The sequence below is a fragment of the Physella acuta genome, unplaced genomic scaffold, assembly GCF_028476545.2.
Source record: "Physella acuta isolate Inbredline_101_S28 unplaced genomic scaffold, ASM2847654v3 ptg000098l, whole genome shotgun sequence".
NCBI lineage: Eukaryota > Metazoa > Mollusca > Gastropoda > Physidae > Physella > Physella acuta.
Genome location: NW_026731618.1, coordinates 212967 through 357145, shown reverse-complemented (window position 1 = coordinate 357145; position 144179 = coordinate 212967). Strand labels below are relative to the sequence as shown.

General features: G+C 40.2%; 6 protein-coding genes across 8 annotated transcripts; 2 read left to right on the top strand and 4 right to left on the bottom strand.

Annotated features, from left to right (window-relative positions):
* Positions 1 to 7148: 7148 nt before the first annotated feature.
* On the bottom strand, positions 7149 to 48860 carry LOC131930296 (ATP-binding cassette sub-family A member 2). Its single transcript, XM_059286718.1, has 26 exons — positions 48755 to 48860; positions 47885 to 48013; positions 44104 to 44221; positions 43792 to 43946; positions 41717 to 41872; positions 40833 to 41043; positions 40564 to 40661; positions 39806 to 39957; positions 39638 to 39700; positions 38531 to 38584; positions 37967 to 37996; positions 36784 to 36825; positions 35933 to 35968; positions 34846 to 34889; positions 33970 to 34304; positions 31648 to 31794; positions 29133 to 29318; positions 26560 to 26845; positions 25866 to 26024; positions 23975 to 24104; positions 20321 to 20454; positions 11861 to 12090; positions 10260 to 10447; positions 8657 to 8827; positions 7826 to 8030; positions 7149 to 7358 (listed from the first exon to the last, which is right to left on the bottom strand). Exons 1-26 carry the CDS (start codon positions 48854 to 48856, stop codon positions 7185 to 7187), a joined length of 3735 nt encoding a protein of 1244 aa, XP_059142701.1. The 5' UTR covers positions 48857 to 48860; the 3' UTR covers positions 7149 to 7184.
* Positions 48861 to 50476: 1616 nt separating this feature from the next.
* LOC131930218 (phospholipid-transporting ATPase ABCA3-like) lies at positions 50477 to 66811 on the bottom strand. The gene is made up of 7 exons (XM_059286632.1): positions 66654 to 66811; positions 61169 to 61351; positions 60621 to 60812; positions 53418 to 53665; positions 51870 to 52104; positions 50642 to 50820; positions 50477 to 50506 (listed from the first exon to the last, which is right to left on the bottom strand). Exons 1-7 carry the CDS (start codon positions 66739 to 66741, stop codon positions 50477 to 50479), a joined length of 1155 nt encoding a protein of 384 aa, XP_059142615.1. The 5' UTR covers positions 66742 to 66811.
* Positions 54823 to 56863, bottom strand: LOC131930347 (uncharacterized). The gene is made up of 2 exons (XM_059286788.1): positions 55089 to 56863; positions 54823 to 54850 (listed from the first exon to the last, which is right to left on the bottom strand). The coding sequence occupies exon 1, from the start codon at positions 56648 to 56650 to the stop codon at positions 55415 to 55417; it is 1236 nt and encodes a 411-aa protein (XP_059142771.1). The 5' UTR covers positions 56651 to 56863; the 3' UTR covers positions 54823 to 54850; positions 55089 to 55414.
* Positions 66812 to 102779: 35968 nt separating the features above from the next.
* Positions 102780 to 108557, top strand: LOC131930207 (phospholipid-transporting ATPase ABCA7-like). Its single transcript, XM_059286621.1, has 4 exons — positions 102780 to 102861; positions 103812 to 104097; positions 104929 to 105090; positions 108424 to 108557. Exons 1-4 carry the CDS (start codon positions 102790 to 102792, stop codon positions 108555 to 108557), a joined length of 654 nt encoding a protein of 217 aa, XP_059142604.1. The 5' UTR covers positions 102780 to 102789.
* Positions 108558 to 108909: 352 nt separating this feature from the next.
* On the top strand, positions 108910 to 121447 carry LOC131930348 (phospholipid-transporting ATPase ABCA3). 2 transcript variants are annotated; one of them, XM_059286810.1, is made up of 6 exons: positions 108910 to 109044; positions 111575 to 111801; positions 113003 to 113190; positions 113611 to 113781; positions 117982 to 118189; positions 120541 to 121447. In XM_059286810.1, the coding sequence occupies exons 2-6, from the start codon at positions 111586 to 111588 to the stop codon at positions 120724 to 120726; spliced, it is 969 nt and encodes a 322-aa protein (XP_059142793.1). In that variant the 5' UTR covers positions 108910 to 109044; positions 111575 to 111585; the 3' UTR covers positions 120727 to 121447. The 2 variants fall into 2 exon arrangements, with proteins under 2 accessions (XP_059142793.1, XP_059142786.1); XM_059286803.1 differs by having other exon boundaries at positions 120505 to 121447.
* Positions 121448 to 122728: 1281 nt separating this feature from the next.
* LOC131930362 (box C/D snoRNA protein 1-like) lies at positions 122729 to 141162 on the bottom strand. Of its 2 annotated transcripts, none has more exons than XM_059286828.1 (9): positions 141003 to 141162; positions 134557 to 134720; positions 130363 to 130553; positions 128679 to 128779; positions 127316 to 127419; positions 126904 to 126972; positions 125792 to 125950; positions 124233 to 124363; positions 122729 to 123007 (listed from the first exon to the last, which is right to left on the bottom strand). In XM_059286828.1, the coding sequence occupies exons 2-9, from the start codon at positions 134655 to 134657 to the stop codon at positions 122865 to 122867; spliced, it is 999 nt and encodes a 332-aa protein (XP_059142811.1). In that variant the 5' UTR covers positions 134658 to 134720; positions 141003 to 141162; the 3' UTR covers positions 122729 to 122864. The 2 variants fall into 2 exon arrangements, with proteins under 2 accessions (XP_059142811.1, XP_059142805.1); XM_059286822.1 differs by having other exon boundaries at positions 141059 to 141162.
* Between the last annotated feature and the right edge of the window lie 3017 nt (positions 141163 to 144179).

Sequence of the window (144179 nt, the reverse complement as noted above, 5' to 3'; positions counted from 1 at the left end):
TCTAGATCTAAAGATCAGCTGTCGAAGGAAAGTTATGAATATGAAGCTAGCCTAGATCTATCTCTAGATCTAGCCTAGATGTAGGTCACTAGACTCAATGTAAATTCTAGATCTAGACTTAATGTAAATTCTACATCTAGAATCTATTTCAGGCCTTAATTATTTTATATAAATCTTTGTTTGGCTAATTTAAGATAAAATTTAATTTGAAAGTTACTACTACTAGACTTAGATCTAGATCTATGCGCGGAGACTCAAAAGTATAGTATAAAAATTCACTTGTGACGTCACGCGTAAATAGCTAAGCTGGTAGCGTAGTCGGCTCTCATGCAGGTGGTACGGGTTCTAGACCAATATGTCGATGAAATTTTTTTTTCAATTTTTTTTTTAGATGTGAATGATAAAGTTGCCTATCTGAACTTGGCAAGATACAGGGAAGGTGAAGTAGAGTTCATCTGTTTCTTTGTCCTAAGCATATGAAAGGATAGTGTGGTCAGAGACATGCTCGGCTGGAATCCTTTTTTAAACGATAAATACATGTTGTCTGAGACTTGGCGGGACACTGGGCAGGTGAAGTAGAGTTGAGTAGGTCACATGTGACGTCAGTATATGAAGGGATAGTCCGAAATCGGTGTTTTCGGTGTTTTTAAAAGATAAAAAACATATTTTTGAATGTGGGGTCTGTTTTTTGTGACGATAAGTGACACTGCAGTAGCGTAGCGAGGAGGGGGGGGGGGCGGTAGGGAAGGGGAGGCGGGGGGGGGAGGGGAGGCGGGGGGGGGGAAGGGGAGGCGGGGGGAGGTGGATGGGGGAAGGGGGGGCGGGGGGGGGGGGGACATATGTTGGGGCGCCAAAATGGTTTGGAAAAATAAATTGAAAGGTTGAGGGGGGTTCAAATCGAAAGTTTGAGTGTGGGGGGGGGGGTGCACATCAAAAGTTTGAGGGGGGGTTCAAATCGAAATCTTGCGGGGGGGGGGGGGGTTCAAATCGAAAACTTTGTCCCCGGGCGCCGGGAAGGGTCGCTCTGCCTCTGAGTGACAGACGTGATGTTTTTTGATTGATGACCCCCGAAACCCACAGTTATCCAACGGATGACGGGTATTCTAGTGAATTTATAAAGTAGGCCCTATTAGTATTACGCACTATTGTACACATATTGTTCGGCCAACTTTTTTTCTCCGAGATTCTATTTTATTTAGAAAAGTTTAAGTAATTAAAAATGGAATACAAATCATGTCTATATCCCAGGGTGCCATCCCTCGTAAAGTTATATAAGAATATTCAAGAATGTTACGAGGAGGTCACTCCCGCTTTATTTTTTTCTTAAGCGCAGAGATTATTTTTCTAATCCATAGAAGTTGAACGAAAATAGTTTAGACATTATAAGATGTTTGATTAAATCTTGTTTTAAACGATAATTTTTAATATTTATGATTTTTGTTTAAGTAGTGCTTACTTATTTTAAAATGTAAGAAAGCAGTCTCTATATTTCTTTGATCTGAGTTGTTATGGCGCTGGTTTGTCCACGTTACCACCCAGACGCTCATTTGCGTGCTGTATGAAAGTCCTGAGTAACCCTCTGTAAATGTGAGATAGAAACCCTTTGGCGACCGCCCCTGTGTCAAGGGCGTCACAGCGCACTCTGGGGAGCCGCCAGTTACACAACCGCAGGGGCGCCGGGTTCAGCTTAACTCTTGCACGTGCCTCCGTGTCCCTATCGTATTGTGCGGTTTAAATGTAGGCGCCATGGTGCTCGAAGGGGAGCTCGGGGCACTAAATATGGGGCGCGGTCACTTCGAATTATAGTTTTTTTTTGCAGAAACGTACCAATGAATATTATCATCAACTTCACAAAGGCTGAGTAATGCATAAAAAACAAACACACAGACGAACATACTTTCATTTTTATATGCTTAGATAGATTACCGATTGCTATTATGAGAGATATAATTTTTCTGAGGAAACTCAAGATTTGTATGTTAGGTATTACTAATCATTATTTTTACTTTCTCTTATATACGAAGTATAGAGAAAGTCTTATAATCGTGCAAAAAAAATAATCGAGATTTTTGCAAATCTCGACGTTTTACAGCTCCCTGAGTCGGAAAAACAATCTTGTCCGTATGTCTGTATGTGTGTGTGTGTGTGTGTGTGTGTTTGTGTATGTGTGTCTTTAAACACAATAACTTGAGTACCATTTCGCTAGGTTGATGAAATCTAATATATAAAGTTCAATTCTGTATGTTTGTTTGTAAAATGTTTGTAAAATGTTTGTCGTGGATACTTCGATGGATTTAAGTGTTAGATTATTATAGTGCTCATGGTCTAAATTAATGGTGCGCGGACCTTTGACCACAGGTGCTTTGACCATAGGGGGTTTGACCATAGGGGTTTGACCACAGCGGGGCTTTGACCACAGATGGGCTTTGACCACAGCGGAGCTTTGACCATAGGGGGTTTGACCATGGTCAAAGCACCTGTTGTCAAAGCACCTAGGACCAAATTAATGAGTTAAAAAAATTACTATTGAAAGTCTTTAAAAACAATTTTCATTTTAATAATTAGAAGAATAATTTTCAATTATGAACATTACATAAAAGTTTTAAAAAGTGTATAAACGTTTATAAAATTTCTAAAATTGTGTCTGAAATGTATTTGCATTTTGTCCTTCAGTTCTCATAACGTCCCTTGATTTGGAAAACACAGTTACTTCCGTTTAAAAAACCCATTAAATCGGGAAAGAAAGAATTTACTTTTTATTACTTTGTTTTGGTGTTAAGAAAAAAAAACATAATTAGCGGGGATTGATTAAGTGCAATGTCGTTGGTATTTTTAATACTGCCTTTTATTTATTCTATACTCTGAACATACTGTTTACTAATTATTTTTTTAAATCAATAACATTTAATAAGCCAGGTCCTACAAATCCTATATGTTTATTTCTTTCCATTTTCGGATAAGCTTGGAGTACTATAATTTTGTTCACTTTCTTCTTCTTCTTCTTCGTTCTTAATTATTAGTGTTGAAGGGGATCGAGATTTATCTGCCAGTGGGTTTGAATTCGAGACTTTGTTCAACCATGAGGTTTTTGCCGACTCGACCACGCCTCCAACACAATTAAGCTTTACGTGTCAACTGGTTATGCGCCATTGAGGCCATTGACTCCGATTTCAGCCTGCTTTTCTTTTTGGATTTGCTTCCATAGCCTTTGTCCAACCAAGAACAAACTACAAGGCAGCAGTTGTTTTAATTTTGGAGTTGTCTCTCCTAGAAGAGTGGCTGTCCCCAGCTAACGAGCCTCATCTGCCCGAGGGTTCGATCTCGAGACTTTTCGGTTTAGCAACCATGAGCTTTACCGACTCGACCACGCCGAACCCATTTTGTTCACTAAATTGAAACAGGCGCGTCCGCCGGCGCCCCTGCACGGTTCGATTTGGCGCCCTGGGTTATCATGTGAACGCTATGCTGCATAATTTTGTTTTAAAAAGTGCGAAAGACTATGGATAAGAAAGGTTACTATAGTCTGTAAGTGAATCAAATCCGGGCGTCCTCCGGCACCCCGACAGGGTGCTATTTGGCGCCCCGGGCCTTCCCGTGTACGCTAGGGTACCTACGTTCGCGTAAGTGAGTTCAAAAGACTATGAATAAGTTGGGTACTATAGTCGTTTACTAAGTTGAATCAGGCGGTTACGCCGCTCGTCGTCATGGTGCGATTTGGCGCTCCGAGCTAGACTGTGGACACTTTGAGTTTATCTTTGCGTTTGTGTTTTCTTTGTGTTTGAGTTTGGGGTTGCGTTTCTGGTTGTGTTTGCGTTTGGATTTGGTTTGGCTTTTTTTTTTCGTTTGCTTTTTTTCTTTGCGTTTGTGTTTTCTTTTACTTTTTTTTCTTTGCGTTTGTGTTTTCTTTGCGTTTGTGATTGTGTTTGTGTTTGCGTTTGTTTTTGTGTTTTCGTTTGTGTTTGTATTTGCGTTTGTGTTATGTTTGCGTTGTTTGTTTTTGGTTTGTTTTTGTTTTGGTTTTGTTTGGTTGTGGTTGGGTTTGTGTTTGCGTTTGGGTTTGTTTTCGTTTGCTTTTTTGTTTGCGTTAGTGTTTGTGTTTTCATTGTGTTTGTGGTTGGGTTTGTCTTTGCGTTTGTTTTTGTGTTTTCGTTTGTGTTTGTTTTGTGTTAGTGTTATGTTTGCGTTTTTTGTGTGCTTTGGTTGGTTGTGGTTAGGGTGGGCAATGCCGGAAAAATGCTGATTACTAAACACACAAGTTATGTTCCTTTACAGATACGTTTTTCAGATCCGTATCGACTTTTGAGCGATTTCCTTTAACCGGAAGTGGATTTTATTTCTACTTTGAATTTGTCAAAAGCCTATAACTTAAGTACTATTTCAGAACGATAAATGAAATTTCACATGTAAGTAAAAGATCTAATCCTCTACCTTCTAACAAATGCTGAGTAATTTTTGTTGATCGGAAGTAGTAATTTAGGCTATTTCCGATTTTTAGGGGATATTACTCCCGGTTTATTAGAACGGTAGTCCCATCCTAGTTTTTATTTTAGAATTTTTATGGACAAAGTGAAACAACCAATTTTAAAAAAAAATTCAACATAATCGAAGCTTGACTAATTCCTCTGAATATTCAAAATTCATGAATATTCTCTGAATTCAAAAATATTCTCTGAATTCATGGATATTCTCTCCGAATTCATGAATATTCTCTGAATTCAAAAATATTCTCTGAATTCATGGATATTCTCTCCGAATTCATGAATATTCTCTGAATTCATGAATATTCTCTGAATTCATGAATATTTCTGAATTCATGAATATTCTCTGAATTCATGAATATTTCTGAATTCATGAATATTCTCTGAATTCATGAATATTCTCTAAATTCATGAATATTCTCTGAATTCACGAATATACATAGTTTTTATTCTGGTGCCCGCGGGGGCGTGTTTGAGCCATTGAGGACCGAAATTTTTCCCCCCATAAAACTTTTCTGAAGTTTTCTCTTAACTCCCAAAGTTTAACGGCTAATGGATGAAAAGTATAGTAATGCATAAAGGATATACCTCCCCCCTATCCCACCACCACTTTCACTTTTATATGTAGGGATTAGCAAGAAACGATTGGGTCGATGTTTATGTTAAATAGTTTATGGTGAAACCTATGTTATTGTTTACTGTTGACTTTCGGGTGTTAAGTAGTGGGCTAGTTATAGATATTTAATTATGACCTTGCCATGTTTATTAGTGTTATTTTATTGTATGAAATATTTAAATTGAATTTCCTTTAAACATTTAATTTAAAAAAAAAAACAAAAAAAAAAAAACAGTTTTTAAAACTTAAAAATCATTCTATTCAATTCCGCGTTTCCCTTCCAGGTTTGTTTTGAGTTTGTTGTTCTTTGGTCGTCCTTCTTTAGTTGTTGATAGGTCAATGATTATCAGGTTTTGAAATGTATTAATTAGTTATTTCAAACGAGTTATTCGTAATGAAAAAATCTACTATTTTAAACAAATGTAAACAAAAACTTTTTGTTCAAATTGTTAGTAAAATTCAAAGATAAATTTGAATGTAAAATCTCCCCTAAACTTTCTCGGATATTCTTATATAAAACTACGAGGGATGGCAATTCAGGACATAGACAATATTTGTAATCCATTTTTAATTACTTAAACTTTTTATAATAGAATGGAATCTCGTAATAAACCGGGAGTGATCTCCCCTAAACTTTCTCGAATATTCTAATATAACACTACATGGGATGGCAACTCGGAATATAGACATGATTTTTACAAGCTTTTATTTAACTCACTTCCTCTGTCTGTCGCCAGTCGTCAGTCGCCAGTCGTCAGTCGTAAGTCTAGATCGAAACGCTGGAGTGAAAATTCGGACACTTCTACTTGACCGACACGATTCACAGTTGGCACGTGGGTCAAGACATGAAGACAATGCAATCTGAAACTAAATTTGACTTAATTGGATGCCTAATTAATTTTGTATGAATTAATTAAAATTTGGACCGAATTAGAAGGAATGTCTATCCAACCACACCACACGCGTCATCACTTTCAATAGCTGCGCCATCAGGTTTAATAGCTGCGCCATCACGTTCAATAGACGCGCAATGGTTTTTAGTCATGTAACACTATTGTAAATAAAATATGTAAAGTACTGAAAAAAAATTTCATAAAAAACGTTTTGATAACAAGCTTTTATGTAGTGATGCACTAAAAAGTAGAAAATAAATTATACACTACTATTTAAATTACTATAAAGAAAAGCGTGGGTGTCTTCCTTAACATTAGTAACGGTATCCAATAGATACTAAAGTGACCCACGCTTTTCTTTATAGTTATTTAAATAGTAGTCTATAATTTATTTTCTACTTTTTAGTGCATTATTACATAAAAGCTTGTTATTAAAACGTTTTTTTATGAATTTTTTTTTGTTTACTTAAACTTTTAAAAATAGAATAAAATCTAGTAGAAAAATGAATTGCGCACCAAGCAAACGCCAAAACAAAATGTGCATAATAGTGCGCAATATTATTAGTACTTTATAAATTTACATGCGTTTTTGAGAAATCGGAAATTGCGTTAATTAGTACTTCCGGTCAACTGAAATTACTCAAAATTTGATAGAAGGTAGAGAATTAGATCTTTTACTTACATGTGAAATTTCATTTATCTATCTGAAATAGTACTCAAGTTATAGGCTTTTGAAAAATTCAAAGTAGAAAAAGTACCAGTTCCGGTTATCGGAAATCGCTCAAAAGTTTACACGGATCTACGATTTTGATAAAATAATTATATATGAAATTTCATCAACCTGGCTGTAACGGTACTCAAGTAATCGTGTTTACACAAAGACACACACACACAGACACACAGACAAGATTGCAAATGATGTTTTCCGTATCAGTGAGGTGTAAAACGTCGAGATTTGCAAAACTCTCGTTTTTATTTTTGCACGATTACAATACTTTCTCTATACTTCGTATATACGAGAAAGTAAAAAATATAAAAATTACAAAGGAAGTAATTACTTTATATGATTCGAAGTACAGTCAGATAAAATGGAAAAGAGAAGTATATTATATACAAAATAAGATTTAATGTAGAACTATTAAAGTAATGACATACTGCTCTCATTGTTTTGAACACAATATTTAATAAACTCATTCATCACTTTTCGTCCTTCATGAGCAGCAAGAAGACCTGCTCTAAGGACGTCTGTTGGACCGTGAAATGTTGGAGGTCAAATGTCGACCTGGCCTCTAATGAAAGCCTGAAGATTTCAGACAAACGGGCAGTCTCTGGAACTTGTAGGTGGTAGTACGAGGGTTGGGCGTTGAAAACCTGAGGATAAACAAACACAAAGTTAGGATAGAATAAAGTTTGTTTGTATGGTCGTTGGACGTTGAAAACCTGAGGATAAACAAACGCAAAGTTAGGATAGAATAAAGTTTGTTTGTATGGTCGTTGGACGTTGAAAACCTGAGGATAAACAAACGCAAAGTTAGGATAGAATAAAGTTTGTTTGTATGGTCGTTGGACGTTGAAAACCTGAGGATAAACAAACACAAAGTTAGGATAGAATAAAGTTTGTTTGTATGGTCGTTGGACGTTGAAAACCTGAGGATAAACAAACACAAAGTTAGGATAGAATAAAGTTTGTTTGTATGGTCGTTGGACGTTGAAAATCTGAATTCCGACTAACGGAAAATTAGATATGAATCTTTCGGGAGGTATCTTAAACTCGTTCTAAGTGTTCTATATTAAACTGTGTTAGTTGTCCCACGTGCCATTTGTATTAACTCGCATACCGTAGTTCCAGGGATGGATGAGATCAGGAAATCTACCGAAGGCTTCAGTGGAAGGATGGATCCGTCCTCTTGATGTTTAGCGTGGAGGATGACGGTATAGCCCTGGGCAAATTTGTTCTTCAAGTGTTGCGTGCTGCCAAGACACATCAACCGCCCTCTTTTGAGGATCGCAATTTTCGTGCACAGCGCTTCACACTCCTCCATGCTGAAACATCACGAGATCCGATAACATTTTTACTGTATTCTATGGTTAACATATTCTCATTCTATTAAAATTTGCGATTTTTTAAAATTGCATTTATTGATACTTTATTGGGGTCGGCGTGGTCGAGTCGGTAAAGCTCATGGTTGCTAAACCGAAAAGTCTCGAGTTCGAACCCTCGGGCAGATGAGGCTCGTTAGCTGGGGACAGCCACTCTTCTAGGAGAGACAACTCCAAAATTAAACAACTGCTGCCTTGTAGTTTGTTCTTGGTTGGACAAAGGCTATGGAAGCAAATCCAAAAAGAAAAGTAGGCTGAAATCGGAGTCAATGGCCACAATGGCGCATAACCAGTTGACACGTAACGCTTAATTGTGTTGGAGGCGTGGTCGAGTCGGCAAAAAGCTCATGGTTGATAAATTCGAACAAAGTCTCGAGTTCAAACCCACTGGCAGATAAATCTCGATCCCCTTCAACACTAATAATTAAGAACGAAGAAGAAGAAGAAGAAGATACTTTATTGCATATTTAATGTATTTTAAATATTATTTGACAATAGTACAATGTTATTTACAAGAATATTTATAGAATACCCATCTGAAGTTCTCTGGTCAATTATTGACCTCTCACCTGTGTGAGGTCAGCACCAAGGTTCTCTCCATTGACCTGATCATATGCAGACATTTCCAAAGACTTCTCCTAGAGATGGGGTCCATGCCAGCTGTCGGTTCGTCTAGCATTATAAAGTGGGGGTCACCGATGATGGCTATCCCTATGGACAACTTCCTTTTATTACCGCCACTGAAATAATGAATGGATAAATCATTTCTAAACTTTAAACTTTGTTTTATTACACATGTAAATATTAAACTGAGTAGCCTAGCAAATCCAGCGTTACGTTTGTAACTATAAAACAAATACAACATGTAAAAAAGTAAGAGAAGTGTTTAGCGCGGCTGTTACATTTTTTTTCGTTCCAGCAAAATTAAGGACAACTGATGAACGAACTTTTAGAAGTTAGGGGACAAATTAGCATGGCGCATATTCTAACAGACTTGCTAAAATGTTTTGTTTGAAACGGTTAAGTCAAAGGGATACGCTCCTTACGAAAATCACAAAATTTCTTCTTTTTCGTCATGATGTTTTTTTCATTATTGGATATTTGGTCTATTTTTATATTTAGAAAATAATAAACTTAATGAAAAAAAATGTGTTTAAAATATCATTTTTATGAACCTATTAATTAAAAAATATTATTTTTTCTGAATCCTACAAGCTCTCTACGAAACGTTTTATATTCGTCATCATATTGTATTTGGCAGTATTGTAAAGCTATATTTCTCATGTATTTGGTAAGAGTATTTTAAATCATCTCGAAAACACCCAAAGCTTACAATTGACTTTACAAATTACACAGATATGTTATTTTCATGACAACTTTATATTACTTTTTGCTGTTTTTCTCAGTTCGTACCCTTTTAATACAAAAAAGCCTACTACTTTTTAAAAATTTATTGAACAATGCCAGCCAATGTTTTCATTAATTGTTCTTCATGCAAAAATAAAACGCAAGGGAATTGTGATGGCTTTCATAAAAAAAAATTATTGTTAATAAAGCAGATTATGAAACTTTTGAAAACTAAAATGGGTACACTTTTTTAGATCTTGTAAAATTCTGACTAGTAGCTATTCAAAAAGTTGTCGTGACAAAATTTTTAATATATAGGCCTACTGAGATCTAAGCATTTGACATTTGATTGCTTTAAGTGCATACATAAAAAGCCTTAGCATATTTAGTTCCGAAAAATTCAAAAAGGAGGAGTATATTTTGTGTTTCCATGACAACCATGACACTTTTTTGCTGTTTACCTCTTAGTTTCATGTGCCGAAAATGTTTAAGTATTCAAAAGGCTTTACATCTTAAATTGTAAAAAAAAAAAAATGGAGCATGTCCCCTGAAGTCGAGATATAACATTTTATAATCCTTAGGTATTTGTTTCCATTAAATAACCGTTCCCCCACCCCTTTCAAGACTGAGGCATTTGGTTCCATTAAATGTAACCCGTCCCCTAAACCGTTAACTTTACCAAAATACTTGTCTAAATTATAATAAAAGTAACAGAGCTGTTAGTCCCATATGTTTATTGTGTTTAAATTAGTTGATAAATCAAATGCTTGGCAGTCCATTACAGATTGTACAAGATGTACACATCAAATGCTTGTGATAGGGTACCTGTAAGCGGATGTTATTTTATCCTCGTGTGGTCGAAGAGTGATAAAGTCGATAATAATTTCAGTGATTTCATGCAGGCAGTGTTCCCTGACTCCCCTCAACCTGCCGTACAGGTACAGGGTTTCTCGTCCTGTCAACACGTCATGGAGGGCGTCAAACTGGGGGCAGTAACTCATCATAGACTGGACCTGTAACATTAAGGGCAGTAACTCATCATAGACTGGACCTGTTACATTAAGGGCAGTAACTCATCATAGACTGGACCTGTAACATTAAGGGCAGTAACTCATCATAGACTGGGCCTGTAATATTAAGGGCAGTAACTCATCATAGACTGGACCTGTAACATTAAGGGCAGTAACTCATCATAGACTGGACCTGTAACATTAAGGGCAGTAACTCATCATAGACTGGACCTGTAACATTAAGGGCATTAACTTATCATAGACTGGGCCTGTAACATTAAGGGCAGTAACTCATCATAGACTGGACCTGTAACATTAAGGGCAGTAACTCATCATAGACTGGACCTGTAACATTAAGGGCAGTAACTCATCATAGACTGGACCTGTAACATTAAGGGCAGTAACTCATCATAGACTGGACCTGTAACATTAAGGGCAGTAACTCATCATAGACTGGACCTGTAACATTAAGGGCAGTAACTCATCATAGACTGGACCTGTAACATTAAGGGCAGTAACTCATCATAGTCTGGACCTGTAACATTAAGGGCAGTAACTCATCATAGACTGGACCTGTAACAATTAGGGCAGTAACTCATCATAGACTGGACCTGTAATATTAAGGGCAGTAACTCATCATAGACTGGACCTGTAACAATTAGGGCAGTAACTCATCATAGACTGGACCTGTAACAATTAGGGCAGTAACTCATCATAGACTGGACCTGTAACATTAAGGGCAGTAACTCATCATAGACTGGACCTGTAACATTAAGGGCAGTAACTCATCATAGACTGAACCTGTAACATTAAGGGCAGTAACTCATCATAGACTGGACCTGTAACATTAAGGGCAGTAACTCATCATAGACTGGACCTGTAACATTAAGGGCAATAACTCATCATAGACTATTAATATGACTATGAAAACTAGATTACACTTTGATTCTTTGCTAGTTTATTTTCTCCTACTATAACGATGAGATGCCAAGGGCAAAAGTTTCCATTCAAACCTGACGGTCTATGGGGCAAGTGAAGTAGAGTTCACTTATTTCTGTGACCTGGGCATAGGCAGAGATAGTGTGGTCAGCACTATGCCCAGTCGCCTTTACTTTCCCTAACGTGAGTTAGGTACCCATCAGAGTTGGGTGGACTCAGGGACGATCTACTGACTTGAACCAGGATTCGAACTCGAGACTTACGGGTTAGCAGTCCAGCTCTCTACCTCTAGACCACTCCGTCCCATGATGCCAAGAGTCATGTGTGCAAATGTCAAGCGGGTTAGGGGTTTACGATTGGGTCAATTTATCTATGAGATATGGGTTAAAATTTAAGCAAAATCGTCGTCTGGGTGATGGTACAACTTGTAGAAGAAAGGGGAAATTTGAACATTTTACAAGTAAAAACAGAACTCACTTTTTTGAGGTGTGATTTGATATTATAGCCGCCTACGTAAGCCTCTCCTGCAGATAAAGTGATGTCCCCTGTCAACATTTTAAAGATGGTTGTCTTCCCAGCTCCATTCTGTCCCAGCAACCCTAGGCACTCCTTGTCTGGCACCCCAAAGCTAACGGGGTGGACCGCCGTCTTTGTCGAGCCGAAAAGACCACAGTAGACTTTCTTCAGGTCGATCAGAAGAAGGGCGTCTGAAACAGAGAGGAACACATTCATTTTTTAGCGTGGGAAGACATTGTGTTGGGTGGTTGGGAAGACATTGTGTTTGGTGTGTGGGAAGACATTGTGTTTGGTGTATAGGAAGACATTGTGTTGGGTGTGTGGGAAGACATTGTGTTAAGTGTGTGGGAAGACATTGTGTTGGGTGTGTGGGAAGACATTGTGTTGGGTGTGTGGGAAGACATTGTGTTGGGTGTGTGGGAAGACATTGTGTTTGGTGTGTAGGAAGACATTGTGTTGGGTGTGTGGGAAGACATTGTGTTGGGTGTGTGGGAAGACATTGTGTTGGGTGTGTGGGAAGAGATTGTGTTAAGTGTGCGGGTAGACATTATGTTGGGTGTGTGGGAAGACATTGTGTTTGGTGTGTAGGAAGACATTGTGTTGGGTGTGTGGGAAGACATTGTGTTGGGTGTGTGGGAAGACATTGTGTTGGGTGTGTGGGAAGAGATTGTGTTAAGTGTGCGGGTAGACATTATGTTGGGTGTGTGGGAAGACATTGTGTTGGGTGTGTGGGAAGACATTGTGTTAAGTGTGTGGGAAGACATTGTGTTTGGTGTGTGGGAAGAGATTGTGTTTGGTGTGTGGGAAGACATTGTGTTGGGTGTGCGGGAAGACATTGTGTTAAGTGTGTGGGAAGACATTGTGTTAAGTGTGTGGGAAGACATTGTGTTGGGTGTGTGGGAAGACATTGTGTTTAGTGTGTGGGAAGAGATTGTGTTAAGTGTGTGGGAAGACATTGTGTTAAGTGTGTGGGAAGACATTGTGTTAAGTGTGTGGGAAGACATTGTGTTTGGTGTGTGGGAAGAGATTGTGTTTGGTGTGTGGGAATACATTGTGTTAAGTGTGTGGGAAGACATTGTGTTTGGTGTGTGGGAAGAGATTGTGTTTGGTGTGTGGAAAGATATCGTGTTTGGTGTGTGGGAAGACATTGTGTTTGGTGTGTGGGAAGACATTGTGTTAAGTGTGTGGGAAGACATTGTGTTTGGTGTGTGGGAAGAGATTGTGTTTGGTGTGTGGGAAGACATTGTGTTGGGTGTGCGGGAAGACATTGTGTTAAGTGTGTGAGGAGACATTGTGTTGGGTGTGTGGGAAGACATTGTGTTTGGTGTGTGGGAAGACATTGTGTTAATTATGTGGGAAGAAATTGTGTTTGGTGTGTGGGAAAACATTGTGTTTGGTGTGTGGGAAGACATTGTGTTTGGTGTGTGGGAAGACATTGTGTTAAGTGTGTGGGAAGTCATTGTGTTTGGTGTGTGGGAAGACATTGTGTTTGGTGTGTGGGAAGACATTGTGTTTGGTGTGTGGGAAGACATTGTGTTGGGTGTGTGGGAAGACATTGTGTTGGGTGTATTGGAAGACATTGTGTTAATTATGTGGGAAGACATTGTGTTGGGTGTGTGGGAAGACATTGTGTTAAGTGTGCGGGTAGATGTTATGTTTGGTGTGTGGGAAGACATTGTGTTTGGTGTGTGGGAAGACATTGTGTTTGGTGTGTGGGAAGACATTGTGTTTGGTGTGTGGGAAGACATTGTGTTAAGTGTGCGGGTAGACATTGTGTTGGGTGTGTGGGAAGACATTGTGTTAAGTGTGTGGGAAGACATTGTGTTTGGTGTGTGGGAAGACATTGTGTTGGGTGTGTGGGAAGTCATTGTGTTTGGTGTGTGGGAAGACATTGTGTTTGGTGTGTGGGAAGACATTGTATTGGGTGTGTTGGAAGACAGTGTGTTGGGTGTGTGGGAAGACATTGTGTTGGGTGTGTGGGAAGACATTGTGTTAAGTGTGCGGGTAGATGTTATGTTTGGTGTGTGGGAAGACATTGTGTTGGGTGTGTGGGAAGACATTGTGTTGGGTGTGTGGGAAGACATTGTGTTGGGTGTGTGGGAAGAGATTGTGTTAAGTGTGTGGGAAGACATTGTGTTGGGTGTGTGGGAAGATATTGTGTTGGGTGTGTGGGAAGACATTGTGTTTGGTGTGTGGGAAGACATTGTGTTTGTTGTATAGGAAGACATTGTGTTGGGTGTGTGGTAAGACATTGTGTTAAGTGTGCGGGTAGACGTTATGTTTGGTGTGTGGGAAGACATTGTGTTTGGTGTGTGGGAAGACATTGTGTTGGGTGTGTGGGAAGACATTGTGTTTGGTGTGTAGGAAGACATTGTGTTGGGTGTGTGGGAAGACATTGTGTTGGGTGTGTGGGAAGACATTGTGTTGGGTGTGTGGGAAGAGATTGTGTTAAGTGTGCGGGTAGACATTATGTTGGGTGTGTGGGAAGACATTGTGTTTGGTGTGTGGGAAGAGATTGTGTTAAGTGTGCGGGTAGACATTGTGTTGGGTGTGTGGGAAGACATTGTGTTGGGTGTGTGGGAAGACATTGTGTTGGGTGTGTGGGAAGACATTGTGTTGGGTGTGTGGGAAGACATTGTGTTGGGTGTGTGGGAAGACATTGTGTTGGGTGTGTGGGAAGACATTGTGTTAAGTGTGCGGGTAGACATTGTGTTTGGTGTGTGGGAAGACATTGTGTTGGGTGTGTAGGAAGAGATTGTGTTAAGTGTGCGGGTAGACATTGTGTTGGGTGTGTGGGAAGAGATTGTGTTGGGTGTGTGGGAAGACATTGTGTTGGGTGTGTGGGAAGACATTGTGTTGGGTGTGTGGGAAGACATTGTGTTTGGTGTGTGGGAAGACATTGTGTTAAGTGTGCGGGTAGACATTGTGTTGGGTGTGTTGGAAGACATTGTGTTGGGTGTGTTGGAAGACATTGTGTTAAGTGTGTGGGAAGACATTGTGTTGGGTGTGTGGGAAGACATTGTGTTAAGTGTGCGGGTAGACATTGTGTTGGGTGTGTTGGAAGACATTGTGTTGGGTGTGTTGGAAGACATTGTGTTTGGTATGTGGGAAGACATTGTGTTTGGTGTGTGGGAAGACATTGTGTTAAGTGTGCGGGTAGACATTGTGTTAAGTGTGTGGGAAGACATTGTGTTGGGTGTGTGGGAAGACATTGTGTTTGGTGTGTGGGAAGAGATTGTGTTAAGTGTGTGGGAAGACATTGTGTTGGGTGTGTGGGAAGACATTGTATCTGGTGTGTGGGAAAACATTGTTTTTGGTGTGTGGGAAGAGATTGTGTTTGGTGTGTGGGAAGACATTGTGTTGGGTGTGTGGGAAGACATTGTGTTGGGTGTGTGGGAAGACATTGTGTTGGGTGTGTGGGAAGACATTGTGTTTGGTGTGTGGGAAAACATTGTGTTTGGTGTGTGGGAAGACATTGTGTTTGGTGTGTGGGAAGACATTGTGTTGGGTGTGTGGGAAGAGATTGTGTTGGGTGTGTGGGAAGACATTGTGTTGGGTGTGTGGGAAGACATTGTGTTGGGTGTGTGGGAAGACATTGTGTTGGGTGTGTGGGAAGACATTGTGTTTGGTGTGTGGTAAGAGATTGTGTTAAGTGTGTGGGAAGACATTGTGTTAAGTGTGCGGGTAAATGTTATGTTTGGTGTGTGGGAAGACATTGTGTTGGGTGTGTGGGAAGACATTGTGTTGGGTGTGTGGGAAGACATTGTGTTAAGTGTGCGGGTAGATGTTATGTTTGGTGTGTGGGAAGAGATTGTGTTGGGTGTGTGGGAAGACATTGTGTTGGGTGTGTGGGAAGACATTGTGTTTAGTGTGTGGGAAGAGATTGTGTTAAGTGTGTGGGAAGACATTGTGTTAAGTGTGTGGGAAGACATTGTGTTAAGTGTGTGGGAAGACATTGTGTTTGGTGTGTGGGAAGAGATTGTGTTTGGTGTGTGGGAAGACATTGTGTTTGGTGTGTGGGAAGACATTGTGTTTGGTGTGTGGGAATACATTGTGTTAAGTGTGTGGGAAGACATTGTGTTTGGTGTGTGGAAAGAGATTGTGTTTGGTGTGTGGAAAGATATCGTGTTTGGTCTGTGGGAAGACATTGTGTTTGGTGTGTGGGAAGACATTGTGTTGGGTGTGTGGGAAGACATTGTGTTTGGTGTGTGGGAAGACATTGTGTTTGGTGTGTGGGAAGACATTGTGTTAATTATGTGGGAAGACATTGTGTTTGGTGTGTGGGAAGACATTGTGTTGGGTGTGTGGGAAGACATTGTGTTTGGTGTGTGGGAAGACATTGTGTTGGGTGTGTGGGAAGACATTGTGTTTGGTGTGTGGGAAGAGATTGTGTTTGGTGTGTGGGAAGACATTGTGTTAAGTGTGCGGGTAGATGTTATGTTTGGTGTGTGGGAAGACATTGTGTTAAGTGTGCGGGTAGATGTTATGTTTGGTGTGTGGGAAGACATTGTGTTGGGTGTATTGGAAGACATTGTGTTTGGTGTGTGGGAAGACATTGTGTTGGGTGTGTGGGAAGAGATTGTGTTGGGTGTGTGGGAAGACATTGTGTTTGGTGTGTGGGAAGACATTGTGTTTGTTGTATAGGAAGACATTGTGTTGGGTGTGTGGTAAGACATTGTGTTAAGTGTGCGGGTAGACGTTATGTTTGGTGTGTGGGAAGACATTGTGTTTGGTGTGTGGAAAGATATCGTGTTTGGTGTGTGGGAAGAGATTGTGTTTGGTGTGTGGGAAGACATTGTGTTAATTATGTGGGAAGACATTGTGTTGGGTGTGTGGGAAGACATTGTGTTGGGTGTGTGGGAAGAGATTGTGTTGGGTGTGTGGGAAGACATTGTGTTGGGTGTGTGGGAAGACATTGTGTTGGGTGTGTGGGAAGACATTGTGTTGGGTGTGTGGGAAGACATTGTGTTAAGTGTGTGGGAAGACATTGTGTTGGGTGTGTGGGAAGACATTGTGTTTGGTGTGTGGTAAGAGATTGTGTTAAGTGTGTGGGAAGACATTGTGTTGGGTGTGTGGGAAGACATTGTGTTAAGTGTGCGGGTAAATGTTATGTTTGGTGTGTGGGAAGACATTGTGTTGGGTGTGTGGGAAGACATTGTGTTTGGTGTGTGGGAAGACATTGTGTTTGGTGTGTGGGAAGACATTGTGTTAAGTGTGCGGGTAGATGTTATGTTTGGTGTGTGGGAAGAGATTGTGTTGGGTGTGTGGGAAGACATTGTGTTGGGTGTGTGGGAAGACATTGTGTTTAGTGTGTGGGAAGAGATTGTGTTAAGTGTGTGGGAAGACATTGTGTTAAGTGTGTGGGAAGACATTGTGTTAAGTGTGTGGGAAGACATTGTGTTTGGTGTGTGGGAAGAGATTGTGTTTGGTGTGTGGGAATACATTGTGTTAAGTGTGTGGGAAGACATTGTGTTTGGTGTGTGGGAAGAGATTGTGTTAAGTGTGTGGGAAGACATTGTGTTGGGTGTGTGGAAAGATATCGTGTTTGGTGTGTGGGAAGACATTGTGTTTGGTGTGTGGGAAGAGATTGTGTTGGGTGTGTGGGAAGACATTGTGTTGGGTGTGTGGAAAGATATCGTGTTTGGTGTGTGGGAAGACATTGTGTTTGGTGTGTGGGAAGAGATTGTGTTGGGTGTGTGGGAAGACATTGTGTTGGGTGTGTGGGAAGACATTGTGTTAAGTGTGTGGGAAGACATTGTGTTTGGTGTGTGGGAAGAGATTGTGTTTGGTGTGTGGGAAGACATTGTGTTGGGTGTGTGGAAAGATATCGTGTTTGGTGTGTGGGAAGACATTGTGTTTGGTGTGTGGGAGGAGATTGTGTTGGGTGTGTGGGAAGACATTGTGTTGGGTGTGTGGGAAGACATTGTGTTAAGTGTGTGGGAAGACATTGTGTTTGGTGTGTGGGAAGAGATTGTGTTTGGTGTGTGGGAAGACATTGTGTTGGGTGTGCGGGAAGACATTGTGTTAAGTGTGTGGGAAGACATTGTGTTAAGTGTGTGGGAAGACATTGTGTTGGGTGTGTGGGAAGACATTGTGTTTAGTGTGTGGGAAGAGATTGTGTTAAGTGTGTGGGAAGACATTGTGTTAAGTGTGTGGGAAGACATTGTGTTAAGTGTGTGGGAAGACATTGTGTTTGGTGTGTGGGAAGAGATTGTGTTTGGTGTGTGGGAATACATTGTGTTAAGTGTGTGGGAAGACATTGTGTTTGGTGTGTGGGAAGAGATTGTGTTTGGTGTGTGGAAAGATATCGTGTTTGGTGTGTGGGAAGACATTGTGTTTGGTGTGTGGGAAGACATTGTGTTAAGTGTGTGGGAAGACATTGTGTTTGGTGTGTGGGAAGAGATTGTGTTTGGTGTGTGGGAAGACATTGTGTTGGGTGTGCGGGAAGACATTGTGTTAAGTGTGTGAGGAGACATTGTGTTGGGTGTGTGGGAAGACATTGTGTTTGGTGTGTGGGAAGACATTGTGTTAATTATGTGGGAAGAAATTGTGTTTGGTGTGTGGGAAAACATTGTGTTTGGTGTGTGGGAAGACATTGTGTTTGGTGTGTGGGAAGACATTGTGTTAAGTGTGTGGGAAGTCATTGTGTTTGGTGTGTGGGAAGACATTGTGTTTGGTGTGTGGGAAGACATTGTGTTAAGTGTGCGGGTAGACATTGTGTTTGGTGTGTGGGAAGACATTGTGTTAAGTGTGCGGGTAGACGTTATGTTTGGTGTGTGGGAAGACATTGTGTTTGGTGTGTGGGAAGACATTGTGTTGGGTGTGTGGGAAGACATTGTGTTGGGTGTATTGGAAGACATTGTGTTAATTATGTGGGAAGACATTGTGTTGGGTGTGTGGGAAGACATTGTGTTAAGTGTGCGGGTAGATGTTATGTTTGGTGTGTGGGAAGACATTGTGTTTGGTGTGTGGGAAGACATTGTGTTTGGTGTGTGGGAAGACATTGTGTTTGGTGTGTGGGAAGACATTGTGTTAAGTGTGCGGGTAGACATTGTGTTGGGTGTGTGGGAAGACATTGTGTTAAGTGTGTGGGAAGACATTGTGTTTGGTGTGTGGGAAGACATTGTGTTGGGTGTGTGGGAAGTCATTGTGTTTGGTGTGTTGGAAGACAGTGTGTTGGGTGTGTGGGAAGACATTGTGTTGGGTGTGTGGGAAGACATTGTGTTAAGTGTGCGGGTAGATGTTATGTTTGGTGTGTGGGAAGACATTGTGTTGGGTGTGTGGGAAGACATTGTGTTTGGTGTGTGGGAAGAGATTGTGTTAAGTGTGTGGGAAGACATTGTGTTGGGTGTGTGGGAAGACATTGTGTTGGGTGTGTGGGAAGAGATTGTGTTAAGTGTGTGGGAAGACATTGTGTTGGGTGTGTGGGAAGATATTGTGTTGGGTGTGTGGGAAGACATTGTGTTTGGTGTGTGGGAAGACATTGTGTTTGTTGTATAGGAAGACATTGTGTTGGGTGTGTGGTAAGACATTGTGTTAAGTGTGCGGGTAGACGTTATGTTTGGTGTGTGGGAAGACATTGTGTTTGGTGTGTGGGAAGACATTGTGTTGGGTGTGTGGGAAGACATTGTGTTTGGTGTGTGGGAAGACATTGTGTTTGGTGTGTGGGAAGACATTGTGTTGGGTGTGTGGGAAGACATTGTGTTTGGTGTGTGGGAAGACATTGTGTAGGTGTGTGGGAAGACATTGTGTAGGTGTGTGGGAAGACATTGTGTTGGGTGTGTAGGAAGACATTGTGTTGGGTGTGTGGGAAGACATTGTGTAGGTGTGTGGGAAGACATTGTGTAGGTGTGTGGGAAGACATTGTGTTGGGTGTGTGGGAAGACATTGTGTTAAGTGTGCGGGTAGACGTTATGTTTGGTGTGTGGGAAGACATTGTGTTTGGTGTGTGGGAAGACATTGTGTTGGGTGTGTGGGAAGACATTGTGTTAAGTGTGCGGGTAGACGTTATGTTTGGTGTGTGGGAAGACATTGTGTAGGTGTGTGGGAAGACATTGTGTAGGTGTGTGGGAAGACATTGTGTAGGTGTGTGGGAAGACATTGTGTTGGGTGTGCGGGAAGACATTGTGTAGGTGTGTAGGAAGACATTGTGTTTGGTGTGTGGGAAGACATTGTGTTGGGTGTGTGGGAAGACATTGTGTAGGTGTGTAGGAAGACACTGTGTAATCCGTGAGTCGCTTGTATTATGTATTTATAAAACAGATTGTGATGGTGACTATTTATAAGGCCTTACTTTTGAAATGACTATAAACAATAATTAATACCAGGCAAGCTAGACTTTATTTCGTCAGATTTGCAAGCGATAAAGAGAATGTGAAAAAGGGAAAATCTCTCTGCGTTTGATAGAATAACTAGATCTACCTTTGTTGACAAGATCTTCCTTTTTGGATCCATGTACTCTTTTTCGCTCATTACTGACGTCATCGTCTTCTTTTGCCACCGTTTCCTGAGATTTTCCTTTACAGATAAGTGACCCAAGACACGGTATATTGTACCTGTATGAAGTTAGATCAACATAGAGCAACGATTTTGTCCAGATTATGAATTTCTACCATATTTTGGGGTAGGGCCTACTCAGCTAAAAATTGTAACTGCATATCTTCAAACTCATTTACCGCCCCAAAGTTCCCAAAATTTAGTGTTTTTAACGGACGCAAAATTTGAAATTTCATAATAAATTTGTTTGTCGATCTGCCCTAAACATTTTTAGCTGAGTACCCCAAAATATGGTAGGTTATGAATTGATTGTTTATTGGTCTTAAAATATAACACTTTATGAATAGTGGACATCCTATGAAGACGTTACTTTTTAAAGATGGCCGCCGTTTTCATGGTGTAACCAAAATTTTCCCACCAATTATTGTTAATGGAAAGAAAAAATTGTTTGCTCTCTAGCATTAAAAAATTATTTTTTTATCCCAACCTTATACCCTTAACCGGATGTTTTTGTTCTTTTTATGCATGGTAATATCAAAGCACGCGCTCTCTGATCACCCAAAGCATACTTCTTTCTGTCTTTACAACTGAATATATTCAACTGTCATATTTTTAGGTTTTTTCAATTCATTATCATTGGTTTTCAAAATATTAGCTGTATCAGCAGCCAGTTTTTCAGATTCTCGAGTTCTCTGATTAAACGACATCATAGATAACAAGTCTTTTGGAAGGAATTGCTTATGTAAATAAAAGTTGAAAACGGACTCTTAAAAAAACAAAAATTCATATAAACTAGTAGGACGACCCCCGAAATCCATAGTTATCCAAGGATAACATGTAGTCTAGTATAAACTAATATTTTAGCACGTGAAAAGTCACAAAGGCTACCGTTAAAATATTTTAACTAACCTGAAATAAAAATCAAAACAAATCTTTCCGTCTATGTCGACGTTTAGATATTATGAAAGTAGATTATTAAATAAGATTCGAAGAAGGACTTTAGACAGGATCAACTGGGGCAAACAGAGGTGATGAGAATTAACAACAAACAGAAGCTCCCACTTAGGATACAAGAAACAACTGTTTGAGAGATTGATGGATTCACATATCTAGACAGTAAGCAAGGATGGGGAGCAGATGAGGACATCACAAGCCGCACCAGGCCGTGTATGCTTTCAAAAACAATCCGCTCAATCTGGACGTCGAGAGCACTGTCTACACCACGGGTTCCCAACCTGGGGGTCGCGACCCCCCTGGGGGTCGCGAAGGTCTTTCTGGGGGGTCGCCAACTGGTATACTAAACCTCAGTAATTTGAAACAAAACATAAATATTTAGAAGATTTTTTAAAATTCGGCTTCATTAACATCACTGGAAATGTAATAGAGAAGAAACAAAGCGCACTGTACAAAGTTGTTCTCAGTCACGAATCTATGAAATCTTCAAAACTAAAACTCCATTTGAGACGAGTCATTCGGAACACACCAAAAACATATGGAGTTCTTTCGTCGGCAAGAAGCTAGTTGCAAACGCCAGAGACTTGATCGAACTGGAAGTTTTCACCAACATTAGTGCAAGCATCAAATGAAGTCGCGATAGAAAATGCCAAGCAAAAAAAAAACAATAAGGGAAAATCTCATCAAACGCTGCATGTACGTAAATGTTAAATAACACATTTTTATCGAAATTAAGCTTTCACCATTGTTTGCTTTTCAAGTTGATAAATCAACAGACGTGAGTTCGTGTTCGCAGTTGCTGGTCTATGTCTATATTCATGCGGATGATAGCAAAGAAGAGTTGCTCTTTTGTGAAGATAGCATGGAGAAAATAAATACCATTTTTGAAACTGGATGATTAAAATGGGTTAGAACGGCTATGTGGGTTTGTACGGATGGTGCGCCATCTATGTTTAGCTCAAAATCGGGCTTTCAGAAAGCAGAAAAGATTTAGCTCCCTAACCACTGCCCTAACCAATCGACACCAATAGTCCATTGCTAGTATAAGTCGTAAATTATATAAAATCTGGAGCCTTCAAAGAACTGAGCAAAAACATTGATATAGATCACGAGGTTCTGCTCTTCTACACTGCAGTACGCTGGCTGTCAAACGAAATCTGAAATCAAATTGTTCTTGGAAGTGCAAAGGAAACAAGACTTTTTGGTATACTTAAAACGACATAGAGTGATTGGAGAGAGTTTCATACCTAGCAGATGTGTTCGAACATCAAGATAAGCTTAACCTGAAGCTTTAGGGAAAATGAACGAATATTATAACTTTCCATGATAATCTCGGGGCATTTTTATCAAAGCTGTAAAATCGGTAAAGAAAATAAATCTTGGAAATATTGTAAATTTGAGAAACTCTGCGGTGTGGTAGATGAATCTGATTGTGAGATAATTAAAATTTTGAAAGAAGCGATTTCTGGGCATCTTGAATCTCTTGAAAACGAACTGCATCGCTATTTCTCTGAGCTGAAAAAAGAAGAATCTACATTGACGCATTACCCATTCTCTTCTTCCCTTGATGTTGCCAGCGTTCCCGATGAATTACAAGATTATTATTATCTGATTTACAGAATGATTCCGCGTAAAATGAAAAACTGTATACACAATTTCGGTGTAGTATTCACCATTCATACCCAAACGTAAAATTGATTGACTTTTCGAGAATATATTTTCAACACTATTCTTTGATTAAAAACAAAATTAAGATAATTATAATGACATAGGTTGGCGTTAACAAAAATGGTTGTTAATTAAAAACTTAACCACGAAGGTTTAGTGAATAGTATGCAATTTTAATCATGCTATTAAAATAGTTATCAAGAGTAGTTCATATTGAAAGTCTAATAGAAAATCTTATTTTAGTGCTTATTAATTTTCATACTAATTTCGACTTTTTAATTCTATGGGGGTCGCGGGTCACTTAATTTTTATAAAAGGGGGTCGCCACTCGAAAAAGGTTGGGAACCACTGGTCTACACCTTACAAAACGTGACTGTTCAACAGCAATGTAAAACGTGTTCTTCCATTAGCGTATGCTTGCGTCGCTTGTTGAACATTAAGTGGCCTGAAACGATAACAAATACCGACCTGTGGAGAAAAACTGGGCGAGATCCTGTTGGCAAAGAAATATAAAAGCGCAAATGGATGGGACACACCTTGCGTAAACCAACTATATCAATACCAATAGACAGGTACTAGATTGGAATCCTAAAGGAAAGGGGAAATTAGGTAGGCTAAAACAACCTGATATAAGGTCAGCTGTAGGAGAAGCGGGCGGATGGCGTGGAGCCAACTTGTCATGGAGAGGTGCCGTCCCTATGCTCCACAATGGATCCACATGAATTATGTCGACGGTGATTATAATTAAATAAGAAGACTTGACAAACATGAGATTAGGTGGAATAAAAGTTGATCCAATGAGAAAATTTTTAGGTGGAATAAAAGTTGGTCAATTGAGAAAATTTTTAGGCGGAATAAAAGTTGGTCAATTGAGAAATTTTTTAGGTGGAATAAAAGTTGGTCAATTAAGAAAATGATTCGGGTGGAATAAAAGTTGGTCAATTGAGAAAATGTTACCATATAAATCTGTGGAGCTTGTATTCTATAAACAAAATAAGTATCCACGAAACGGCTGCCTGTCCCAGAAACTTGTAGAAGACTTCAGGCAATATTTGGTTGTTATAATCCATCATTTCGGTGAAGTTCTCTGGGTGAAAGCAAAAAAAAGGAGAATATTTAGTTTAAATGTCATGTGCATCTCCATATAGGTCGGTGGTCAGGGCACTAATCATGTGTGTTGTCAAAGGTTATCGACGTGATCATGTGTGTTGTCAAAGGTTATCGACGTGATCATGTGTGTTGTCAAAGGTTATCGACGTGATCATGTGTGTTGTCAAAGGTTAGCGACGTGACCATGTGTGTTGTTAAAGGTTATCGACGTGACCATGTGTGTTGTTAAAGGTTAGTCCTTAATGAGTTATCCACAGTCTCTATCTGAGATTGCAGGTGTAGCGCTAGTTTTGTAGACATGTTTGTAGCTCAGACGTAAGGTTTGTGATGTGTTAGATTCTATTCATTGATTTATTCCTTTGAAGCCCCAGACATAAACCCCCTGACATAAACCCCCTGACATAAACTCCCTGACACAAACCCCCTGACACAAACCCCCTGACACAAACTCCCTGACACAAACCCCCTGACAAAAACCCCCTGACACAAATCCCCTGACATAAACCCCCTGACATAAACCCCCTGACACAAACCCCCTGACACAACCCCCCTGACACAAACCCCCTGACATAAGCCCACTGACACAAACCCCTTGATATAAACCCACAAACCCCCAATAAAGGTTTATATAAGGAAAAAGCAAAGACCATGAGAACCAAAATAATTAATTTAAAAAAAAAACGGGAAAAAATACCAGTGTTTTATTAAAATTATAATATTAAAAATAGAGATTGTGAGCCATGCCTCGCAAATACTTTATTATGTTGTGCTCATTAAAACTTTTAACAACAGTCAATGTTTGAACGCTGCTATCGAAATTATGTTTTTTCTGTTTTCGTAAACAGTGTCCTGATTGTATGTGTGTTCAATCAACCTTTCGGAGCGATCATTCATTTTTAATAAAGTCAATGAATTTCCAAATGTTTGAGTGGCAACATCCCATATTGGGTTGGAAACTTCTACGCTAGCATCAACGTGTGCATGTTCCACGTATCAAGTGGAAATAAAGGTTGTTTCCGACCTCGACGTTGTGGTTCTATATATAACTAAGGTCACTCCTTGATTTAAAAATAGCATTCTTTTAGGTATAAAATATTTTTTTAGTCGTTAAAATGAAATTAATTACATCCCCCCCCCAGTAGATACGCAAAGATATAAGTGAACAGCTTATAACAACAAACATCCGCATTTAAATTAGTATCAAAACCCGAGACTACACACTGCAACCTCCGCCCTCAAATTGAACTCACAGACTACACACTGCAACCTCCGCCCTCAAATTGAACTCACAGACTACACACTGCAACCTCCGCCCTCAAATTGAACTCACAGACTACACACTGCAACCTCCGCCCTCAAATTGAACTCACAGACTACACACTGCAACCTCCGCCCTCAAATAGAACTCACAGACTACACACTGCAACCTCCGCCCTCAAATTGAACTCACAGACTACACACTGCAACCTCCGCCCTCAAATTGATCTCACAGACTACACACTGCAACCTCCATCCTCAAATTGAACTCACAGACTACACACTGCAACCTCCGCCCTCAAATTGAACTCACAGACTACACACTGTAACCTCCGCCCTCAAATTGAACTCACAGACTACACACTGCAACCTCCGTCCTCAAATTGAACTCACAGACTACACACTGCAACCTCCGCCCTCAAATTGAACTCACAGACTACACACTGCAACCATCCTCCCATAATTGTCACCATAGACGTACTTGCAATCTTTGAATTGACTCCCAGTACTGTCGTTAGAATGACGGACAGCGAGTAACTTGGAGAAATGTAGCCGAAGGCCAGATCGAGATAGAAGTACATGCCAGTCAATGTGACTCCCATCATTTTAAGCATACCAATAATAAGGCCGATAACCACACCTGAAATAGAAACAGGACTATGAGCAAGCAAAATTTATAAGTGAATGGTAGACTAAGGCATGTTCATTTGATGCTAGTTCACATAATGGCATTAGCTGTAATAAAACATTCATGTTCATTTGGTGCTAGTTCACATAATGGGATTAGCTGTAATAAAACATTCATGTTCATTTGGTGCTAGTTCACATAACGATATAAGCATTAACCAGATGGACATGCCAGAAATTCAGCCAAAATAAATCCCTGACCCATCATCATACATATAAATTTGACCTGACCAGTGCAAACTTTAATAGAATTTGTCAAACGGTCATTATCTAAATCCATGCAATAATGCTCTCTGTTGCATATCTCATATTGAAAAAAAAGTAATATCGATAGCTATAAGCTGACAAAACACTAAACAGAAATCCACATGAACCTATAATATCAACAGCTATAAGTTGAAAAAACTAAGAACATATCCACATGAACTAAGAGAAACAGTAACTTACCGATGACGACGTTGGTGATGCTAAGAGAAACAATAACTTACCGATGACGACGTTGGCGATGAGAAGGACCACGATACCTCGGGATGGGGAGGAGAAAATATTCTGCACGAGGTATAGGAAGGGAAACGTGGTGCAGCCAAAGCAGAGAAACCCGATCAACAGCACCAACCAGCGGTCGTTGTCTATGAAGGTTTTTGGGTTCAATGTCAGCAGGCACAGCGTGAGTACTATCAAGAGCAGCATGACCAGGAAGTCTATGACAAACGTCCCTAACCAATAGGCAATAGGGTGGACGCCGCTCAGTGTTTGGAGGTGTTTGGCACCAGTCTATAGGGTGACAGGACAAATGATCTCAGACAAATGATCTCAGACAAATGATCTCAGACAAATGATCTCAGACAAATGATCTCAGACAAATGTCCTGATATCTTTTGTCCGTGACATCATTTGTCCTGAGATCATTTGTCCGAGAGATATTTTGTCTCAGATATTTTGTCTGAGATCATTTGTCCTGAGATCATTTGTCACGAAACCGTTTAAAGATGAATATAAAACTTTGGCGCCAGTCTAAAGATGAAAATAAAATTCTTCGATTGGAAAGGATTACTGTTTGCTAGATCATGTTAAAATACATCACACAAGACGATACAAAAACCATGAGACACACAAGACACAAGGATGGAGGCAGAAAACACGAGAAACAAGACTGAAGACAGAAAACATGAGACACACAAGACACAAGGATGGAGGCAGAAAACATCAGACACAAGTATGGAGACAGAAAACACGAGAAACAAGACTGAAGACAGAAAACATGAGACACACAAGACACAAGGATGGAGGCAGAAAACATCAGACACAAGTATGGAGACAGAAAACACGAGAAACAAGACTGAAGACAGAAAACATGAGACACACAAGACACAAGGATGGAGGCAGAAAACACGAGAAACAAGACTGAAGACAGAAAACATGAGACACACATGACACAAGGATGGCGGCAGAAAACATCAGACACAAGACTGGAGACAGAAAACACGAGAAACAAGACTGAAGACAGAAAACATGAGACACACAAGACACAAGGATGGAGGCAGAAAACACGAGAAACAAGAATGAAGACAGAAAACATGAGACACACAAGACACAAGTATGGAGGCAGAAAACACGAGAAACAAGACTGAAGACAGAAAACATGAGACACACAAGACACAAGTATGGAGACAGAAAACACGAGAAACAAGACTGAAGACAGAAAACATGAGACACACAAGACACAAGGATGGAGGCAGAAAACATCAGACACAAGTATGGAGACAGAAAACACGAGAAACAAGACTGAAGACAGAAAACATGAGACACACAAGACACAAGGATGGCGGCAGAAAACATCAGACACAAGACTGGAGACAGAAAACACGAGAAACAAGACTGAAGACAGAAAACATGAGACACACAAGACACAAGGATGGAGGCAGAAAACACGAGAAACAAGACTGAAGACAGAAAACATGAGACACACAAGACACAAGTATGGAGGCAGAAAACACGAGAAACAAGACTGAAGACAGAAAACATGAGACACACAAGACACAAGGATGGAGGCAGAAAACACGAGAAACAAGACTGAAGACAGAAAACATGAGACACACAAGACACAAGGATGGAGGCAGAAAACATCAGACACAAGTATGGAGACAGAAAACACGAGAAACAAGGATGGAGACAGAAAACATGAGACACACAAGACACAAGGATGGAGGCAGAAAACACGAGAAACAAGACTGAAGACAGAAAACATGAGACACACAAGACACAAGGATGGAGGCAGAAAACATCAGACACAAGTATGGAGACAGAAAACACGAGAAACAAGACTGAAGACAGAAAACATGAGACACACAAGACACAAGGATGGAGGCAGAAAACATCAGACACAAGACAGACTGATGACAGAAAACATGAGCCACAAGACTGGAGACAGACAAAGGCATAACAAGTCGGATAACACAGACAGGTACAATGGAACTGAAGAAGACAGTAGACCAATAGCATAAAGCAAAGCACGAGAGACCCAAGACACAAATCACGAGACGGAGGACAAGACATGAAAATAGACAGAAGACAAAAGACCGATGACTCAATTGAGAAAACAAATCGCGAGACAGAAGATATGAGATAGAAGACAAGATGGTTGTGATTAAGAACTGAAGCATCTTGTGTCTTGAAAATAAAGCGATTATCACACAAAACCCGTGAAACGAAAATTGTAATATTGGTAAATAGGAAGAGTGTAGCATATTAGTTCATGTAAATAGGAAGAGTTTAGCATATTAGTTCATGTAAATAGGAAGAGTGTAGCATATTAGTTCATGTAAATAGGAAGAGTGTAGCATATTAGTTCATGTAAAATGGAAAAGTGTAGCATATTAGTTCATGTAAATAGGAAGAATGTAGCATATTAGTTCATGTAAATAGGAAGAGTTTAGCATATTAGTTCATGCAAATAGGAAGAGTTTAGCATATTAGTTCATGTAAACAGGAAGAGTTTAGCATATTAGTTCATGTAAACAGGAAGAGTTTAGCATATTAGTTCAGTTGAATGTGTACTCACTGCCCGTTCTACAATGAGGCTGTAGATAAACACAACAGGAACAAGAGCCATTGCAAAGTTCAAGGCCATAAAAGTTTTGAGCGACTCTTCATTAGCTAGGTCTGATGAGAAGTACCTCAGTCCAGATTGGACGGAGAATTCCTCTCCCAGCACTCTCTTTACCTCGGCGTTCAGCATTAGCTGCACCTGAAATAGGTCACAACATTAACTTTAAGTAAGTTGAAACATTAAGTAGGTCAAAACATTAAGTAGGTCAACTAATTAAGGGAATTTGCTCAATTTTTAAATATTTTTTCCTCTGTAACATCTAAAGCATTTTAATTGCTTTCCCCAAATTTGGCACTTGAAAGAAATGATTAATAAACCGAGAGTAATTTCCCCTAAACTTTTTCGAATATTCTTATATAACACTACGTAATTTTTACAAGCTTTTCTTTAACTTGCATCATCGTCAATCTGTCGACAGTCTGTCGTCATAGATTGAAACGCCCAAGCGAAATTTCGGGCACTTCTAACTGACAGATTCGTTTCAACGTTGGCAAGTGAGTCAAGAAATAAAGACAATGCAATCTGACATTAAATTTGACTTAATTGGATACCTAATTATTTTTTAATGAATGAATTAAAATTTTGTCTAAATTAGTAGGCAGTCTCATCCAACTATTCCGCACGTTATACGCGCTTTATCATGATTATTATGTGAGCAATAGATTTTAGTCATGAAAATCTATTTTTAAAAATAAATTTTAAAGTAGGCCTACTTAAAAAAAATTCATAAAAGACGTTTTAGTAACAAGCTTTTATGTAGCAATGCACTAAAAAGTAGAAAATAATTTTTTTTAAATATATAATTAAATACTCTACTCAGTGGCGGAACTAGAAAAAAAGGGCAACCCCGCAAAATTTTTTTTAGGCCCCCATATATATATATATATATATATATATATATATATATATATATATATATATATATATATATATATATATATATATATATATATATATATATATATATATATATATATATATATATATATATATATATATATATATATATATACAAACATATAAATACGAACATATGATACTCATTACTGGCCTGTTCGGGTTTTGAGACAAAAAAATTTCAATCAAACCAAATTACAAGATCATGTCATGTGTGTAAGTGCGTTAGTCAGTTTGTTTTGTGAAAATTAGTTTTATTTTAACTCTGCTATAAGACTTCACTCTAGTCGGTTAAAGAATATAAAACATGAAAGCTTTGTAAAAGTAATGGTGTCTCGTGTTATGTTTTTTTTTTTTGTATTTATATTATTAATTTTAAATTCGTTTCCTTTTTGTACAATATCATTCTTTAGTCAATACTTATGATGAATAATAATTAAGAGAAGTAATTCCTTTTTAATTTGTTTAACACAAATATATTAAAAGGAGCTTATGAGCACCACTATTTAACTATTTAAAAAAGGGAAATAAGTCATGGAAGTGGTTTGAACGTTTGCTTATCTTTGATAAGTTTGATTGTAGGAGAAAGAGGACTCGGCTTTCACTGTGGTTTAAAAACAAAGGGAAAAAGAATATACATGAGCCTGGGGTGGTATAGAATAAAGATAATCCAACCGCAGCTACGGTAATCTTTTTGCAAAACAACCATCAAGTAAAAAATGCTAAAAAATTATTTTTTTTAACTATAAAAAAATATTATGGTCGGCTGTGGGCCCCTAAATGGCGTGGGCCCCCCCGCATTGCGGGGTCTGGCGGCACTGTAGTTCCGCCCCTGACTCTACTAATTTAATAATTTTAAAGACCATCTAGTTTAGAGTCCACAGGGAAGTCTATGAGTTTTAGACACGACTTATGCAAGTTCCAAATGTCAAAGGTCACGTATGAATTAAGCTCATTTGAGCTTAAGCTTTTTTAATATTAGTGTAAATTTTATTTAAGTGCGGAAAGTAAATGCATCAATAATTAATTGAGTAGTAATTGTTAAAAGTTAGCTAAATAGACAGGTAATAAAGGGGTTATAAAATAATTACTCGAATCAGTAGCTAAATAGACAGGGGCGATAAGGGGTCATCCATAAATGACGTCACTCTTTTTTTGACGATTTTTTATCTTTCCCCATCCCCTCCGTCACACATCGTCATGAAAGCCAGACCCCACTCCCAAAATGACGTCACACCTCAGCCTACAACCACCCCCCCCTCAAAACAGCAAATGAATTTTTTTTTAAATACGATATTTTTTCCAAAATCGTGTCTGAACTCTGTCAACATAGAGTATTGTAATCAATTCCTATTACAATTTATCAAAACAGTTTTCCAAAACGCGAAATAACGGCTAAAATTCGTTTTCTAACATTGCTTTCTTATAATGCAAAAGTGTGACATCACACCATCTGACCCCCTCCCCCTCATCACACACCGTCACAAAATTACTGACCCCCCTCCCTAACCCCCCTTCATCCCTACAACTGTGACGTCGTTTATGGACGACCCGTAAGCCGAAAACGTACCGCTATTCCCGGCGCATGCCTGATCCGACCATTGAAATACAGATGTACAAAGTCGTGCTGTTCAAACACCACACCCAGCACCATTTTATCATACTTTTCTTTTCCATTCGCTTTCAGCCACCTCAAAAAGTACTCGTTTGGGTCCAACTGGGAAAAGTTAAGACAAACACACATCAATTTAGATAACTAAACATCAATCAATACACGATTAGATGTAGTCTCATAAACATCAACCATTACCCACCTAAAGTAGTTAGATTAACATACATCACTATACAACTAAACGAAATTTGATAAATAAATATTTAACTTATTTGGTTTATTAAAAACTTTGGTGGCTCAAATGTGTAACAGAATTTATAACTGACAAACTCTTTTAAAAAAACAAAATTAATTTATTGTTTAAGCTAGCGTATTAAAACGACAATTATCTGACCCTTGATTTAAAGACCCAATGAATAGTTAGAAGTGATAATTATCTCACCCTTGATTTAAAGACCCAATCAATAGTTAGAAGTGATAATTATCTGACGCTTGATTTAAAGACCCAATCAATAGTTAGAAGTGATAATTATCTCACCCTTGATTTAAAGACCCAATCAATAGTTAGAAGTGATAATTATCTCACCCTTGATTTAAAGACCCAATCAATAGTTAGAAGTGATAATTATCTGACCCTTGATTTAAAGACCCAATCAATAGAAGTGTTAATTATCTCACCCTTGATTTAAAGACCCAATCAATAGAAGTGATAATTATCCGACCCTTGATTTAAAGACCCAATCAATAGTTAGAAGTGATAATTATCTGACCCTTGATTTAAAGACCCAATCAATAGAAGTGATAATTATCTCACCCTTGATTTAAAGATTTTTATTTAGTTTTAACTAATTGTTAGATAATTGCTTAATTAGTGAATATTTTACAAGAAGTGTTTTTCCCCTCTGTATGTGTATGTGTGAATTTGATATCTTTAGTTTTGACTCCTTGGATTAAGCCTATGCATGTTATGTTTAGGTCATCTTTTGACAACAGTGTTTTTTCTTCAAAAAATTACTTTTTGGTTTATTCGTGTTTAGTGCCCGTATTACATTCACCTCGGCCGTCAACATGTAAGATTAATGTGTCGTAAACATGTAAGATTAATGTGTCGTGAACATGTAAGATTATTATGTCGTGAACATGTAAGATTATTATGTCGTGAACATGTAAGATTATTATGTCGTGAACATGTAAGATTACTGTGTCGTGAACATGTAAGATTACTGTGTCGTGAACATGTAAGATTACCGTGTCGTGAACATGTAAGATTACCGTGTCGTGAACATGTAAGATTACTGTGTCGTGAACATGTACGATTAATGTGTCGTGAACATGTAAGATTAATGTGTCGTGAACATGTAAGATTAATGTGTCGTAAACATGTAAGATTAATGTGTCGTGAACATGTAAGATTATTATGTCGTGAACATGTAAGATTAATGTGTCGTGAACATGTAAGATTACCGTGTCGTGAACATGTAAGATTACCGTGTCGTGAACATGTAAGATTACCGTGTCGTGAACATGTAAGATTACTGTGTCGTGAACATGTACGATTAATGTGTCGTGAACATGTAAGATTAATGTGTCGTGAACATGTAAGATTAATGTGTCGTAAACATGTAAGATTAATGTGTCGTGAACATGTAAGATTATTATGTCGTGAACATGTAAGATTAATGTGTCGTGAACATGTAAGATTAATGTGTCGTGAACATGTAAGATTACCGTGTCGTGAACATGTAAGATTACCGTGTCGTGAACATGTAAGATTACTGTGTCGTGAACATGTAAGATTACTGTGTCGTGAACATGTAAGATTACCGTGTCGTGAACATGTAAGATTACTGTGTCGTGAACATGTAAGATTAATGTGTCGTGAACATGTAAGATTAATGTGTCGTGAACATGTAAGATTACCGTGTCGTGAACATGTAAGATTACCGTGTCGTGAACATGTAAGATTACTGTGTCGTGAACATGTACGATTAATGTGTCGTGAACATGTAAGATTAATGTGTCGTGAACATGTAAGATTAATGTGTCGTAAACATGTAAGATTAATGTGTCGTGAACATGTAAGATTATTATGTCGTGAACATGTAAGATTAATGTGTCGTGAACATGTAAGATTAATGTGTCGTGAACATGTAAGATTACCGTGTCGTGAACATGTAAGATTACCGTGTCGTGAACATGTAAGATTACTGTGTCGTGAACATGTAAGATTACTGTGTCGTGAACATGTAAGATTACTGTGTAGTGAACATGTAAGATTACCGTGTCGTGTACAGGGAACTCAGAAGATGGCAACTGTTTCTTGAATTCTTTCACCAGTTCTTGGTTTGTCTGTTCGTTCGACTCAATAGGCGTGATAACGTTGGTCAAATGTTCAGCGCTGAATACCATAGGTTCCATGGAGGTTTCGGTTTTGCTTTTGTCTGAGTAAATCCCCATGCCGAGGATGATGGAGGGTAAGGCAATTAAAACAAGAGAGGAGATCAGGTTCCGTCTGAACAGGACCCACTTTTTGATGACGATCCCCCGCAGCTGTTGGCCGAAGACCCCAAGCTTTGAACCACTTTTACACACGTGAAACATCTTGAAGATTTTGTCTAGAACAGTGAAGACAATACATACATGCACATTATATAAATGTGTATAACTTGACCAAATACATGCACATTATATAAATGTGTATAACTTGACCAAATACATGCACATTATATAAATGTGTATAACTTGACCAAATACATGCACATTATATAAATGTGTATAACTTGACCAAATACATGCACATTATATAAATGTGTATAACTTGACCAAATACATGCACATTATATAAATATGTATAACTTGACCAAGGATCGTGTATATTGCCAGCTACTTATATTACAAAATGAACAACTTGATGACATGCAGCAACAATACACTAAACATTCTAAAATGATGCTAGCACAATTTAAAAAAAAGAAACTTTAGGAAATTCAGGGACAGATGTGTAAGCAGATCTTATATCAAATAAATATTTAGGCAATATGACCCACCCCCACAAACCTGTCTGTTGTTACCCACCCCAACCCCACAAACCATTCTGTTGTTACCCACCCCACCCCCACAAACCATTCTGTTGCTGCCCACCCCACCCCCACAAACCTGTCTGTTGCTGGGACTGTGAAACCACCGATTCATCAAGAGGTCTGAAATTAAAAAGTTAATTAGCTTAATTAAATACGTATGATCTTAAAGAATATTTTTCCACCAAAATGTAATTAAAGCGTATTATTCAACAACACAACAAAAACAACAATACAACAATACAACAATACAACAATACAACAATACAACAATACAACAATACAACAATACAACAATACAACAATACAACAATACAACAATACAACAATACAACAATACAACAATACAACAATACAACAATACAACAATACAACAATACAACAATACAACAATACAACAATACAACAATACAACAATACAACAATACAACAATACAACAATACAACAATACAACAATACAACAATACAACAATACAACAATACAACAATACAACAATACAACAATACAACAATACAACAATACAACAATACAACAATACAACAATACAACAATACAACAATACAACAATACAACAATACAACAATACAACAATACAACAATACAACAATACAACAATACAACAATACAACAATACAACAATACAACAATACAACAATACAACAATACAACAATACAACAATACAACAATACAACAATACAACAATACAACAATACAACAATACAACAATACAACAATACAACAATACAACAATACAACAATACAACAATACAACAATACAACAATACAACAATACAACAATACAACAATACAACAATACAACAATACAACAATACAACAATACAACAATACAACAATACAACAATACAACAATACAACAATACAACAATACAACAATACAACAATACAACAATACAACAATACAACAATACAACAATACAACAATACAACAATACAACAATACAACAATACAACAATACAACAATACAACAATACAACAATACAAAATAGAAAATAGAAAAATAGAAAAATACAAAAATAGAAAAATACAAAAATACAAAAATACAAAAATACAAAAATACAAAAATACAAAAATACAAAAATACAACAATACAACAATACAAAATAGAAAAATAGAAAAATACAACAAGTTTTTGCTGCTTTACTTGGTATTATTCTGTGACAAGTCCACATTTGAGGATCTGACAAAAATGTTATTGTGAGAAGTTGGAAGACATTGTAACAGTACTGTAACAAGTTGTTCGACATTGTAACAATACTGTAACAAATTGTTCGACATTGTAACAATACTGTAACAAGTTGTTCGACATTGTAACAATACTGTAACAAGTTGTTCGACATTGTAACAATACTGTAACAAGTTGTTCGACATTGTAACAATACTGTAACAAGTTGTTCGACATTGTAGCAATATGGCAACAAATTGGTCGACTATTTGTAACAATACGGCAACAAATTGGTCGACTATTTGTAACAATACGGCAAAAAATTGGTCGACTATTTGTAACAATACGGCAAAAAATTGGTCGACTATTTGTAACAATACGGCAACAAATTGGTCGACTATTTGTAACACTACGGCAAAAAATTGGTCGACTATTTGTAACAATACGGCAAAAAATTGGTCGACTATTTGTAACAATACGGCAACAAATTGGTCGACTATTTGTAACAATACGGCAAAAAATTGGTCGACTATTTGTAACAATACGGCAAAAAATTGGTCGACTATTTGTAACAGTACTGTAACTAGCTGGTCAAGTATTTGAAAATAATATTATAACAAGCCTTTAAAGTTTGAAATTTTATAGCACCAAGCTAGTCAAGTCGTTAAATATTTTAAACTACTGATCTAGTTATTGTAACAATATTTCACCAAGCTAGTCAAGCTCCTAAAAATGTGCAACTGTTTATGCTCGAATAGATGCGTTTTAATGTGTTACAAATTATATGGAATTTGATGTTTCTTGAAAAAATATTAGGTTATGCTACATACCGTTCGACGTTGTTGTCTGTTTTTGCAGACTCAGCAAAACCACTTTCGAGCAAAATTCAAAACGTTTTATTATATATATATATATATATATATATATATATATATATATATATATATATATATATATATATATATATATATATATATATATATATATATATATATATATATAGTTCAATTCGTAATTTGACTATCTAGAGTTGTACAGTTTGGACAGTTATTTGGACAATAACCAATTATAGAATTTGAATAACTAGTTTTTTTACATTAAAAATCCGTTGTTTTTTCTTCAACCACGGCACAATATTTATACAAAATATATTTAGAAACTTTTTCTATCGTTAATTATTCTCAGGTTGTAATTAAATTCCATTTTTAGCAGGAGTCTTTCAACCTAACACAACCTTACATCTTCCGTTGCCTTGCATCTAATAATGTTTAAATTTGTCACTTTTATGTTTTAGAGTTATTTTGTGTTTTACGAAATTGGGAGCTCTGTTCAGCCCATTTCGAACACAGAATACAAGACCTGTGCTATTTTCTACAGCTATACCTGTGCTATTTTTCTACAGCTAGACCTGTGCTATTTTCTACAGCTAGACCTGTGCTATTTTTCTACAGCTAGACCTGTGCTATTTTTCTACAGCTAGACCTGTGCTATTTTTCTACAGCTAGATCTGTGCTATTTTTCTACAGCTAGATCTGTGCTATTTTTCTACAGCTAGATCTGTGCTATTTTTCTACAGCTAGATCTGTGCTATTTTTCTACAGCTAGACCTGTGCTATTTTTCTACAGCTAGACCTATGCTATTTTTCTACAGCTAGACCTGTGCTATTTTTCTACAGCTAGACCTGTGCTATTTTCTACAGCTAGACCTGTGCTATTTTTTCTACAGCTAGACCTGTGCTATTTTCTACAGCTAGACCTGTGCTATTTTCTACAGCTAGACCTGTGCTATTTTCTACAGCTAGACCTGTGCTATTTTTCTACAGCTAGACCTGTGCCATTTTTCTACAGCTAGACCTGTGCTATTTTCTACAGCTAGACCTGTGCTATTTTCTACAGCTAGACCTGTGCTATTTTTCTACAGCTAGACCTGTGCTATTTTTCTACAGCAAGACATGCAGCTATCAGACAATTGTGAGGAAATAAATTGGATAAAATAATGAATGTATGATTTACCTTGGGTCTGACGCAGCCATATCAATTACTCTGTCAGGAGAGAAAGTGGTGGGGAATGAAGCTTTATTAAGTAGGTAAGGTTGTAGGTGTAGGTGTAGGTGTAGGTGTAGGTGTAGGTGTAGGTGTAGGTGTAGGTGTAGGTGAAGGTGTAGGTGTAGGTGTAGGTGTAGATGTAGGTGTAGGTGTAGGTGTAAGTGTAGGTGTAGGTGTAGGTGTAAGTGTAGGTGTAGGTGTAAGTGTGGGTTTGGGTGCAGGTGCAGGTGTAGGTGTAGAAAATTAACTTTCTCATACTATTTAAAATTGAAACAAGAAATTATAATTTAAAATATCGATACAATAAAACTGTATTCGATCCTTGTGTTGTGTCACGATTTTGCAATATCTAACGTTGGAAATTAAAAAATGCCTCGACTAACTATATATAACACCTAAACTAGTGAACTTACATTTTATTTGCCTTCAAATATTACGTGTGAGTTAATTTCTTATAAAACCTGTTTTAAGTTTTGATTTTTCGTTTGTTCAATATTCTAATAAATATGTAAATAAATGCAGACAACCTACATTGTACCGGAATCCATCTTCGATGTTTTTTCGACATTGTGGACTTCATTGGCGCTGTGTAAAAAAAAATATGTGCACAAATTCTTACATTAAAAGCTGTTTGTAGTTTAATTTTCTTCAAATGTTGTAATTTTTTAAATATGTCAACATATTGTTTAGTGTAAGATTCCTGTGTCGTTATAAATTGTTGGATCTATTGTTTAAAGATTCATGTGTCGTTATAAATTGTTGGATCTATTGTTTAGTGTAAGATTCCTGTAACGTTATAAATTGTTGGATCTATTGTTTAAAGATTCATGTGTCGTTATAAATTGTTGGATCTATTGTTCAGTGTAAGATTCGTGTGTCATTTTAAATTGTTGGATCTATTGTTTAAAGATTCATGTGCCGTTATAAATTGTTGGATCTATTGTTCAGTGTAAGATTCGTGTGTCATTATAAATTGTTGGATCTATTGTTTAAAGATTCATGTGCCGTTATAAATTGTTGGATCTATTGTTTAGTGTAAGATTCATGTGTCGTTATAAATTGTTGGATCTATTGTTTAGTGTAAGATTCGTGTGTCATTATAAATTGTTGGATCTATTGTTTAAAGATTCATGTGCCGTTAAAAATTGTTGGATCTATTGTTTAGTGCAAGATTCCTGTGTCGTTATAAATTGTTGGATCTATTGTTTAGTGTAAGATTCATGTGTCGTTATAAATTGTTGGATCTATTGTTTAGTGTAAGATTCCTGTGTCGTTATGAATTGTTGGATCTATTGTTTAGTGTAAGATTCCTGTATCGTTATAAATTGTTAGATCTATTGTTTAGTGCAAGATTCCTGTGTCGTTATAAATTGTTGGATCTATTGTTTAGTGCAAGATTCCTGTGTCGTTATAAATTGTTGGATCTATTGTTTAGTGTAAGATTCATGTGTCGTTATAAATTGTTGGATGTATTGTTTAGTGTAAGATTCATGTGTCGTTATACATTGTTGGATCTATTGTTTAGTGTAAGATTCCTGTGTCGTTATGAATTGTTGGATCTATTGTTTAGTGTAAGATTCCTGTGTCGTTATGAATTGTTGGATCTATTGTTTAGTGTAAGATTCATACATCACCTACGCTAGAGGGACCTCCTCTTCAACAGCTGCCGCTATATCCTCAGCAGTCACACCCTCTCCTACTCTATAAAAATATTAGTAATACATTTCAGTGGCAGTAAAACAATTAAAGATAAAACAAGAAATACATCACCACAAACAGCAGAAATAATGAGCAGTTTGAACGAACTTAACAAAAACATCCTCCATTGATGTTGCTGTGAGCCCAAAGCCATTTATTTGTAGCCTCTCTGTGTCGTCTTCTAGAATCTTGAGCAGCTGAGGGAACTTTTCTGTCACGATTTCAGGCAGCAGGTAGTCTATCTCAGAGTTGGTTTCGCTCTACAGAAATACATGAAAAGGTGGTCTAACATCTACAGCAATATATCAATAGATGGTCTAACATCTACAGCAATATATCAATAGATGGTCTAACATCTACAGCAATATATCAAAAGATGGTCTAACATCTACAGCAATACATCAATAGATGGTCTAACATCTACAGCAATATATCAATAGATGGTCTAACATCTACAGCAATATATCAAAAGATGGTCTAACATCTACAGCAATATATCAAAAGATGGTCTAACATCTACAGCAATACATCAATAGATGGTCTAACATCTACAGCAATACATCAATAGATGGTCTAACATCTACAGCAATACATCAATAGATGGTCTAACATCTACAGCAATATATCAAAAGATGGTCTAACATCTACAGGAATATATCAATAGATGGTCTAAAATCTACAGGAATATATCAATAGATGGTCTAACATAATAATATGTTCTACAGGAATACAGCAATACATGAATCAATGTTGGTTTTGGTGAGAAGTGTTGGTGTTATCAGAAGTTTAGTCTTCATTACGACAATGATTTGAATTTCAACCGGTTCTAATAGTTAGAATCTCTATTTCTACGTTCCGACAGTTACCATAAATTTAGCTTGAGGGAGTATCTGATTGATCTGTTGAGTGACAGCGTCAGTGTTACAGCCAGGCTGCTTGACAATCTTCAACCTGTACCCAGCGCCTGGGTATGTAAGCATTTAACATTTGAAATGAGAACATCTGATGCACTGTGGGTTAAACTCAATAACAACGAATATAATTAGAAATGCAAGAATATTCAGATCATTTTTATCAGAGCAAAACAATCGTGTTCTAAATTTTAGCTTTAATTTAAATTTGATGCCCTACTCACCATAAACTCTCTTTAAAAACATGGGTGTGCCGCAGCATTTAACTCTCCCCTCCGCCATGATGGCGATTCTGTCGCCCAGTACATCTGCCTCGTCCATGTAATGGGTCGTTAAAAGGATGGTTCGACCTTCTCTCATTGTCTTTAGGAAAGCCCACATTTCCTGTCTGGCGGCGGGGTCAAGGCCGGTCGATGGCTCGTCCAGAAAGACGACCTTTTATATATGCGTAAAATTATTAGAATACAAGTTTTTAATTGTAGTAATAATTAAACTCTTTTACTTGCATTGTTTTAAAGAATTTCTAATACTTAAATATGAAGGCTTACCTGTGTATCACCACTGAATGCACAGACTAGTGACAACATACGAAGGCTTACCTGTGTATCACCACTAAATGACAGGCTAGTGACAACATACGAAGGCTTACCTGTGTATCACCACTGAATGCACAGGCTAGTGACAACTTACGAAGGCTTACCCGTGTATCACCACTGAATGCACAGGCTAGTGACAACATACGAAGGCTTACCTGTGTATCACCACTGAATGCACAGGCTAGTGACAACATACGAAGGCTTACCCGTGTATCACCACTGAATGCACATGCTAGTGACAACATACGAAGGCTTACCTGTGTATCACCACTGAATGCACAGGCTAGTGACAACATACGAAGGCTTACCCGTGTATCACCACTGAATGCACAGGCTAGTGACAACATACGAAGGCTTACCTGTGTATCACCACTGAATGCACAGGCTAGTGACAACATACGAAGGCTTACCTGTGTATCACCACAGAATGCACAGGCTAGTGACAACATACGAAGGCTTACCTGTGTATCACCACTGAATGCACAGGCTAGTGACAACATACGAAGGCTTACCTGTGTATCACCACTGAATGCACAGGCTAGTGACAACTTCCGCTTCTGACCACCAGACAGTTGACTGGAATAATCGTTAATTTTTCCACCCAGACCGACAGAGTTCAAGCGCTCGATAATCCCAGGCATCAATTCCTTTTTGTATTTTCCTTTTATCTGTTGGATAAAAGGCAATTGTTACATTAAGATAACAAATGTTTGAGTTCAGTCAGCCTACAACAGTTACAATTATCAGTGACCTACAAGCATCAGTGGCCTACAACATTTACAAGCATCAGTGGCCTACAACATTTACAAGCATCAGTGGCCTACAAGCATCAGTGGCCTACAACATTTACAAGCATCAGTGGCCTACAACATTTACAAGCATCAGTGGCCTACAACATTTACAAGCATCAGTGGTCTACAACATTTACAAGCATCAGTGGCCTACAACATTTACAAGCATCAGTGGCCTACAAGCATCAGTGGCCTACAACATTTACAAGCATCAGTGGCCTACAACATTTACAAGCATCAGTGGCCTACAACATTTACAAGCATCAGTGGCCTACAACATTTACAAGCATCAGTGGCCTACAACATTTACAAGCATTAGTGGCCTACAACATTTACAAGCATCAGTGACCTACAAGCATCAGTGGCCTACAAGCATCAGTGGCCTACAACATTTACAAGCATCAGTGGCCTACAACATTTACAAGCATCAGTGGCCTACAACATTTACAAGCATCAGTGGCCTACAACATTTACAAGCATCAGTGGCCTACAACATTTACAAGCATCAGTGGCCTACAACATTTACAAGCATCAGTGACCTACAAGCATCAGTGGCCTACAAGCATCGGTGGCCTACAACATTTACAAGCATCAGTGGCCTACAAGCATCAGTGACCTACAAGCATCAGTGGCCTACAAGCATCAGTGGCCTACAAGCATCAGTGGCCTACAACATTTACAAGCATCAGTGGCCTACAACATTTACAAGCATCAGTGGCCTACAACATTTACAAGCATCAGTGGCCTACAACATTTACAAACATCAGTGGCCTACAACATTTACAAGCATCAGTGGCCTACAAGCATCAGTGGCCTACAAGCATTAGTGGCCTACAACATTTACAAGCATCAGTGGCCTACAACATTTACAAACATCAGTGGCCTACAAGCATCAGTGGCCTACAACATTTACAAGCATCAGTGACCTACAAGCATCGGTGGCCTACAAGCATTAGTGGCCTACAACATTTACAAGCATCAGTGGCCTACAACATTTACAAGCATCAGTGGCCTACAACATTTACAAGCATCAGTGGCCTACAACATTTACAAGCATCAGTGGCCTACAACATTTACAAGCATTAGTGGCCTACAACATTTACAAGCATCAGTGACCTACAAGCATCAGTGGCCTACAAGCATCGGTGGCCTACAACATTTACAAGCATCAGTGGCCTACAAGCATTAGTGGCCTACAACATTTACAAGCATCAGTGGCCTACAACATTTACAAGCATCAGTGGCCTACAAGCATCGGTGGCCTACAAGCATCAGTGGCCTACAACATTTATAAGCATCGGTGGCCTACAAGCATTAGTGGCCTACAAGCATCGGTGGCCTACAACATTTACAAGCATCGGTGGCCTACAACATTTACAAGCATCAGTGGCCTACAACATTTACAAGCATCAGTGGCCTACAACATTTACAAGCATCAGTGGCCTACAAGCATCAGTGGCCTACAAGCATCAGTGGCCTACAACATTTACAAGCATCAGTGGCCTACAACATTTACAAGCATCAGTGGCCTACAAGCATCAGTGGCCTACAAGCATCAGTGGCCTACAACATTTACAAGCATCAGTGGCCTACAACATTTACAAGCATCAGTGGCCTACAAGCATTAGTGGCCTACAACATTTACAAGCATCAGTGGCCTACAACATTTACAAACATAGTGTAAACATCCTCACTAGTCTAGAGTCCACTGTGTCGGGTGGCGCCTGGCTCGGTGAGTCAGAAACTCACGACAACCCTCTAGCTAATCACCTGTTTAATTAAAGTCTCTACATTACCTTGAGAAAAAAGATGAGGTGTTCCTTGCATGTGAGTTTAGCGAACAGGATGTCGTGTTGAGGACAAAAGCCAATAGATTTTCTGGCAGCGTCAGTATTCTTACGCATGTCCAGACCATGTACGGTTATGGTTCCACTTGTAGGAGGCATGAAACCTAACAAGTTGAAATTTTGTTTATACATAAGCTGGCTTTAAGCTGAAGAGTTTAGCTTCAAGATTTCCCTCACAGATTATACATGTGGTTGTAACATGGCTGGGAGTTTGATTCCCCACACATAATTAAACGCTGATGTATTTGAACACTGACCCACCTGTGATCATGTTGATTGTAGTTGTCTTCCCTGCCCCGTTATGACCTAGCAACACGGTTATCTGCCCCTCGTACACGTCCATATTTGTCCCAGCAACGGCGACATTTTTACCAAACATCTGGAGAACAGCAGTAGCAGTATAAAAACTACAAACAGTAGTAGCAGTATAAAAAGTACAAACAGTAGTAGCAGTATAAAAACTACAAACAGCAAGTAGCAGTACAAAAACTACAATCAGTAGTAGCAGTATAAAAACTACAATCAGCAGTAGCAGTATAAAAAACTACAAAAAGTAGTAGCAGTATAAAAACTACAAAAAGTAGAAGCAGTATAAAAACTACAAAAGTAGAAGCAGCAAAAAATACAAACAGTAGTAGCAGTATAAAAACTACAAACAGTTAGTAGCAGTATAAAAACTACAAACAGCAAGTAGCAGTATAAAAACTACAAAAAGTAGAAGCAGTATAAAAACTACAAATAGCAAGTAGCAGTATAAAAACTACAAACAGTAAGTAGCAATATAAAAACTACAAACAGCAAGTAGCAGTATAAAAACTACAATAAGTAGAAGCAGTATAAAAACTACAAACAATTGGAGCAGTATAAAAACTACAAACAATTGGAGCAGTATAAAAACTACTAACAGTTAGCGTAGTTTAAAAATCTACAAACAGTATTTGTAGTATAAATAAACTACAAACAGTAGTAGCAGTATAAACAAAAAAATACTAGTGGTATAAGCAAAGTAGATCTATAAACAGTAGAAAGAATACAATTAACCATGCAACATCTTGAGATGATTACAAACGTGATAAAAAAAATATTCTTAATCTAATTAATGTTTACAGTGATATAATGAAACGTTTAGGGCTTGACGAATTTCTTGACCATTTCTAGTTTACACCGGCATTAGCTAAAATATACAACTCGATTTTATGGTCTCACAACATGGTCTCACAACATGGTCTCACAACATTGTCTCACCACATTGTCTCACAACATTGTCTCACAACATTGTCTCACAACATTGTCTCACAACATGGTCTCACAACATGGTCTCACAACATGGTCTCACAATAACATTGTCTCACAACATAGTCTCACAACATTGTCTCACAACATTGTCTCACAACATGGTCTCACAACATTGTCTCACCACATTGTCTCACAACATTGTCTCACAACATTGTCTCACAACATTGTCTCACAACATGGTCTCACAACATGGTCTCACAACATGGTCTCACAATAACATTGTCTCACAACATTGTCTCACAACATTGTCTCACAACATTGTCTCACAACATTGTCTCACGACATTGTCTCACGACATTGTCTCACGACATTGTCTCACGACAATTACCACAATAACAATTAACCGCCACCACATGAAAATAGAAAAATATACAACTATCTCCAATAACTAAAGTCTTTAGTCCGACTACTCTACTTTGTCCCTATGCTAGGTCTACAACAGTACAGACATCTCGTGGCTTGCCGCCAGCTAACAGAGACGTCCCATGAGTCTCCTTACCCTAGCTATCCGTGTATGTCTCTGTCCCCAGTCTACCCTTAACCGTCTCTAACCCCTCCTATAACGAAAGTCCAGGTCCACCAGGTGCAGGCGTAATTGTGCACCAACACTGGTGTCAAAATCTTATTAGACCACCCCCAAGCTTCCCTCGGTCAATACTGACCAGTCCTTTGAGCGTTCAAGTCATAATCTATAGACCGTCCCTATACACAGCGTCAATCTAGCGATCTGATTGGCCGGCCTCCCGGGTTTCTCACGGCCATACCGAACATGCCTCCGCATTTCATTTTAATTCCTGCCCGGCTATTCGAGCGCTGGTCACCCGTCTCCTTAGTTTATGGGCGTCAGGTCGTTTCCCCTCAGATAAGGCCAACACATGTACAGATCCCGTGTGATCGTAACAATATATATATATGTAAATAAATGTACGTATGAGTGTTTGTGGGTGTGTTTGTCTTTTATGTATTACTGCTCAGTTCATCCAAAATACATGAACATTTGTTGCAAGTTATTGCAAAGGAAAAAATAATTTCGGTGGGGTGGCGCCCCTGCAGGATGAGATTTGGCACCCCGGCTACCCCGTGAAAGTTATGGCACCTATGTTTATTTTAAAGAGTGCGATACATTATGGATACGGCAATATAATTGTTAGATAAATCGTCCCGTGGCGTCCGTGTTCTACCTGAATAATAAGGAGGGTAATTAACATACACCTGGATTCTCAGCGGCAATATTGATAAAACAGCACCCAACAACTATGGATAAACCAGCACCCCAACAACTATAAATAAACAAGCAACCCAACAACTATGGATAAACCAGCAACCCAACAACTATGGATAAACCAGCACTCTACAACTAGGGATAAACCAGCAACCAACATCTATGGTTAAACCAGCACCCAACAACTATGGATAAACCAGCACCCAACAACTATAATAAACCAGCACCCAACAACTATAATAAACCAGCACCCAACAACTATAATAAACCAGCACCCAACAACTATGGTTAAACCAGCACCCAACAACTATGGTTAAACCAGCACCCAACAACTATGGATAAACCAGCACCCAACAACTATGGATAAACCAGCACCCAACAACTATAATAAACCAGCACCCAACAACTATGGTTAAACCAGCACCCAACAACTATGGTTAAACCAGCACCCAACAACTATGGATAAACCAGCACCCAACAACTATAATAAACCAGCACCCAACAACTATGGATAAACCAGCACCCAACAACTATAATAAACCAGCACCCAACAACTATGGATAAACAAGCACCCAACAACTATGGTTAAACCAGCACCCAACAACTATGGTTAAACCAGCACCCAACAACTATGGATAAATCAGCACCCAAGAACTATGGATAAACCAGCACCCAACAACTATAGATAAACCAGCACCCAACAACTATGGATAAACCAGCACCCAACAACTATGGATAAAACAGCACCCAACAACTATGGATAAACCAGCACCCCAACAACTATAAATAAACAAGCAACCCAACAACTATGGATAAACCAGCACCCAACATCTATGGTTAAACCAGCACCCAACAACTATGGATAAACCAGCACCCAACAACTATAATAAACCAGCACCCAACAACTATGGATAAACAAGCACCCAACAACTATGGATAAACCAGCACCCAACAACTATGGATAAACCAGCACCCAAAAACTATGGATAAACCAGCACCCAACAACTATGGATAAACCAGCACCCAACAACTATGGATAAACCAGCACCCAACAACTATGGTTAAACCAGCACCCAACAACTATGGATAAACCAGCACCCAACAACTATGGATAAACCAGCACCCAACAACTATGGATAAACCAGCACCCAACAACTATGGATAAACCAGCACCCAACAACTATGGTTAAACCAGCACCCAACAACTATGGATAAACCAGCACCCAACAACTATGGATAAACCAGCACCCAACAACTATGGATAAACCAGCACCCAACAACTATAGATAAACCAGCACCCAACAACTATGGATAAACCAGCACCCAACAACTATGGATAAACCAGCACCCAACAACTATGGATAAACCAGCACCCAACAACTATAGATAAACCAGCACCCAACAACTATGGATAAACCAGCACTCTACAACTATGACCCAAGAAATCTAACTCTCACTCTGTTTACACGGTGCTTGCATGTGTTGGCTTATATGTCACACTATTTTGTTGTACTACAATTTTACCTTAATTAAGTTTCGGACCTGGATCCCGGCTTTCCAATCGCTGTTCGGTGTCTCAAAGTATTTTTCTTCTTCAGGGGGGATGTCTGGTAACTCCTTTTCTTCTACAGCAGTTGGGACCCAGTAGCTCCGCTGTTCATAGATTCATAACAAGTCATTAAAGCATACATACATACATACATACATACACACACACACAAACACACACACACACATACATACATACATACATACATACTTACATACATACATACATACATACATACATACATACATACATACATACATACATACATACATACATACATACATACATACATACATACATACATACGTACGTACGTACGTACGTACGTACGTACGTACGTACGTACGTACGTACGTACGTACGTACGTACATACATACATACATACATACATACATACATACATACATACATACATACATACATACATACATACATACATACATACATACATACATACATACATACATACATACATACATACATACATACATACATACATACATACATACATACATACATACATACATACATACATACATACATACATACATACATACATACATACATACATACATACATACATACATACATACATACATACATACATACATACATACATACATACATACATACATACATACATACATACATACATACATACATACATACATACATACATACATACATACATACATACATACATACATACATACATACATACATACATACATACATACATACATACATATATATATATATATATATATATATATATATATATATATATATATATATATATATATATGTATATATACATACTTTCTTCTACGCTGACATAACTTACAGTAAACATAAAATTGAATGGTTTTGGAATGCCAAATTCCCCTGGGAAAATGTTGCTTATGTACCAGACGAAGAAAACATTGAAAGCAGTATTCAGTATCATAATGGTTAGACCATCCAAGACATTTTTATTCGGATCTAATTCGTTGACTGCTAGGGTTGATAGGTAAATCGGTCTCTCTAGGACATTTATTTGAACATATCTTATTATGTATGTTGATGTGGGTAGCTTTTTAGAGATTACTATTCTAAAAATACAACTAAATCAACTCTTACACAACCTCCTTGTGATACACTTATATGCCAGCACCGCCTCTCACGATAAAAAAGCAATGCTAGCACCGCCCCCCCCCCATGATAGACAGCAATGCTAGCACCGCACTTCATGATAGACAGCAATGCTAGCACCGCACTTCATGATAGACAGCAATGCTAGCACCGCCTCCCTTGATAGACAGCAATACTAGCACCATCCCCCCCCATGATAGACAGCAATGCTAGCACCGCCCTTCATGATAGATAGCAATGCTAGCACCACCCCCCCCATCACAGACAGCAATGCTAGCACCGCCTCCCTTGATAGACAGCAATGCTAGCACCACCCCCCCCATAATAGACAGCAATGCTAGCACCGCCTCCCATGATAGACAGCAATGCTAGCACCACCCCCCCCCCCCCATGATAGACAGCAGTACTAGCACCGCCCCCCCCCATCACAGACAGCAATGCTAGCACCACCCCCCATCACAGACAGCAATGCTAGCACCGCCCCCCATCATAGACAGCAATGCTAGCACCACCCCCCATCATAGACAGCAATGCTAGCACCACACCCCATCACAGACAGCAATGCTAGCACCGCCCCCCATCACAGACAGCAATGCTAGCACCGCCTCCCTTGAAAGACAGCAATGCTAGCACCGCCTCCCTTAAAAGACAGCAATGCTAGCACCGCCTCCCTTAAAAGACAGCAATGCTAGCACAGCCTCCCTTGATAGACAGCAATGCTAGCACCGCCTCCCTTAAAAGACAGCAATGCTAGCACCACCCCCCATCACAGACAGCAATGCTAGCACCGCCTCCCTTAAAAGACAGCAATGCTAGCACCACCCCCCCATCACAGACAGCAATGCTAGCACCGCCTCCCTTAAAAGACAGCAATGCTAGCACCGCCTCCCTTAAAAGACAGCAATGCTAGCACCACCCCCCATCACAGACAGCAATGCTAGCACCGCCTCCCTTAAAAGACAGCAATGCTAGCACAGCCTCCCTTAAAAGACAGCAATGCTAGCACCACCCCACCCCCCATCACAGACAGCAATGCTAGCACCACCCCCCATCACAGACAGCAATGCTAGCACCACCCCCCATCACAGACAGCAATGCTAGCACCACCCCCCATCACAGACAGCAATGCTAGCACCGCCTCCCTTAAAAGACAGCAATGCTAGCACAGCCTCCCTTAAAAGACAGCAATGCTAGCACCACCCCCATCACAGACAGCAATGCTAGCACCACCCCACCCCCCATCACAGACAGCAATGCTAGGACCACCCCCCATCACAGACAGCAATGCTAGCACCGCCTCCCTTGAAAGACAGCAATGCTAGCACCGCCCCCCATAATAGATAGCAATGCTAGCACCGCCCCCCCCCCCCCCATGATAGACAGCAATGCTAGCACCACCCCCCATCATACACCTCTAACCCAGCCACACCTTACATTACACACCCACGCTTCTACCTGAAGTTTTCTAGAAAATGGTTACACATATTTACACATATTTACACACATTTACACATATTTACACATATTTACACATATTTACACATATTTACACATATTTACACATATTTACACATATTTACACACATTTACACATATTTACCAGCGTTTTCGTTGTCATATTTTCGTTGTCATATAGAACTTGCCTGGCTACTTCAAAGCCAAACCTGTACAAGAAAACCCCGTACAGCAAAATGCGAGCAGTTTTCTGTTCGATAAGACTGGAGGTAGCCATGGGGATGGCGAAATACACGATTATAGATATGATTCCAGCAAGTCGGCCTGCAAGACATTCAATACATGAGCTCATGTCCTGATTTAGGTACTCGAACATGTCATGGTCTACACAAGACATTCAATACATGAGCTCATGTCCTGATTTAGGTACTCGAACATGTCCTGATTTAGGTACTCGAACATGTCATGATTTAGGTACTCGAACATGTCATGGTCTACACAAGACATTCAATACATGAGCTCATGTCCTGATTTAGGTACTCGAACATGTCATGATTTAGGTACTCGAACATGTCATGATTTAGGTACTCGAACATGTCATGGTCTACACAAGACATTCAATACATGAGCTCATGTCCTGATTTAGGTACTCGAACATGTCATGGTCTACACAAGACATTCAATACATGAGCTCATGTCCTGATTTAGGCACTCGAACATTTCCTGATTTAAGTACTCGAACATGTCCTGATTTAGGTACTCGAACATGTCATGATTTAGGTACTCGAACATGTCATGGTGTACACAAGACATTCAATACATGAGCTCATGTCCTGATTTAGGTACTCGAACATGTCCTGATTTAGGTACTCGAACATGTCCTGATTTAGGTACTCGAACATGTCATGATTTAGGTACTCGAACATGTCATGGTGTACACAAGACATTCAATACATGAGCTCATGTCCTGATTTAGGTACTCGAACATGTCCTGATTTAGGTACTCGAACATGTCCTGATTTAGGTACTCGATTATGTCATGATTTAGGTACTCGAACATGTCATGGTGTACACAAGACATTCAATACATGAGCTCATGTCCTGATTTAGGTACTCGAACATGTCATGGTCTACACAACAGATCATGGCTTGGCCTACACTCAACGTATCATTAAAATCCCTGCAACATTTGTTCGCTGCACAAAACTTATTTTCAAACACGTGCAGCAAAATTATATCTTTAATCCTTAAAATCCATAAAGTTTTCTACAGGAAAAACATATTTGTCTGTAAGGCTACACTACATTAAGCGTGCTACCCTTGTCTGTAATGCTACATTAAGCGTGCTACCCTTGTATGTAATGCTACATTACCTCTCTTAAAAAATGTGCCGAGCAGAAAGGCCGCGCTGATTGTGTTGACCGTAAACACCAGTTCAAAGATGGCGAACAGCAGACTGGATGACTTCAAGAGCCGACCGACCGGCGAGTAGTCGACACACATGACCACCCAACCCAGGATGCAGATGTACAGGCCGTAGATGAAGTTCATGACAAACCAGGACATCCAGTAGATCAACTCGCCCAGCCCCATCAGCTTCATGGACTCCTGGGGAGGGGAAGTTGAACATATCAGACCAGGAGAGTTAAACCACGAGCAGGGGAAGTTGAACATATCAGACCAGGAGAGTTAACCCACGGGCAGGGGGAAGTTGAACATATCAGACCAGGAGAGTTAACCCACGGGCAGGGGGAAGTTGAACATATCAGACCAGGAGAGTTAACCCACGGGCAGGGGGAAGTTGAACATATCAGACCAGGAGAGTTAACCCACGGGCAGGGGGAAGTTGAACATATCAGACCAGGAGAGTTAACCCACGGGCAGGGGGAAGTTGAACATATCAGACCAGGAGAGTTAACCCACGGGCAGGGGGAAGTTGAACATATCAGACCAGGAGAGTTAACCCACGGGCAGGGGAAGTTGAACATATCAGACCAGGAGAGTTAATCCACGAGCAGGGGAAGTTGAACATATCAGACCAGGAGAGTTAACCCACGGGCAGGGAGAAGTTGAACATATCAGACCAGGAGAGTTAACCCACGGGCAGGGGAAGTTGAACATATCAGACCAGGAGAGTTAATCCACGGGCAAGGGAAGTTGAACATATCAGACCAGGAGAGTTAACCCACGGGCAGGGGGAAGTTGACAGACCAGGTTAGTTAACCCACGGGCAGGTGAGTTTAACATATCAGACCAGGGAAGTTAAACCACGGGCAAGTGAGTTTAACATGATAGACCAGGTGAGTTAAACCACGGGCAGGTGAGTTTAACATGACAGACCAGGGGAGTTACACCACGGGCAGGGGGAAGTTGACAGACTAGGGGAGTTAAACCACGGGCAGGTGAGTTTAACATGACAGACTAGGGGAGTTAAACCACGGGCAGGTGAGTTTAACATGACAGACCAGGGGGGAAGTTGACAGACTAGGGGAGTTAAACCACGGGCAGGTGAGTTTAACATGACAGACTAGGGGAGTTAAACCACGGGCAGGTGAGTTTAACATGATAGACCAGGTGAGTTAAACCACGGGCAGGTGAGTTTAACATGATAGACCAGGTGAGTTAAACCACGGGCAGGTGAGTTTAACATGATAGACCAGGGGAGTTAAACCACGGGCAGGTGAGTTTAACATGATAGACCAGGGGAGTTAAACCACGGGCAGGTGGAGTTTAATATTTTAACCCACGGGAGTTAAGCGATGGTGGGGACAGTTGAACATGCCGGAAATCTGTTATATTCAAACATCCGTGAGGAAAATGCATTAGACTTGTTTCGCTTATTTGTTTTGTATAAAACTAGGTAAAGAAAAGATTTAAACTTTTAGTTTACCATTAACTAAATAATTTAATTTTGAATTGACCTTGATCTTAGATTCGCGTTCGTCCACGATGGTGATTGTTGTGAAACAGAACAAAGCCATGAAGAGCAGACCGTAGGTCATCGAGAGGTGTACCAAACTCGAGTTACTTTGCTTAGTGACCAGCTTGGGCATCTCGACGAGCTCCAGGCGCAGATGGCTGGGTGGGCCGCCTTTCTGGGTCTGCCAGTGGTTGATGAACATCATGGTGACCCCGTGCATGGTCTCTGGCACGCTGTATAAGTTCAGCCCTGCTCGGGAAGATCAACAAAATGGCAGCGCGCTGCAGAGCTCGCAACAAACAACGGTTGCCGCACATAAATATATCATTGTACATACGACACATGTACATAAGGATGTAACATACACATACAAATGTACATAAGTCTGTAACATACACATACAAATGTACATACAACTATAACATACATTAACAACTGTACATAAAACTGTAACACACACATACAACTGTTCATACTTCTATAGCATACACCCTCACCTATGCATACAACTGTTTCCGGCATAGTGGGCTTGACCCAGACATGACCCAGGCATGACCCAGACATGACCCAGGCATGACCCAGACATGACCCAGGCTTGACCCAGACATGACCCAGGCATGATACAGACATGACCCAGGCTTGACCCAGACATGACCCAGGCATGATACAGACATGACCCAGGCTTGACCCAGACATGACCCAGGCATGATACAGACATGACCCAGGCTTGACCCAGGCTTGACCCAGACATGACCCAGCCATGACCCAGGCTTGACCCAGACATGACCCAGGCATGACCCAGACATGACCCAGGCTTGACCCAGACATGACCCAGGCATGATACAGACATGACCCAGGCTTGACCCAGACATGACCCAGGCATGATACAGACATGACCCAGGCTTGACCCAGACATGACCCAGGCATGATACAGACATGACCCAGGCTTGACCCAGACATGACCCAGACATGACACAGGCAGTCCAGAAATTCTGGTCACGTCGGCTAATGGACCCGAGAATAGTCTCGAAACTATTCGAGAGACTCATGAAATATTTTTAAAATATCGCACGGTGTAATTAAAATTAAAATTATATTAATATTATATAATATTATAAAATTATAATTATATGATATTTACATATATATATATATATATATATATATATATATATATATATATATATATATATATATATATATATATATATGTAACCCTCACTCAGTGGGGATGCTTTTACCCACTGAGGTGTTGTGGTTTAAGACGGGCTGACCCTGAGATTAAGTACACACCGACGCCGACAGTTGTTGTCAAGTACTCGTTTATTTATAGCATCGAGCCATGACGGCGATGCAACACAAAACGAACTAGCCAAGGTAGACCAAAAGATCCAAACAATCCAAAGATCAAAATAGAAACAGAAAACTGTAGCCCTAAAACAAATGTAAAATAAAAAAGTTACATTCAGGACAACACCACGTGTAAGCTACAATATACACGGGTACAATAAATTATGTTTTCGGCCAGTACACAGTACTGCCAACAAGTACCAATAAGTAGTACTACAAAATAAATACTTAATTTAATACATCACCCTAACTAGTGTGCACATGCAGCACTAGCAGGAATACATAAGTATTTAAACAAACATAATTTATATATCTACACTACCTTCATTAGGTCTACATCTTGGTCCACAGACAGCAGCCTTGCGTGTGCGACACGACTAGGCACATGTCACATGATATGGAACACAGGTAATTTCGCTCACAAAAGCATAAAAAAACGTCAACAGTTCAGTTGCAGTCCCACAGGGGCCGCAACCCAATGAATAAAAACTTCATAGTTTTATCCCCCTTCTGGCTGGTAACGATATGTGTTACACAGCCCCCCTCACAAATAAATGTACAATGGAATTCACATTTACATTTACATTCATACATAATAGTACTTAAAAAAAAAAGTTCAGTACACTAGTACACAGACATTAAGTCCTTTCAACTCAAATACATTATTCCCGGCAAACCGGTAGAGGCTCCAGTGCTGGTACTGGTCACCACTTGATGCGCCAGGTTGAGTCGCTCGACGGGTCGTCGTTGACGGGTTGACCTCCGCAGCTCCACTGGTGGTTCTGGGTTGATCCAAGAGTCATCCTCGTCCGATGCCTCGTCCCTCGCATTCACCTCATCCAGATGTGGGGCTGGCCTGACCATCACCTTGTCTTGTCCGTCCCGGGCGACCACCTCTGGCCCGAAGGGCATTGCCTCCGGCCGAAGTCTAGTTGGGACCACTACCTTGATTGTCAGTTCCTCACCTTCATCTGCCTCACTGGTTGGGATGATCTCTTTCCGTCGCTCCCCCTCCGCCACAGTGGGCTCAGCACTCGACATTGTATAGTCGGGTCGCTGCCAACCACGGCGGCGTCCACCACGTCGTCGGCCTCTCCTCCGGCGGCGTCTCCGACCTCTGCTTGTGTCATGTCTGTCTCCCAAGCGACGATCTTGCTCGCGCTGAGACTGACATTCATAGTGTGGCTGTCTACCCTTCTCACGCGCACCCTCCGGCTGCAACCCTCCTCCACGGCGGAACACCCGACAGCCGTACCTCCAGCCGCTAGGCGAGGTAACCTGAGCTGTGGTTGCTCGACACTGTGATGATCTCGGTGGCGTAAACTTGGGCTGGGAGCTTGGCAGAACACGCATCAGCATCCGCTCCCCGACGCTGATAGACTGGCATTTCCCCTGCTGCTGACTCCGTTGCCTAGCTGCTTTCCTCGGACAGTCGCGGACGAAGTGCTTCCTGGACCCGCACCCGTAACAAGCTCCTCTGTAAGGCCGTTGTTTCCGGGCTAGGATAGCTGCTGCCACCTTCTCCGCCAGACGGTCAAGTTGTTCCTCCGTGAGCATCAGCGGCGTCGTCTCTTGGCGAACAACTGCCGTTACTGCGTCGACCTGGATAGTCCTGTTAGCTGCTGCCGTGGCTACGACTGGGGACTCAGTTGTCCCGTCCAGCCTTTTAACAGCTTTCAGGACGGTCTCCATCTTCGGGCTAGCTTCCCCTGCAACCCCGCCCGTGGGTAGAAAGTCGGTGAACTCGTCCTCATCGCTGTGTACTGGAGCACACACCTTCACCGTCACGGGCCGCTGCGCACTTGCCTGCATCGCCGCCATCTTAGCCGTCAGTTCGGCCAACTCCTGCGACAACTTCTCGAACGTCGGCTTGGTGCTTTCCATCCTACCTCCCAAGGTCAAGCCCCACGTTGGGCGCCAAATGTAACCCTCACTCAGTGGGGATGCTTTTACCCACTGAGGTGTTGTGGTTTAAGACGGGCTGACCCTGAGATTAAGTACACACCGACGCCGACAGTTGTTGTCAAGTACTCGTTTATTTATAGCATCGAGCCATGACGGCGATGCAACACAAAACGAACTAGCCAAGGTAGACCAAAAGATCCAAACAATCCAAAGATCAAAATAGAAACAGAAAACTGTAGCCCTAAAACAAATGTAAAATAAAAAAGTTACATTCAGGACAACACCACGTGTAAGCTACAATATACACGGGTACAATAAATTATGTTTTCGGCCAGTACACAGTACTGCCAACAAGTACCAATAAGTAGTACTACAAAATAAATACTTAATTTAATACATCACCCTAACTAGTGTGCACATGCAGCACTAGCAGGAATACATAAGTATTTAAACAAACATAATTTATATATCTACACTACCTTCATTAGGTCTACATCTTGGTCCACAGACAGCAGCCTTGCGTGTGCGACACGACTAGGCACATGTCACATGATATGGAACACAGGTAATTTCGCTCACAAAAGCATAAAAAAACGTCAACAGTTCAGTTGCAGTCCCACAGGGGCCGCAACCCAATGAATAAAAACTTCATAGTTTTATCCCCCTTCTGGCTGGTAACGATATGTGTTACATATATATATATATATATATATATATATATATATTGATAAAGAGAAAGAGAGGGGAGAGTGATTGTACTGCCCAAATTGAATAAGTGTTATATCTATATGCAGTGTTTCTTCCAGACTCTTTTCTCCGGGGAGGGGGAGTTTAGGGGGCGGTCTAAAAATGTTAAAAGTATATAGCATACTGTTAGCCCCCCCCCCCCTCCCCGAAAATATGCCTGGAAGAAACTCTTTCTATATGTATATCTAGCTTCCCCTGATTGTGTTAGTGTTGTTTGATAAGACGACAAGTACCTTCTTTTTGTATGGAGTTGTAGCCCTTGGTGGAGTGTGTTTACATGGAGCGAGAAGTGTTCACGTGAGGTGTGTCAGTTGACGGGATGGCGTGTGCTAGGGTGTGTTCACGTGAGGTGTGTCAGTTGACGGGATGACGTGTGCTAGGGTGTGTGGACATCAAGAGGACGTGTTGAGGACGAGGGTGCTGTAACTACTGTAAGTACTGTTGGATCCTTTGTTTTTGTATTATCTATCGCTTGTATTGGGCCAATTTTTATACCAGTGTTCGATGATAAAATCTTCTTATAAAAAAGGGTGTTAGGTAACTGGTAGTTAACTAAATACACACATGACTGTCTCATGGCAATGCTTACCCAGTCCCTAACCTTAAACCCAACCCTAGTCCTAACATACGCCGAACCCTAATAAAACCATACAATTAGACGAGATTACAATACTACAACCCAACAACCCTTTTTTATGTAATAGCTACTATCGGACATCGGCATCTAAAATTATCCGTCCTGTATTATTGAAGAACCCGAGAATTAGTCTTTATAGATTTAACGGGTATGAACACATCCGTCCTGTATTATTAAAGAACCCGAGAATTAGTCTTTATAGATTTAACGGGTATGAACACATCCGTCCTGTATTATTGAAGAACCCGAGAATTAGTCTTTATAGATTTAACGGGTATGAACACATCCGTCCTGTATTATTGAAGAACCCGAGAATTAGTCTTTATAGATTTAACACATCCCCGACATTGAAACCTCCGTCACTGATCAACCAGTGGCGTAGCGAGGTCGGGTGTCACCCGGTGCGGCACTTAATGGTGTCACCCCCAGAGGCGTAGAGACCCTTTCCGGGGACAAACTTTCAATTTTCGATTTGCATCCCCCCTCAAACTTTCGATTTGCACCTCCCCCCCCCCCCACCCCCCCCCCCCCCAAAAGAAAAATTCGATTTGCACCTCTTAAAAGACTATTTAACACTCGGATTAATCACTTATTTAAGTGGAATTGTCATTTTTCTCTATATGTTTTGCTATTTTTGCCACCCTCCTAAATGCTGTCACCCGGTGCGATCCGCACCCCCGCTCCCCCCCCCCTTGCTACGCCCCTGTGATCAACTAAGCACACATGTTACACATTTTCTTCCGGGTTGGTTTTTAGTTTTTGATATCGACGTCATTATCATTGTGAAGAAATTATTTTCGCTTTAGGTCGCGGTTTTATAACTCACGTCAAGCCGGTCTAAACAGGCGGTTTATAACTCACGTCATGCAAGTCTATACAGGCGGTTTATACAGCCGGTCTATACAGGCGGTTTATAACTCACGTCATGCAAGTCTATACAGACGGTCTATAACTCACGTCAAGCCGGTCTATACAGGCGGTTTATAACTCACGTCATGCCGGTCTATACAGCCGGTCTATACAGACGGTCTATAACTCACGTCATGCCGGTCTATACAGCCGGTCTATACAGCCGATCTATAACTCACGTCAAGCCGGTCTATACAGCCGGTCTATACAGCCGGTCTATAACTCACGTCATGCCGGTCTATACAGACAGTCTATAACTCACGTCAAGCCGGTCTATACAGCCGGTCTATACAGCCGGTCTATAACTCACGTCAAGCCGGTCTATACAGCCGGTCTATACAGACTGTCTATAACTCACGTCAAGCCGGTCTATACAGCCGGTCTATAACTCACATCATGCCGGTCTATACAGCCGGTCTATACAGCCGGTCTATAACTCACGTCATGCCGGTCTATACAGACTGTCTATAACTCACGTCAAGCCGGTCTATACAGCCGGTCTATAGAGCCGGTCTATAACTCACGTCATGCCGGTCTATACAGACAGTCTATAACTCACGTCATGCCGGTCTATAAAGACTGTCTATAACACACGTCATGCCGGTCTATACAGCCGGTCTATACAGACGGTCTATAACTCACGTCATGCCGGTCTATAAAGACTGTCTATAACACACGTCATGCCGGTCTATACAGCCGGTCTATACAGACGGTCTATAACTCACGTCATGCCGGTCTATACAGACAGTCTATAACTCACGTCATGCCGGTCTATACAGCCGGTCTACACAGACTGTCTATAACACACGTCATGCCGGTCTATACAGCCGGTCTATACAGGCGGTCTATACAGGCGGTCTATACAGCCGGTCTACACAGACTGTCTATAACACACGTCATGCCGGTCTATACAGCCGGTCTATACAGGCGGTCTATACAGCCGGTCTATACAACCGGTCTATACAGCCGGTCTATACAGACTGTCTATAACTCACGTCATGCCGGTCTATACAGCCGGTCTATACAGCCGGTCTATAACTCACGTCATGCCGGTCTATACAGCCGGTCTATACAGACTGTCTATAACTCACGTCATGCCGGTCTATACAGCCGGTCTATACTGGCGGTTTATACAGACTGTCTATAACTCACGTCATGCCGGTCTATACAGACTGTCTATACAGCCGGTCTATACAGACTGTCTATAACTCACGTCATGCCGGTCTATACAGCCGGTCTATACTGGCGGTTTATACAGACTGTCTATAACTCACGTCATGCCGGTCTATACAGACTGTCTATACAGCCGGTCTATACAGACTGTCTATAACTCACGTCATGCCGGTTTATACAACCGGTCTATACAGCCGGTCTATACAGCCGGTCTATACAGACTGTCTATAACTCACGTCATGCCGGTTTATACAACCGGTCTATACAGCCGGTCTATACAGACTGTCTATAACTCACGTCATGCCGGTCTATACAGCCGGTCTATACAGCCGGTCTATAACTCACGTCATGCCGGTCTATACAGCCGGTCTATACTGGCGGTTTATAACTCACGTCATGCCGGTTTATACAGCCGGTCTATACAGCCGGTTTATAACTCACGTCATGCCGGTCTATACAGACGGCCACGGCTTTATAACTCACACAATGCCTCTCCATAGATCTCGTTGGGATAGTAATTAAATGCCACATTGAGTTTAAACTTGAGGTGATGTGGGACCGTGGTGACGTCATCCAGCTCAAAGCTCACGACCGGTGTGCTGATGTTTGGCCAACGTAAGGTTCGGGAAAATTCCGTAGCCTGTTCCACCGTCGGGAACATGTGAACAGCTGAATCTGAAAGCCATGTTTAGAAAAACCATGTTAATTTATAAAGGCCATTCTAGCTGTTGCAAACATCTTACTGCTCACGTGTTTGAAGTGAAAGTTAGAGCTAATTAGGTATAAACTGAGGGCACGTGTGTACATTGTGAAATGTGTTATGTGTGGTTTAGGTTTAGTGCATTGGTCACAATGACAGACCCATGGGGCAGTTCAATACTTTTTCTTATACATGTATATATATAAATATATATATATATATATATATATATATATATATATATATATATATATATATATATATATATATAATCTGTGATCAACTGGACTTGCATTTGCCGACCATCTGAAGTCAAACAAATTTGACTTACATTTTCCGGTCATCTGTGATCGAACAAGTGTTTCAATGGCGGATGAACTTGGCGTGCCGACAAATATTGGTTCCTGTCGGTAGTTTGACCACAAGGGGTCGAATGTTACTGTCCGCTCCGTATGGTCGACAGTTTGATCGTAGTGAGTATAAAAGATAAGGATGCTCAGCAGCAACGGGAAAACTGAGAAAAGGGGGTCTATGAGTTAGTAAGAAGTGTATATATATATATATATATATATATATATATAGAGAGAGAGAGAGAGATATAGATATATATAGATATATATATATATAGATATATATAGATATATATAGATAGATATATATATATATAGATATATATAGATATATATAGATAGATATATATAGATATATATAGATATATATATATATATATAGATATATATATATATATATATATATATATATATATATATATATATATATATATATATATATATATATAGATATATATATATATATATAGATATATATATATATATATATATATATATATATATATATATATATATATACAGGGCGTAGCGAAGGGGGGGGGCGGGGGGTGCGGACCGCACCGGGTGAGACACCAATTAGGGGGGTGACACCAAGGCAAAAAATAGCAAAATATATAGAGAGAAACTTAAGGGGAGGGGGTGCAAATCGAAAGTTTGCGGGGGGGGGGGGGAGTGCAAATCGAAAGTTTGAGGGGGGGGGGGGTGCAAATCGAAAACATGAAAGTTTGTCCCCGGGAAGGGTCGCAACGCCTCTGGGGGGGGGGGGTGACACCATTAAGTGCCGCACCGGGTGACACCCGACCTCGCTACGCCACTGTATATATATATATATATATATATATATATATATATATATATATATATATATATATATATATATATATATATATATATTAGCATCTATTTTTAGACAATACAATCAGAAATTGAGATCGAGCATGTAATAATAGACCATTAGTAATGCTAACATATTGCATCAGTCACACTGATGTTTAAAACACGTCAAATAATTTTTTACGTGCTAAAGAAAAAAATCCTGTTCGTTTGTGTCACTTTAGCGAATGACGCAATCTGCATCATTATTAACAGGATGCTATTTGGCACAATGGCGCCAGTTTGTTTTAAGGAGCCAGGGGCCGTACGTGGCGCCTATGCGGTAGTGTAATCGAGGGGGGGGGGTACTCCTGAGAGCGCCCCTCTACGTCCCTGACACATGGGTGGTCACCGAAGTGTGTTCTACCTGATTATTTCGGTGAGTGATTAATGTACACTAAAGGTTTTCATACGGTAGTGTAGGTAAACCCGTGTCCCGGTATTTATGATCCAAGCGCAGGCATTGTTTACATTTAAATAACTCCCTTTTAGAAAAAAAGGTTACGCATCTAAGAATATAGGAATGGTAAAGTATGGATGAAAGCCTTCTTCTATCCCCGCGGCAACGAGCGGGGACGGGTACGCTAGTATATATATATATATATATATATATATATATATATATATATATATATATATATATATATATATATATATATATATATATATATATATATATATCCATAAGGACAAATGATTGGGTGCCGGTTAGCGTTTCAAATTTTGAGCACTTAACTGCCGATTGGCCACCAAGCCAACTACAAGGGATAAAAAACTGACCTCGACTGACTGGTTGATTGTTCCATATACCTGGGTAAATGAATCGGCCTTATGGAAAAATTGTTACAGTGGCCAAAGCTGACTAGTCATATTGTCCTATATAATGATTTTAATTTCTGCGACAAACGGGGTACCAACCCTATGTGCATCTGGCTTATGTTCGCATGCACCTAGAAAAACGGGGTACCAACCCTATGTGCATCTGGCTTATGTTCGCAAGCACCTAGAAAAACCGGGTACCAACCCTATGTGCATCTGGCTTATGTTCGCATGCACCTAGAAAAACGGGGTACCAACCCTATGTGCATCTGGCTTATGTTCGCATGCACCTAGAAAAACGGGGTACCAACCCTATGTGCATCTGGCTTATGTTCGCATGCACCTAGAACAACGGATAGGTCGTATGGAACAATTGTTGGTCAATCTGGCTAATGTTCGCATGCACCTAGAAAAACGGATAGGTCGTATGGAACAATTGTTGGTCAATCTGGCTTATGTTCGCATGCACCTAGAACAACGGATAGGTCGTATGGAACAATTGTTGGTCAATCTGGCTTATGTTCGCATGCACCTAGAACAACGGATAGGTCGTATGGAACAATTGTTGGTCAATCTGGCTTATGTTCGCATGCACCTAGAACAACGGATAGGTCGTATGGAACACTTGTTGGTCAATCTGGCTTATGTTCGCATGCACCTAGAACAACGGATAGGTCGTATGGAACAATTGTTGGTCAATCTGGCTTATGTTCGAATGCACCTAGAACAACGGATAGGTCGTATGGAACAATTGTTGGTCAATCTGGCTTATGTTCGCATGCACCTAGAACAACGGATAGGTCGTATGGAACAATTGTTGGTCAATCTGGCTTATGTTCGCATGCACCTAGAACAACGGATAGGTCGTATGGAACACTTGTTGGTCAATCTGGCTTATGTTCGCATGCACCTAGAACAACGGATAGGTCGTATGGAACACTTGTTGGTCAATCTGGCTTATGTTCGCATGCACCTAGAACAATGGATAGGTCGTATGGAACACTTGTTGGTCAATCTGGCTTATGTTCGCATGCACCTAGAACAACAAACAGGTCGTATGGAACACTTGTTGGTCAGACTCTAGGCCCTCGGATGGAAAAACGTGACCGCGAGCCAAAGTCATCTTGTGTATCAGAATAAACATTTACCGGACGACACCCTATGCCGCCTTGTCGTACACCGACCCCAGAAGGTAACAAAAAAAAAAAACAACGTTCTCACCGTCGGGAAATCGCGGAGGGTCATAAGATCTGACTAGGTAATTAATCAATTATCTACTCTTGCAAAAGTAAAGAACGCACGCGTCAACTATGTAGTGATAAATAACATCCAGTTCAGGATGTTCATGATATTATAAATAACATCCAGTTCAGGATGTTCATGATATTATAAATAACATCCAGTTCAGCATGTTCATGATATTATAAATAACATCCAGTTCAGGATGTTCACGATATTATAAATAACATCCAGTTCAATATGTTCATGATATTATAAATAACATCCAGTTCAGGATGTTCATGATATTATAAATAACATCCAGTTCAGGATGTTCATGATATTATAAATAACATCCAGTTCAGGATGTTCATGATATTATAAATAACATCCAGTACAGGATGTTCATGATATTATAAATAACATCCAGTTCAGGATGTTCATGATATTATAAATAACATTCAGTTCAGGATGTTCATGATATTATAAATAACATTCAGTTCAGGATGTTCATGATATTATAAATAACATCCAGTTCAGGATGTTCATGATATTATAAATAACATCCAGTTCAGGATGTTCATTATATTATAAATAACATCCAGTTCAGGATGTTCATGATATTATAAATAACATCCAGTTCAGGATGTTAATGATATTATAAATAACATCCAGTTCAGGATGTTCATGGTATTATAAATAACATCAAGTTCAGGATATTCATGATATTATAAATAACATCCAGTTCAGGATCTTCATGATATTATAAATAACATCCAGTTCAGGATGTTCATGATATTATAAATAACATCCAGTTCAGGATGTTCATGATATTATAAATAACATCCAGTTCAGGATGTTCATGATATTATAAATAACATCCAGTTCAGGATGTTCATGATATTATAAATAACATCCAGTTCAGGATGTTCATGATATTATAAATAACATCCAGTTCAGGATGTTCATGATATTATAAATAACATCCAGTTCAGGATGTTCATGATATTATAAATAACATCCAGTTCAGGATGTTCATGATATTATAAATAACATCCAGTTCAGGATGTTCATGATATTATAAATAACATCCAGTTCAGGATGTTCATGATATTATAAATAACATCCAGTTCAGGATGTTCATGATATTATAAATAACATCCAGTTCAGGATGTTCATGATATTATAAATAACATCCAGTTCAGGATGTTCATGATATTAAAAATAACATCCAGTTCAGGATGTTCATGATATTATAAATAAAATTCAGTTCGGGATGTTCATGATATTATAAATAACATTCAGTTCAGGACGTTCATGATATTATAAATAACATTCAGTTCAGGATGTTCATGATATTAAAAATAACATTCAGTTCAGGATGTTCATGATATTATAAATAACATCCAGTTCAGGACGTTCATGATATTATAAATAACTTCCAGTTCAGGATGCTCATGATATTATATATAACATCCAGTTCAGGATGTTCATGATATTATAAATAACTTTCAGTTCAGGATGTTCATGATATTATAAATAACATCCAGTTCAGGATGTTCATGATATTATAAATAACATTCAGTTCAGGATGTTCATGATATTATAAATAACATCCAGTTCAGGATGTTCATGATATTATAAATAACTTCCAGTTCAGGATGTTCATGATATTATAAATAACATCCAGTTCAGGATGTTCATGATATTATAAATAACATCCAGTTCAGGATGTTCATAATATTATAAATAACATTCAGTTCAGGATGTTCATGATATTATAAATAACATTTAGTTCAGGAAGTTCATGATATTATAAATAAAATTCAGTTCAGGATGTTCATGATATTATAAATAAAATTCAGTTCAGGATGTTCATGATTATATAAATAAAATTGAGTTCAGGATGTTCATGATATTATAAATAACATTCAGTTCAGGATGTTCATGATATTATAAATAACATTCATTTCAGGATGTTCATGATATTATAAATAACATCCAGTTCAGGATGTTCATGATATTATAAATAACATCCAGTTCAGGATGTTCATGATATTATAAATAACATCCAGTTAAGGATGTTCATGATATTATAAATAACATTCAGTTCAGGAAGTTCATGATATTATAAATAAAATTCAGTTCAGGATGTTCATGATATTATAAATAACATTCAGTTCAGGATGTTCATGATATTATAAATAACATTCAGTTCAGGATGTTCATGATATTATAAATAACATTCAGTTCAGGATGTTCATTATATTATAAATAACATTCAGTTCAGGATGTTCATGATATTATAAATAACATTCAGTTCAGGATGTTCACGATATTTTAAATAACATTTAGTATGTCATGTTAATAATTTCGACAAATAATACGATTTTCGTGATGTGTGGGCCAACATTATCAACTGTTTGAAACATGGCCATCCATCATTATAATTCACATTTTGTTATGTGTGGGCCAACATTGCCAACTGTTTGAAACGTTGGCCATCCATCATTATAATTCACATTTTGTTATGTGTGGGCCAACATAAACACTTACTAAGCTCAGCCAAAATACTGCCCCAAGAGCGATACTTTATTTTCCAATTTTTCCATAACAAAGCGAAGAACTGCTGCGACAATCCCATGTTCTGAAAAATCTAGACCGACATTCACCTACTTTGAACACAACTAGTCTAGTTTTCTGTCGTTTTTAAAGTAAATCTAGAAAACATTAGCGGGATTGCATACCAAAATACAAAGGTCAAAAACGATCTAGTTTGGTGCGGATATCGGGAAGACCCGGTCAACTTTTTTTCACAGAGAAATGAGCTTTGCAATATACGCAAAAAAATTGAAGGTTACTTGAAATATATGAAAAGTTGATACAAAGTTACGTATTTTATGTAACACTTATATATAAAATTTCGTCAAACTAAATGTATCGTGTTCACAGACACACACAAGGCCCAGTTTTTCCGAATTGATGACGCGTAAATAGAGGCGTAGCGACCCTTCCCGGCGCCCGGGTACAAACTTTCAATTTGGCGCCCCCCTCGGGAGCAAATTTTCGATTTGCACCCTCTCCCCTCATACTTTCGATTTTCACCCCCCCCCCTTAAATTGCAAAAATGCAGCTAAAATGACATTTTAATTTGTTTTTACAACCCATTTTGGCACCCCCTAAGGTTGGCGCCCGGGGACATATGTACCCCCTGCCCCCCCCCCCCCCCCCCACCATCGCTACGCCTCTGCGCGTAAAATGCCGAGATTTTGATTAATCTGGATTTATAATTTTTGCCCGATTAAAATAAGTCCCCTATAATCCATATATGTGGAGTACTGGGTGTAAAACGCTTAAAACTGTAACAATTTCATATGATTATTGTGCGCGATTACAATACTTCCTCTAAACAAGAATGTGCATGTTTTATTTTGTAGTAAAAAATTGACACAAAAATCGTTAAATTTTAAATTTTTTTTTTTAAATCGAATAATTTCCTTATTAGCTGACCTAGAAAAAGCTGACAACCTAACAAAACAAGTTGTTTTGCGCCTGTCTTGCGACTTAGTTAAAAACTAGCATCTATAATAAAAGGCTGCTGGTAGTGTGTCTGTCAGTCATTCCGTCATCGCTAGAGATTCTAGAACTATAAAAGTAAACAACGCAAGCCGTGCATTTTACTTGCATCGCAGCGTCTTATTATAAGGAGTGGAGTAGGGTCTATTTATGTAACGACTTAAATAAACAACAGGAAGAAAAAATAAAATACACGCACTTTGCTAAAACATCTTAAACAGATCAATGTCAAATATTTTCGCTTATATTTCTAGAAAAGCAATGTTTTTGTTTCTGTTTGTGTTTGTGAGTTGCGTTTGCGTTAGCGTTTGTGTTTGTATTTGCGTTTTCATTTTCGTTTGTGTTTGCTTTTGTGTTTGCATTGTGTTTGTGTTTGCGTTTGTGTTTTTGTTTGCGTTTGTGTTTTTTTATGTTTGTATTTGTTTTACGCATTGCGTTTGCGTTTGTTTTTGATTTTTTGTTTGTGTTTGTGCTTTTTTGCTGTTTTTTTTGCATTTGTGTTTGCATTGTGTTTGTGCTAGCGTTTGCGTTGTGTTTGTGTTTTTTTTTAGTTTTTTTTTCTTTTGTGTTTGTGCTTGCGTGTTACGTTTGCTTTAGCGTTTTTTTTTCTTTTGGTTGTGTTATTGGGTTCTTTTGTGTTTGCGTTTGGTTTTTTCTGTTCGCAGGATGGTACATTTTAAAAAAAGATTATCCCTGGCGGAGCACGGTTATGCAGCTAGTAGCTTATATAGAAAAACATACTTTATTTACACAAACATTCGCGTTTTACCGTTTGTTTTGCATTGTTCGGATTCAGCACTAAACACAAATAATGCTCCTGCATTATTTCATTAAAAAGTTTGCATCTTTAAAAAATAAAGCAAATTTGAAATCAAATTCCCATTTTTTTTTAAAAATAGAAAATTATAATTAGTTATATGATGGTCCGTCAATGAGAGTCAGTATATAGATCTATAGGTCAATTAATAAGTGTCATAACGGTGCGTCATTGATTGACAAAAAATGGGAGTCAAGCATCAACTCAACGCCTTACTATGGAAAAACTTAATCATCAAAACACGATCTTGGGGGACTTTAGTAGCAGAACTGTGTAAGTCTATGTAAACGCTAGGCAGTATCTGCCCTATGTAAACACTTGGCAGTATCTGCTCTATGTAAACACAAGGCAGTATCTGCCCGATGTAAACACCTGGCAGTATCTGCCCTATGTAAACACTAGGCAGTATCTGCCCTTTCTGTACCATACAACACTTCTTGTTCCTGGTTTTTGTTTCATCTATTTTGACTGTGGTAATGTTTTTCTCTGACGCTAATTTTATTTTTATTTTCTTGCTATTTTATTCTAATGGCTTCAATTGTATTTGAAGTCATAGCTGAACTCCTTTCTATCTGCCTTAAATAGAGCCATAGCTGAACTCCTTTCTATCTGCCTTATATAGTCATCATGTCATATTTCTGATTTTATTATGTCTGTGTGTGTTTAAAAATAAACCGGGAGTGATCTCCCCTAAACTTTCTCGAATATTCTTATATAAAACAACAGGGGATGGGAACTCGGGCTATTGACATGATTTTTAATCCATTTTAAATACTTAAAGTTTTAAAAATAGAATAAAATCTCGTAGACAAAATAATTGCACGCCAAGTGAACTAGTGAACGCCAAATAAAAAAGTGCACAATAGCGCGCAATATTATTAGTACTTTAAAAATTTACATTAGTTTTTTGAGAAATCGGAAGTAGCGTAAATTACTACTTCCGGTCAACGGAAATTACTCAAAATTTAACAGAAGGTAGAGAATTAGATCTTTTACTTACATGTGAAATTTCATTTATCTATCTGAAATAGTACTCAAGTTATAGGCTTTTGAAAAATTCAAAGTAGGAAAAGTACCACTTCCGGTTATCGGAAATCGCTCAAAAGTTGATACGGATCTACGATTTTGATAAAATACTTATATATGAAATTTCATCAACCTAGCTATAACGGTACTCAAGTAATCGTGTTTACATACGGACACACACACAGACACACAGACATACGGACAGAATTGCAAAGCCCAGTTTTTCAGACTGGATTACGCATAAAACCTCTTAATTTTGATAAATCTGGATTGATAATTTTTGCCCGATTAAAATAAGTCCTCTATACTTCGGATGTGATGAAGGACTGAGGTGTAATACGGTGAAAATTGTTAAAATTTCAAGTGATTTTTGTGCACGATTACAATACTTTCTCTATACTTCGTATATACGAGAAAGTAAAAATATAATCCAGTAGCCACTGGCCCTGTGTTTGATTATCGCCAAATGTTGTGCCTCATTGTGCCTGATTGTGTCTTACCGCAGTCTTGCCAGTGGCCCTGTGTTTGATTATCGCCAAATGTTGTGTCTGTCTTACCCCAGTCTTGCCACTGGCCCTGTGTTTGATTATCGCCAAATGTTGTATCTGTCTTACCCCAGTCTTGCCGGTGGCCTTGTGTTTGATTATCGCCAAATGTTGTGTCTGATTGTGTCTTACCCCAGTCTTGCCACTGGCCCTGTGTTTGATTATCGCCAAATGTTGTGCCTGATTGTGTCTGATTGTCTTACCCCAGTCTTGCCAGTGGCCCTGTGTTTGATTATCGCCAAGATTCACGGGGCCAAGGAGAGTATAGTGCAGGAGGAGAGTACACACGAGGCGGGCTGGACCACGGCCTACGGAGTGAGACGGCTCATCTACTCTCCAATCTCACCGGCAATTGAAAAACTCTTGCAGTTTGACAATGGCTCAAGATGTGAGTTGTGTGTATGTTTGCGTGTGTACTTGTCGGTGTGGGTGTGCGGGTGTGTGTTGACGTGTGTGTATTTGCTTGTGTCTTCTGGTAATTGTCAATACGTGTGTGAAACGTTTACATCAATTAAGGCGTTTCAAAGTATTTGAACTTTGAAACGGATGATGTTTGAATCGCACATGGCTTTTGCCACCATCCACCATTTTGTCCTAGTCGACTCGTACTTTTGCCACCATCCACCATTTTGTCCTAGTCGACTCGCACATGGCTTTTGCCACCATCCACCATTTTGTCCTAGTCGACTCGTACATGGCTTTTGACATCATCCACCATTTTGTCCTAGTCGACTCGCACATGGCTTTTGCCACCATCCACCATTTTGTCCTAGTCGACTCGTACTTTTGCCACCATCCACCATTTTGTCCTAGTCGACTCGCACATGGCTTTTGCCACCATCCACCATTTTGTCCTAGTCGACTCGTACATGGCTTTTGCCACCATCCACCATTTTGTCCTAGTCGACTCGTACTTTTGCCACCATCCACCATTTTGTCCTAGTCGACTCGTACTTTTGCCACCATCCACCATTTTGTCCTAGTCGACTCGTACTTTTGCCACCATCCACCATTTTGTCCTAGTCGACTCGTACTTTTGCCACCATCCACCATTTTGTCCTAGTCGACTCGTACATGGCTTTTGCCACCATCCACGAAGCCGAGACCTATAGGGACGAACAATGGATTGACATGAGCAGCGTCTACTTCGAGCTGGAGGACGTCAATGTTTTACCGAGGAAACTCAAGTTCAAGGTCGTCTTATTGAAGGACTACTACCCGACGACTTTATATGGCTCGTACTTTGGTGAGAATTAAAAAAAAATGTTAGAGACGACAATGGCTATTGGGGGGGGGGGGGGGGCAATATTTAAGTTGGTAAAGCAATGCCCCTGTGGGAGCAAGACGGTGTACAGCAAAGATTTCTCTCCCTTTGTTCTGTTCGCCCAGACTACTGCGCCGAGTCCGTGAGCGTGCTGCAGTACAAATTGTCTCAGATCTTTGTTCTATTCGCCCAGACTACTGTGCCGAGTCCGTGAGCGTGCTGCAGTACAAATTGTCTCAGATCTTTGTTCTATTCGCCCAGACTACTGTGCCGAGTCCGTGAGCGTGCTGCAGTACAAATTGTCTCAGATCTTTGTTCTATTCGCCCAGACTACTGTGCCGAGTCCGTGAGCGTGCTGCAGTACAAATTGTCTCAGATCTTTGTTCTATTCGCCCAGACTACTGTGCCGAGTCCGTGAGCGTGCTGCAGTACAAATTGTCTCAGATCTTAATCGACTACTGGAGGCAAGTGCCGGCCGACGACTGTCCGGAGCCGCCCCCGCTGCTGCAGGAAATGCCGACCACCAGCTACGTGTACACCAAGAACGAGAGGAAGTTTGAGCTCAAGTTTTTCTTCCCGCTCATGTTCCTCGGCATATTCTCCCTCACCACCACCTTCATCGTGGAGGAAAGGGAGGGCAGAATTAAGGTAAGGAGCGGGGGAATGGAGGGGTAGAGAGCGTTAATGTTACTGTATTACCCGAGTAGCATAGGGCCTCAGCCATAGTCACCCGATTTGTCCTGTCTTCGGCTGTAAGTTCTCGTCTCCCAAGACATCCTTGCAGTGTTTAGTTCTTTCATCTTCCCTAGGGGTTCCCGTCAAGCGCCTGGCTTGTCACATTTGTGTCTGCCTGGCGAAGTGTGTGTCCTACCCAGCGCCACGTTCTGCTCCTTATCTGTACTGGCATGGAATCTTGTCCTTCTCCAGATATATTTATGTTAGTCTCTGTCCTGCTGGAATCTTGTCTTGTCCTTCTCCAGATATATTTATGTTAGTCTCTGTCCTGCTGGAATCTTGTCTTGTCCTTCTCACGATATATTTATGTTAGGCTCAGTCCTGCTGGAATCTTGTCTTGTCCTTCTCACGATATATTTATGTTAGTCTCTGTCCTGCTGGAATCTTGTCCCTCTCCAGATATATTTATGTTAGTCTCTGTCCTGCTGGAATCTTGTCTTGTCCTTCTCACGATATATTTATGTTAGGCTCAGTCCTGCTGGAATCTTGTCTTGTCCTTCTCACGATATATTTATGTTAGTCTCTGGCCTGCTGGAATCTTGTCTTGTCCCTCTCCAGTTCAGGATGTTCATGATATTATAAATAACTTCCAGTTCAGGATGTTCATGATATTATAAATAACATCCAGTTCAGGATGTTCATGATATTATAAATAACATCCAGTTCAGGATGTTCATGATATTATAAATAACATTCAGTTCAGGATGTTCATGATATTATAAATAACATTCAGTTCAGGATGTTCATGATATTATAAATAACATCCAGTTCAGGATGTTCATGATATTATAAATAACATTCAGTTCAGGATGTTCATGATATTATAAATAACATTCAGTTCAGGATGTTCATGATATTATAAATAACATTCAGTTCAGGATGTTCATGATATTATAAATAACATTCAGTTCAGGATGTTCATGATATTATAAATAACATTCAGTTCAGGATGTTCATGATATTATAAATAACATTCAGTTCAGGATGTTCATGATATTATAAATAACATTCAGTTCAGGATGTTCATGATATTATAAATAACATTCAGTTTAGGATGTTCATGATATTTTAAATAACATTTAGTATGTCATGTTAATGATTTCGACAAATAATACGATTTTTGTGATGTGTGGGCCAACATTATCAACTGTTTGAAATGTTGGCCATCCATCATTATAATTCACATTTTGTTATGTGTGGGCCAACATTGCCAATTGTTTGAAACGTTGGCCATCCATCATTATAATTCACATTTTGTTATGTGTGGGCCAACATTATCAACTGTTTCAAACGTTGGCTATCCATCATTATAATTCACATTTTGTTATGTGTGGGCCAACATTGTCAACTGTTTAAAACGTTGGCCATCCATCATTAAAATTCACATTTTGTTATGTGTGGGCCAACATTATCAACTATTTGAAACGTTGGCCATCCATCATTATAATTCACATTTTGTTATGTGTGGGCCAACATTATCAACTGTTTCAAACGTTGGCCATCCATCATTATAATTCACATTTTGTTATGTGTGGGCCAATATTGTCAACTGTTTCAAACGTTGGCCATCCATCATTATAATTCACATTTATTACACCGGCTCTTTGTTTTAGCAGATTTAAACATAAGTTACAAAAACGGATTAAAATTTCCGGGGGGAGTGGGGCGGACACTTTTGAAAAAATATACATTTTCTATATCAATTCCATTTCGTTCGTTGGTGGGGGGGGGGGGGGGGGGGTCGGTAGTCTTTCTTCGTGACCGAATAGATGTTGGAAGAAACTCTTGACACAAATCGTACAACACATGAACACACCTACACATAGAACTGTACACCAGTGGAACAGTAAGCGCTGTAACTGTTTACTTAAGTAACCTTTAATAAACGATGTATATATTCAATTCGCCCTTTAATACCTCATTAAAATTGAACACTCAGGATAACCCATACAAACGTTAAACACTCAGGATAACCCATACAAACTTTAAACACTCAGGATAACCCATACAAACTTTAAACACTCAGGATAACCCATACAAACTTTAAACACTCAGGATAACCCATACAAACTTTAAACACTTCAAGTTACTTAGCCCCCCCGCTAATGACCAATGCAACTATAAACACTAACTAAGCTCAGCCAAAATACTGCCCCAAGAGCGATACTTTATTTTCCAATTTTTCCACAACAAAGCGAAGAACTGCTGCGACAATCCCATGTTCTGAAAAATCTAGACGGACATTCACCTACTTTGAACACAACTAGTCTAGTTTTCTGTCGTTTTTAAAGTAAATCTAGAAAACATTAGCGGGATTGCGTACCAAAATACAAAGGTCAAAAACGATCTTGTTTGGTGCGGATATCGGGAAGACCCGGTCAACTTTTTTTCACAGAGAAATGAGCTTTGCAATATACGCAAAAAAATTAAAGGTTACTTGAAATAAATGAAAAGTTGATACAAAATTACGTATTTTATGTAACACTTATATATGAAATTTCGTCAAACTAAATGTATCGTGTTCACAGACACACACAAGGCCCAGTTTTTCCGAATTGATGACGCGTAAATAGAGGCGTAGCGACCCTTCCCGGCGCCCGGCCGGGTACAAACTTTCAATTTGGCGCCCCCCTCGGGAGCAAATTTTCGATTTGCACCCCCCCCCCCCTCATACTTTCGATGTTCACCCCCCCCCCTTAAATTGCCATTTTGGCACCCCCTAAGGTCGGCGCCCGGGGACACATGTACCCCCTGCCCCCCCCCCCCCCCCCCCCCCCCCCCATCGCTACGCCTCTGCGCGTAAAATGCCGAGATTTTGATTAATCTGGATTTATAATTTTTGCCCGATTAAAATAAGTACCCTATACTCCGTATATGTGGAGTAGGCCTACTGGGTGTAAAACGCTCAAAACTGTAACAAGAATGTGCATGTTTTATTTTGTAGTAAAAAATTGACACAAAAATCATTTAATTTTAAAGTTTTTTTTTTATTTTTTTTTTTTTACATTGAATAATTTCCTTATTAGCTGACCTAGAAAAAGCTGACAATCTAACAAAACAAGTTGTTTTGTGCCTGTCTTGCGACATAGTTAAAAACTAGCATCTATAATAAAAGGCTGCTGGTAGTGTGTCTGTCAGTCATTCCGTCATCGCTAGAGATTCTAGAACTATAAAAGTAAACAACGCAAGCCGTGCATTTTACTTGCATCGCAGCGTCTTATTATAAGTAATGGAGTAGGGTCTATTTATGTAACGACTTAAATAAACAACAGGAAGAAAATATTAAATACACGCACTTTGCTAAAACATCTTAAACAGATCAATGTCAAATATTTTCGCTCATATTTCTAGAAAAGAAATGTTTTTGTTTCTGTTTGTGTTTGTGAGTTGCGTTTGCGTTAGCGTTTGTGTTTGTATTTGCGTTTTCCTTTTCGTTTCTGTTTGCTTTTGTGTTTGCATTGTGTTTGTGTTTGCGTTTGTGTTTTTGTTTGCGTTTGTGTTTTTTTATGTTTGTATTTGTTTTACGCATTGCGTTTGCGTTTGCGTTTGCTTTTTATTTTTTGTTTGTGTTTGTGCTTTTTTGCTGTTTTTTTTTGCATTTGTGTTTGCATTGTGTTTGTGCTAGCGTTTGCGTTGTGTTTGTGTTTGTGTTTTTTTTTCTTTTTTTTTTCTTTTGTGTTTGTGCTTGCGTGTTACGTTTGCTTTAGCGTTTTTTTTCTTCTTTTGGTTGGGTTATTGGGTTCTTTTGTGTTTGCGTTTGGTTTTTTCTGTTCGCAGGATGGTACATTTAAAAAAAAAAGATTATCCCTGGCGGAGCACGGTTATGCAGCTAGTGGCTTATATAGAAAAACATACTTTATTTACACAAACATTCGGGTTTTACCGTTTGTTTTGCATTGTTCGGATTCAGCACTAAACACAAATAATGCGCCTGCATTATTTCATAAAAAAGTTTGCATCTTTAAAAAACAAAGCAAATTTAAAATCAAATTCCCATTTTTTTTTTAAAAATAAAAAAATTATAATTAGTAATATGATGGTCCGTCAATGAGAGTCAGTATATAGATCTATAGGTCAATTAATAAGTGTCATAACGTTGCGTCATTGATTGACAAAAAATGGGAGTCAAGCATCAACTCAACGCCTTACTATGGAAAAACTTAATCATCAAAACACGATCTTGGGGGACTTTAGTAGCAGAACTGTGTAAGTCTATGTAAACACTTGGCAGTGTCTGCCCTATGTAAGCACTAGGCAGTATCTGCCCTATGTAAAAACTAGGCAGTATCTGCCCTATGTAAACACTAGGCAGTATCTGCCCTATGTAAACACCTGGCAGTATCTGCCCTATGTAAACACCTGGCAGTATCTGCCCTATGTGAACACTAGGCAGTATCTGCCCTATGTGAACACTAGGCAGTATCTGCCCTATGTAAACACTAGGCAGTATCTGCCCTATGTAAACACTTGGCAGTATCTGCCCTATGTAAACACTAGGCAGTATCTGCCCTATGTAAACACTAGGCAGTATCTGCCCTATGTAAACACTAGGCAGTATCTGCCCTATGTAAACACTTGGCAGTATCTGCCCTATGTAAACACTAGGCAGTATCTGCCCTATGTAAACACTAGGCAGTATCTGCCCTATGTAAATACTAGGCAGTATCTGCCCTATGTAAACACTAGGCAGTATCTGCCCTATGTAAACACTAGGCAGTATCTGCCCTATGTAAACACCTGGCAGTATCTGCCCTATGTAAATACTAGGCAGTATCTGCCCTATGTAAACACTAGGCAGTATCTGCCCTTTCTGTACCATACAACACTTCTTGTTCCTGGTTTTTGTTTCATGTTTTGTTCCGAGACTGTGGTAGTCATGTTTTTCTCTGACGCTAATTTTATTTTTATTTTCTTGCTATTTTATTCTTATGGCTTCAATTGTATTTGAAGTCATAGCTGAACTGCTTTCTATCTGCCTTAAATAGTCATCATGTCTTATTTCTGTTTTTATTATATTTGTGCGTGTTTAAAAAAAAATATAATTCAGTAGCCTTGTGTCTTACCCCAGTCTTGCCACTGGCCCTGTGTTTGATTATCGCCAAATGTTGTGTCTGATTGTGTCTGATTGTGTCTTACCCCAGTCTTGCCACTGGCCCTATGTTTGATTATCGCCAAATGTTGTGTCTGTCTTACCCCAGTCTTGCCACTGGCCCTGTGTTTGATTATCGCCAAATGTTGTGCCTGGTTGTGTCTTACTCCAGTCTTGCCACTGGCCCTATGTTTAATTATCGCCAAATGTTGTGTCTGATTGTGTCTTACCCCAGTCTTGCCACTGGCCCTGTATTTGATTATCGCCAAATGTTGTGTCTGATTGTGTCTTACCCCAGTCTTGCCACTGGCCCTATGTTTGATTATCGCCAAATGTTGTGTCTGATTGTGTCTGATTGTGTCTTACCCCAGTCTTGCCACTGGCCCTGTGTTTGATTATCGCCAAATGTTGTGTCTGATTGTGTCTGATTGTGTCTTACCCCAGTCTTGCCACTGGCCCTATGTTTGATTATCGCAAAATGTTGTGTCTGATTGTGTCTGATTGTGTCTTACCCCAGTCTTGCCACTGGCCCTATGTTTAATTATCGCCAAATGTTGTGCCTGGTTGTGTCTTACCCCAGTCTTGCCACTGGCCCTATGTTTGATTATCGCCAAATGTTGTGTCTGATTGTGTCTGATTGTGTCTTACCCCAGTCTTGCCACTGGCCCTATGTTTAATTATCGCCAAATGTTGTGCCTGGTTGTGTCTTACCCCAGTCTTGCCGGTGGCCCTATGTTTGATTATCGCCAAATGTTGTGTCTGATTGTGTCTGATTGTGTCTTACCCCAGTCTTGCCACTGGCCCTATGTTTAATTATCGCCAAATGTTGTGCCTGGTTGTGTCTTACCCCAGTCTTGCCGGTGGCCCTATGTTTGATTATCGCCAAATGTTGTGTCTGATTGTGTCTTACCCCAGTCTTGCCACTGGCCCTGTGTTTGATTATCGCCAAATGTTGTGTCTGATTGTGTCTGATTGTGTCTCACCCCAGTATTGCCGGTAGCCTTGTGTTTGATTATCGCCAAATGTTGTGTCTGATTGTGTCTTACCCCAGTCTTGCCACTGGCCCTGTGTTTGATTATCGCCAAATGTTGTGTCTGATTGTGTCTGATTGTGTCTTACCCCAGTCTTGCCGGTGGCCTTGTGTTTGATTATCGCCAAATGTTGTGTCTGATTGTGTCTTACCCCAGTCTTGCCACTGGCCCTGTGTTTGATTATCGCCAAATGTTGTGTCTGATTGTGTCTGATTGTCTTACCCCAGTCTTGCCAGTGGCCCTGTGTTTGATTATCGCCAAGATTCACGGGGCCAAGGAGAGTATAGTGCAGGAGGAGAGTACACACGACGCGGGCTGGACCACGGCCTACGGAGTCAGACGGCTCATCTACTCTCCCATCTCGCCGGCCATTGAAAAACTCTTGCAGTTTGACAATGGCTCAAGATGTGAGTTGTGTGTATGTTTGCGTGTGTACTAGTCGGTGTGGGTGTGCGGGTCTGTGTTGACGTGTGTGTATTTGCTTGTGTCTTCTGGTAATTGTCAATAAGTGTGTGAAAAGTTTACATCAATTAAGGCGTTTCAAAGTATTTGAACTTTGAAACGGATGATGTTTGAATCGCACATGGCTTTTGCCACCATCCACCATTTTGTCTTAGTCGACTCGTACTTTTGCCACCATCCACCATTTTGTCCTAGTCGACTCGTACTTTTGCCACCATCCATCATTTTGTCCTAGTCGACTCGTACTTTTGCCACCATCCATCATTTTGTCCTAGTCGACTCGTACTTTTGCCACCATCTACCATTTTGTCCTAGTCGACTCGTACTTTTGCCACCATCCATCATTTTGTCCTAGTCGACTCGTACTTTTGCCACCATCTACCATTTTGTCCTAGTCGACTCGTACTTTTGCCACCATCCATCATTTTGTCCTAGTCGACTCGTACTTTTGCCACCATCCATCATTTTGTCCTAGTCGACTCGTACTTTTGCCACCATCCACCATTTTGTCCTAGTCGACTCGTACATGGCTTTTGCCACCATCCACCATTTTGTCCTAGTCGACTCGTACTTTTGCCACCATCTACCATTTTGTCCTAGTCGACTCGTACTTTTGCCACCATCCATCATTTTGTCCTAGTCGACTCGTACTTTTGCCACCATCCACCATTTTGTCCTAGTCGACTCGTACATGGCTTTTGCCACCATCCACCATTTTGTCCTAGTCGACTCGTACATGGCTTTTGCCACCATCCACCATTTTGTCCTAGTCGACTCGTACATGGCTTTTGCCACCATCCATCATTTTGTCCTAGTCGACTCGTACATGGCTTTTGCCACCATCCATCATTTTGTCCTAGTCGACTCGTACTTTTGCCACCATCCACCATTTTGTCCTAGTCGACTCGTACATGGCTTTTGCCACCATCCACGAAGCCGAGACCTATAGGGACGAACAATGGATTGACATGAGCAGCGTCTACTTCGAGCTGGAGGACGTCAATGTTTTACCGAGGAAACTCAAGTTCAAGGTCGTCTTATTGAAGGACTACTACCCGACGACTTTATATGGCTCGTACTTTGGTGAGAATTAAAAAAAAATGTTAGAGACGACAATGGCTATTGGGGGGGGGGGGCAATATTTAAGTTGGTAGAGCACCGCCCCTGTGGGAGCAAGACGTGTACAGCTAAGATTTCTCTCCCTTTGTTCTGTTCGCCCAGACTACTGTGCCGAGTCCGTGAGCGTGCTGCAGTACAAATTGTCTCAGATCTTTGTTCTATTCGCCCAGACTACTGTGCCGAGTCCGTGAGCGTGCTGCAGTACAAATTGTCTCAGATCTTCATCGACTACTGGAGGCAAGTGTCGGCTGACGACTGTCCGGAGCCGCCCCCGCTGCTGCAGGAAATGCCGACCACCAGCTACGTGTACACCAAGAACGAGAGGAAGTTTGAGCTCAAGTTCTTCTTCCCGCTCATGTTCCTCGGCATATTCTCCCTCACCACCACCTTCATCGTGGAGGAACGGGAGGGCAGAATTAAGGTAAGGGGCGGGGGAATGGAGGGGTAGAGAGCGTTAATGTTACTGTATTCCCCGAGTAGCATAGGGCCTCAGCCATAGTCCCCCGATTTGTCCGGTCTTCGGCTGTAAGTTCTCGTCCCCCAAGACATCCTTGCAGTGTTTAGTTCTTTCATCTTCCCTAGGGGTTCCCGTCAAGCGCCTGGCGTGTCACATGTGTGTCTGCCTGTCGAAGTGTGTGTCCTACCCAGCGCCACGTTCTGCTCCTTATCTGTCCTGCTGGAATCTTGTCCTTCTCCAGATATATTTATGTTAGTCTCTGTCCTGCTGGAATCTTGTCTTTCTCCAGATATATTTATGTTAGGCTCTGTCCTGCTGGAATCTTGTCTTGTCCCTCTCCAGATATATTTATGTTAGTCTCTGTCCTGCTGGAATCTTGTCTTTCTCCAGATATATTTATGTTAGGCTCTGTCCTGCTGGAATCTTGTCTTGTCCCTCTCCAGATATATTTATGTTAGGCTCTGTCCTGCTGGAATCTTGTCTTTCTCCAGATATATTTATGTTAGGCTCTGTCCTGCTGGAATCTTGTCTTGTCCCTCTCCAGATATATTTATGTTAGTCTCTGTCCTGCTGGAATCTTGTCTTTCTCCAGATATATTTATGTTAGGCTCTGTCCTGCTGGAATCTTGTCTTGTCCCTCTCCAGATATATTTATGTTAGGCTCTGTCCTGCTGGAATCTTGTCTTGTCCTTCTCCAGATATATTTATGTTAGTCTCTGTCCTGCTGGAATTTTGTCTTGTCCTTCTCCAGATATATTTATGTTAGTCTCTGTCCTGCTGGAATCTTGTCTTGTCCTTCTCCAGATATATTTATGTTAGTCTCTGTCCTGCTGGAATCTTGACTTGCCCTTCTTCAGATATATTTATGTTAGTCTCTGTCCTGCTGGAATCTTGTCTTGTCCTTCTCCAGATATATTTATGTTAGTCTCTGTCCTGCTGGAATCTTGTCTTGTCCTTCTCCAGATATATTTATGTTAGTCTCTGTCCTGCTGGAATCTTGTCCCTCTCCAGATATATTTATGTTAGTCTCTGGCCTGCTGGAATCTTGTCTTGTCCCTCTCCAGTTCAGGATGTTCATGATATTATAAATAACTTCCAGTTCAGGATGTTCATGATATTATAAATAACATCCAGTTCAGGATGTTCATGATATTATAAATAACATCCAGTTCAGGATGTTCATGATATTATAAATAACATTCAGTTCAGGATGTTCATGATATTATAAATAACATTCAGTTCAGGATGTTCATGATATTATAAATAACATCCAGTTCAGGATGTTCATGATATTATAAATAACATTCAGTTCAGGATGTTCATGATATTATAAATAACATTCAGTTCAGGATGTTCATGATATTATAAATAACATTCAGTTCAGGATGTTCATGATATTATAAATAACATTCAGTTCAGGATGTTCATGATATTATAAATAACATTCAGTTCAGGATGTTCATGATATTATAAATAACATTCAGTTCAGGATGTTCATGATATTATAAATAACATTCAGTTCAGGATGTTCATGATATTATAAATAACATTCAGTTCAGGATGTTCATGATATTATAAATAACATTCAGTTTAGGATGTTCATGATATTTTAAATAACATTTAGTATGTCATGTTAATGATTTCGACAAATAATACGATTTTTGTGATGTGTGGGCCAACATTATCAACTGTTTGAAATGTTGGCCATCCATCATTATAATTCACATTTTGTTATGTGTGGGCCAACATTGCCAATTGTTTGAAACGTTGGCCATCCATCATTATAATTCACATTTTGTTATGTGTGGGCCAACATTATCAACTGTTTCAAACGTTGGCTATCCATCATTATAATTCACATTTTGTTATGTGTGGGCCAACATTGTCAACTGTTTAAAACGTTGGCCATCCATCATTAAAATTCACATTTTGTTATGTGTGGGCCAACATTATCAACTATTTGAAACGTTGGCCATCCATCATTATAATTCACATTTTGTTATGTGTGGGCCAACATTATCAACTGTTTCAAACGTTGGCCATCCATCATTATAATTCACATTTTGTTATGTGTGGGCCAATATTGTCAACTGTTTCAAACGTTGGCCATCCATCGTTATAATTCACATTTATTACACCGGCTCTTTGTTTTAGCAGATTTAAACATAAGTTACAAAAACGGATTAAAATTTCCGGGGGGAGTGGGGCGGACACTTTTGAAAAAATATACATTTTCTATATCAATTCCATTTCGTTCGTTGGTGGGGGGGGGGGGGGGGGGGGGGGGGGGGGTCGGTAGTCTTTCTTCGTGACCGAATAGATGTTGGAAGAAACTCTTGACACAAATCGTACAACACATGAACACACCTACACATAGAACTGTACACCAGTGGAACAGTAAGCGCTGTAACTGTTTACTTAAGTAACCTTTAATAAACGATGTATATATTCAATTCGCCCTTTAATACCTCATTAAAATTGAACACTCAGGATAACCCATACAAACGTTAAACACTCAGGATAACCCATACAAACTTTAAACACTCAGGATAACCCATACAAACTTTAAACACTCAGGATAACCCATACAAACTTTAAACACTCAGGATAACCCATACAAACTTTAAACACTTCAAGTTACTTAGCCCCCCCGCTAATGACCAATGCAACTATAAACACTTACTAAGCTCAGCCAAAATACTGCCCCAAGAGCGATACTTTATTTTCCAATTTTTCCACAACAAAGCGAAGAACTGCTGCGACAATCCCATGTTCTGAAAAATCTAGACGGACATTCACCTACTTTGAACACAACTAGTCTAGTTTTCTGTCGTTTTTAAAGTAAATCTAGAAAACATTAGCGGGATTGCGTACCAAAATACAAAGGTCAAAAACGATCTTGTTTGGTGCGGATATCGGGAAGACCCGGTCAATTTTTTTTCACAGAGAAATGAGCTTTGCAATATACGCAAAAAAATTAAAGGTTACTTGAAATAAATGAAAAGTTGATACAAAATTACGTATTTTATGTAACACTTATATATGAAATTTCGTCAAACTAAATGTATCGTGTTCACAGACACACACAAGGCCCAGTTTTTCCGAATTGATGACGCGTAAATAGAGGCGTAGCGACCCTTCCCGGCGCCCGGCCGGGTACAAACTTTCAATTTGGCGCCCCCCTCGGGAGCAAATTTTCGATTTGCACCCCCCCCCCCCTCATACTTTCGATGTTCACCCCCCCCCCCCTTAAATTGCCATTTTGGCACCCCCTAAGGTCGGCGCCCGGGGACACATGTACCCCCTGCCCCCCCCCCCCCCCCATCGCTACGCCTCTGCGCGTAAAATGCCGAGATTTTGATTAATCTGGATTTATAATTTTTGCCCGATTAAAATAAGTACCCTATACTCCGTATATGTGGAGTAGGCCTACTGGGTGTAAAACGCTCAAAACTGTAACAAGAATGTGCATGTTTTATTTTGTAGTAAAAAATTGACACAAAAATCATTTAATTTTAAAGTTTTTTTTTTTATTTTTTTTTTTTTACATTGAATAATTTCCTTATTAGCTGACCTAGAAAAAGCTGACAATCTAACAAAACAAGTTGTTTTGTGCCTGTCTTGCGACATAGTTAAAAACTAGCATCTATAATAAAAGGCTGCTGGTAGTGTGTCTGTCAGTCATTCCGTCATCGCTAGAGATTCTAGAACTATAAAAGTAAACAACGCAAGCCGTGCATTTTACTTGCATCGCAGCGTCTTATTATAAGTAATGGAGTAGGGTCTATTTATGTAACGACTTAAATAAACAACAGGAAGAAAATATTAAATACACGCACTTTGCTAAAACATCTTAAACAGATCAATGTCAAATATTTTCGCTCATATTTCTAGAAAAGAAATGTTTTTGTTTCTGTTTGTGTTTGTGAGTTGCGTTTGCGTTAGCGTTTGTGTTTGTATTTGCGTTTTCCTTTTCGTTTCTGTTTGCTTTTGTGTTTGCATTGTGTTTGTGTTTGCGTTTGTGTTTTTGTTTGCGTTTGTGTTTTTTTATGTTTGTATTTGTTTTACGCATTGCGTTTGCGTTTGCGTTTGCTTTTTATTTTTTGTTTGTGTTTGTGCTTTTTTGCTGTTTTTTTTTGCATTTGTGTTTGCATTGTGTTTGTGCTAGCGTTTGCGTTGTGTTTGTGTTTGTGTTTTTTTTCTTTTTTTTTTCTTTTGTGTTTGTGCTTGCGTGTTACGTTTGCTTTAGCGTTTTTTTCTTCTTTTGGTTGGGTTATTGGGTTCTTTTGTGTTTGCGTTTGGTTTTTTCTGTTCGCAGGATGGTACATTTAAAAAAAAAAGATTATCCCTGGCGGAGCACGGTTATGCAGCTATTGGCTTATATAGAAAAACATACTTTATTTACACAAACATTCGGGTTTTACCGTTTGTTTTGCATTGTTCGGATTCAGCACTAAACACAAATAATGCGCCTGCATTATTTCATAAAAAAGTTTGCATCTTTAAAAAACAAAGCAAATTTAAAATCAAATTCCCATTTTTTTTTTAAAAATAAAAAAATTATAATTAGTAATATGATGGTCCGTCAATGAGAGTCAGTATATAGATCTATAGGTCAATTAATAAGTGTCATAACGTTGCGTCATTGATTGACAAAAAATGGGAGTCAAGCATCAACTCAACGCCTTACTATGGAAAAACTTAATCATCAAAACACGATCTTGGGGGACTTTAGTAGCAGAACTGTGTAAGTCTATGTAAACACTTGGCAGTGTCTGCCCTATGTAAGCACTAGGCAGTATCTGCCCTATGTAAAAACTAGGCAGTATCTGCCCTATGTAAACACTAGGCAGTATCTGCCCTATGTAAACACCTGGCAGTATCTGCCCTATGTAAACACCTGGCAGTATCTGCCCTATGTGAACACTAGGCAGTATCTGCCCTATGTGAACACTAGGCAGTATCTGCCCTATGTAAACACTAGGCAGTATCTGCCCTATGTAAACACTTGGCAGTATCTGCCCTACGTAAACACTAGGCAGTATCTGCCCTATGTAAACACTAGGCAGTATCTGCCCTATGTAAACACTAGGCAGTATCTGCCCTATGTAAACACTTGGCAGTATCTGCCCTATGTAAACACTAGGCAGTATCTGCCCTATGTAAACACTAGGCAGTATCTGCCCTATGTAAATACTAGGCAGTATCTGCCCTATGTAAACACTAGGCAGTATCTGCCCTATGTAAACACTAGGCAGTATCTGCCCTATGTAAACACCTGGCAGTATCTGCCCTATGTAAATACTAGGCAGTATCTGCCCTATGTAAACACTAGGCAGTATCTGCCCTTTCTGTACCATACAACACTTCTTGTTCCTGGTTTTTGTTTCATGTTTTGTTCCGAGACTGTGGTAGTCATGTTTTTCTCTGACGCTAATTTTATTTTTATTTTCTTGCTATTTTATTCTAATGGCTTCAATTGTATTTGAAGTCATAGCTGAACTGCTTTCTATCTGCCTTAAATAGTCATCATGTCTTATTTCTGTTTTTATTATGTTTGTGCGTGTTTAAAAAAAAATATAATTCAGTAGCCTTGTGTCTTACCCCAGTCTTGCCACTGGCCCTGTGTTTGATTATCGCCAAATGTTGTGCCTGGTTGTGTCTTACCCCAGTCTTGCCGGTGGCCCTATGTTTGATTATCGCCAAATGTTGTGTCTGATTGTGTCTGATTGTGTCTTACCCCAGTCTTGCCACTGACCCTGTATTTGATTATCGCCAAATGTTGTGTCTGATTGTGTCTTACCCCAGTCTTGCCACTGGCCCTATGTTTGATTATCGCCAAATGTTGTGTCTGATTGTGTCTGATTGTGTCTTACCCCAGTCTTGCCACTGGCCCTGTGTTTGATTATCGCCAAATGTTGTGTCTGATTGTGTCTTACCCCAGTCTTGCCACTGGCCCTATGTTTGATTATCGCAAAATGTTGTGTCTGATTGTGTCTGATTGTGTCTTACCCCAGTCTTGCCACTGGCCCTATGTTTAATTATCGCCAAATGTTGTGCCTGGTTGTGTCTTACCCCAGTCTTGCCACTGGCCCTATGTTTGATTATCGCCAAATGTTGTGTCTGATTGTGTCTGATTGTGTCTTACCCCAGTCTTGCCACTGGCCCTATGTTTAATTATCGCCAAATGTTGTGCCTGGTTGTGTCTTACCCCAGTCTTGCCGGTGGCCCTATGTTTGATTATCGCCAAATGTTGTGTCTGATTGTGTCTGATTGTGTCTTACCCCAGTCTTGCCACTGGCCCTATGTTTAATTATCGCCAAATGTTGTGCCTGGTTGTGTCTTACCCCAGTCTTGCCGGTGGCCCTATGTTTGATTATCGCCAAATGTTGTGTCTGATTGTGTCTTACCCCAGTCTTGCCACTGGCCCTGTGTTTGATTATCGCCAAATGTTGTGTCTGATTGTGTCTGATTGTGTCTCACCCCAGTATTGCCGGTAGCCTTGTGTTTGATTATCGCCAAGATTCACGGGGCCAAGGAGAGTATAGTGCAGGAGGAGAGTACACACGACGCGGGCTGGACCACGGCCTACGGAGTCAGACGGCTCATCTACTCTCCCATCTCGCCGGCCATTGAAAAACTCTTGCAGTTTGACAATGGCTCAAGATGTGAGTTGTGTGTATGTTTGCGTGTGTACTAGTCGGTGTGGGTGTGCGGGTCTGTGTTGACGTGTGTGTATTTGCTTGTGTCTTCTGGTAATTGTCAATAAGTGTGTGAAAAGTTTACATCAATTAAGGCGTTTCAAAGTATTTGAACTTTGAAACGGATGATGTTTGAATCGCACATGGCTTTTGCCACCATCCACCATTTTGTCCTAGTCGACTCGTACTTTTGCCACCATCCACCATTTTGTCCTAGTCGACTCGTACTTTTGCCACCATCCATCATTTTGTCCTAGTCGACTCGTACTTTTGCCACCATCCATCATTTTGTCCTAGTCGACTCGTACTTTTGCCACCATCTACCATTTTGTCCTAGTCGACTCGTACTTTTGCCACCATCCATCATTTTGTCCTAGTCGACTCGTACTTTTGCCACCATCTACCATTTTGTCCTAGTCGACTCGTACTTTTGCCACCATCCATCATTTTGTCCTAGTCGACTCGTACTTTTGCCACCATCCATCATTTTGTCCTAGTCGACTCGTACTTTTGCCACCATCCACCATTTTGTCCTAGTCGACTCGTACATGGCTTTTGCCACCATCCACCATTTTGTCCTAGTCGACTCGTACTTTTGCCACCATCTACCATTTTGTCCTAGTCGACTCGTACTTTTGCCACCATCCATCATTTTGTCCTAGTCGACTCGTACTTTTGCCACCATCCACCATTTTGTCCTAGTCGACTCGTACATGGCTTTTGCCACCATCCACCATTTTGTCCTAGTCGACTCGTACATGGCTTTTGCCACCATCCACCATTTTGTCCTAGTCGACTCGTACATGGCTTTTGCCACCATCCATCATTTTGTCCTAGTCGACTCGTACATGGCTTTTGCCACCATCCATCATTTTGTCCTAGTCGACTCGTACTTTTGCCACCATCCACCATTTTGTCCTAGTCGACTCGTACATGGCTTTTGCCACCATCCACGAAGCCGAGACCTATAGGGACGAACAATGGATTGACATGAGCAGCGTCTACTTCGAGCTGGAGGACGTCAATGTTTTACCGAGGAAACTCAAGTTCAAGGTCGTCTTATTGAAGGACTACTACCCGACGACTTTATATGGCTCGTACTTTGGTGAGAATTAAAAAAAAATGTTAGAGACGACAATGGCTATTGGGGGGGGGGGCAATATTTAAGTTGGTAGAGCACCGCCCCTGTGGGAGCAAGACGTGTACAGCTAAGATTTCTCTCCCTTTGTTCTGTTCGCCCAGACTACTGCGCCGAGTCCGTGAGCGTGCTGCAGTACAAATGGTCTCAGATCTTTGTTCTGTTCGCCCAGACTACTGTGCCGAGTCCGTGAGCGTGCTGCAGTACAAATTGTCTCAGATCTTTGTTCTATTCGCCCAGACTACTGTGCCGAGTCCGTGAGCGTGCTGCAGTACAAATTGTCTCAGATCTTTGTTCTGTTCGCCCAGACTACTGTGCCGAGTCCGTGAGCGTGCTGCAGTACAAATTGTCTCAGATCTTCATCGACTACTGGAGGCAAGAGCCGGCCGACGACTGTCCGGAGCCGCCCCCGCTGCTGCAGGAAATGCCGACCACCAGCTACGTGTACACCAAGAACGAGAGGAAGTTTGAGCTCAAGTTCTTCTTCCCGCTCATGTTCCTCGGCATATTCTCCCTCACCACCACCTTCATCGTGGAGGAACGTGAGGGCAGAATTAAGGTAAGGAGCGGGGGAATGGAGGGGTAGAGAGCGTTAATGTTACTGTATTCCCCGAGTAGCATAGGGCCTCAGCCATAGTCCCCCGATTTGTCCGGTCTTCGGCTGTAAGTTCTCGTCTCCCAAGACATCCTTGCAGTGTTTAGTTCTTTCATCTTCCCTAGGGGTTCCCGTCAAGCGCCTGGCTTGTCACATGTGTGTCTGCCTGTCCAAGTGTGTGTCCCACCCAGCGCCACGTTCTGCTCCTTATCTGTACTGGCATGGAATCTTGTCTTGTCCTTCTCCAGATATATTTATGTTAGTCTCTGTCCTGCTGGAATCTTGTCTTGTCCTTCTCCAGATATATTTATGTTAGTCTCTGTCCTGCTGGAATCTTGTCCTTCTCCAGATATATTTATGTTAGTCTCTGTCCTGCTGGAATCTTGTCTTGTCCTTCTCCAGATATATTTATGTTAGTCTCTGTCCTGCTGGAATCTTGTCCTTCTCCAGATATATTTATGTTAGTCTCTGTCCTGCTGGAATCTTGTCTTGTCCTTCTCACGATATATTTATGTTAGTCTCTGTCCTGCTGGAATCTTGTCCTTCTCCAGATATATTTATGTTAGTCTCTGGCCTGCTGGAATCTTGTCTTTCTCCAGATATATTTATGTTAGTCTCTGTCCTGCTGGAATCTTGTCCTTCTCCAGATATATTTATGTTAGTCTCTGTCCTGCTGGAATCTTGTCTTTCTCCAGATATATTTATGTTAGGCTCTGTCCTGCTGGAATCTTGTCTTGTCCTTCTCCAGATATATTTATGTTAGTCTCTGTCCTGCTGGAATTTTGTCTTGTCCTTCTCCAGATATATTTATGTTAGTCTCTGTCCTGCTGGAATCTTGTCTTGTCCTTCTCCAGATATATTTATGTTAGTCTCTGTCCTGCTGGAATTTTGTCTTGTCCTTCTCCAGATATATTTATGTTAGGCTCTGTCCTGCTGGAATCTTGTCCTTCTCCAGATATATTTATGTTAGGCTCTGTCCTGCTGGAATCTTGTCTTTCTCCAGATATATTTATGTTAGGCTCTGTCCTGCTGGAATCTTGTCTTGTCCCTCTCCAGATATATTTATGTTAGTCTCTGTCCTGCTGGAATCTTGTCTTTCTCCAGATATATTTATGTTAGGCTCTGTCCTGCTGGAATCTTGTCTTGTCCCTCTCCAGATATATTTATGTTAGGCTCTGTCCTGCTGGAATCTTGTCTTGTCCTTCTCCAGATATATTTATGTTAGTCTCTGTCCTGCTGGAATTTTGTCTTGTCCTTCTCCAGATATATTTATGTTAGTCTCTGTCCTGCTGGAATTTTGTCTTGTCCTTCTCCAGATATATTTATGTTAGTCTCTGTCCTGCTGGAATCTTGTCTTGTCCTTCTCCAGATATATTTATGTTAGTCTCTGTCCTGCTGGAATTTTGTCTTGTCCTTCTCCAGATATATTTATGTTAGGCTCTGTCCTGCTGGAATCTTGTCTTGTCCCTCTCCAGATATATTTATGTTAGTCTCTGTCCTGCTGGAATCTTGTCTTGTCCTTCTCCAGATATATTTATGTTAGGATCTGTCCTGCTGGAATCTTGTCTTGTCCTTCTCCAGATATATTTATGTTAGGATCTGTCCTGCTGGAATCTTGACTTGCCCTTCTTCAGATATATTTATGTTAGTCTCTGTCCTGCTGGAATCTTGTCTTGTCCTTCTCCAGATATATTTATGTTAGGCTCTGTCCTGCTGCAATCTTGTCTTGTCCTTCTCCAGATATATTTATGTTAGGCTCTGTCCTGCTGGAATCTTGTCTTGTCCTTCTCCAGATATATTTATGTTAGTCTCTGTCCTGCTACCTGTCCATAATGAGACCATGACGCCATAAGACCATGACGCCATAAGACCATGACGCCATAAGACCTTGACGTCATAAGACCTTGACGTCATTTAACGCTGACGAAATGACCTACTGAAACAATCAGAGCCTGTCTCCCAGGAGTCGATGAAGCTGATGGGACTGAGCGAGTCTATCTACTGGCTGTCGTGGTTTGTGGTCAGCACAACAACTGGGACGGTCATCGCTCTCATGGGCGTCTGCGTCATGTACGTGGGGTACTCGGCCCAGGGTGCGGTGCTACTTGCCTCCCCCATCATCTTTTTTCTAATGGAGATGGTGTTTGTCGGCAACACTATATCAGCTGCCTGTGTCTTCTCTACGGTCATAAACAAAGGTAAAGAAAACAAACTTTAGTCAGGTAAACAAAACAAACTTTAGTCAGGTAAACATACACACTTTAGTCAGGTAAACATACAAACTTTAGTCAGGTAAACTTACACACTTTAGTCAGGTAAACATACAAACTTTAGTCAGGTAAACTTACACACTTTAGTCAGGTAAACATACACACTTTAGTCAGGTAAACATACAAACTTTAGGCAGGTAAACATACAAGCTTTAGTCAGGTAAACATACAAACTTTAGTCAGGTAAACATACAAACTTTAGTCAGGTAAACATACACACTTTGGTCAGGTAAACATACACACTTTAGTCAGGTAAACATACAAACTTTAGTCAGGTAAACATACAAACTTTAGTCAGGTAAACATACACACTTTAGTCAGGTAAACATACACACTTTAGTCAGGTAAACATACACACTTTAGTCAGGTAAACATACAAACTTTAGTCAGGTAAACATACAAACTTTAGTCAGGTAAACATACAAACTTTAGTCAGGTAAACATACACACTTTGGTCAGGTAAACATACACACTTTAGTCAGGTAAACATACAAACTTTAGTCAGGTAAACTTACACACTTTGGTCAGGTAAACATACAAACTTTAGTCAGGTAAACATACACACTTTAGTCAGGTAAACATACAAACTTTAGTCAGGTAAACATACACACTTTAGTCAGGTAAACATACACACTTTAGTCAGGTACACATACACACTTTAGTCAGGTAAACATACACACTTTAGTCAGGTAAACATACACACTTTGGTCAGGTAAACATACAAACTTTAGTCAGGTAAACATACAAACTTTAGTCAGGTAAACATACACACTTTAGTCAGGTAAACATACAAACTTTAGTCAGGTAAACATACACACTTTAGTCAGGTAAACATACACACTTTAGTCAGGTACACATACACACTTTAGTCAGGTAAACATACACACTTTATTCAGGTAAACATACACACTTTGGTCAGGTAAACATACAAACTTTAGTCAGGTAAACATACAAACTTTAGTCAGGTAAACATACACACTTTAGTCAGGTAAACATACAAACTTTAGTCAGGTAAACATACAAACTTTAGTCAGGTAAACATACAAACTTTAGTCAGGTAAACATACACACATTAGTCAGGTAAACATACACACTTTAGTCAGGTAAACATACACACTTTAGTCAGGTAAACATACAAACTTTGGTCAAGTAAACATACAAACTTTAGTCAGGTAAACATACACACTTTAGTCAGGTAAACATACACACTTTAGTCAGGTAAACATACAAACTTTAGTCAGGTAAACATACAAACTCTAGTCAGGTAAACATACAAACTTTAGTCAGGTAAACATACACACATTAGTCAGGTAAACATACAAACTTTAGTCAGGTAAACATACACACATTAGTCAGGTAAACATACAAACTTTGGTAAGGTTTGATCTAGTGGCCTATGAAGATTGAGCCTGTGTTTGCTGGTGTACACAACAGCCAACATCATGTTCCGTATCGTGTTCCGTATCGTGTTCCGCATCATGTTCCGTATCGTGTTCCGCAGGTCGGAACGCGGCAGCCCTGACTGTGGTGGTGTATATCGGAATTGGGCTGGGCTCCACCGCTCTCCTCCCGTACGTGACTAACAGGCTGCAGCTGTACTTGGTGGGCGTGGCCGTCTACTACTTTGGTTTCGCTGTTGAAATAGACGTGTTGGTCGCCAAAGAATTGAAAGGTAAGTTTTTGTATTTAACTATATATTACTTATTTAATCTGTCTTTTTTTTTGGTCTACCTCACCCATGCGGCGTGTGGTTAGTCTACCTCACCCTTGCGGCGTGTGATTAGTCTACCTCACCCCTGCGGCGTGTGATTAACGTACACTGAGGATCTGTGTTACGCTATTTCTCCTATTTGAAACTGTAGTCCAGTTTTCTTTACTTCAAAGTTTTGGCTCCCCAAAGACGCTCTCACTAAATGATGAGCTCTCCCTCCAGCCCACAGACTAGGGTTCTACTCCATGTTCCTCAATGACGAGGCCCCACACCAAACGTTCTTTGACGGGCTTGTTTTGATGGTCCTCAACACCGGCTTCAACATCTTCTGCCTGTGGTACCTCAGCAACGTCACCCCCGGGGAGTATGGCATACCGCAGCCTTATGATTTCCTCTTCTCGGTGAGACATTGCTTCTTTGCTTCACTTAAAATAGGGGAGGGGGTGGGGGTGGGGGGTGTCGTTGTGGTTGCTATCTTTTCCTGTCCAGAAGTATACAACATTGTAGCATGCTGACTAATGATGAAAACAATTATGGCATGGTGTAGGTTCAGCCTGAGGGTGGGGAGGAAACAGGAGGGTGGAGGGTGAGCAAAAGTTTCGCAGCTGAGGAGTTCGTGTGTGAGTGGGAGAGGATGTACTAGGAGGACCAAATGCTAACTGCAAATAAAACGTAAAACTACAAACTATCCCAAACGACAAATGCTAATTACAAACAAAACGTAAAACTACAAACTATTCCAAACGAAAAATGCTAATTACAAACAAAACGTAAAACTACAAACTATTCCAAACGACACAATTTCTGCTTGACAACCGAGTCTGTAAACTAAAACGATCCCCACTGCCAACACGGGTGTGAGGAGAATCGAATGCTCCACAGAAAAGCTACTGGTTCCCGTCAGACGTCCAACAGCAGATCCCAGACATGCCTGCGGAGAACCGGAACTACATTGAGGACCCGCCTGCAGGGCTGACCGCTGGCATCAAGGTCCGCAACCTGGTCAAGGTAGGGTTACATGTCGTTAGGAGTATACAGGTAGGTTTGTGTATCGTTAAGTAGTACACAGGTAGGTTTGTGTATTGTAAAGGAGTATACAGGTAGGTTTGTGTATCGTTAAGGAGTATACAGGTAGGTTTGTGTATTGTAAAGGAGTATACAGGTAGGTTTGTGTATCGTTAAGGAGTATACAGGTAGGTTTGTGTATCGTTAAGTAGTACACAGGTAGGTTTGTGTATTGTAAAGGAGTATACAGGTAGGTTTGTGTATTGTAAAGGAGTATACAGGTAGGTTTGTGTATCGTTAAGGAGTATACAGGTAGGTTTGTGTATCGTTAAGTAGTACACAGGTAGGTTTGTGTATTGTAAAGGAGTATACAGGTAGGTTTGTGTATTGTAAAGGAGTATACAGGTAGGTTTGTGTATCGTTAAGGAGTATACAGGTAGGTTTGTGTATCGTTAAGGAGTATACAGGTAGGTTTGTGTGACGTTGTGTCAAACAGATGAAATCCCATATAGAGCATATGTCGACTGGTCTCTTAAAAATGTGAGATACATATAAATGAGACTTTGTGCATTATTTGTATGCGTGTATTTGGAAATATGTAACGGGGAGTGTTTGGAGGTCGTATGTCTAATTGATATATCGATTTATAAGTCAGGGTGGGTTATGGGTGTAGTTCAAGTTCTGATGGGGTCAAATTTTGTTGCAGGTGTTTGGTCAACAAATAGCTGTAGCTGGGGTCAACATGGACCTCTACATGGGGCAGATCACCGTGCTGCTGGGGCATAACGGGGCAGGGAAGACAACTACCATCAACATGATCACAGGTTGTCGAGAAACTACCTCTTATCTGCTGTTTGACTGTGGATAAGAAAACACATTATTCCCAAACTTCTCTTTTTCTTAACCAGAATATTTGTGTCATGTTTCTTGTCAGGGGAATATTTGTGTCATGTTTCTTGTCAGGGGAATATTTGTGTCATGTTTCTTATCAGGTTTTCTGCCTCCTACAAGTGGAACAATCACAGTTCAAGGTCACGACCTCGCTACCAACACGAGCGAGGCCAGGGAGTTTATCGGTCTGTGCCCACAACACGGTGTCCTCTTCCCTAAGCTCACATGCTATGAGCATCTCAAGTTCTTTCTCAAGGTAAATCTATCACACACGACAAACATCTAGGTAAACCTACTTGTCACACACACACAGAAAATCTAGGTAAACCTACCAGTCACACAAACATCTGGGTGAACCTACCTGTCACACAACAAACATCTAAGTAAATCTAGGTAAACCTACCGGTCACACAAACATCTAGGTAAACCTACCGGTCACACAAACATCTAGGTAAACCTACCGGTCACACAAACATCTAGGTAAAAATACCTGTCACACAAACATCTAGGTAAACCTACCTGTCACACAAACATCTATGTAAACCTACCTGTCACACAAACATCTAGGTAAACCTACCTGTCACACAAACATCTAGGTAAACCTACCTGTCACACAAACATCTAAGTAAACCTACTTGTCACACAAACATCTAGGTAAACCTACCTGTCACACAACAAACATGTAGATAAACCTACCTGTCATACACACACAAAATCTAGGTAAACCTACCTGTCACACAAACATCTAAGTAAACCTACCTGTCACACAAACATCTAGGTAAACCTACCTGTCACACAAACATCTAGGTAAACCTACCTGTCACACAAACATCTAGGTAAACCTACCTGTCACACAAACATCTAGGTAAACCTACCTGTCACACAACAAACATCTAGGTAAACCTACCTGTCACACACACACAAACATCTAGGTAAACCTACCTGTCACACAAACATCTAGGTAAACCTACCTGTCACACACACAAACAACTAGGTAAATCTAGGTAAACCTACCTGTCACACAAACATCTAAGTAAAACTACCTGTCACACAAACATCTAAGTAAACCTACCTGTCACACACACACACAAACAACTAGGTAAACCTACCTGTCACACAAACATCTAGGTAAACCTACCTGTCACACAAAATCTAGGTAAACCTACCTGTCACACAAACATCTATGTTAACCTACCTGTCACACAAACATCTATGTAAACCTACCTGTCACACAAACATCTAGGTAAACCTACCTGTCACACAAAATCTAGGTAAACCTACCTGTCACACACTTCAAATATTAAGGTCCGTCTAGTCCATCTTTGATACGAGTAATGTGATTTACTCATCAGCTCAAGGGCAAATACTCTGCCGAAGGTGATGAAGAGATTTACAAAGATCTGGATCTGATTGGTCTAGGGGGGCAACAACTCTCACAGTCCTCAGCCATCTCAGGCGGTCAGCAGCGGAAACTGTCTCTAGCCTGTGCTTTTGTTGGAGGGACGGAGGTAATGTTGGTGCTTTTGTTTCGGGACGGAGGTAATGTTGGTGCTTTTGTTGGAGGGACGGAGGTAATGTTGGTGCTTTTGTTGGAGGGACGGAGGTAATGTTGGTGCTTTTGTTGGCGGGACGGAGGTAATGTTGGTGCTTTTGTTGGAGGGACGGAGGTAATGTTGGTGCTTTTGTTGGAGGGACGGAGGTAATGTTGGTGATTATTTTTTTCTTTGTTTGTTGTGGAATTGCCATTGTTTCGTTGCTTTTTATTTCTAATTTTTGCCATTACACAGCTGGTGTTTCTGGACGAGCCATCGACCGGCCTTGACCCCGCCGCCAGACAGGAAATGTGGGCTTTCCTTAAGAAAATGAGAGAAGGTCGAACCATCCTTTTAACGACTCATTACATGGACGAAGCAGATGTACTGGGCGACAGAATCGCCATCATGGCGGAGGGGAGAGTTAAATGCTGCGGCACACCCATGTTTTTAAAGAGGGTTTATGGTGAGTAAATTAGATGGTTCAGTGTTGTAGCACACCTATGTTTTTAAAGAGAGTTTATGGTGAGTAAATAAGATGGTTCGATGTTGTAGCACACCCATGTTTTTAAAGAGAGTTTATGGTGAGTAAATTAGATGGTTCGGTGTTGAAGCACACACTCTTTAAAAACACTGCTGTGAATTTGTTTTAATCTAAGTTTTGCTGGCTTAAAATGTACATTTTAAAATACAAAAAATATTTGTCAAATGGGCGGCGCCTTCTGTATTTAATGATGTCTACCAAAGATGTATGGCGAGCCTTGGTTCCCGTCCGATAATCCAGTCTCAAATCTCGCTCTGTGGTACATACTTTAGGTACCGGCTATAAGCTGCGCATTGTAAAAGACGAGGGCTGTAGGAGGGACAGTGTTACCATGGAGATTCTTGAACACCTGCCTGACGCCATCTGCACGGTGAGTCATCAGATGCTATATCGTCCGTGGTCAGATCTTTGGTCAGATCTTTGGTCAGATCTTTGGTCAGATCTTTGGTCAGATCTTTGGTCAGATCTTTGGTCAGATCTTTGGTCAGATTTTTGCTCAGATCTTTGGTCAGATCTTTGGTCAGATCTTTGGTCAGATCTTTGGTCAGAACTTTGTTCCACTATGATCTCTTCGGTGATTGTCTGTTGACCTTGTGCTTTTCGCTTGGGTTTGAGAAGATATTCTATGTTGTCATAGAGATCGACTACGTGTGTTTGTGTGTTAACCTAGGGTGAAACTAGATCAGAGATCGACTACGTGTGTTTGTGTGTTTGTGTGTTTACCTAGGGTGAAACTAGATCAGAGATCGACTACGTGTGTTTGTGTGTTTACCTAGGGTGAAACTAGATCAGAGATCGACTACGTGTGTTTGTGTGTTTACCTAGGGTGAAACTAGATCAGTGATCGACTACGTGTGTTTGTGTGTTGACCTAGGGTGAAACTAGATCAGAGATCGACTACGTGTTTGTGTTTGTGTGTTTACCTAGGGTGAAACTAGATCAGAGATCGACTACGTGTGTTTGTGTGTTTACCTAGGGTGAAACTAGATCAGTGATCGACTACGTGTGTTTGTGTGTTGACCTAGGGTGAAACTAGATCAGAGATCGACTACGTGTTTGTGTTTGTGTGTTTACCTAGGGTGAAACTAGATCAGAGATCGACTACGTGTGTTTGTGTGTTTACCTAGGGTGAAACTAGATCTGAGATCGACTACGTGTGTTTGTGTGTTTGTGTGTTTACCTAGGGTGAAACTAGATCAGAGATCGACTACGTGTGTTTGTGTGTTTACCTAGGGTGAAACTAGATCTGAGATCGACTACGTGTGTTTGTGTGTTTACCTAGGGTGAAACTAGATCAGAGATCGACTACGTGCTACCAGAGAACAAGGAGCATCAGTACCCGGCTCTGCTGGAAGTGCTGGAGGACGAGGCCATGAGACTCAACATCTTGGGCTACGGCCTGAGTGCCACATCCATGGAGGACGTCTTTGTGAAGTAAGGCAGGCTAGGCTATTTGACGTCTTTGTGAAGTAAGGCAGGCTAGGATATTTGACGTCTTTGTGAAGTAAGGCAGGCTAGGCTATTTAACATCTTTGTGAAGTAAGGCAAGCTAGGCTATTTGACGTCTTTGTGAAGTAAGGTAGGCTAGGCTATTTAACGTCTTTGTGAAGTAAGGCAGGCTAGGCTATTTGACGTCTTTGTGAAGTAAGGCAGGCTAGGCTATTTGACGTCTTTGTGAAGTAAGGCAGGCTAGGCTATTTGACGTCTTTGTGAAGTAAGGCAGGCTAGGCTATTTAACATCTTTGTGAAGTAAGGCAGGCTAGGCTATTTGACATCTTTGTGAAGTAAGGCAGGCTAGGCTATTTGACGTCTTTGTGAAGTAAGGCAGGCTATGCTATTTGACGTCTTTGTGAAGTAAGGCAGACTAGGCTATTTGACGTCTTTGTGAAGTAAGGCAGGCTTGGCTTTTTGACGTCTTTGAAGTAAGGCAGGCTAGGCTATTTGACGTCTTTGTGAAGTAAGGCAGGCTAGGCTATTTGACGTCTTTGTGAAGTAAGGCAGGCTAGGCTATTTGACGTCTTTGTGAAGTAAGGCAGGCTAGGCTATTTGACGTCTTTGTGAAGTAAGGCAGGCTAGGCTATTTGACGTCTTTGTGAAGTAAGGCAGGCTAGGCTATTTAACATCTTTGTGAAGTAAGGCAAGCTAGGCTATTTGACGTCTTTGTGAAGTAAGGCAGGCTTGGCTATTTGACGTCTTTGTGAAGTAAGGCAGGCTTGGCTATTTGACGTCTTTGTGAAGTAAGGCAGGCTAGGCTATTTGACGTCTTTGTGAAGTAAGGCAGGCTTGGCTATTTGACGTCTTTGTGAAGTAAGGCAGGCTAGGCTATTTGACGTCTTTGTGAAGTAAGGCAGGCTAGGCTATTTGACGTCTTTGTGAAGTAAGGCAGGCTAGGCTATTTGACGTCTTTGTGAAGTAAGGCAGGCTAGGCTATTTGACGTCTTTGTGAAGTAAGGCAGGCTAGGCTATTTGACGTCTTTGTGAAATAAGGCAGACTAGGCTATTTGACGTCTTTGTGAAGTAAGGCAGGCTAGGCTATTTGACGTCTTTGTATCCTTATATAATATTGTATTGGTTTGTGTTTGCGTTACGTTTGTATTTGTGTATTGCATTTGCGTTGTGTTTGTGTTTTGATGTCGTTATATAGTGTTATATCGGTGGATATAATATCGTGATTCCATCTTTTCCTAGAGTAGGTGCGGGAGAGAGAGCGGAAGACGTCATCGAAGAAAGTATCAGGTAAGTCTTTGAAAGACACGGTATCAGGTAAGTCTTTGAAAGAGACGGACCAAGCACAGGACACAGAACCTTATCACGTGACTACAGATTTTTTTGGTGTACATCAACTGCATGTTTAGTCGCAGGCTCTGGTCTGTCCTTGTAGTCAGGGCATGACGGTAACAGCTACTGACAGCTGACTGACACAATGACATCAGCTGATTGACACAATGACATCAGCTGATTGACACAATGACATGAGCTGACACAATGACATCAGCTGACACAATGACATCAGCTGACACAATGACATCAGCTGACACAATGACATCAGCTGACACAATGACATCAGCTGACACAATGACATCAGCTGGCACAATGACATCAGCTGACACAATGACATCAGCTGACACAATGACATCAGCTGACACAATGACATCAGCTGACACAATGACATCAGCTTAATGACAGAATGACATCAGCTGACACAATGACATCAGCTTAATGACAGAATGACATCAGCCGACACAATGACATCAGCGTAATGACAGAATGACATCAGCCGACACAATGACATCAGCCGACACAATGACATCAGCTGACACAATGACATCAGCTGACACAATGACATCAGCTGACACAATGACATCAGCTTAATGACACAATGACATCAGCCGACACAATGACATCAGCTGGCTGACACAATGACATCAGCTGACTGACACAATGACATCAGCTGACTGACACAATGACATCTGCTGACACAATAACATCAGCTGACACAATGACATCAGCTGACTGACACAATAACATCAGCTGACTGACACAATGACATCAGCTGACTGACACAATGACATCAGCTGACACAATAACATCACTGACACAATAACATCAGCTGACACAATGACATCAGCCGACACAATGACATCAGCTGACTGACACAATAACATCAGCTGACTGACAGTGCTGTGTTTGATTACGTGTTGGCAGACATTGCTGCTGGATTCCCCCCCCCCCCCCCCACAGCCTCCCCCCCCCCCCCACAGCCTCCCCCCCCCCACAGCCTCCCCCCCCCATCCCTAGAGAGCTCTAACTTAAATATGATATTACTGTCATCTTTACAGAGAGAGATCGACCTTAAAATTCTCTATAGATCTGCTAGCGTCAGGTGGGTTTCATTATACATTTCTTGTACTTTTAGCGTGGCAATGTGTACTGATCTCCAATGTCAATGTGTGTAGATGTTAGATTGTTTATATCCCGTGACACAGTGTGTAGATGTTAAATTATTTATATCCCATGACACAGTGTGTAGATGTGTTACTGTTTATATTCCGTGACACTGTGTGTAGATGTATAACTCTGTATGTCATGAGCTCGCGCCGCCCAACAAATTGTGAATGGAATTATGGATCCACAGAAAAACTGTTCGGGAAATTTATGGAGTCTAAAAACAACGAAAGAGCTGTCCTCTTCTTCCAGCAGTTGAAGGGAATTTTCATCAAGAAGTTGACCCTGTTCCGGCGTAACCCGCTGTCGTCGTGTCTGCTGCTGGCGGTGCCCGTGGTGGTGGTGCTGCTGGGCGTGTACGGGGACATCGCCCGCCAGGTCACCTACGTGCCCCCCCTCGTCTTTAACCTTGACCGATTCTCCGGGCTTGTCGTGCCCATCTGGACCAATGAAAACACGTCCCTGGACCTGGTGGAAGCCTACAAGAAACAGTTTCGGTTCGCCAAGTTCCCAAAGCTCCTGACGGTAAGTGTGACGTCAGGACGGTTAGTGGGATGGTTAATGTGACGTCATGACGGCTAGTCTTTCGTTCTGACGGTAAGTGTGACGTCCTGACGATCAGAATGACGTTCTGACGGTTATGATGGTGAGTATGACGTCACTAATAAGGTATGAAGGAAGGTCGTGTTTAAAGTTTAGAGCACCTACGCCGTGGCGAACTTACTAGAGGCCAGTACACCTATAGGAAAAACTAGCAAGATTTCAGTTGGTAGGAACAGATATACTCTATTTTATCTGCACATAACACCGCCACTATGTCATGGGTTTATCCAAGTCTATACCTTCATATATAGACTACAACCACACATCTACCGTCATTGAAAACTGTCGACGTACATTCTCCCCTCCCCCCCACTACCACCACCGTTTTGTTACAGAACGACACCAACAGAAAACTGCCGACATACATTCTCCCCTCCCCCCCCCCACCACCACCACCGTTTTGTTACAGAACGACAGCAACAGGTACTTCCTGCAGTACGCCAAACAAAACGGCAAGGAGTTTTACGAAATGAAAATGGTTTTTGGTGTCAAGTTTGATCCTCCCAGGCCGACTGTGTTGTTCTTCCAAGGCCAGATCGTTCAGGCACAGGGCATTGCGGTCAGTATAGGCAGAAAGATAGGGGAGGGCGGGGGGTACATATGTCCCCGGGCGCCGACCATAGGGGGCGCCAAAATGGGTTGAACAAAAAATTAAAAGCTCATTTTAGCTGCAGTTTTGCTTTATTAATATAACAATATTGGGCGGGGAGGGGGGGGGGGGGCGCCAGATTGAAAGATTGTCCCCGAGCGCCGGAAAGGGTCGCTACGCCTCTGGGGCTGGGGGGGGGGGTTAGGTGTAGACAGGCACAGAGTATAGTGGTAAGGGGGGGGGGGAGGGTATTATGTATACATTTGGTGGTGGTGATCTAGATTTGGGGTTTCAGCATGTTGGGATGCTTGTATGACTGCCCTTTATGTCCGACTACTGAGATGACCTTCTGTAGGTCACACTACTGACCTGACCTTCTGTAGGTCACACTACTGACCTGACCTTCTGTAGGTCACACTACTGACCTGACCTTCTGTAGGTCACACTACTGACCTGACCTTCTGTAGGTCACACTACTGACCTGACCTTAGGTAGGTCACACTACTGACCTTCTGTAGGTCACACTACTGACCTTCTGGAGGTCACACTACTGACATGACCTTCTGTAGGTCACACTACTGACATGACCTTCTGTAGGTCACACTATTGACCTTCTGTAGGTCAAACTACTGACATGACCTTCTGTAGGTCACACTACTGACTTGACCTTCTGGAGGTCACAACTACTGACATGACCTTCTGTAGGTCACACTATTGACATGACCTTCTGTAGGTCACACTATTGACATGACCTTCTGTAGGTCACACTACTGACATGACCTTCTGTAGGTCACACTACTGACATGACCTTCTGTAGGTCACACTACTGACATGACCTTCTGTAGGTCACACTACTGACATGACCTTCTGTAGGTCACACTATTGACCTTCTGTAGGTCACACTACTGACTCGACCTTCTGTAGGTCCAGCTGCTGATTAACGCCCAAGTGGAAGACGCCCTGGGCGCAGATTTCGCCGTCGAGACGGGTGTGACACTGTACGAGCGGCCGGTGGAGAGGGCAAGGTCGACCTTCGAGTACCAGACTATGCTGGGGATCAGCTTCGCCATGGCCTTTATCCCAGTCTTGTTCATCAATAGTCTCATCTCGGAGCGGGCAGTAGGTCTTGGTTTTCTTATATCACAGGGGCCGGGCAGTAGGTCCTGGTTTTCTTATATCATTGGGAGCGGGCAGTAGGTCTATATTTACTTATCCCAAGATCTGTGAACCCCTTTATCCCAAGACCTGTGAACCCCCTTATCCCAAGACCTGGTAAACCCCCTTATCCCAAGACCTGTGAACTCCCTTATCCCAAGACCTGTAAACCCCCTTATCCCAAGACCTGTGAACCCCCTTATCCCAAGACCTGTAAACCCCCTTATCCCAAGACCTGTGAACCCCCTTATCCCAAGACCCGTGTACCCCCTTATCCCAAGACCCGTGAACCCCCTTATCCCAAAAAATGTGAGCCCCCTTATCCTAATACCCGTGTAACCCCCCCCCCCCCATATCGTAAAACCTGTGTACCCCCTTATCCCAAGACATGTGAACCCCCTTATCCCAAGACCTGGTAAACCCCCTTATCCCAAGACCTGTGAACTCCCTTATCCCAAGACCTGTAAACCCCCTTATCCCAAGACCTCTAAACCCCCTTATCCCAAGACCTGTGTACCCCTTATTCCAACACCTATGTACCCCCTTATCCCAAGACATGTGAACCCCCTTATCCCAAGACCTGTGAACCCCTTATCCCAAGACCTGTAAACCCCCTTATCCCAAGACATGTGAACCCCCCTTATCCCAAGATTTGTGAACCCCCTTATCCCAAGACCTGTGAACCCCCTTATCCAAAGACCCGTGTAAAACCCCCTTATCCCAAGACCTGTGTACCCCCCTATCTCCAGACCTGTGTACCCCCTTATCCCAAGACCTGTAAACCCCCTTATTCCAAGACCTGTAAACCCCCTTATCCCAAGACATGTGAACCCCCCTTATCCCAAGATCTGTAAACCCCCTTATCCAATCCCAAGACCTGTGAACCCCCTTATCCGTGACCCGTGTATCCCTAGACTGGCGCCAAGCTCCTACAAGAGATGAGCGGCGTCCACCCCCTGGCCTACTGGCTGGGCACGTTCGCCTTTGACTTCCCGGTGTTCCTGATGGTGGTGGCGCTGATCATCTGCGCCCTGAACGTCAACCCCTACATCTTCATCATGAACAACCGCTGGCTGGTCACCTTGACCCTGGCCACGGTCTACGGGCTGGCGACCTTCCCCTTCCTCTACTTCCTGCAGAACTCTTTCACGACGCCGTCACGTGGTCTGCTCGTCATCCTCATCGTTAACATCGTCATCGGTAAGTCAGGTCAGGTCAGGTGGTGGTAGATAATGATTGCTACAGTAGTGGTGGTGGTAGATAATGATTGCTACAGTAGGCGTGGTGGTGGTAGATAATGATTGCTACAGTAGTGGTGGTGGTAGATAATGATTGCTACAGTAGTGGTGGTGGTAGATAATGATTGCTACAGTAGGCGTGGTAGTGGTAGATAATGATTGCTACAGTAGTGGTGGTGGTCGATAATGATTGCTACAGTAGGCGTGGTGGTTTTAGATAATGATTGCTACAGTAGTGGTGGTGGTAAGTTATGATAATTTATACCAGGGTTTTTAAACACTGACATTCTGTAAATCCCCCCCCCCCCCCCTTCTATTATATCCTATATCGTTCAGTAGCTTCCTTGTACGTAAAAAAATAGTAACACATTACTTGTTGACCGGATACGTTATAGCGACAAAAGAGGTGGGGTTGTGTTGGGATTGGATTAGTTGCGTTTGGGGTCTGGGTTATGGGGTAGGGCTTGGTAATTACCAGAGTTAATGTTAAAGATATGAGAATAATGATAGAGGTCGACAGGGATATTGATGTGATAAGTACAGCTCTAATATATTCTCTAAGGAGGGCGTCATTGATCAGGGGGTAATGTGCTAGACCCATATATGTATATGTGTGTTTCTATGTGTGGTTGTGTATCTGTGTGTGTGCTCGTGTGCGTGTATGGGTGTGTACATATACTAGTCGCTAGTCTCTCCCCCCCCTCCCCACCAGCCCCCACAGTTTGAGCCCTTACACATCACCGGACTACCCCCCCCCCCCCGTCCCAATTTCTTTCATTCATTTTTCCTGCAGGTATCGCTATTGGCACAGTGATTGGTTTTTTCAAGCTGGGGGGCGTGGCCATTAAGGGCCATTGGGCCGTGTGGAACCAGGTGTGTAGTTTCGTGTCCCCCAACTACCTGCTGTCTGGGATGCTCATCGTCATGATGCTGCAAGTACCGTATGATGCCGTTGGTAAGGTGCTAAGGTGCTCAGCCGACTTTGTCTAGCCGTACCATGCCGTTGGTAAGGTGCTAAGGTGCTAATGTGCTCAACCTACTATGTCTAGCCGTACGATGCCGTACAAAAGTCTGCCAGCTCTCATGTCTGCAGGCATCATCGTGTGGCCGATAAGAATTGACCATTAGCTTGCAGGGGTCTCCAAACTTTTCAGCCCGAGGGCCGCATTGACTATCAGATAGCAGTTCGGGGGCCGAGAACACACTTGAGGTCCAAATAAAAAGAAATCAAAACATGGATGTTGTTTTTTCATAGGCGTAGCGACCCTTCCCGGCGCTCGGGGACAAACTTTTCGATTTTTTGCACCCCCCCCCCCCTCAAACTTTCGATTTGCACCCCCCCCCCTCGAGATTTCGATTTGCACCCCCCCCCCCCTCGAGATTTCGATTTGCACCCCCCCCCCATTCAAACTTTCGATTTTCACCCCCCTCAACCTTTCAATTTATTTTTCCAACCCATTTTGGCGCCCCTAAGGTCGGCGCCCGGGGACATGACAAGTTTAGATCTGAAAGCCTTTATGTGGGTGTATAAATCAGAAACTACATTTTCTTTCCCTTGTAATTTTAGGTTCAGAAAATTTAAATGACTAGTTATGTCTGCAGCAAAGGCCAATTTCCATACCCACTCTTCATCAGACAATAATGGCTGAGCCTTGCCTTTACTTTCCATGAAGTCACCTATTTCCTTTCTTAACTTAAATACTCTGCTAAGAGCTTTCTCACAACTTAGCCATCTTATTGCTGTGTAATATGGTAAATCCTGCGATACTGTGTCTGTTTCTTTCAACATGTCTCTGAACTGTCTATGGTTGAGGCCATGTGACCTTATCAAATTCATCATCTTCACCACAGGATTCATTACATAGCTAATGTCCATATATTTAGCACGCAAAGCTTGCTGGTGAATAATACAGTGCAGGAACATTGGTTCTTGAATGTTTTTCTGATTACACATCTGCTTCACTTGTCCAACCAAGCCTTTCTTTATGCCACTCATGTTCGTTCCTCCATCCACAGTCAGGCAACTGAGATTAGTCCAGTCCAAGTTATAATCAGCAAATGTTTTTTTTCAACTCATTGAATATATCCTCTCCGGTAACAGTGTCATACATGCTATGTAGAGAAGCCAGCTCTTGTGTTATGTTCATTTCTTCATCCACACCTCTAATGAACACAAGAAGTTGAGAGGTGGAACAGCTGTCCAGCGATTCATCCATTGCAATTGAAAAATGGCAAAACCTGCTTGCATGTTTCGTTATTTGAGTCACAATGTTTTCACCCATGTCTGCAACACGGCGGGCGATTGTATTTGCACCCAAAGCTACATTTTCAAATTGTTTTGACTTTTCTGGGCAAAGTTCCTCAGCCACCTTCATCAAACATTCCTTCACTACTTCACCATCTGTAAACGGTTTGCCACTTTTAGCCAGGACATAGGCAACATTATAACTGGCCTTTGTTAAGGCTTCATTTTCATTTGAGGATTTATTGATCAACGTCCTCTGAGATGTGAGTTGGTTTTTTAATTTAGAATATGTTTTGGCACGGACTTTACCCTCCAACTGTGCATATTTACCCTGATGTTTGCTTTGATGATGACGGCGCAGGTTGTATTCTTTCATCACAGCCACGGTTTCATTGCAAATCAGACACAGTGCTTTATCTCCGGATTTTATGAAGAAGTATTTCAAATTCCATTCTTCTTGAAATTGCCGACACTCATCGTCTATTTTCCTTTTCTTCTTCTCGGCCATCGATGAGAGCTAAAAATAAATGAATTCAACGTGAAAAAAAAAGTGAAACACGATATCGCTTAAAAAAAAACACCTGATTATGCGATGCCCAAAGATGCTGTAGGCCTCAGTTTACGCTGATTACCCCTTGGTTACGACCTAGCTAGGTGTAAGAGGCGTCGTGGGGCCTAAGATGAAACCTTTGCAGGGCTGTACTCAAACGCTTCCGAAATTTTCATGGCGATCGGATGAAAGATGTCGTAATGCGTAATAATTACAAAAACGTTTTTTTTTATATGTGTCAGCTCAAGCGTTGGATAACCTCCTGATTTAGGGGCCATCCACAACATGTCACATTTTTTAAACAACTCACAAAAAGCATGAACCTCGCCCCTAAATGACGTCATTTGGTAACAGTAAATGACTATAAATGGTGTTCAATCTATTTATTTACTAATGGTTAACCTTTTCTAAACAATATAAAAATTATCCTACCTTGTTTGTTCTGTGAATCAGATGCACCAAATACTATGCAAGTAAAAATTTGTCTGCTGACCAGTGCTTGCTAGTGTCTGACAAAATTTGAAGTGGCGAATACTCGGTTAGGAAGTTGACAAACGATACATTTATCTCTATTCGATACTTGCGATGCTAGAAAGAGGGGTGGGATGGGGGTCGGCTCGGGAAAAAACATGAAAAAGACAACAAAGCGCCGATGTACGCCAGAAGTTTGGGATGGTACTTTTCCAAAAGTCAATTATAAAACTTTCTCAGGGGAGATAATTCAAAGTATAGGCACTACAAGCTTACTATGACATTTCTTGTAAAAGTAAAAACAAGTTAACGTATGTAAAACCTAAGTTTCTAGTATTACGTTATTTTTGATAATTTGTAGGATACAGAATAGTACAGGATAGAAGCTATACGAAAATCACAAACACATATTTTACATTGAAAATGTACAAAGGACTTCGGGCCCCTAACCAATGGCACAAAGAAGGAACGCACATCATGAAAGCCCACTATATTTCTAGCGGCTTCTCGAGCTAGAGACTTTGTTGTTGTTTTTTTCAAAGAATTGTGCCGACGACAGCGTGGTTTATTTTAGAAGTAAGAGAGCTCGGATGAAAGCCCACTACATATCTAGCGGCTTCTCAAGCTAAAGTTTTTTTTTAAAAGAATTATGCCGACGTCAGTGTGTTTGATTGTAGGTTTTTTTTCTACCTAAATAATAAAAAAACTGGTTTCGGCAGATATGTTTGGGTTTTTATTGCTGAGGACGGCAAAACAAATAAAAATGTCCGTAACTTTTTCCGCAGCTAAAAAGATGTCCGCGGGCCGGATAAAACAGCCTCGCGGGCCGCATCCGGCCCGCGGGCCGTAGTTTGGAGACCCCTGAGCTTAGGTATCACCAATTAGCATTATAATTTCATTGTATCATATGTCTATCACATTTCGAACCTGTCTAAATATCATTGTATATCACCTGTCTTAATTTGATTACACCTCTTCATGAATGTTATTCTATCACATGCTTGAATGTCAATCTACCACAGATGGCTTCCAGTTTCTCTTCTCACGCGATCACAACTTCCTGACAGAAAACAGCTACAAACTTTTGTGTCAGGCGGCCGTGGCCTGGGTGTTGGTCATCTTGTTGGACTACAAGGTCCATAGGTCATTCTGGTAGGTTGGTCATCTTACTGGACTACAAGGTCCACAGGTCATTCTGGTAGGTTGGTCATCTTGTTGGACTAAAAGGTCCATAGGTCATTCTGATATTTATATATATATATATATATATATATATATATATATATATATATATATATATATATATATATATATATATATATATATATATATATATATATATATATATATATATATATATATATATATATATATATATATATATATATATATATATATATATATATATATATATATATATATATATATATACATACTCTTAAAACAGCAGAAGACGTATCACATTGGTAGGGTAGATAACATTGAATATTGTAACGCCAGGTACTTGATCGTGTGGCTCTTGAGGCGACCGTTAAAAAAATGGACGGGTCATCCAGACAAAACCCCGTTGGAGGAGGACAGTGACGTCACAAAGGAGAGAAAACGGGTGAAAGACACGCAGAAGGAAACATTACTACAGACTGGTAGCGTGGTGGTCTTGTGCTACGTTGTGTTCAGTGTGTTGTTGTGTTGTGTTTAATAGTGAAGAATGTTCAGACTCTAGTGCAGAAGAGAAGCACACATTTTTATATTGTTCAACATTCCTTTGTATTTTCTATATCTCCACCGTCTGCCCATGTCCCTACAATGTTGGTGGTTTCATATCTCCACCGTCTGCCCTACAATGTTGGTGGTTTCATATCTCCACCGTCTGCCCATGTCCCTACAATGTTGGTGGTTTCATATCTCCACCGTCTGCCCATGTCCCTACAATGTTGGTGGTTTCATATCTCCACCATCTGCCCATGTCCCTACAATGTTGGTGGTTTCATATCTCCACCGTCTGCCCATGTAAAATGTTGGTGGTTTCATATCTCCACCGTCTGCCCTACAATGTTGGTGGTTTCATATCTCCACCGTCTGCCCATGTCCCTACAATGTTGGTGGTTTCATATCTCCACCATCTGCCCATGTCCCTACAATGTTGGTGGTTTCATATCTCCACCGTCTGCCCATGTCCCTACAATGTTGGTGGTTTCATATCTCCACCATCTGCCCATGTCCCTACAATGTTGGTGGTTTCATATCTCCACCGTCTGCCCTACAATGTTGGTGGTTTCATATCTCCACCGTCTGCCCATGTCCCTACAATGTTGGTGGTTTCATATCTCCACCGTCTGCCCATGTCCCTACAATGTTGGTGGTTTCATATCTCCACCGTCTGCCCTACAATGTTGGTGGTTTCATATCTCCACCGTCTGCCCATGTCCGTACAATGTTGGTGGTTTCATATCTCCACCGTCTGCCCATGTCCCTACAATGCTGGTGGTTTCATATCTCCACCGTCTGCCCATGTCCCTACAATGTTGGTGGTTTCATATCTCCATTGTCTGCCCATGTCCCTACAATGTTGGTGGTTTCATATCTCCACCATCTGCCCATGTCCCTACAATGTTGGTGGTTTCATATCTCCACCATCTGCCCATGTCCCTACAATGTTGGTGGTTTCATATCTCCACCGTCTGCCCATGTCCCTACAATGTTGGTGGTTTCATATCTCCACCATCTGCCCATGTCCCTACAATGTTGGTGGTTTCATATCTCCACCGTCTGCCCATGTCCCTACAATGTTGGTGGTTTCATATCTCCACCGTCTGCCCATGTCCCTACAATGTTGGTGGTTTCATATCTCCACCGTCTGCCCTACAATGTTGGTGGTTTCATATCTCCACCGTCTGCCCATGTCCCTACAATGTTGGTGGTTTCATATCTCCACCGTCTGCCCTACAATGTTGGTGGTTTCATATCTCCACCGTCTGCCGATGTCCGTACAATGTTGGTGGTTTCATATCTACGTCTGCCCATGTCCCTACAATGTTGGTGGTTTCATATCTCCACCGTCTGCCCATGTCCCTACAATGTTGGTGGTTTCATATCTCCACCATCTGCCCATGTCCCTACAATGTTGGTGGTTTCATATCTCCACCGTCTGCCCATGTCCCTACAATGTTGGTGGTTTCATATCTCCACCATCTGCCCATGTCCCTACAATGTTGGTGGTTTCATATCTCCACCGTCTGCCCATGTCCCTACAATGTTGGTGGTTTCATATCTCCATTGTCTGCCCATGTCCCTACAATGTTGGTGGTTTCATATCTCCACCGTCTGCCCTACAATGTTGGTGGTTTCATATCTCCATTGTCTGCCCATGTCCCTACAATGTTGGTGGTTTCATATCTCCACCGTCTGTCCATGTCCCTACAATGTTGGTGGTTTCATATCTCCACCATCTGCCCATGTCCCTACAATTTTGGTGGTTTCATATCTCCACCGTCTGCCCATGTCCCTACAATGTTGGTGGTTTCATATCTCCACCATCTGCCCATGTCCCTACAATTTTGGTGGTTTCATATCTCCACCGTCTGTCCATGTCCCTACAATGTTGGTGGTTTCATATCTCCACCGTCTGCCCATGTCCCTACAATTTTGGTGGTTTCATATCTCCACCATCTGCCCATGTCCCTACAATTTTGGTGGTTTCATATCTCCACCGTCTGCCCATGTCCCTACAATTTTGGTGGTTTCATATCTCCACCATCTGCCCATGTCCCTACAATTTTGGTGGTTTCATATCTCCACCGTCTGCCCATGTCCCTACAATTTTGGTGGTTTCATATCTCCACCATCTGCCCATGTCCCTACAATTTTGGTGGTTTCATATCTCCACCGTCTGCCCATGTCCCTACAATTTTGGTGGTTTCATATCTCCACCGTCTGTCCATGTCCCTACAATGTTGGTGGTTTCATATCTCCACCGTCTGCCCTACAATGTTGGTGGTTTCATATCTCCACCGTCTGCCCATGTCCCTACAATGTTGGTGGTTTCATATCTACGTCTGCCCATGTCCCTACAATGTTGGTGGTTTCATATCTTCGTCTGCCCATGTCCCTACAATGTTGGTGGTTTCATATCTCCACCGTCTGCCCATGTCCCTACAATGTTGGTGATTCTAGATGCCCTCCTGATGGTGGACCTCCAAAAGACCTACTGCCATCTGACGTCTTGCAAGCCCGCGGTTCACCCGACAAATCTGGGGATTCCCGACAAGGAGTGTCTGGGTCTGCTGGGCAAGAACGGTGCCGGGAAGACAACTCTGTTTAAAATGCTGACGGGTGACCTGAGCATCACCAAAGGAAACGTCTACATGAAAGGGAAAAACATAAAAACGCACTTAAAAACCGTGGGTCACACTTGATTTCCGTTTGCTTTAATTTTAAATTTCATCATTACTACTGGTGAATGTCCAGTCTATGATGAGTTACTTCCCTTAATGTAACAGGTCCAGTGTATGATGAGTTACTGCCCTTAATGTTACATGTCCAGTCTATGATGAGTTACTGCCCTTAATGTTACAGGTCCAGTCTATGATGAGTTACTGCCCTTAATGTTACAGGTCCAGTCTATGATGAGTTACTGCCCTTAATGTTACAGGTCCAGTCTATGCTGAGTTACTGCCCTTAATGTTACAGGTCCAGTCTATGATGAGTTACTGCCCTTAATGTTACAGGTCCAGTCTATGATGAGTTACTTCCCTTAATGTAACAGGTCCAGTGTATGATGAGTTACTGCCCTTAATGTTACAGGTCCAGTCTATGATGAGTTACTGCCCTTAATGTTACAGGTCCAGTCTATGATGAGTTACTGCCCTTAATGTTACAGGTCCAGTCTATGATGAGTTACTGCCCTTAATGTTACAGGTCCAGTCTATGCTGAGTTACTGCCCTTAATGTTACAGGTCCAGTCTATGATGAGTTACTGCCCTTAATGTTACAGGTCCAGTCTATGATGAGTTACTTCCCTTAATGTAACAGGTCCAGTGTATGATGAGTTACTGCCCTTAATGTTACAGGTCCAGTCTATGATGAGTTACTGCCCTTAATGTTACAGGTCCAGTCTATGATGAGTTACTGCCCTTAATGTTACAGGTCCAGTCTATGATGAGTTACTGCCCTTAATGTTACAGGTCCAGTCTATGATGAGTTACTGCCCTTAATGTTACAGGTCCAGTCTATGATGAGTTACTGCCCTTAATGTTACAGGTCCAGTGTGTGATGAGTTACTGCCCTTAATGTTACAGGTCCAGTCTATGATGAGTTACTTCCCTTAATGTAACAGGTCCAGTGTATGATGAGTTACTGCCCTTAATGTTACAGGTCCAGTCTATGATGAGTTACTGCCCTTAATGTTATAGGTCCAGTCTATGATGAGTTACTGCCCTTAATGTTACAGGTCCAGTCTATGATGAGTTACTGCCCTTAATGTTACAGGTCCAGTCTATTATGAGTTACTGCCCTTAATGTTACAGGTCCAGTCTATGATGAGTTACTGCCCTTAATGTTACAGGTCCAGTCTATGATGAGTTACTGCCCTTAATGTTACAGGTCCAGTCTATGATGAGTTACTGCCCCCAGTTTGACGCCCTCCATGACGTGTTGACAGGACGAGAGACCCTGTACCTGTACGGCAGGTTGAGGGGGGTGCAGGAGGGCAGCCTGCGTGAGGTGACCGAGACCATCATCGACTTCATCACACTGAGGCCTCACGAGGACAAGTGCACATCACACTACAGGTTTTTGACGCCATCTCATCGTACAACTCACGTGACATTTGATCTACTGGTTATCGAGATCTGATACCATCAATAGAATAAAAATAAATTAGGCTGGCTAGTGGTCGATATATCTAATCCACATTTTAGGCTGGTTAGTGGTCGATATATCTAATCCACATTTTAGGCTGGTTCGTGGTCGATATATCTAATCCACATTTTAGGCTGGCTAGTGGTCGATATATCTAATCCACATTTTAGGCTGGTTAGTGGTCGATATATCTAATCCACATTTTAGGCTGGCTAGTGGTCGATATATCTAATCCACATTTTAGGCTGGCTAGTGGTCGATATATCTAATCCACATTTTAGGATGGCTAGTGGTTGATTTATCCAACCCACATTTACGGGTGGCTAGCGTTTGATATATCGTATCGATAGTGGCGGCAACAAGAGGAAGCTGTCTGTTGGTATAGCAATCATCGGCAACCCCCACTTCATCATGTTGGACGAGCCGACAGCTGGTCTGGATCCGGTGTCCAGGAGAAGTCTATGGCGGTGTCTGCATATGATCAGGTCAGCTGAGAGAACACTGGTGCTGGCGTCACACAGGTAGGTGAACACAGGTGTGTGGTCACGTGGTTAGGTGGACGATGGTGCTGACGTCACACAGGTAGGTGAATACAGGTCACGTAGTTAGGTGGACGATGGTGCTGACGTCACACAGGTAGGTGAACACAGGTGTGAGGTCACGTAGTTAGGTGGACGATGGTGCTGACGTCACACAGGTAGGTGAACACAGGTGTGAGGTCACGTAGTTAGGTGGACGATGGTGCTGACGTCACACAGGTAGTTGAATACAGGTCACGTAGTTAGGTGGACGATGGTGCTGACGTCACACAGGTAGGTGAACACAGGTGTGTGGTCACGTAGTCAGGTGGACGATGGTGCTGACGTCACACAGGTAGGTGAATACAGGTCACGTAGTTAGGTGGACGATGGTGCTGACGTCACACAGGTAGGTGAACACAGGTGTGAGGTCACGTAGTTAGGTGGACGATGGTGCTGACGTCACACAGGTAGGTGAATACAGGTCACGTAGTTAGGTGGACGATGGTGCTGACGTCACACAGGTAGGTGAATACAGGTCACGTAGTTAGGTGGACGATGGTGCTGACGTCACACAGGTAGGTGAATACAGGTCACGTAATTAGGTGGACGATGGTGCTGACGTCACACAGGTAGGTGAACACAGGTGTGAGGTCACGTAGTTAGGTGGACGATGGTGCTGACGTCACACAGGTAGGTGAATACAGGTCACGTAGTTAGGTGGACGATGGTGCTGACGTCACACAGGTAGGTGAACACAGGTGTGAGGTCACGTAGTTAGGTGGACGATGGTGCTGACGTCACACAGGTAGGTGATTACAGGTCACGTAGTTAGGTGGACGATGGTGCTGACGTCACACAGGTAGGTGAACACAGGTGTGAGGTCACGTAGTTAGGTGGACGATGGTGCTGACGTCACACAGGTAGGTGAATACAGGTCACGTAGTTAGGTGGACGATGGTGCTGACGTCACACAGGTAGGTGAACACAGGTGTGAGGTCACGTAGTTAGGTGGACGATGGTGCTGACGTCACACAGGTAGGTGAATACAGGTCACGTAGTTAGGTGGACGATGGTGCTGACGTCACACAGGTAGGTGAACACAGGTGTGAGGTCACGTAGTTAGGTGGACGATGGTTCTGACGTCACACAGGTAGGTGAATACAGGTCACGTAGTTAGGTGGACGATGGTGCTGACGTCACACACGTAGGTGAACACAGGTGTGAGATTACGTAGTTATGTGGACGATGGTGCTGACGTCACACAGGTAGGTGAACACAGGTGTGAGGTCACGTAGTTAGGTGGACGATGGTGCTGACGTCGGGTCTACGACAAATTCCCGAAAGACACTTGCCCGAATGCCGTTTGCCCGAAGGCCGATTTCCCGAATGGACACTTGCCCGAATGCGACAAATGCCCGAATGGACACTTGCCCGAATGCGACAAATGCCCGAATGGACACTTGCCCGAATGCGACAAATGCCCGAATGGACACTTGCCCGAATGGGACAAATGCCCGAATGGACACTTGCCCGAATGCGACAAATGCCCGAATGCCACTTGCCCGAAGGCCGTTTGCCCGAAAAATGTTAACATTATATATTACTAAATAATCATTTGTAATCAATTTAAATTTAAAATGTTAGTAAACAAAACACATCTGCACAAAAAGAAAGTGAAAAAATAATATTATATATTACCACGCAGACTTTTAAAATTAATTTGTATTTAAAAATTTAAAAAGTGTAGAAACATACTTTCTCTTCCATATATGAAATTAGACAAAAATACAATTTTCATTCATCTCCGGATTTTAAAATGAATTTTGCTTTCTTTATTAAGTAATCGCTTCAACACATTGTCTTAACAAGGCGCATTAAATGAGATCAAACATATTTGGCTACGTTTAGTTTTAAACATCGCCACCTAGACCTCGCCTCATTCTTTTGTTAAATGATCACCACACAAGTTAAGCATAACAAGATAAATCAAACAAAGAGAATCAAACGCGCCTCTGTTCAATGTTGCGAGACGCCGCGCCGCCTACGCCGTGTCATAAAAGCTATATAACCACCGCAACACGTCGGCTAAACAAGGTGTTCAAAACATTCATCAAAAGAATGTTAGAACGCCGCCGCCAACATCACCTACATTTATTAAAGAATAAAGTTTTTCTTACAGCACTTTCTCAGTTTTGAAAAAAAAAAAGATAAATTTAAAAGTATAAACAACTTTGTTTTATGCTTAGAATTGTGTTTTTAATTAAAAAAAATTCAAACTTAAATTGATTAAAGAATGTCTATTTGGAAATATTATTTATTATCTAATATTAACATTTTTCGGGCAAACGGCCTTCGGGCAAGTGGCATTCGGGCATTTGTCGCATTCGGGCAAGTGTCCATTCGGGCATTTGTCCCATTCGGGCAAGTGTCCATTCGGGCATTTGTCGCATTCGGGCAAGTGTCCATTCGGGCGTTTGTCGCATTCGGGCAAGTGTCCATTCGGGCGTTTGTCGCATTCGGGCAAGTGTCCATTCGGGCATTTGTCGCATTCGGGCAAGTGTCCATTCGGGAAATCGGCCTTCGGGCAAACGGCATTCGGGCAAGTGTCTTTCGGGAAAACGTCCGGCTCCCGCTGACGTCACACAGGTAGGTAAACACAGGTGTGAGGTTACGTAGTTAGGTGGACGATGGTGCTGACGTCACACAGGTAGGTAAACACAGGTGTGAGGTCACGTAGTTAGGTGGACGATGGTGCTGACGTCACACAGGTAGGTGAATACAGGTCACGTAGTTAGGTGGACGATGGTGCTGACGTCACACAGGTAGGTGAACACAGGTGTGAGGTCACGTAGTTAGGTGGACGATGGTGCTGACGTCACACAGGTAGGTGAATACAGGTCACATAGTTAGGTGGACGATGGTGCTGACGTCACACAGGTAGGTGAACACAGGTGTGAGGTCACGTAGTTAGGTGGACGATGGTGCTGACGTCACACAGGTAGGTGAATACAGGTCACGTAGTTAGGTGGACGATGGTGCTGACGTCACACAGGTAGGTGAACACAGGTGTGAGGTCACGTAGTTAGGTGGACGATGGTGCTGACGTCACACAGGTAGGTGAATACAGGTCACGTAGTTAGGTGGACGATGGTGCTGACGTCACACAGGTAGGTGAACACAGGTGTGAGGTCACGTAGTTAGGTGGACGATGGTGCTGACGTCACACAGGTAGGTGAATACAGGTCACGTAGTTAGTTGGACGATGGTGCTGACGTCACACAGGTAGGTAAACACAGGTGTGAGGTCACGTAGTTAGGTGGACGATGGTGCTGACGTCACACAGGTAGGTGAATACAGGTCACGTAGTTAGGTGGACGATGGTGCTGACGTCACACAGGTAGGTGAACACAGGTGTGAGGTCACGTAGTTAGGTGGACGATGGTGCTGACGTCACACAGGTAGGTGAATACAGGTCACATAGTTAGGTGGACGATGGTGCTGACGTCACACAGGTAGGTGAACACAGGTGTGAGGTCACGTAGTTAGGTGGACGATGGTGCTGACGTCACACAGGTAGTTGAATACAGGTCACGTAGTTAGGTGGACGATGGTGCTGACGTCACACACGTAGGTGAACACAGGTGTGAGGTCACGTAGTTAGGTGGACGATGGTGCTGACGTCACACAGGTAGGTGAATACAGGTCACGTAGTTAGGTGGACGATGGTGCTGACGTCACACAGGTAGGTGAACACAGGTGTGAGGTCACGTAGTTAGGTGGACGATGGTGCTGACGTCACACACGTAGGTGAACACAGGTGTGAGGTCACGTAGTTAGGTGGACGATGGTGCTGACGTCACACAGGTAGGTGAACACAGGTGTGAGGTCACGTAGTTAGGTGGACGATGGTGCTGACGTCACAGTTAGTTGAATGGGGGTCATTTAAAATGTAGAGGCGTTGTCCAGCTGGGTACGTTGTTCATATAAAAATGCCCAAATGTGTGATCAAATGTGTTCCGAGGTAGTTGTATTAACGAAAAATCTAGTTCAGAAACCCCACAATGTGGAAACTTGTGGAGGAAAGTCCATTTGGTATGTGGGGGAGGGGTGTGAAGTTGGTATGTTGGGGAGGGGGGGGGGGCTGAAGTGGGTACATATTGTCCGTGTCTTCCAGTGATACATAGGAGAAAAACATTTCAGCATGGAAGAATGCGAATCTCTGTGTACACAGATTGCAATCATCAAGAACGGAAACATTCTTTGTCTGGGCAGTTCTCAGCACTTAAAAACCAAATTCGGTCAAGGCTATTCAGTCTTCTTGCACGCGCAACAACGAGAGGGCGGGAGTTTGACGCCCTTAGAGCCAGCTGTTGAGTTCATTATTGATTGTATTGGCACGGAGGTCAAGGTACGTAAATATTCACATTTGAACTGACATGAACACTGGTAATTTTTCAAGCTCGTCTTCTTCGGCAGCCAACCATGGACATGTAACAGCTCTACCATAACTATGTTTAGTTACCAAAGATCGCTGTTTTAAACTATTTCCTGATTCTATAACTTCTTAGCTTGATTCAGTTGATAATTTTACTTTCTATTGTATCCATCAGTAACGGCCAGTTCCATTTGTTTGTTATCAAATTCCGCACAAATAAAATCATGTAGGTAGCTAGTTGTTTCTCAACGCTGAATACTTTGTTTTTTAGACAGCCAGCAGTTTGTCTCAGTTGGCAGAAATATCAAATATACCCTCATAGTTTTTGGTAGCTTTTTATTCTTTTCTATATTTTCTTTTCACGCACTAATAACAATTTGAACCTGAATGAATACAAATTTAATTTTTTCTAACAAAGGTAAGCTACTTTGCAAATACTAATTTGTAAACCAGATATATTTTATTTCCCAGTAAAACAAAGGAGCTTAGGTCAAAGTACATAAATAAAAATTATTTAAATTTTTTAACCTAAATACTGAAATAAACACAGGTAATAATAATATTAAGCTACACCAATTTTTAAAAAAATAAATAAAAAGATATCAAAGGGAAGCTACTGTACAAAAACTAGCTTGTAAACATAATATACTTAGTTAATTCCCTTAGACCGTGAAAAACTCAATTCAAGGTGCAAATATAAATAGTCACATTTTTTTGTTTTTATATTTTAATCAATTAAAAAATATATATATATCTCCAATCGATGCTGGTAATGATATTCGGCTAGAAAAAGCAGACGAATAAAAAAATATGAATTTATTTTTCCAAAGGGAAGCTACTGTACAAATGCTAGTTTGTAAAGAGAATATATTTAGTTATTTCCCTTAGACCGTGAAAAAAATGGGGCAATGTCAAGGTAAAAATCGTAAAAATCACGTTTTGGTTTGTTTTTGTATAGATTTTTTTATAAAAAAATATTTCTAATCGATAGCGGTGATGATATTGGGCTAGAAAAGCAGACGAATAAAATATGAATTTATTTAATCTAAGGGAAGCTACTGTACATATACTAGTTTGTAAATAGAATATATTTAGTTATTTCCCTTAGACCGTGAAAAAAAAAATGACACAACATCAAGGTAAAAATCTTAAAAATCACGTTTTGGTTTGTTTTTGTATAGATTTTTTTAGAAAAAAATATTTCTAATCGATATTGGTGATGATATTGGGCTAGAAAAGCAGACGAATAAAATATGAATTTATTTAATCTAAGGGAAGCTCCTGTACATATACTAGTTTGTAAATAGAATATATTTAGTTATTTCCCTTAGACCGTGAAAAAAAATGTCAAGGTAAAAATCTTAACAATACCACTATAGTTGATTTTTATATTGAACTTAGATTTTTTTAAAAAGATCTCAGATTGATTTTGGTTATGATATTGGGCTAGAAAACAGACGAATAAAAATACGAATTTATTTGATCAAAGGGAAGCTACTGTACATATACTAATTTGTAAATTGATTATATTTAGTTATTTCCCTTAGACCGTGAAAAAAAATGAAGCGAAGTGAAGGTAAAAAACTTAACAATCACGTTTTGGTTTTGTATATTTTAACCTACATTTTTTTATAAAAAATAGTTCTAGTCGATATTGTTGATGATATTGGGCTAGAAAAGCAAACTAATAAAATATAAATTTCTGATCTAAGGGAAGCTACTGTACATATACTAGTTTGTAAAGAGAATATATTTAGTTATTTCCCTTAGACCGTGAAAAAAAATGAGGCAATGTCACGGTAAAAATCTTAACAATACCACTATAGTTGGTTTTTAAAATATTTTAACTTAGATTTTTTTAAAAAAGATCTCTGATTGATTTGGGTAATGATATTGGGCTAGAAAAAAGACGATTAAAATATGAATTTATTTAATCTAAGGGAAGCTACTGTACATATACTAGTTTGAAAAGAGAATATATTTAGTTATTTCCCCTAGACCGTGATACAAAAATATGACGCAATGTCAAGGTAAAAATCTTAACAATACCAGTATAGTTGTTTTTTATATTGAACTTAGATTTTTAAAAAAGATCTCTGATTTAATGCCCAGCCCTCCTACCTCCCCAGGTGTTTAATGCCCAGCCCCCTACCTCCCCAGGTGTTTAATGCCCAACCCTCCTACCTCCCCAGGTGTTTAATGCCCAACCCTCCTACCTCCCCAGGTGTTTAATGCCCAACCCTCCTACCTCCCCAGGTGTTTAATGCCCAACCTTCCTACCTCCCCAGGTGTTTAACGCCCAACCCTCCTACTACCAACTGCAGGTGCCCGAGAGCACACGCCTGTCCAGACTGTTCAGGATTTTAGTCAGCGCCAAGAAAAATTTTGACTTCCGCCACTTCTCAGTCCAGCAGACGTCCCTAGAGCAGGTCTTCCTGCTGCTCATGAAGGAACAGACAGCACCTCAGCTAGCACCAAAGAATAATGTTTGTTGTCATCTCAGCTATTAAATGTCATTTGTTTGTTGTCATCTTAGCTATTAAATGTCATTTGTTTGTTGTCATCTTAGCTATTAAATGTCATTTGTTTGTTGTCATCTTAGCTATTAAATGTCATTTCAACAAAACCTGCTCTGAACATGTATTTGTTGTCATCTCACCTATTAAATGTCATTTCAACAAAACCTGCTCTGAACATGTATTTGTTGTCATCTCACCTATTAAATGTCATTTCAACAAAACCTGCTCTGAACATGTATTTGTTGTCATCTCACCTATTAAATGTCATTTGTTTGTTGTCATCTTAGCTATTAAATGTCATTTCAACAAAACCTGCTCTGAACATGTATTTGTTGTCATCTCACCTATTAAATGTCATTTCAACAAAACCTGCTCTGAACATGTATTTGTTGTCATCTCACCTATTAAATGTCATTTCAACAAAACCTGCTCTGAACATGTATTTGTTGTCATCTCACCTATTAAATGTCATTTCAACAAAACCTGCTCTGAACATGTATTTGTTGTCATCTCACCTATTAAATGTCATTTCAACAAAACCTGCTCTGAACATGTATTTGCTTGTGTACAACTGCATTCAAACATGTACAAGACCTGTTGGTGTAGGACCAGATGTGTTAAACTCAAGCTCAGTTTAGCTCTAGCTTTAAGCTCAGTTTGACCAAATAAGCAGGTGTCACTTCAATGAAGGTGTGTCCATGCAATGAGTGGTGACAGTGTAGCTGCCCTGACAGAAGTAAAGTGGTGACACCAATACCTGCAACACAAAATGTGTACTATACAAGTAAAGTGGTGACACCAATAACTACTACACAAAATGTGTACTATACAAGTAAAGTGGTGACACCAATAACTACTACACAAAATGTGTACTATACAAGTAAAGTGGTGACACCAATAACTACTACACAAAATGTGTACTATACAAGTGGTGACACCAATAACTACTACACAAAATGTGTACTATACAAGTAAAGTGGTGACACCAATAACTGCAACACAAAATGTGTACTATACAAGTAAAGTGGTGACACCAATAACACAAAATGTGTACTATACAAGTAAAGTGGTGACACCAATACCTGCTACACAAAATGTGTACTATACAAGTAAAGTGGTGACACCAATACCTGCTACACAAAATGTGTACTATACAAGTAAAGTGGTGACACCAATACCTGCTACACAAAATGTGTACTATACAAGTAAAGTGGTGACACCAATAACTGCAACACAAAATGTGTACTATACAAGTAAAGTGGTGACACCAATAACTACTACACAAAATGTGTACTATACAAGTAAAGTGGTGACACCAATAACTGCTACACAAAATGTGTACTATACAAGTAAAGTGGTGACACCAATAACTACTACACAAAATGTGTACTATACAAGTAAAGTGGTGACACCAATAACTACTACACAAAATGTGTACTATACAAGTAAAGTGGTGACACCAATAACTACTACACAAAATGTGTACTATACAAGTAAAGTGGTGACACCAATAACTACTACACAAAATGTGTACTATACAAGTAAAGTGGTGACACCAATAACTGCAACACAAAATGTGTACTATACAAGTAAAGTGGTGACACCAATAACACAAAATGTGTACTATACAAGTAAAGTGGTGACACCAATACCTGCTACACAAAATGTGTACTTTACAAGTAAAGTGGTGACACCAATACCTGCTACACAAAATGTGTACTATACAAGTAAAGTGGTGACACCAATACCTGCTACACAAAATGTGTACTATACAAGTAAAGTGGTGACACCAATAACTGCAACACAAAATGTGTACTATACAAGTAAAGTGGTGACACCAATAACACAAAATGTGTACTATAGGAGTGCAGTGGTACCAACAAGATACCTTAGATCCCAACAAAATTCTGTTGTCACTACAAACAATGTGAGCAACTACATGGTTACCATGGAAACATCCACCTTTACATAATTACTAAGCTATTACAAAGAGTCAAGAAAGAAGTGAATGTTTATTTGACCCTGACCCCCTCATGTGTGGGGGGTCGTGTGTGTGGAGAAAATATCTGAGTGTGGGTTGATGAGCTCCTGCTCTAGCTCTGCCTGCTGACCCCCTCATGTGTGGGGGGTCATGTGTGGGGGGTCGTGTGTGTGGAGAAAATATCTGAGTGTGGGTTGATGAGCTCCTGCTCTAGCTCTGCCTGGTAGTTGAGGCCTGGCAAGTTTTTCATCATGTGGACACGGTTGGACGACTCCATATAGGCCAGGTCATCTGCACATACATGATATGTGGATCAATAGACAAGCATACAAACACACAGATCATGAACACATACATGGATACGTGGATCAATAGACAAACATACAAACACACAGATCATGAACACATACATGGATACGTGGATCAATAGACAAACATACAAAAACACAGATCATGAACACATACATGGATACGTGGATCAATAGACAAGCATACAAACACACAGATCATGAACACAAACATGGATACGTGGATCAATAGACAAACATACAAACACACAGATCATGAACACATACATGGATACGTGGATCAATAGACAAACATACAAACACACAGATCATGAACACATACATGGATACGTGGATCAATAGACAAACATACAAACACACAGATCATGAACACATACATGGATACGTGGATCAATAGACAAACATACAAACACACAGATCATGAACACATACATGGATACGTGGATCAATAGACAAACATACAAACACACAGATCATGAACACAGACATGATACGTGGATCAATAGACAAGCATACAAACACACAGATCATGAACACATACATGGATACGTGGATCAATAGACAAGCATACAAACACACAGATCATGAACACAGACATGATACGTGGATCAATAGACAAGCATACAAACACACAGATCATGAACACAGACATGATACGTGGATCAATAGACAAGCATACAAACACACAGATCATGAACACATACATGGATACGTGGATCAATAGACAAACATACAAACACACAGATCATGAACACATACATGGATACGTGGATCAATAGACAAACATACAAACACACAGATCATGAACACATACATGGATACGTGGATCAATAGACAAACATACAAACACACAGATCATGAACACATACATGGATACGTGGATCAATAGACAAACAGACAAACACACAGATCATGAACACAGACATGATACGTGGATTAATAGACAGACATACAAACACACAGATCATGAACACAGACATGAAACATATATCAGTATACGCACATATGAAATATAAATATACAACAATTATCTTATTTTAGAGAAACTATGGTTGAAGTAAAAGATTAAAAAACAAAATTAGCATAGAAATTTACTAGTGATTATACCTTGAACAAATTCAGACATAAACCTGCAGTACATAACACTGACTAATTAATTCAATGATTTCAAGGATCTGTCCAATAAAGGTCAAAGTTGAATCTCTCACCTTTAGAGAAAAGCAGGAACTCAGCACATTCGCCTGTAGATGGGGGTAGGACAGCAATACTGGGGAACTCGGTCAAGCAATGACCTTTCAGGTTCCCTGCGATTGACAGGTCAGGCTTCAGCTCAAAGTACCTGGACAGGTACGAAAAAAATTGATCAGATTTGTCTTCAGATGTGAATAGATGACATGACAGGCAAAAATGGAATTTTAAAAATTAATGAATTATTAAAACCATTTTTAACATACACTAGATAGAAATTTTTTTTTTTTTTAAATATTTAAATAACTACAGACAAACATGGGTTGCTATATAATTAATTATTTGTATTTATGTATTGAATACACCTACTAAATGTGTATGATCTCACACACTTTTCTGTATAGATCATTAACTACCGTACATTGCTATATATTTTAGAGAAACATATTTTCTACCACATGCATGAAAACTTGTAATTACTTTTTTTAAAATATTTTAATTCTAAATGTTTAAATGTTTTACTTTAGTATCATATAGCAATTTTTAATTACATTTTTTTAAAAAAATTAATAAACATCAAATTAAGTCAAATCGGGTCTAAAAGCTCATGTTGTTTGAAAGAAATGGGTCTATTAGAAGTGGTGGAAATTTTGCTCAGTTTGAACCCATGGAAAAAAGTAATAATAAATAGGTAAAAAGACTAACGCACAGACAGTGGTGTAGCGAGGTCAGGTGTCACCCGGTACTGCACTTAATGATGTCACCCCCCTCCTCGTTAAATAATTATATATATATATGTGTGTGTGTGTATATATACATATGTATATATATATATATGTACATATATATGTATGTATATATCGGGCACCCGACCACTTTGCTTTATATATAAAAATATTTATATATATATAAAAGAGTATGTATATATGCATGTGTATATGTATTCATATATATTTTTTAATGTATTTTTTTTTACCTCCCCCCTCCCCATACATGGATTAACACATAAGTTATTATGATTCTCTGATTCTCAACCAAACCTTTTACCTCAGGCATATCTTGTAACGTTGAGTTAATGTAACTTCCCCCCACTCTATCATGTTTTCTCTCTCATTAGCAGGTTTACATCACTCAACCCCCCCCCCCCCCCACTGATTCCTTTAAACTGTGTTCAGATATAACACTAATGATTTTTATCTATAGTTGCTTATAAATAGGCCTACAGCTTGATGTAGCATGTTTTCTCTATCATTAGCAGGTTAACGTTATGGTGTCACCCCCCCCCATCCTCCACCCTTGTCAGGATTTGTCAAATTTGCTCTTAAAAGACTATTTAATACTCTAATTAATTACTTAATTATCCTTTTTCTGTATATATTTTGCTATTTTTTGCCTTGGTCAAATAAAAGCTTGAAAAATTGATCAGATCTGCCCCCACATATACTCAAATAATTACCTGGTTCTATTTGTATGTAGGCTGTCACCGTAAATAATTACCTGGTTCTATTGGCATGTAGGCTGTCACCGTAAATAATTACCTGGTTCTATTGGCATGTAGGCTGTCACCGTAAATAATTACCTGGTTCTATTGGCAGGTAGACCATCCACCCTCAGCAAAAACCTGGAACGTTCTAGATTTTCCTTCTTGTATTCCTCCAGAGGTTTCCTCAGCTCTGGATGCTCCACAAAGTTGACAAACTTTTTGGCCGCGTCCATCAGTGGGGTATCCTCTGGCACTCTGGCGACAGACAGATGGCAGGCATCTTTTGTATGACTGGCCCACAACAGACAGTAACAGACAAATGGCAGGCATCTTTTTTATGACTGGCCCACAACAGACAGTAACAGACAAATGGCAGGCATCTTTTTTATGACTGGCCCACAACAGACAGTAACAGACAAATGGCAGACATCTTTTTTATGACTGGCCCACAACAGACAGTAACAGACAAATGGCAGACATCTTTTTTATGACTGGCCCACAACAGACAGTAACAGATGGCAGACATCTTTTTTATGACTGGCCCACAACATACAGTAACAGACAAATGGCAGACATCTTTTTTATGACTGGCCCACAACAGACAGTAACAGACAAATGGCAGACATCTTTTTTATGACTGGCCCACAACAGACAGTAACAGACAAATGGCAGACATCTTTTTTATGACTGGCCCACAACAGACAGTAACAGACAAATGGCAGGCATCTTTTTTATGACTGGCCCACAACAGACAGTAACAGATGGCAGGCATCTTTTTTATGACTGGCCCACAACAGACAGATGGCAGACATCTTTTTTATGACTGGCCCACAACAGACAGTAACAGACAAATGGCAGGCATCTTTTTTATGACTGGCCCACAACAGACAGTAACAAGTCTAGATTAGACAGTTACATGTGCCCAAAGTCTAGATTAGACAGTTACATGTGCCCAAAGAATAGATTAGACAGTTACATGTGCCCAAAGTCTAGATTAGACAAGTTACATGTGGTCACTAGATTAGAGAATTACATGTGCCAAAAGTCTAGATTAGACAGTTACATGTGCCCAAAGTCTAGATTAGACAGTTACATGTGCCCAAAGTCTAGATTAGACAGCTACATGGCCAATTGTGTCAATTCTCAAACTAAGTTTAACTAACCAGTCTAAAATAATGGTATTCTGCATTAAATGACCACTGACTTACTTTTCATCCTTGACCAAAGTTTTTGATGCTACAAAGTTCCATTCTATATGCCACACAATTTTGTCTGTTCTGGTAACAAAAAAAGGACATAAAATCACAGATTAATGTGTTTCGCTGCTATAATTTGTTTTTGAAGATGTCAGTATAATGGGGATGAAATTACTAGATTGTGATGGCCAAATGAATAACAGAACAGGCCAATCTAAATTTTGAAGAAAGGATATAGAACATTAGGATTTAACAGATATAAAGCTTTAAACAAACTCACTCATGGAGCTTTAAAAAGCTTTTTTGTCATGGAATATTTATGACCCCACACGTTACATATCTACCTAGAGGCGACTGACTCCAAACATCTACCTAGTGGCGACTGACTCCAAACATCTACCTAGTGGTGACTGACTCCACTTACTTGATTGTGTAGAAGCTGGTGTTGGTCTTGTGTTTGGACAACATGGGTGCCACCATATGAACTTTGACCCCTCGTTTGTATGCAGCTGTCATCAGCAGTTTACACTGTGGGCAGCAGTTTAAAATGTTACAATTAGTGGGCAGCAGTTTAAAATCATACATTCAGTGGGCAGCAGTTTAAAAGGTTACATTCAGTGGTCAGCATTTTAAAATCATACATTCAGTGGGCAGCAGTTTAAAATGTTACATTCAGTGGGCAGCAGTTTAAAATGTTACAATTAGTGGGCAGCAGTTTAAAATGTTACATTCAGTGGGCAGCAATTTAAAATCATACATTCAGTGGGCAGCAGTTTAAAATCATACATTCAGTGGGCAGCAATTTAAAATCATACATTCAGTGGGCAGCAGTTCAAAATCATACATTCAGTGGGCAGCAGTTTAAATGGTTACATTCAGTGGGCAGCAGTTTAAAAGGTTACATTCAGTGGGCAGCAGTATAAAAGGTTACATTCAGTGGGCAGCAGTTTAAAATGTTACAATTAGTGGGCAGCAGTTTAAAATCATACATTTAGTGGGCAGCAATTTAAAAGGTTATGTTTAAAATCTTGCAATTAGTGGGCAGAAGTTTAAAATGTTACAATTAGTGGGCAGAAGTTTAAAATGTTACAATTAGTCGGCAGCATTTTAAAATCTTGCAATTAGTGGGCAGAAGTTGAAAATGTTATATTTAGTGGACCAGCAGTTTAAATTTGTTTTCAGAGACAAAAGGTAAACAAATGAACAGAAGGGTTTAGCACAACACAAAGTAAAGGCATGTAGACAACAACACAAAGTAAAGGCATGTAGACAACAACACAAAGTAAAGGCATGTAGACAACAACACAAAGTAAAGGCATGTAGACAGAAACACAAAGTAAAGGCATGTAGACAACAACACAAAGTAAAGGCATGTAGACAACAACACAAAGTAAAGGCATGTAGACAACAACACAAAGTAAAGGCATGTAGACAACAACACAAAGACATGTAGACAATAACACAAAGTAAAGGCATGTAGACAACAACACAAAGTAAAGGCATGTAGACAACAACACAAAGTAAAGGCATGTAGACAACAACACAAAGTAAAGGCATGTAGACTACAACACAAAGTAAAGGCCTGTAGACAACAACACAAAGTAATTTGTAAAGGCATGTAGACAACAACACAAAGTAAAGGCATGTAGACTACAACACAAAGTAAAGGCCTGTAGACAACAACACAAAGTAATTTGTAAAGGCATGTAGACAGCAACACAAAATAAAGACATGTAGACAACAACACAAAGCCATGGTGTAACAAACAGGACAAGAAATGGCTTTACTCTTTTGTTTGGGTACGGAGATCCATAATGTTTGTAGCGATGTTCAGCTGGCATTTTGTTGCTGTACAACTTACGGCTGGCGTCCTCAAGGAATCTGTAATCTGGTGGATATAGACACAATTTTAGTCTGTTGGATATAGACACAATTTTAGTCTGTTGGATATAGACACAATTTTAGTCTGTTGGATATAGACACAATTTTAGTCTGGTGGATATAGACACAATTTTAGTCTGGTGGACATAGACACAATTTTAGTCTGTTTGATATAGACACAATTTTAGTCTGTTGGATATAGACACAATTTTAGTCTGTTGGATATAGACACAATTTAAGTCTGTTGGATATAGACACAATTTCAGTCTGTTGTATATAGACACAATTTTAGTCTGTTGGATATAGACACAATTTTAGTCTGTTGGATATAGACACAATTTTAGTCTGTTGGATATAGACACAATTTTAGTCTGGTGGACATAGACACAATTTTAGTCTGTTGGATATAGACACAATTTTAGTCTGTTGGATATAGACACAATTTTAGTCTGGTGGACATAGACACAATTTTAGTCTGTTGGATATAGACACAATTTTAGTCTGTTGGATATAGACACAATTTTAGTCTGTTGGATATAGACACAATTTTAGTCTGTTGGATATAGACACAATTTTAGTCTGTTGGATATAGACACAATTTTAGTCTGTTGGATATAGACACAATTTTAGTCTGTTGGATATAGACACAATTTTAGTCTGTAGGATATAGACACAATTTTAGTCTGTTGGATATAGACACAATTTTAGTCTGTTGGATATAGACACAATTTTAGTCTGTTGGATATAGACACAATTTTAGTCTGTTGGATATAGACACAATTTTAGTCTGTTGGATATAGACACAATTTTAGTCTGTTGGATATAGACACAATTTTAGTCTGTTGGATATAGACACAATTTTAGTCTGTTGGATATAGACACAATTTTAGTCTGTTGTATCTAGTACAAATCAATATTAAATCAGTAATAGAAAGTTTATCATTTAATGTGTTAAGATAAAAGTCATGATTGAACATGTTTCTCAGGTAAAAAAAAAGTTACCATTTAACATGTGACCATCTGAGTACTGGGACATGTCAACAAAAGTTACCATTTAACATGTGACCATCTGAGTACTGGGACATGTCAATAAAAGTTACCATTTAACATGTGACCATCTGAGTACTGGGACATGTCAACAAAAGTTACCATTTAACATGTGACCACCTGAGTACTGGGATATGTCAACAAAAGTTACCATTTAACATGTGACCATCTGAGTACTGGGACATGTCAACAAAAGTTACCATTTAACATGTGACCATCTGAGTACTGGGACATGTCAACAAAAGTTACCATTTAACATGTGACCATCTGAGTACTGGGACATGTCAACAAAAGTTACCATTTAACATGTGACCATCTGAGTACTGGGACATGTCAACAAAAGTTACCATTTAACATGTGACCATCTGAGTACTGGGACATGTCAACAAAAGTTACCATTTAACATGTGACCATCTGAGTACTGGGACATGTCAACAAAAGTTACCATTTAACATGTGACCATCGGAGTACTGGGACATGTCAACAAAAGTTACCATTTAACATGTGACCATCTGAGTACTGGGACATGTCAACAAAAGTTACCATTTAACATGTGACCATCGGAGTACTGGGACATGTCAACAAAGGCTGCCTTGTTTCTCTCCCCTGAACAGCCCAGCTGTGTCTTGTGCTGTTTGACACAGGACAGCGAGCAGGTCCTCAGCTCACAGCCAGGGCAGGTGTACTTGGCTGCAACCACCTGACACATCTCACACCTGGTGACTGGCTTAGTGCTGTGGATAGTGGGAATACTGGTTTAACTAGGGTTTATACAGTTTGGTTATAACCATGGTTTATACAGTCTAGTTATACCATGGTTTATACAGTCTAGTTATACCATGGTTTATACAGTTTGGTTATAACCATGGTGTGAGGGTGCGAAGGGATCTTTGTTTGAGGTTCTTCTTGTTGCACCAGTTGTGAGGGTGGGGATTTTTACGATGCGAAACGAATGAATCCAATAACACCCAGTTTAAGTTCCAAATACAAAGTTCTTTATTAAAATTATAAATCAATGTCCTATCTAAATGTCCTGTTAAATAATATCTATTACCACTACTATTACTAACTCTACTAACACGCCCTTCCATGACCAATCCTACCACTAACTACCGTTCTCCAGCTCTACATATTACGACCGTCTCTGACCGCTACCTAACAACTCCTGGCCTATCACTCTACTGACCCATGCCTCAGTGGTCAGCTGACCGTCCCACGTGACCGGTCAGTCCTGTGCGCCCATTGGCCTCTCTAACCAACCAACTAGGCCTATAGTCTGTTTCTGCTAAACTATATCTGCTAAACATGTCTGACGTAATCTTGCGTCATCACACATGGTTTATACAGTCAGGTTATAATTATTGTTTATACAGTCTGTTTATAACCATGGTTTATACAGTCTAGTTATACCATGGTTTATACAGTTTGGTTATAACCATGGTTTATACAGTCTGGTTATAACCATGGTTTATACAGTTTGGTTATAACCATGGTTTATACAGTCTGGTTATAACCATGGTTTATACAGTCTGGTTATAATTATTGTTTATACAGTCTGGTTATAACCATGGTTTATACAGTTTGGTTATAATTATTGTTTATACAGTAAAATTATATATAACAATTGGTTATAAAGTCTGATTATAGAGTAAAAATACAGTATAAATATGCTAACAAACTAATAGAGTACTGTGGAGAGTACAATGTGCTGTTTCTATACAATCACTCACAATGTTGTGTGTACCTTTACAATCTCTCACAATGTTGTGTGTACCTTTACACAATCTCTCACAATGGTGTGTGTACCTTTACAATCTCTCACAATGTTGTGTGTACCTTTACAATCTCTCACAATGTTGTGTGTACCTTTACAATCTCTCACAATGTTGTGTGTACCTTTACAATCTCTCACAATGTTGTGTGTACCTTTACAATCTCTCACAATGTTGTGTGTACCTTTACAACCTCTCACAATGGTGTGTGTACCTTTACAATCTCTCACAATGGTGTGTGTACCTTTACAATCTCTCACAATGTTGTGTGTACCTTTACAATCTCTCACAATGTTGTGTGTACCTTTACAATCTCTCACACTGTTGTGTGTACCTTTACAATCTCTCACAATGTTGTGTGTACCTTTACAATCTCTCACAATGTTGTGTGTACCTTTACAACCTCTCACAATGGTGTGTGTACCTTTACAATCTCTCACAATGGTGTGTGTACCTTTACAATCTCTCACAATGTTGTGTGTACCTTTACAATCTCTCACAATGTTGTGTGTACCTTTACAATCTCTCACACTGTTGTGTGTACCTTTACAATCTCTCACACTGTTGTGTGTACCTTTACAATCTCTCACAATGTTGTGTGTACCTTTACAATCTCTCACAATGTTGTGTGTACCTTTACAATCTCTCACAATGGTGTGTGTACCTTTACAATCTCTCACAATGGTGTGTGTACCTTTACAATCTCTCACAATGGTGTGTGTACCTTTACAATCTCTCACAATGGTGTGTGTACATTTACAATCTCTCACAATGTTGTGTGTACCTTTACAATCTCTCACAATGTTGTGTGTACCTTTACAATCTCTCACAATGTTGTGTGTACCTTTACAATCTCTCACAATGTTGTGTGTACCTTTACAATCTCTCACAATGTTGTGTGTACCTTTACAATCTCTCACAATGGTGTGTGTACCTTTACAATCTCTCACAATGGTGTGTGTACCTTTACAATCTCTCACAATGTTGTGTGTACCTTTACAATCTCTCACAATGTTGTGTGTACCTTTACAACCTCTCACAATGTTGTGTGTACCTTTACAATCTCTCACAATGGTGTGTGTACCTTTACAATCTCTCACAATGTTGTGTGTACCTTTACAATCTCTCACAATGTTGTGTGTACCTTTACAACCTCTCACAATGTTGTGTGTACTTTTACAATCTCTCACAATGTTGTGTGTACTGTTACAATCTCTCACAATGTTGTGTGTACCTTTACAATCTCTCACAATGTTGTGTGTACCTTTACAATCTCTCACAATGTTGTGTGTACCTTTACAATCTCTCACAATGTTGTGTGTACCTTTACAACCTCTCACAATGTTGTGTGTACCTTTACAATCTCTCACAATGTTGTGTGTACCTTTACAATCTCTCACAATGTTGTGTGTACCTTTACAATCTCTCACAATGTTGTGTGTACCTTTACAATCTCTCACAATGTTGTGTGTACCTTTACAATCTCTCACAATGTTGTGTGTACCTTTAAAGTCTCTCACAATGGTGTGTGTACCTTTACAATCTCTCACAATGGTGTGTGTACCTTTACAATCTCTCACAATGGTGTGTGTACCTTTACAATCTCTCACAATGTTGTGTGTACCTTTACAATCTCTCACAATGTTGTGTGTACCTTTAAAGTCTCTCACAATGGTGTGTGTACCTTTACAATCTCTCACAATGGTGTGTGTACCTTTACAATCTCTCACAATGTTGTGTGTACCTTTACAATCTCTCACAATGGTGTGTGTACATTTACAATCTCTCACAATGTTGTGTGTACCTTTACAATCTCTCACAATGTTGTGTGTACCTTTACAATCTCTCACAATGATGTGTGTACCTTTACAATCTCTCACAATGTTGTGTGTATTTTTTACAATCTCTCACAATGTTGTGTGTACCTTTACAATCTCTCACAATGTTGTGTGTACCTTTACAATCTCTCACAATGGTGTGTGTACCTTTACAATCTCTCACAATGATGTGTGTACCTTTACAATCTCTCACAATGTTGTGTGTACCTTTACAATCTCTCACAATGTTGTGTGTACCTTTACAACCTCTCGCAATGTTGTGTGTACCTTTACAATCTCTCACAATGTTGTGTGTACCTTTACAACCTCTCACAATGGTGTGTGTACCTTTACAATCTCTCACAATGTTGTGTGTACCTTTACAATCTCTCACAATGCTGTGTGTACCTTTACAATCTCTCACAATGTTGTGTGTACCTTTACAATCTCTCACAATGTTGTGTGTACCTTTAAAGTCTCTCACAATGTTGTGTGTACCTTTACAACCTCTCACAATGGTGTGTTTCCTTTACAATCTCTCACAATGTTGTGTGTACCTTTACAATCTCTCACAATGGTGTGTGTACATTTACAATCTCTCACAATGTTGTGTGTACCTTTACAATCTCTCACAATGTTGTGTGTACCTTTACAATCTCTCACAATGATGTGTGTACCTTTACAATCTCTCACAATGTTGTGTGTATTTTTTACAATCTCTCACAATGTTGTGTGTACCTTTACAATCTCTCACAATGTTGTGTGTACCTTTACAATCTCTCACAATGGTGTGTGTACCTTTACAATCTCTCACAATGATGTGTGTACCTTTACAATCTCTCACAATGTTGTGTGTACCTTTACAATCTCTCACAATGCTGTGTGTACCTTTACAATCTCTCACAATGTTGTGTGTACCTTTACAATCTCTCACAATGTTGTGTGTACCTTTACAACCTCTCACAAGACACATGATTCAGCTTGACTTTAACAACCAAAATTTCCTGTCAACATTACCAACAGTGTTTCTAAGCAGTAACCTCTCTAGTGATTCTCTTGAACTCTCGTAGAAAACATATCTATGTGTGATCTCACCTTAGATATGTTAACTAAATACAAGCACACACAATGTGTCTTTTGTTCCATACCTTCTAGATTGTTCCATGTCAGCACCATGGCAACCAGTAACTGATGTGTCTGGAATAGTTTCTCCACATCCATCAGCTGTCTGGCTGGATAACATGTCCATACAAGCAGTGGCAGCAGAACCTACAAGAATCTACAATCTCAGGCAGGACAGGTTGTCAGGGACCTGTCAGATGTAAGGGATAATGTCTTGAGAGGAGGGACTGGCAGGTTTTTTTGTCAGTCATGTCATTCCTCACTGTGTCCAACAACTTTGTCATTGTTTGCTAAGGTGCGTCACTGATGTGATTTGAAGAATGTGTGACGCTACCATAGCACTCTCGCTCAAGTCAGTACAGCATCCTGTGCTGGGTTTCATAGCACTCTCACTGTGCTGGGTTTCATAGCACTCTCACTGTGCTGGGTTTCATAGCACTCTCACTGTGCTGGGTTTCATAGCACTCTCACTGTGCTGGGTTTCATAGCACTCTCACTGTGCTGGGTTTCATAGCACTCTCACTGTGCTGGGTTTCATAGCACTCTCACTGTGCTGGGTTTCATAGCACTCTCACTGTGCTGGGTTTCATAGCACTCTCTCTGTGCTGGGTTTCATAGCACTCTCACTGTGCTGGGTTTCATAGCACTCTCACTGTGCTGGGTTTCATAGCACTCTCACTGTGCTGGGTTTCATAGCACTCTCACTGTGCTGGGTTTCATAGCACTCTCGCTGTGCTGGGTTTCATAGCACTCTCACTGTGCTGGGTTTCATAGCACTCTCACTGTGCTGGGTTTCATAGCACTCTCACTGTGCTGGGTTTCATAGCACTCTCACTGTGCTGGGTTTCATAGCACTCTCACTGTGCTGGGTTTCATAGCACTCTCACTGTGCTGGGTTTCATAGCACTCTCACTGTGCTGGGTTTCATAGCACTCTCACTGTGCTGGGTTTGTTTCTTGTTAGCCCTTAGCTTAGATTGCTGCCTCTTGTTTATTAAGTGGTAGAGGACTAAAACTAATGATTGTCTGGTAATCAGGTCATTTTAGTAATTGAATTAGCCAGGGCAGAGTATATTTGAATTAGTAAATTCAGAGTAAATACTATTTGGACCTAAAATTTAGTTTATCTTGCATGAATAAGAAAATTAAATTCTCTTAATATTGGTGCATTTCAAGTCAACTTAATTCTAAACCAAGCATAAATCACAATAATGACTATTTTTAAAACAACAACTTAAAGACATATTTTCACAAAACTTGGTGAAAATCTAGGGTAAGGATGGAAAGGCTATAGGTTTTTTAAGAGGATATGCACAGAAAAAAAATCACCAAAATTTTTGCACTTTTGAATTCTTTGTCCATTTTTGTATTAAGAAAATAATATCATTTTTTAAAATGTGATCAGTATGTTAAGCGATATATGGAGAACTTAAAGATACAGACTTTTGTTGAAAATAATATGGTGGATGTTATAAATGTATAAACTAAATTTTATTTAAAGAAGGAAAATAAAAATAAAGGCATATTCGAACTATTTCATTCAAATTTGATTTCGATCTACTCTACTAACCAAGAAGTATGCTATGAAATGTATACAATTTTGACGATGGCTTCATAATCATTAGTATGTTTATCCAAGTCAACCGCATAGTAAAAGCGAAACTGGTCGCCATTTTAGTAAGCCTATGGGACGTGAGATAGCATGAAAACAAACATACCCAGAAGCCTCCTAAATTCTATTTTAATGAAGGTCACAGGTCAAGTATTTTTTCCTTCAGTCAAGTTCAATGGAGGGTGCCACAGGCTGACCTGACTTTGGCATTTTTTTCAGTAGGCCTAACAATATTATTAATAATGACTGCACATAAAGTTAAAATATGCTAAAAAGTTGGCTTAGTTTACTAAATGGCTAGCAAAAGTATTAGACATTAGGGCACCATTTGGCCTATTTTTATTGATAGTTTGAAAATGATACTCAATGATAGTGATAGGCATAATGTTTTGGAAGTGGCTATTCGGACCCGGAGTCGGAACCAATCTAAGCTCTCGTTTTTGCGAGACGTAATGTGTATTGAACTAAGTTTAATGTTCTATCTTGATAGCTGAGTTATTTGCCTAGGTGTCATTTTTTTTTAATTTTTTAACAGTTTATATTTTTTATTCTAAATTTAGGTTTTTAAACACGCCAATTATAAACATCGTTGCTCCATTGATCGCCAGCTCACGTTTTCTCGTCAGCGTAAAAAAATACCGAGACAGTCTATCTAGGGTCACTGTGAGCAGAACCAGCGTTAGGAATACGCGGGGCCTAGGGCCAATCTTCTGCGCGGGACTTCCTTTTTTCCATTATATAAAAAGCCTATATATATACATATATATATATATATATATATATATATATATATATATATATATATATATATATATATATATAAGCCTATTGTATATAATATACATGCACACATATTAACACATAAATATTTTGGAGTATAAACTAATACCAAACGTATCACTTTAATAACAGATGTTTATCACTCCCACGTTTTAACCCAATGTTCTTAGTCGTCCGTCCCCCCGCCCCAACCCAGCAAGAGAGAAAAAAGGATTTGGGGTCATTGTAAGTTCAAATGTTATATATTGCTTCTATTAAAGCGTACTACAATGCATTTGAGATAGTGTTGAAGAAAACTGGTCCGGGACTATAGCCTATAATGAGCTATTTTATACAATTATTATTATTATTATTATTATTGTATTTGGACTGATAGGCCTATGAAATCAAATTACGTTTAACAGAAGAAAAAATAAAACATTTTACATGCGCGCTCAACATTCGCTCGGCCAGAGAAGTTCATACCATAGGCCATATATTATTATAGACCTAATGACTCCCGCTCGACATAACATTTGTCAGGAGGAATGATATCAATCATGTATTCAAAGCAAGATCTCAATATATCATTTCGAATTACAAGGAAAAAATCACAACAACAGAAAAGATATATTCTGCATCTTAAAAGAATTATTATAACTAAATCTTAACAACTTTATTGGGTGCCAATAACGGCTATTGGGACCCGGGTCCGAATAATACATGCATGCTAATTTTTAGTGTTTTGCTAACTCGGAGGCATGGCCGGTTGCTAACAACAATATGGCATACAGACCGGATGCATGAGCACCGACGATTTTTCGTCTTAGTTCCAGTGACCTTCTTAGAATTACTGTTTAAAATGTTTACCACAAGCAAAATTCGCGGGGTTTTCGCTTTATAAAAACAAACCATAGGTGGCAGGGCTAGATACGCCAGAAAAGCATTTTAAAATTTTGTTTGGAGAATGGTGGCTAAATTCAAAAGTTGGTTTCATTAAAATTAATAGAACTTAATTTGTAATGTAAAAAAAAAAAAACATTTAATAAATAATAATAATAATTTAATAAATAAAACATTCTAAAGTTCCCCATCCAAACCTGACGGTCTATGAGGAAAGTGAAGTAAAAATGAGCGAGAATGTATTAATTTTATCAGTCTATGAAAAAAGAAATCAAATATTGTGAGCTGTTTTTTATATAAGGCCGGTGTCCATATCACAACCAATTTATTTTTATATTTTAAAAACCACAATGACTGCTATTTAGCTCAATTAAAAAGTTGAACCAATTCGTGGTTTGCCGTGGCTTCAGACGAAAGTTGAGTTGTCATGGAGAGGTGTGTCGTGTCATGGCAGTGAGTGACAATGTCACAATATTTATTAAATTAAGTAGGCCTAATTTAGTTAAAAATGAACTAAAAACTTCAAAATTAGTGCCTAATGGATTAAATATATAATTATATGGATGTCGTTTGTATTCAGTGGTCATGTGTAAATTGAAAATTGCGTACATTTTAGATTTAGTGAGAAAATCTACTTAACTAGATTCTAGATCTAGGCCCTAGAATATTCTAGATTTAGATTCTAGATCTAATTAGTAAATAGGCCTACTAGTCTAATTTCAACAATTTTTATTAAAAAATCATTTTGAAATTTTTATCAAAATGCCTTAAATTTAAAATCTAGATTCTAGATTATCATTTAAAGACATTTATCTAGATCTAGAATAATCTAGATCTGGGTAAAACTCCATTTTAGCGTATTTTATTTCTCCGCTGCTTGTTTACCTCCAGTTGAGCGTATTTTATTATAACAACCGAAACAATTAAAACACACCAAAACACGATTCATTTATTTGTATTGTATTTTTGTTTTAACAAATTAATAAAAATGAATAAAAAAAACAAAGAGACTGACTTTGTTTAAGATTTTGATAATTTAGTTTTGTTAAAACTTGAGAAAAATCCGAACTTAGAATATTGAATGTGCAATGTTCGTGTGTCCGAATTTTCATGGCAATGGGTGAAGTACGTAAACGTAACTCACAATTGCAAGGCGGTTAAGTTTGTATTGTTACAAGTATCTCCCAGGCATGATACTATAAATAAACATTAATGAACTTACAATGACCCCAAAACTGAGGCCAACACAATTTCAAATAGCAATTGCCCAAGCTATGACGTATGCTGATAATTCAAGTCAATGTGAACTCACGGTGAACCCGCGACCCTGTTAGGATTTTTCTCCCGCTGACGATTACACGAATAATAATAATTGGAACAGTTCTAGGCCCTAATACCTAATGCTTTTTATGTTTTTTTTACCTTTTCTAATTAAAAATCACATTCATTAAAAAAATAAGTAGATGTAGTGTTTTCCTGACGTTTTTGTGTGTTTTGGTTGTGTTTATAATAATACGCTCAACTGGAGGTGAACGTGAAGCGGGGAATAAAATACGCTAAAATGGAGTTTTACCCTAGATCTAGATCTGGATTCTAGACTCTTCTAGAGGGTGTGAGGAAATTGCGAGACGCGAAAAGCGAAGCGGGAAAATGCGAGAAGGGCGCGAAAACGGTCGGTCACGTGACTTTTTGTCTCGCATTTTACCACAACCCAATACTTACGCTGGGTGGTGTTGAAATGCGAAGATTTCTGCGAAAAATTTACCGCACCCGATTTTCAGTGGTATTTGGTCCAGACTTCAAAGACGTTTTGTTTACATTGTTAAAACTTCCAATTTTTCCGTCGCTAGACATACTGATGATGTGTCGACTTAGAATACCACCTTGTTCGAAACCGACGGAAATACCGCAGACGATAGATCAACTTCTGTCTTTTGTGTGGAACGCAGAGGCCGTCTGATTTACCGTCTTTGAAGATCACCGTGCCCGGATCCGCTGCCGCCGCAAACATATTTTCTATTGTTGCATAGAAATTTTGTATTATAGCCTTCTACGCTTTTTTCCTAGCTTTTTTTGCCATATAAATATAAGCACAAGGAAATGCCTACATCATTTGGATACAAGTATTCCGGAGGTAAGAACTACTTACTGTGTGTTTTCTCTTCCAATGTTCCTTTACTTTACACTAATTTATATTAGATTTTATATCACGGTGGTGACTTTTCCGAATTTTACCATAAATGTTATATTATTATTTATTAATTAATTGTAAATATATATAAAAATGTATTATTTATTATTTCCATAAACAAGTCAGAAAAAATAACCTCAAATTAAGTATGCGATTACTGCCCTATGTGAAGGTGAGGACTAGATTAACCCTCCCTTATGTGTTGCTTATTCCTAAGTTTTTATGAACTCTCAGTGCCCCCAGTTTTTTTCTCTTACTTGCTGTTTGGGGGGGGGGGGGGGGGGGGGGGGGGGGGAATAAAAGTGACGTCACCGATATTATCAGTTGCTCGTTCTATGTCGTAAGCTATGGGCCTACTTCAAATATTTTTTAAACCAATTTGAATTTATCTGAATTTTTTGGTTTTCGTGGTGGTGTTATTTGGGGTCTTCCATTAATGACGTCACACTCGTATGGGGGGAGAGAGGAGGGGGTCTGTAATTTTATGACGATGTGTGAAGAGGGGAAGGAGGGGGGTTAGACGTTGTGAAGTCACACTAAAAAAAAGAAATGTTGGAAAAAGAATTTTAGACGTTTTTTTCGCGTTTTAGAAAACTGTTTTAATAAATTATAATATAAATTGATTAAAATACTCTATTTTGACCGAAATTAGACAAGATTTTTGGGATCGATCTATCTTCTTAGTATCTATCTATCTATATAATAAATTCTAGATAAAAATTAACAACATACAACACTCGTGTTAAAGGGTATGGCTAGCCGCTAAATGCTTGTTTATTTTAAAACATGAAGAAAAACTTTTTTTTTTCGCAAAAGGTGTCTCGCTATTTACCCTTGATTCCGCAGGTATGTCTCGCATTATCTTCTCGCATTTTCCCGCCTCGCCATTTCGCTTTTCGCGTCTCGCAATTTCCAAACACCCACTCTACTGACTCTAGGCCCTAAAAGTAAATTCTAAAATAAATTAATAACTTAATAATATTAGGGCCTAATAGGCCTATTTACTACCTAGATAGATCTAGATCTGTTTATTTAATAGATGGAACCACTATTTAACGGCTTACTGTCTGTTGATTCTTCTAGCAAAGCTATGAAACTTAAACGTTCATCAGCCTCATGCTTTGTAATTGTTTGTTGATAGAGAAAACACAACAGAGTAGCCTCCCATTCTATAAATGGGGGAAAAAACCAAGAAATAAAAAACATTCGCTTTTTTACAAAATTTGCAAAATGTTAAATAAATCAGTCTTGAATTCTACTCAACGGGTGATTTGATGTAACAACATAATTAAGTATTAATTAGATCTATATTAGAACATATCTTTTTAAAATGTGTTTATAATAACAAATTTTAAAATGTTCTAAAAACAAGAAATTATAAGCGTCTATGTAAATCTACATTTTCTTTTTCATAGTCAAAGGCGGAACTTGATGGATAAAAATTCTAAATTTTGCCCATGATGTAGATCAGGGGTCTCCAAACTTTTCAGTCCGAGGGCCGCATTAACTATCAAATTTCAGTTCGGGGGCCAGTTTCTTCCAGGCATGTCTTTGATTTTCCTCGGCAAAGTTCCTCAGTCATCACCAACAAACTGTTTTTCCGTGGACAAAAACATCTCCGCGGGCCGGATGAGAGGACATCGCGGGCCGCATCCGGCCCGCGGGCCGTAGTTTGGAGACCCCTGATGTAGATGTATAGGTACACAAGAAAGTCCTAAAATTATATAGTAATATAGATTCTATATTCCTGTAAAACAAGATGATCTAGCTGTTTTACAAGCTTTTATTTAACTTGCTTTCTCTGTCTTCAGTCTGTCGTCAGTCTGTCTAGAAAGTGGCGGATAAAGGGGTGGGGGGGAGGAGCTGAGGAGACTTCAGTCAGGGACCCCTAATTTTCACTTACGAACCATAGTAAATTACACTTTACTACTTAGTGGTTGTTTGTTTTTTTGCTATAAAAATCAATGTTTTAATGCGTAAATCACATTTTGTTTTCATTTTTTTTTCAAAATAACAAACAAAGTTATACCACAAACAGCAGCGGAATTCAGACCAAAAAAATTAGGGCTTTTTAAAAATAGTAAGATAGGAATTTGAAAGTCATTTAGTCAGATAACGCCATATTGTGTAGTAAGGGACTAATGGACAAAATAAAACACAAATGTTACGCATAGGGTCTACACTGTTTATATTAAATCGCACTCGCAAGCATTCATACCACGTTTTTGTAAGATAAGAATTGTGTTTTAACTGTTTTTTATTGGAAATGACAGGTCGGATAGTAGCGATGTTGTATGTACAAGTTAATAATAGTTAAAACCGAATCTAGACGCCAAGTGTTAGCAACAAGGACATGGTGGGGTTTATCTCAAGAGTACCGAAAATTGAAGTCATGAGGCCTTAGCTCGTCCCCAGATTTTAGGGGCTCCCAAATTTTCACATTTTAACAATAATATACACAATTCATCGATTTTCCTTGCGATTTATGTTTTTACAATCTCAATGAATGTGTTAACGTTTAAACGATAAGCTTATTTTTTTTTTACAAACACATCATTTTGACATTTATTCTCCCATGAAAATATACATTTCTCCTTAAGACAGACACAAACGCACAAGCTGTACAGTGCTGTCATCGCTTCCCTCAGACAATGTTTATTAAAGAGAGCTGTCCTTAAAATAATAAAACGTGTGACACTGGACTAAAAAAATGCTTTTTATAGACCCCCTAATGTTTTAACATAATTTACCCGAGGGGGGGGGGGGGATATTTCAGTATATGTTCGTCGAGTGCGTCTGTACGTGCTGATCATCTTGACTCACACTAACATTCTTCAAGTTGTGATAATGTGTTTATTTTTCTGTACATTTATTCAGCTCCCCCCCTATATAGTTGCATGGAGTTTTTACACAATGCATATGTACAAAATGTCTTGGAAAATGTTATAGATCAGATAGTTCCATTTATGATAGAATTGAAATATTAAAACTGTGATATTTAGGGTACATAATTCCTAGTTTCAGTAATGTGTTTGCTGTTATTGTTTTTGCGTGTGTGTGTCGGGACGTAGTTTTAAATGTTATTCAATTAGGGCCTATTCTCCGAAAAGCCGCCAATATCCTTAAAATGGTCGTAGGTGGAGCGATCGCTCTCCTTGCTTCCCCCCCCCCCCCGGCCTTTGCGTACGCTACATGACGCCATTCACTTGTTGACCTACATTAATTAGTGTGAGATCTCTAATAAAACGGATATTCCCTATTTTGGAGCACCGCTTTGAACTAGACACTAATGGATATAGTCTAGTGTTTAGCTGTCGCTCTATTTAGATGAATGACGAAGAAAATAAAATAGCGCGAATTTTTGTGAATTACACGTAGCCTACGAAAACATTTTTAGAGAAAGGCGATTTGTAAAATGGGATCAGTGCAACAGTTAAAGGCGCTTTTATGGAAACATTTCCTTATCAAAAGGCGTTCAATCCATAGTATTTTAGCAGAGTTAGGTAAGTGGATCCCGTGTGTATATCTAACTCTACTTGGGCGCCCAAACTAAGGTAGTAGTTTTCATAGGGGTTAAAGGCTTAACTGATCACTACTTATTAGGCCTATATTTATGTAGCCTATGTGGTGTTTATATATATATATATATATATATGTATATATATATATATATATATATATATATATATATATATATATATATTCGCATGTGAATGTGTGTGTGAAAACCTCGGGCAGAGGCTCTCCATTCCTACCTAGACCTAAATAGACTAGCTCCTTATGACACTTTAATACAGATACCAGACACTCCTTACCTAGTAGTAGATGAACTACATAAAACACATTAATACTTGATGATCAGAGTTTCTTCCAGGCATATCTTCGCCCCCCCCCCCCCACGCCCCCGAAAAAGTCTACTCCCCCCAGTGGCGTAGCCAGGATCGTCTCAAGGGGGGGTTCCAATTTTTACCCGGGGACAAACTTTCGATTTGCACCCCCGCCCCCTCAAACTTTCGATTTGCACCCCCCTTATATTTTTTATATATAACGAGGGGTCTATGGGGGGGGTGGGGTTATGACCCCCTAACCCCCCCTGCCTACGCCACTGAACCCCCCCCCCCCCCCGAACGAGATGGATTTTCTATAGTAAACATACATTTTTACTAGTGTCCGCCGCCCCCCCCC

Excerpts from the sequence above, each read along its gene's own strand:
- LOC131930347 (XM_059286788.1), bottom strand. The coding sequence starts at position 56,650 with ATGGAAAGCACCAAGCCGACGTTCGAGAAGTTGTCGCAGGAGTTGGCC.
- LOC131930218 (XM_059286632.1), bottom strand. The coding sequence starts at position 66,741 with ATGGGATTGTCGCAGCAGTTCTTCGCTTTGTTATGGAAAAATTGGAAA. Across the intron at positions 61,352-66,653 it reads CAGTATTTTGGCTGAGCTTA|TTTTCCCGTTGCTGCTGAGC; the intron begins GTAAGTGTTTAT and ends CCCTTTTCTCAG. Across the intron at positions 60,813-61,168 it reads ATCACAGATGACCGGAAAAT|ATTCAGCTGTTCACATGTTC; the intron begins GTAAGTCAAATT and ends CATGGCTTTCAG.
- LOC131930348 (XM_059286803.1), top strand. The coding sequence starts at position 111,586 with ATGGTGGACCTCCAAAAGACCTACTGCCATCTGACGTCTTGCAAGCCC. Across the intron at positions 113,782-117,981 it reads CTGGTGCTGGCGTCACACAG|CATGGAAGAATGCGAATCTC; the intron begins GTAGGTGAACAC and ends AAAACATTTCAG. Across the intron at positions 118,190-120,504 it reads GTATTGGCACGGAGGTCAAG|GTGTTTAACGCCCAACCCTC; the intron begins GTACGTAAATAT and ends CTACCTCCCCAG.
- LOC131930362 (XM_059286828.1), bottom strand. The coding sequence starts at position 134,657 with ATGGACATGTTATCCAGCCAGACAGCTGATGGATGTGGAGAAACTATT. Across the intron at positions 130,554-134,556 it reads GACATGGAACAATCTAGAAG|CACTAAGCCAGTCACCAGGT; the intron begins GTATGGAACAAA and ends CACTATCCACAG. Across the intron at positions 128,780-130,362 it reads CGATGGTCACATGTTAAATG|ATTACAGATTCCTTGAGGAC; the intron begins GTAACTTTTGTT and ends TATATCCACCAG.
- LOC131930296 (XM_059286718.1), bottom strand. The coding sequence starts at position 48,856 with ATGATACTGAATACTGCTTTCAATGTTTTCTTCGTCTGGTACATAAGC. Across the intron at positions 39,958-40,563 it reads TCCCTCAAGCTAAATTTATG|AGCGAAACCAACTCTGAGAT; the intron begins GTAACTGTCGGA and ends GTATTTCTGTAG. Across the intron at positions 24,105-25,865 it reads AGTCAATTCAAAGATTGCAA|AGAACTTCACCGAAATGATG; the intron begins GTACGTCTATGG and ends GCTTTCACCCAG.
- LOC131930207 (XM_059286621.1), top strand. The coding sequence starts at position 102,790 with ATGCTGGGGATCAGCTTCGCCATGGCCTTTATCCCAGTCTTGTTCATC. Across the intron at positions 102,862-103,811 it reads GTCTCATCTCGGAGCGGGCA|ACTGGCGCCAAGCTCCTACA; the intron begins GTAGGTCTTGGT and ends GTGTATCCCTAG. Across the intron at positions 104,098-104,928 it reads CATCGTTAACATCGTCATCG|GTATCGCTATTGGCACAGTG; the intron begins GTAAGTCAGGTC and ends TTTTTCCTGCAG.